This window comes from Vipera berus (assembly GCF_964194415.1).
Source record: "Vipera berus genome assembly, chromosome: Z".
Taxonomy (NCBI): Eukaryota; Metazoa; Chordata; class Lepidosauria; order Squamata; family Viperidae; genus Vipera; species Vipera berus.
Genome location: NC_138205.1, coordinates 111608737 through 111717748, shown reverse-complemented (window position 1 = coordinate 111717748; position 109012 = coordinate 111608737). Strand labels below are relative to the sequence as shown.

The 109012-nt window shown below is 41.2% G+C and overlaps 1 protein-coding gene across 1 annotated transcript; it reads right to left on the bottom strand.

Annotated features, from left to right (window-relative positions):
• Positions 1–54017: 54017 nt before the first annotated feature.
• GAD2 (glutamate decarboxylase 2) lies at positions 54018–108264 on the bottom strand (the record flags this gene model as incomplete). Its single annotated transcript, XM_081343604.1, has 16 exons — positions 54018–54191; positions 55894–55983; positions 57204–57311; positions 61353–61502; positions 62410–62488; positions 66733–66797; positions 67431–67547; positions 69880–69934; positions 72335–72414; positions 74281–74396; positions 75766–75878; positions 78102–78192; positions 105402–105635; positions 106948–107100; positions 107341–107400; positions 108189–108264. 16 exons carry the CDS (start codon positions 108262–108264, stop codon positions 54018–54020), a joined length of 1761 nt encoding a protein of 586 aa, XP_081199730.1.
• Between the last annotated feature and the right edge of the window lie 748 nt (positions 108265–109012).

Sequence of the window (109012 nt, the reverse complement as noted above, 5' to 3'; positions counted from 1 at the left end):
CGCACATAATCTCACTTCCCCGTTAGGTTTAATTGGGGTGACTATAGGGGTCTCCCAGCTTCCCCCTTCCGTTGGTTCGAGTACCCCGAGACCTATGAGGCGCTCGAGTTCGTTTTCAATTTTTTCCTTAAGGGCAAAGGGTACTCTCCTAGCTCTTATCTTAATTGGTTGGATTGCTGGGTTTAACTGTAAGGAGATGGGGGGACCGGTGTATTTTCCTAACGTGCCATCGAAGACGTCTGCATACTTGTTGCAAACGGCTTCTAGGCTGGGTGCCTGAATTGTATTTACCCCGGTTATGGCGATTCCCAGCGGCCCGAACCAGTTTAACCCTATCAAGTTGGTGCGGTTTCCTGGCGTAACTAGGACTTCTAAGGGACCCTTGAACTCCTTGTACTGCACGGTAACCTTAGCCTTCCCTTCCAGAGGAATGGGGGTTTTCTGGAAGTCTGCTAGGTGGACCTGGGTTTGCCTCAGCGGAATTTTTTCCTTTCCCTGTTGACAGATCTCCTGATAAGTTTTCAGCGAAATTAAGGAGACTGCTGACCCCGAATCCACTTCCATGAGGCAGGGCACCCCCTGAATTCTTACCCTGATCTTAACCTTAGAGCTTAAACTGTTTACCCTGTCAATTGTTTCTACCAGGGGCCCTGGCGGGTTTTCTCTGCTGGCCTGGGTAGCTGGCCTACCTGGGGAGTTTGCCTCCAAGTCATTGATGTTGTCACGGCCCTTGCTGCGGCACACCGGTTTGATGTGGCCGGTCTTCCCGCAATTGTGGCACTTAGCGTTCCTAAACCGGCAGCTTGCCCTGGCATGGTTGCCCCCGCAGCTGGCACAGGCGGCCCGTTGCTCGTAACGCGACGGTGGCGGAGGGGGGTTCCTGGACCTTCGGCGCTCCGAAGTGTCACCTCTCCTTGGTTGCCTGCGTTCCATTCTGCGTTGCAGGGCTTCACCGTCGGTGAAATCCACCGACTCATCGCTGTCGCTGAGGGTGGCGCTTTCTTGGAAGACGGTCGCAGGGCTCTCTGGGGTCGTGGTAGTCGGCTTCTTCTTGTGGCTGTGCTCGTAGGCCATAATTTCTCTGGTCAGCTCTGCCAGGCTCATGTCGGGTTTGGATGTCAGCTTCTTCTGCAGCCTCTCGTCCCTCAACCCGATCACCACCTGGTCTCTGATGCGGTCCTCTAAGTCGGGGAAGCTGCAATTCCGTGCGGCGTGTCTGACCCCAGCTATGAACTCGTTGGCGGGCTCGTCTGACCGCTGTTTCTTCTGGGCGAACTGGACCCGCCAGTACAGTTCTGAGCGAGCCGGCATATAGTACTTGCTCAGCTGGTCCACCAGGTCCGCGTAGGAGACCTCGGTGATGGGCACCGGGCTGAACAGGCCCACGGCAGCATCATACACTGGAGGTCCGCTGATGTAAAGTAGAGCAGCGGCCTTTGCTCTGTCGTCAGTGATTTTACTGACGAGGAGGAATCCCTCGACCTGTCCTAGGTGTGATTGCCATCTCTCGGGATGGCGGGTGTCGAATTCCCTCACACGCCCGAAGTTTGCCATGTCGTCCGGTCCTGGGTCGCTCCTGTGGAAGTTAAAACTTCCAGTGACAGCTCTTGCCGGGAACTCTCTTCCTCGGCCGTGACTTCAGCTCAGGAACTCTCTTCCTTGGCTGTGACTTCAGCTCCGGAGCGATCCCATCCTCGTCGCCAGTGAAGTAGCCGAAGGACCACTCGGGACGACAGGCTAGTACTAACAGAATTTATTTAGAGCAAGACAAAAACATAGAATAACCTTGCCGGCTTTTATAGCCGGCAGCTGTCAGCGAGGGCCAATCAGGAGTGTTTCTTTTGGCGCCGCGTCAATCCGGGCCAATCCGCGTCGTCTTCTCTTTGACAGCTAGGCTTCCGCATGGTCCGGTGTTTTGACAGCCGCGAGCTGTCAGTGGCTGCGCCTGCGCTGTGCTGGGGAACTTTGACAGCTGTCAAAGTTCCCGCGTGTTCTCCTGTCAGATTAGCTTTTCCTCACGTAACCCGTTTAACACATTTAACTTAACTGTTTACATATATAATACACAGAAGATGGTAGAGGACAGGAAGGCCTGGAGGAATGTTGTCCATAGGGTCGCGATGGGTCGGACACGACTTCGCAGCTAACAACAACAACTATTATAACGTATTTCTGTAATCAATAAAAATCATGGAGAAAGAAGTAAAAGTCAGTTTCACGGATCCTTTTAAATATGTACTGATTTATTTTCCCTTACATCTGACTCCATTATGGCAGAGGCCTCCAACCTTTTGGGCACCAGGGACTGGTTCCGTGGAGAAAGATTTTTCCATGGACCGGAGAGTGCGTGGTTTTGTGTGCTGTCTGCATCTCGCGGATGGGGCTTTGCTTGTTTGTGTGAACTGGTTGCTGGCATGCTGCGGCCCAGTAACAGACCACGGACCGTGGGTTAGGGACCTCTACATTATGGTTATGAATATGCTGCTGGATAAATGCAATGTATGATAACACTTATGATATGTAATATTTTCCTTAGAATTTCAAGTACAGCATATTTTCATTTATTCTCACAATCGCATTATGAGATCACCTAGCTTGTTCTCTTATGCAGATTTTACATGTGGGTAAGCTCTCCCAAATTGAGACTTAAATAAACATGCAAATTCTGATTGAGATAAATGATTTGCACAAAGTACATCAAATAACACCCAGGGCTGCGCAGAGATCTGAAACTTGTTTTTCATCCTAAACCAAGAGATGTTTAATGCCAACGAGCTTTGCTGAGCAAGAAACTGATGGTGGATATTACACATTTTTTAAAATGCTGAGCTTACTAGAAATATGCTAGATGAACAAAGCTTTCTGGATATTTGCTCTAATAAGTCTGTTCTTGCTTGGCTGCTGTATTTCATGACTAACGTAATGAGATAGTGGGTAGAAAAGAAATTATCTTCAAGCTAAGAGCACAGATCTTTCAAACTCTGCATCATCAATTCAGATACTTTTCAGAATTTTGGATTGTCCTAAATATTTTGTATAATTACCCTTCTATCTCATTTCTTTTGATTATTTCTCAGAACTTGACTTCAATAAGATTAAAAGGCAGTTAATAATAGCAGTTAAAAGAAATGTTCATCCTAAAACACTAATGACATAAAAATGTAACAATGACTTCAGTATTATTGCTTCACTTTCTTCAAAAATTATTTGAATGTGGGCCTTTTGTCCTTATGCCAGAATGAAGAACAGCTCTCTGCTACTAATTAAAATAGCCATTACTTTTTTGAGGCATCGTCAAGAGCCTGAAAAAAATGGTTCATGCAGAAACTTGAATTAGGATGTTTTAATCAACACCAAAGAAATGATATCCAAAGCACTTCTTCCAAGTCATTTTCAGAAATTTACTTTCAACTATATTTTCTCCATGTTTATATCCCATAGCCAAGGAATACATAATTATTTGGGAACTGCAATTGTAATATACAAGAGGACTCAAATTTAAAGAAGGTTTCTGTATGTTGTTGTTTTCCTATATTGTAGGAAGTTACATATCTTGTAAGCAGTTAACTTAATTTAGATTAATTGAATAAACTGGATCAAATAATTGACTTTTCCTTTTTGGCCAATGATGAAGTGTTAGGCATAAGAATTAATTCAGATAGCCTTGACATATGACCACAATTGAGTCCAAAATTTCTGTTGCTAAGTAAGGCAGTTATTACGGTAAATGAGTTTTGTCCCATTTTACAATCTTTTTTGCCACAGTTGTTAAGCAAACCACCGCAATCATTAAGTGAATTGTTAAGCAAAACTTTTTGCTTGTTGGAAGCTGCTAGGAAGGTTACAAACGATGATTTCATGACCTTAAGGCACTGCAACTGCCATAAATACATGCCAGTTGCCAAGTGCCTGAATTTTGATCACATGACCATGGGGATGCTGCAATGATCATAAGTGTGAAAAATGGTCATTAGTCACTTTATTCAGTCCCACTGTAACTTCTAACAGTCACTAAATGAATGGTTGTAAGTTGAGGACATTTGGTACATGTTTAGATGCATTCAGACACTTTATTTTGTCTCCAGTACTATAGAGGGGAAAACGACTAGCTTCTTTTTCAGCATTCAGAAGAAAGGCCTTACCAATAGGAAAGTTTAATAATAACCCAAGAAACATAATCTGTTTTTATTCTGCAGGGCAAAGTATGCAACAGTTCTGAGCTACATCTTCTTTGATAATCTTTCCACTTTCTACATATGTCTCTTATTTTCTGATCTTCACTAGGTGTTTTTTGTACCACTTAAGCTCTTTTGAATATCCTCCAATTGTTTTTTTTCCCCTGTTTATAATTATGTTTTTAGGAATACCCAGCCATTTTAAATTATTTTATTAATTTATCCTTTGAATCATGCCTGCAATTCCTTTGAATTTATTAAAAACTGCCTCTTGGAAGTTCACAGTATATGGCCAACCAAACTCAGGTTTCAATTCCTCTAAAGTTAAGGAACCTAGAATGACTTGATCACTTTTTATTTCCCTAATTCTCTCTTCCACATTGATTAATGCTAAGATGACCAATCTTTTTATGCTTTCCTCAGCTGAACATCTCTCTCAGTAAAAGCTGAGTTAATTGAATTTTTTTAAAATTCCATTTATATCCCGCCCTTCTCCGAAGACTCAGGGCGGCTTACAAGCTTAGCAGTAGCCTTCATTCTATGTATAGGCCTGCTTATTAGGGCTTTCGGCCCCCCCCCAAGTGGCATTATTACAAAGTCAGCTTATTGCCCCCAACAATCTGGGTCCTCATTTTACCTACCTCGGAAGGATGGAAGGCTGAGTCAACCTTGAGCCTGGTGGGATGCAAATCTGCACTAATTGCAGGCAGCTGGTGTTACTTAAGGAGGCATTAGCCCACTGCTCCACCAAGGCTCTTAGTAAATTTTAGTCACAGTTCAAAATTAAACTTACTGGCTGGTAATCAAATGCCCCTTTTCACTGTTGGCATAATTGTTTCGGTGATATTTCTTAGTCTTTTGCTTAAAGAACTCCAGAAAAAGGGTTTTGCTTACAGACAGCCTCAAAATATATCTTAATATGTCTTCAGCCATTAATAATAAAGTGAGAGAAAAAAATCTATTTCCTCTGCTCTCTAAAATTATGAAATACCTACTAGAAAAAAACCAAAAACTCAGCAAGCATTTTCTGTATTCCTATAATAAGATATCTGTTTGTGTTACATTGTGAAATGGCTTTTAGGAATAAAGATTGAAATATTATGGTAAGAACAATCTTTGTATTTAGGAGAAAAATGTGAAAAAGCCAATTATTTGAAGAAGAGAGGATGGGTGTGTGTGTGTGTGACGGGATTTTGCTTGTTGGCTTGGTGCAATGAATGAAACATTAATGTTTAAAAAAGCAATACATAGTGTCTTCCTCTGCTTGAGTTTAAAGAGGGAGATATATAATATGTCGTTCAAACAGTTCTATCCAATCAGCACTGGATTTAGAGAGCATTAGTATTACCAAACTTTGTCAGACAAATATTGGCAAAACATCTACAGTATCTCTCTCTTCCAGCTAGTGGCACAGAGATAATTTCCTAGAGTGTCCTTTCAATTTTAGGATCTTTGTTTCTAGTCACTTTTAGTGTGGCCATGGAGACGTTGGCGTTAAACATGACGTTAAACATGGATAAAAGGAATAAAGATCCCCTAGCTCTATTGTTGGTGGTAGGTCAACTGAGCTATGGACTTTTCACCCAAAAAATTGATTTTGAAAAAAATCGCAGGATCTGAAACACCGCCCCCCGGGGACATTTGCAAATCTGGGTAGATATCTAAGCCTGTTTAACCAGGCACTTAAAGTACATAGAATCTACAACTCAGTTGCTTCCACCTGGGTAGCTGCTGAGTGAGCCTTGTTGCATAAATGCAACTCCTCTACCATGGAAAACAAAATGTGCTGTTGCACCAAACATAGTTATAAAAAGTGCACATAAGAAGATAAATTTGGCTTGGTGTTAGGTGTCATTCTAGTTACCTCCACAATTTCTAACCCTTGTTACTGCTCTCTCTTTCTCCCTCTTCCTCTCTCTCTTCCATCCTCTCCACACACATGAACATACACTCACAGCAGCAGTGGGCATTTTAATGATCTATTGCCAGGGGTCACAGTGTTTGGATGGTCATGCAAAATTTGTTGTGTTGTAGGTGGTCTTTTTTAGATTTAGTTCAAAAAGTCTCTTTCAAGACTACCGGTATATATTTAATCAATGAGCTGTTGATGCTATTGTACCTTCAATTTTTATGCTTTCTATAGCCAGCTTTAAGGAGATGCTGCTCCTCTGCTGCCATATCAAATTTAGTCCTGTTTTGCTTTGCAGTTATCTTGAGCCCATTTTCCATTTAAATGCTGCCTGAGTATGTCGGAGTAGGTGCCATCCAAAATGAATTAAATGCAAATCTACATAGATAATTTATTTCCAATATTCCATTAGTTTGAAAATGGAAGGAGAAAAATACCGTCATCAGGAACGTTAAGAGGAAGCTTCTGTTAACTCAGTGCAATATATAATACTTTAGCATTTATCAGAATTGCCCATCAAGATGTTTGATCAGTGTAAATATATTAAGGAAATAACATCCAAGTTATTACAGTAATGTAATACTTAAACTCTTTTTCTTTTTCTGTTCTTTTTTCATTCATTGGAAAATGATGAAGGTAGTATTAATAGTACTTTAATGCAGATCTTATTTGCATAGACACACCCATCCCCTGACCAAAATTGTATGTAGGTGTCCTATGCAGGTAAAACTGAAGTTTTAATGTTTTCTGTTGCAGTTAGGATTTGGGAGTTTTGAAACAATGCTATGCTTTTTTAGAGCTAAGACATATATTTGTGGGTATCTAGTGTCAAAAATAGCAGGAACCTAGTGCTAATTTTCAAAACAGGGATCTGGCTCAGAAAGTCAAAGACAACAGCTATTAGAATTCTGGTTTCTTTCATTGATTAAAGCTCCAATGAATCTCCTGTGTACAAAAGACAATTTTAAAATAATTAATCTATATTTTAAGTGTATGAATTAACTTTTTTAGGTAGGACTTTTCATTCCTTGATGAAATAAAGTGCATTGACTCCACATGAATTGCAGAGTTTTGTCTTAGCTTCCAGTTTTTCTAAAGGTGCATTTCATTTCGGAATTGAATATGGATTTTGTAATGTATTGGGATTTTATTTGAACTGTTTCACATGTCTGTTTGAATGCTGCTTAAGGTTGCTCAATTGGTGTGTCTGTGTAACGGTCACTGACTAGCCAGACTTGCTGTCTCCAAGAAGATCATTGGATGATTTGGCTGCCACCTAGTGGCCAACCGGATAAGTAGCTGTGCAGAAGCCTCTGTTCTAGTTCTGTTCCTGTTTGCCTCAATAAAGCAATGTTCCTGTTTGCAACCTCTCGTCTCACTTATTGCCTCCAAAGAACCGGCTACACAACACTGGCGATGAGGATGGGATGCTGCTTCTCCAAAAGAGCTGAAAGTCACAGCGCCTGGCAGGGACCGCATTACCCCCCCTTGGTCAGCCTAGCAAGCCACCCTAGTGACCACTCACCCTGCGGTATGGTCCCAGGGCCTACAACAAAGAAGCAGCAAGAAGCAACGTGAGGCCTGAGCCACGAAGACCTTCACCGTGTCAAAGGTTGGAAAGCTCGAGGATTTCAACGTCATTCACCCAGAGAGATGGTCATCCTACATTTCAAGAGTAGAGAACTACCTCACGCCAACCAAGTCACTGAAGATGGCCTGAAGGCTGCAACACTTCTCTGTGTCTGTGGGCCTGCAACATTCAACATCACAGAGAACTTAGTTGCACCGGCGCAGCTGGAGTCCATTACTTATGCAGACCTGAAGAAACGGCTCAGCAACCATTTCCAACCAAAGCTGTCGGTGATAGCATGGAGGCACGCCTTCGAACAATGAGTTCAACAACCTAGTGAGATGGCCATAGAATTCATCGTGGTGTTGAGACAATCTTTGCACCTCTGCCAATTTTCGGACTTGGAAGAAAGGCTTCACAACCAACTCGTCTGTGGACTCATGAGCAGAAAGTTACAACAGAAACTTTTTCCAAAAGAGACTCTCTTGCTCTAAGAAGCCTTAAAAGAGGCCATGGCAGATGAAGCTGCTGGCGGGGCCGTGAAGGTGTTGTGGCCCACCAAAAGCACTCCTCATGAGGAAGCCGTCCACCATGAGGATGCCGAGTATTCATAAGACGTCGACTCTGACCACAAAGTAGACAAGATTCAATGGCACCACAACAAGGAACTGAAGCCCCCTTACAAGACAGTTCCCTTCCTTCGGGGTTTGGGCTGTGGCAGCTGCCACCAACAAGCAGATTGCCGGTTCCGGACAGCCATGTGTTGGGCCTGTGGGAAAACCAGCCACATAGCAGCAGTCTGTAAAGGTCGCCAGAAGGACTGCCAATCGGACAAACCAATCAGGAGAGGTACTGGGGCCCCAGGGCAGCATAGAGTAGGTTTCTGCTCCAGTCATCGGAGTGTTTGCTGCACTGGAGCTTGCTGCCCCCTTAAGCCAAAACTTTGGCTTCAGGTTGAGCTGCAAGGCATTTCTTGCAGGATTGAACTGGACACTGGTTCAGCTGTATCCATTATTTCCCTGGAGACTTTCCGGTTCGTGTGCAACCACAGCAAGAGGTGGGCCAACCTTAGGCCATCCAACATCATTCTTACTGACTTCCAGAATTCCCGAGTAGCCGTCAAAGGCGAGGCCACACTGGCTGTCAAATTCAAGGGGTTTTTGGGGTCCCTAGATGTGATTGTGGTAGAGGGCTTAATAGGGTTTGATGCACTGAGCATTCAAGTAACCGGGATTCACCGGACACAAGCAGTGAACTTGGTGGCAGTTTGCGAGGAATTTGCAGATATTTTTGACATGAGCCTGGGAGAATACAAGGGCCCTCCGATAACCTTTAAGCTTGATCCTGCCGTAACGCCCATTAGGATCAAGCCCCGTAGAGTGCCATTTGCACTAAAACACAAAATTGATGCAGAGCTGGACAAGCTAGTCAATCGGGGTACTACAGCCCATAGATGGGGGTGAGTGGGAAACTCCCATTGTCATGCCACTTAAGGCCAATGGGGAGGTCAGGATTTGTACTGATTACAAGTGCACCATTAATCGGGTACTACAGCAGCACGTGTACCCTGTGCCAGTCATTAGCCACATTTTGACATCGCTGCAAGGGGGTACTGTGTTTGCTAAGTTAGATTTGGCACAGGCCTATCAGCAGTTACCTGTGGATGAGGCCACAGCCGCTGCACAAACAATTGTCAAACGCCTCCAATTCGGGGTTAGTGTAGCCCCAGGAATCTTCCAGGGAGTTATGGAGCATATGCTCAAGGGCATTCTGGGGCTTTGCCCCTATTTTGACGATGTGCTCATCACTGGTGAGTCTACTGAGGTGCTTGCAAGGAGGCTCAAAGCCGTCCTTCAATGGTTCTGCACAGCAGGACTCAAATTGAAAAGGAACAAGTGTAACATTGGGGTCCCTTCCACTGAGTTCCTGGGTTTCTGTATTGATGCTGAAGGCATCCATCCTGCAGAATCCAAGGTGAAGGCAATTCAGCTGGCACCAAGCCCCAGGTCAAAGGGAGAGCTTCAGGCATTCCTGGGTCTCCTTAATTTTTAACATGTGTTCCTTCCTAACAAGGCCGCAGTGGCAGAGCCGTTACACTGGCTCTTAGACAAAAACACCCCATGGAAGTGGACCAAGGTTCACAAAAATAGCTTTAAGGCAGTAAAATCACTACTGTCCTCCAATTCAGTGCTTATGTATTTTAATGAAACATTGCCTATATGCATTGCGTGTGGCGCATCCCCTTATGGGGTGGGGGCTGTACTAAGCCATTTGTCTAGTGATGGGACTATTATTCAAAGACATTGTCCTCAGCTGAGTGAAACTATGCTCAGATTGACATTGTGGCCGGGGTGAAGAAATTCCATGATTACTTGTATGGCAGGAAATTCACAGTCTTCACAGACCACAAGCCACTGTTGGCTTGTGCCTCAAATACTGTCCCCTAGAATGTTAAGATGGTCCATTTTTATGTCAGCCTTCAGCTACAGGCTGGTTCACAAATCTGGCAAAGGCATGGGCCACACAGATGGCCTTAGCAGGTTGCCATTGCCACAGGTGGAGCCAGATCCGCCTCTAGCATGTTGCATCTTGTCAATTCAGGAGTTTCCCCTCCATGCTGGGGATGTGGCTGCAGAAACTGCTGCAGATAAAGTTTTAAGTAGTTTTGTCTTGGATTCACACCAGGTGGCTTGAAAATAGCCCTGGAGCAGAATTCCAGAGCTATTTCACTGGTAGACATGAGCTTTCAGCTCACAAAGGCTGCATTTTATGGGGCAGAAAGGTTATTGTCCCCAGTTCATTAAGGAACCGTGTGCTTCAGTCTCTGCATGAGGGCCATCTGGGCATAATCCGGATGAAGGCATTGGCATGGAGCTACCTATGGTGGCCAAGGTTAGATAAGGCTGTCGAAGCCTAAGTACATGGGTGTTACACGTGTCAACAGTCCAGACCAGAAATGCCACAGGCCCCTGTCCACCGATGGGAGGAGACTCATACACCGTGGTCAAGGATTCACATTGACTTCACTGGGCCCTTTCAGGGACAGCTGTTTTTGATAGTGGTTGACAGCCACTCTAAATGGTTGGAAGTAATTCCTATATCTACTATGACTACTGCTAGGACCATCCAGTTGGTTAGAAAGCTTTTTGCCACACACAGTCTGCCAGACGTCGTAGTCTTGGACAACAGGACCCAGTTCACAGTGGCAGAATTTCAAGCCTTCTTGAGGACTAACTTTGCATGCAACATCGGCTCCCTTTCACTCTTTTGTGCGCACGACAAAATAGTCACTCAAGCACAATGTGACAGGGGATTGGCACCATAGGCTGGCTGATTTTTTGCTTTGCCAGCACATTACACCTTGCACAGCAATGGGCAAGAGTCCAGCAGAACTTCACTGGGGAAGAAGGCTCATCACAAAACTGGACAGGTTGCATCCTCACCAGGTAGCAGCAGACACCACGCGCCCAAAGGCTCCAAGGGGGTTGACAGTGGGTGATGGGGTGTAGGCCCAGAACTATGGGCATGGGAACTTGTGGGTGCTGGGTAAAATTGTCAAAATTTCCAGACCTCTTTCTTACGAGGTAGCTCTAGATAGTGGGTGAATCGTTTGCCGCCATATTGATCAGCTGCGGAAGCACTTTGCAGAATGTCCATTAAGCAAGGACCTCATGGCAGGTCAGCAGTTAGAGCCAGAAACTGGCAGCCAAACAGGGCAGTTCACATGCTAAGTTAACCAGTGGGGCAGGGGTGGTGGTGGTGGGGTTGTCTCTATCTCTGTGCATCGGTATGTTAGGGTTGCAGTGGGGGAAGAGAGAGAATTTAGTGGCGAAACTGATCGGCTTTCGTTCCGGTTCGCCTGAGAGCGGATAGCAGCCTTTGGCCTTCAGCACCTCTGCGCCCTCCCCTTGAAATGGAAATCTGCAAATTCTCCATCCAGGAGTGTTACGGGGCACTCCTGCTGCTCTTCCTCCTCCTCCTTCATGGGGGGAGCCAACTCTTCCAGCCCGGGAGGAATCCTGCAATAGTCGGGCATCCAGGGAGCTTAAGGGAGGCGCTTAAAGCAATTGAAGTGAAGGTTGTCTTCAGAAACCTTACACTTTGCCTTTCCTTCCAGGGTCCCGGAGAAGGAGGGAGAAGGAAAGACTACTTCCCTGCCCCGAGGCCCCTTCTCGATCATTGATTCACTTCCTCCAGGAACCGAGAAATTTTTTTTTTCTGCTCTTTTGTTTTCCTCCCCCTTCATCTGTGCCTTGTTTTTTTTAGGTAAGCCACTCAGGTAGCTTGATTAAGATTACTGTATTCTGAACTTTCTTTTCTTTTCCCCACCCCCTTTCCCTGCTTGCTTTAAAAAGTTCGCTGGATCGATCTTGCGAGTGATCTTTCAAATATCACTCGCAAGAACGCTATATTATGGAATGGAGAAAATGGATTGAGTTTATCCAGAATAAGTATAGGGTTAAGAAATTTTATGTAGCATTTGAATAAGTCTTCTTTCTTTTCTTCTTTTCTTTTTTTTCTTTTAGTTTTTTTTTATATATATTTAATATTACTAAGGTTTGTTTTATCCTATATAAGCTAGAGAGTGATGGATTTTAGAGCTTATAGTTGTTAGTATATGATTGTTTATGATTGGTTTTTTTTATATATACCTTGTATTTAGCTCTGGGAAGTCGGGGGGGAGGGGGGGAGGGGGGAGAGGTAGGGGGGGAGGGTGAAGGGAGGGGGAGGGGGGGTTTTAAAGAAAAATTGTATGTTAAAAGTTCGCTGGATCATATTTAAGGGGGACTTTGCAACGGTTTCCAAAGAGTGGAGGTAGTATTGTGAAGAGAAAGAGAAAAAGCAATCTGGGTTCTCCGTTTGGGGGAGTTGAGGAAACTATGATTATTTATGCCAAAAAAGAAGAACTATCAGTCTCTGTCTTTCTTTGTGTATCTTTCAAGAAATGTGAGTGAATCCAATAAGAGGTTAGAAATAAGAATAATGGAAAACCAGTATTATTTTAATTAAGTTGGGCATCTGGAGATTATCCCATTAAAAAAATTGCTGACACTGATCTTATTTAGAGCAAGGGATATGAAAAATAAAATAACAATTGCTAGCAAATCAAGTTGGGTGTGTTTGTGTGTTTTTATTTAACTCCAGTGCCCAAATTCAGAGTTACTCCACTTGGCAATCTCCAAAATTCTGATACAGGCTAGAAATCCTGAGAGTTGCATACCCAATGCACATTAAAAAAATACCCTACCCGGTAGCAAAGGATTATTTATCTATAAAGTAGAAGTAAAGCTTGTTGAAATCAACTCTAGAATGAAGGAACAGTTTTAAAAAATGTTTACATTTCCACCATGCACATAAGTGTTACAATTTAGACGCATATGTTATACATGTAGTCCTTGATTTATGACCACAATTGGGAACCAGAATTTCCATTGCTAAAGCAAGTTGGTTAACAAGTGAGATTGAGAATCTCCACAGACAAAGTGAGTCTCACCCAATTTTATGATCTCTTTCCCACAATTGTTAAGCCAATAACTGCAGTTGTTAAATGAATCATGAGATTGTGAAGCGAATCTGTCTTCTTCCTGACTTTGCTTGTTCAAATTTATCTGGGAAGGTTGCAAATGGGGATCACATGACCCTAGGATGTTGCAATGGTTGTAAATACAGGGCAGTTGCCGGGTGCCTAAGTTTTGATCCTGTGACTTTGGGGATGCTGATGGCTATAAGTGTGAGGACTCGTTGTAAATCAGTTTTTTCAATGCTGTGGTAACTGAATGGTCACTAAACAAATGGTTGTAAATCAAGGACTATCTGTATATGTAATCCAAATCTAAAATCCCAATGTCGTTTCATTACTTTCCCCACTTACTTTCTGTCTCACCTTAGATTCAACACCACGTTTTAGGAATTGCTGCTTGAGTGTCTTTGTAACAAAAAGCAAGAAATTGCTGAGAGCAGTAGCATCAAACTACCCATTTGTGGAGTTAACTTTCTATGACTTGCATTTATCTCAAAATCATAACCTGGAGCAAAGAAATCAAACAAAATGATGAATCTGCTGTCTTCCAGATGTTTGGATTTCAGCTTGTATAAGACTTGGGTAGCAAGGCCAGTAAAAGGGATCTGGAACTATTTTCCAATACATTTAGAGGGTATCAAATTCATTGTACAACAGGTAGCAACCAAAACCATCCCAAAGAAAAAGAAATGCAAGAAAGCAAAATGGCTGTCTGAGGAAGCTTTGCAAATAGCTGAGGAAAGGAGGGAAGCAAAAGGCAAGGGAGAAAAACATAGATATGCCCAATTGAATGCAGAATTCCAGAGAATAGCTAGAAGAGATAAGAATGCCTTCTTAAATGAACAGTGCAAAGAAATAGAAGAAAACAATAGAATAGGGAGGACCAGAGATCTTTTCAAGAAAATTGGAGAGATGAAGGGAACGTTTAATGCAAAAATGGGCAAGATAAAGGACCAAAATGGCAGGGACCTAACAGAGGCAGAAGAGATTAAGAAGAGGTGGCAAAATTACACAGAAGAACTATACAAGAATGAGCTTAACGTCCCAGATAATCACAATGAGTTGGTCACTGACCTCGAGCCAGACATCCTAGAATGTGAAGTGAAGTGGGCCTTAGAAAAGCTGAGCAACAACAAAGCTAGTGGAGGTGACAGTATTCCAGCTGAGCTATTCAAAATCTTAAAAGACAGTGCAGTAAAAGTGCTACACTCAATTTGCCAGCAAATTTGGAAAACTCAACAGTGGCCACAGGATTGGAAAAGATCAGTTTACATTCCAATTCCAAAGAAAGGCAGTGCCAAAGAATGTTCAAACTATCGCACCATTGCACTCATTTCTCATGCTAGTAAAGTCATGCTTAAAATCCTACAAGCTAGACTTCAGCAGTATGTGGATCGAGAACTACCAGAAGTACAGGCAGGATTTCGAAGAGGCAGAGGAACTAGAGATCAAATTGCCAACATACGCTGGATCATGGAGAAAGCTAGGGAGTTCCAGAAAAACATCTACTTCTGCTTCATTGACTATGCTAAAGCCTTTGATTGTGTGGATCATAACAAACTGTGGCAAGTTCTTAAAGAGATGGGAGTACCAGACCATCTTATTTGTCTCTTGAGAAACCTATATGCGGGTCAAGAAGCAACAGTGAGAACTGGACACGGAACCACTGATTGGTTCAAAATTGGGAAAGGAGTCCGGCAAGGCTGTATACTGTCACCCTGCCTATTTAACTTATATGCAGAGCACATCATGAGAAAGGCAGGGCTAGATGAATCAAAAGTTGGAATTAAGATTGCCGGAAGAAATATCAACAACCTAAGATACGCAGATGATACCACTCTAATGGCAGAAAGTGAAGAAGAACTAAAGAGCCTCTTGTTGCGGGTGAAGAAGGAGAGTGCAAAACTTGGGTTGAAACTTAACATTAAGAAAACCAAGATCATGGCATCTGGCCCTCTCAATTCCTGGCAAATAGATGGGGAAGAAATGGAGGTAGTGACAGATTTTATTTTCCTGGGCTCCAAGATCACTGCAGATGGGGACTGTAGCCAAGAAATTAAAAGACGCTTGCTCCTGGGGAGGAAAGCCATGGCAAATCTAGACAGCACACTAAAAAGCAGAGACATCACCCTGTCAACAAAAGTGCGTATAGTCAAGGCTATGGTCTTCCCAGTTGCAATGTATGGCAGTGAAAGTTGGACCATAAGAAAGGCTGAGCGCCAAAGAATTGAGGCCTTTGAACTATGGTGCTGGAGAAGACTCCTGCGAGTCCCTTGGACTGCAAGGCGATCAAACCGGTCAGTCCTAGAGGAGATAAACCCTGACTGCTCTTTAGAAGGCCAGATCCTGAAGCTAAAACTCAAATACTTTGGCCACCTAATGAGAAGGAAGGACTCACTGGAGAAGAGCCTAATGCTGGGAAAGATCGAGGGCAATAGAAGAAGGGGACGACAGAGAATGAGGTGGCTGGATGGAGTCACTGAAGCTGTAGGCGTGAGCTTAAATGGACTCCAGAAGATGGTAGAGGACAGGAAGGCCTGGAGGAACATTGTCCATAGGGTCGCGATGGGTCGGACACGACTTCGCAGCTAACAACAACAAAAAATTCATTGACCTTAATGTAAAGTAATTAAACTTCTGCATTCAGAATATAAGATCTTTTATTTTTGGAAGCTTATTTGGCCTAAAGGCTGTAGTAGACATCTGCTGCACTGTACTACATGGAGCATATGTGGCTGTCATTCAGGGGTGATTGTATGAGTGTCCTTTGTAAACGTCGGTGAAGTTTAATATTTCCCATTGAATGTGCCTTCCCTTCTCCCACCTCCCATCAGCACATAGGGTGCACACCTCCACACAACTGGTAGTTGGGATTCTGGATTTTTGTTTGCATCTACCCATCTGCAACCCTCTGTGGTGCAACTTAACAAGTGTAGCTATGTGATGACAGCTACGGACAGTAGCAGACAACTCCAAATCAGCTTTCATTTATATCTTCTTTTTATTAACAGTAATAGCATGCATGCCATTTGATGCTTTGTTGCTTTCTTTGGTTTCATTTAATATTATACATGTTATTTTTTCACTCAATAGGAAGTGCTCTTTATCAGTAGTCAAAGAGTTAACCACATTTGCTTCCCCAGCAAGCATAATTATCATGCATATTTTATTTATTCATTCCTTTACTGGGAAAAAATAATTATTGACTGTTTTCTTTTGATGTACTAATTCCGTAAAACTACTGTTAAGGTAGAGGTAAAGGGCAATCATTTGAACAGTGAGGGTTTTTTTCCCAACTGATTACCAAGATCTTCTTTTCTGTAGATGTGAGATGCAGTTGAAGCAGCCAATTTGGACTTGTTGCTGTTGGCTTGGAATCTGCCTGTGGCTCCTAGCTGGAGAAGGAAGATGTGTCTATGCAAAACTCTGCAGAATTCCCCCATGTGGCAGGAATACCAATGGTGGATTACCATCCAGCAGACAGCAGTGCCATGGTGCTCACTGCTTCAGCAGGTCAAATCGCTCGTCTCATAGTTTCATTCAGTCTACTGTAATTGGCCAAGATCAGCCATCCAGCACACAACAACCACAGCAGCCTTCTATAGGCAGCATCCTGGGGCTCTTAGCCCTGACCAGCAGAGGTATGGAGGCAATATGCTCTAGAGGGAGGGACTGTATCAGCAGAACTCTCAATAGAACCATGCAGGACTGCAGAGGCATTGATTGTCGACTACCCTTGCACATTCACCAGAAGCCTAGACCTGCTAGCCAAATCTTCCCCTGCCCCACAAATCAAGGGGAAGGCTGCCTTGAGCCTACCAAGGTCAGAGTAACTGAGAAAGCAGCACAATTCATTGGGGAAGAGCTTGTCTACACAGCTTCAGAACTTGGTGGAGCTGCTCTGGGTGTTCAGCTCATCTGTGATGTTAAACCAGGTAAGTGTTGGCAACTAGCATTGATCCATTTAGCAACCTATGAGTGATCGGTTGCAGCACATCATTGTACAATGGATAACTTTTAAGTAGCAGTTCTGGTCACAAGAAGACATGTTCAGTGAAAAAGATCCAGATATACTGTGGCCATAAGAAACATTTAGTTTCAGCATTTTTACATTAAAAATTGTCAGGCATGAAAGAAATATCATTCCTTTTTTTGTTTTTATGTTATACCCTGTAAGTTTAATATGCCTCACCCCCAAGCCAACCTGGTAGCTTTTCTTTGCAGTAACTTGTTCATTTCAGTTTCCTCTCCCTGTTAATGTTAGCCTTAGTGAGTAAAAACTTTCTATAATCTGACAACTTTAGATAGGCTCGAAGTTATAAATCTGTGCTACAAAAAATATGAATGATCACTAGATGATAGCAAAGAAATAAAGCAAACTCTGGTGCCATGTTTTAATCATCCCAATTCTTGCACCTGAAATCCAGCAACCATAGATTAGGGTTTGAATTTCCAGCCCATGTGGCTAATCTTAATCTAACACCTCTAAAGAATACCAGTTTGAATTGCTAAGACTATCCTTCAATCACATTATCCAGTTGTAGGTAACCCTTGACTTACAACCACAACAGGCACCAGAATGTCTGTTGCTAAGCAAAGTGTTTGTTGAGTCACTCCCAATTGTATGATCTTTTTTTACTATTATTAAGCAAATTACAGAACTGCTAAGTGAATCCAATTTCCCCCATTGCCTTTGTTGGAAGCCAGCTGGAAAAGTCGCAAGTGGCAGTCCTGTAACTCTAGGACGCTGCAAGTCTGGAATGTTTTAACATTCATAAATAGATGCCAGTTGTCAACTGCCCAGATTTCTTTAATCATGGAGATGTTGCAATGGTTGTAAGTGGGAGGACGGTAAGTCATTTTTTTTTCAGTGCCGTTGTAACTTTGAACAGTTGCTAAGCAAATGGTTGTAAATCAAGGACTACTTATAATTGTGGTGATACAATATAGTTAGTTCCTTGAAAATAGGCCAGTCAAAAAAATTGATGATGCTGGACAGAGCTACCTCTGAGTTTGAAAAGATTCTTAGCAAACATTATGTGGACTTAATGGGCTCCCCACATGCTGGAATATTACCTAGTACAGCAGCAATGTTACAATATGTTACACCAACCTACTATGGGAATTTAGGGATGAAAAGGCCAAATTAGAATATTTTACAAGAAGATCGAAGGCATTATGGTAAATTGAACTAGTGAGAAGCTGTGCATGTTTTAATGCCAGATTGTTTGTATGTTAGGAGATAATAAAGTTCCATCTGAGGATGCACTTGTACTTCAGCTACAGCTTACAAAAGGCCAAGAAAAGTTTGTTGAAACACTAAAAAGTCAGCAGGCAGACATTGTGGATTTACAGCAAAAACTTGCAGAGCAGCAGACTGCATTTGTTACCCAGCAGCGGGAAATTATTATGCAACAAAGAAAAATGTATGAACAAATGGATCTGATCAAAGTTCAGTATGGTATGCTTTTTGACACAGTGAAGCAAATGTCATTTAAGGGTTTGCAAGAGGACATCCAGCATTACTTTGAGGCTAATCATCAAAGCCTGTAGAAGGAAGTCAGAAATCATCTCCAGACGTCCTACTCTGTGCATAAACTAAATGTGGATGCAAAAATGATTGATATTGGAGAACCTTTGATGGAATGTGGTCTTTGTGAAAGTGATGAATTTTGCAATTTTCAGAAGGCACCATCACAGTGTGAAAAATGCACCTTGTGTCCTGCTGGCTTTTTTCAGCTATTGGAATGTTCTGCAAATGCAGATCGAATATGCCAGGTGAGCTATTATTATGTTCCAAATTTAAATAGTAGCTTTTCCGGGATTAACGCTCATGTTTGGTCTATATGTATATCACAACAAGTATATAGACATGTATACCTTGATTTTAGACATAGGTTACTTACTATTTTCACAACTTTCAAAAGCACTGCTCTCTGAAAAGATGATATTGGCAAAATTGACAGCATTGGTAAGTAGCTGGTGTTAGTCAACATAATGTGAGTTATGGGTCACTGTGGGATTCTAAAAAGTGATAGAATCTAAACATCTTCTGGTATTGCTCTATATGTGGGCTCAGAAGAAAAGCATAGATTGCGAAGGTAAAGGAGAAACTGTTTAATAGATTCTCTCAAGGTGCTGGAATCGAGGGGGAGGAACCAAGTTGGGGTCAATCTTAGCAGAATGAAGTGGATATGAATTTTGAGCAACATGGATCTGAAGAGTCGCCATCTTTGGCTAAGAATGGGTTATTGCTTCTGTGGCACAGTCCTCAAAACTGGAAATCCTGGAGAGCTGATGGCAGCTATGAATAGAAAGTCTTGTGTACTAATTGTACATATTTCTTAACTGAGAGATCCTGTAATCATTTTTACATTGGTCACCTCCATCTGGCTTATTGCAATGCATTCTACATGAGATTGCCTTTGACAATTATTTGGAAGCTATGTCTGCGTCTAGATAACAGCAGTACATTCTGTCCCTTGTATATCTCTACTTGTAGGCTGCATAGCTCCCAGTGGATTTTCAGGTATAATTCAAGTTGCTGGTTATTTCTGTAAACCTCTTCTTGACATAGGGCCAGGTTGCTTGCATGATGGTCTGTCTCCACTTATTTCTGCCCCTCATATGAGATCTGACAGGTGGGTGGATACTTAGGGCATAAAATGCCAGGAATAGAATAGAATAGAATAGAATAGAATAGAATAGAATAGAATAGAATAGAATAGAATAGAATAGAATAGAATAGAATAGAATAGAATAGAATAGAATAGAATAGAATAGAATAGAATAGAATAGAATAGAATAATAGAGAAGAGAAGAGCAGAACAGAACAGAACAGAACAGAATAGTTTTGGATAGGATAGGACAGAACAGAATGTAATAGTTTTGGCTAGGCTAGGCTAGGCTAGGCTAGGCTAGGCTAGGCTAGGCTAGAATAGAATAGAATAGAATAGAATAGAATAGAATAGAATAGAATAGAATAGAATAGAATAGAATAGAATAGAATAGAATAGAATAGAATAGAATAGAATAGAATAGAATAGAATAGAATAGGTTTTGGAGAGGAGAGGAGAGGAGAGGAGAGGAGGAGAGGAGAGGAGAAGATAAGCAAATAGAATACAATGGTGCTCCAAATATGTTAGGAATGTGCCCTCCAGATGTTCCAGGATGAGAAACCCTTGCTCAGGAAACAGATTTGCCAGATTTTTTCATAGTTTTAGGCTTTGGATATGTCTGAGCAAGCTCAGATGCAGTAAACTTAAGCAGGAGAATCTATAACAAACTTCAGCGACATTGAAATGCCAACACGTATTATGACACTTTGTAAGTGATGTAGTTATGTAATGAGGTCTGACACAAATATCTAAGTAGTATAACTTATGCTATCATATTGTTTTTCTCCCTTCTTTCCACTGCAGATGCCTTCAAGAATATTTATATGTGGTAAGGAAACAGTTGGAAGAGATAATTCAGTATCCAAGTTATGAAAGCTCTAGCTAATCTTTTTGGTGGTATGGTATAGATTTCTAGTAGGTGGTATGAAGAAAAAGGTCTGGATTTGGAACCTCTCCATGAAATGGATGGCCAATGGGTTTCATAACTACTTTTTTCCAATTAACCACTCCTGCATGGACATGGAAAGTCTAGGTTGACCTACAAGTATCTCTAGCAGCTTGGCCAGGAATAACGAGAGTTGAGAAGGCCTTGAATCTTGTCAGAGAAGCTTCCAAAACATTGCTGGGCTTACTTAAAGCTGAAACAAAGTAAGGAATAGAAACAGTCATAAATATTTTAGCTAAGTTTTTGTTCTTCAGTTTTTCTACAAATAAAGAAAAGTTCTCAAAAATAGTGTGGAAAAAGTTTTACTCACTGTCTGAACTGCATCTTTTCTATAACAGAGATGACTTATTTGCACGTTATTTTAAGGTTTATCTTGAAATCCAGGGTGGTATCATTGTATGATCCAATATGAATGATGTGGTATTATGATAGTGTCATGCTGATGAGATGATCCAAGATGTCTGGAATCATGTTTACTGCTACTAGGAGCATCTTTGAAAAACTGAAACAGGTCAATAATTGTTACAATTTGTTGAAAAGAGGCAAAGTACCGAAGGAAAAAAGGAATAATTTCAGTAGATCAAGAGGGTTTTCTTCTCACAGGAATTATAAGAAAGAAAACTGAAAGGGATAGGGATTGGTTTTAAATTTATGAAACAAAAAACACTAGACAAAATAGGTTTTAAGTCCTGAGGGTGCAGTGTAATTATACAACTATTGGAAACACATTAGATCATTTGCATCTTTTTGTTCAAATTATCAGAACAGTATCACTGATTACGTTTTTTATTTGATATCTGTAATTTGTACATATATAATGTTAGAAATGTAGTACAGAACTAATTTAACTATATGTAATAGAGAATTTTCCAATCTGATGCTTTAATAATAATAAAATAATAATAGTAACAACAACAACAACAACAATAATAATACCTGCTTACCAACAGCTTTCAAATTGCTAACTGGTGTGGTAGCTGATGCAGTACAATAGCATCTAGCTGAAAACAATCTCTTTCCACCCGAGCAGAAAGATCAGCTCCTAATAGACAAAATGATCTTGGAAAAATGCAAGAAAAGGAAGACCAACCTGAATGTGGCATGGATTGACTACAAAAAGGCATTTGACTCTGCCACATGACTGGATAATCAAGTGCCTAGAAATAACAGAAGTCAGTAGAAACATCAGAAAATTTGTGCAAAGATCGATGGCACAATGGAAGACATAGTTGCAGGTCAATGGTGAAAGACTGGGAGAGGTTAATATCAAAAGAGGAATATTTCAAGGATATTCATTATCTCCACTGTTGTTGTTGTTAGTTGCAAAGTCATGTCCGACCCATCGCGACCCTATGGACAACGTTCCTCCAGGCTTTCCTGTCCTCTACCATCTTCTGGAGTCCATTTAAGCTCACGCCTACTGCTTCAGTAACTCCATCCAGCCACCTCATTCTCTGTCGTCCCCTTCTTCTATTGCCCTCAATCTTTCCCAGCATTAGGCTCTTCTCCAGTGAGTCCTTCCTTCTCATTAGGTGGCCTTATCTCCACTACTATTTGTTATTGCACTGTTTCCTCTGTCAACAATACTGAATAACTCAGGACATGGCTATCAAACATCAAAAACATCTGCCAGACTATCCTACCTCCTTTACATGGATGATCTGAAGCTGTATGGAAAAACATCATCTGAAATAGAATCGCTGCTGAACACTGTCCATATATATAGCCAAGATATTGCAGTGGAGTTTGGCTTGGATAAATGTGCCACACTTACTCTCAAACAAGGAAAAATAGTGAAAACTGAAGGAATAAAGATGCCCCACAAAAATAACATTAAGAGTCTGGATGAGAAAGATTACTACAAATACTTGGGTATCCTTCAAGCTGACAACATCAAGCACACTGAAGTCAAGAAAAAGATTAGAGGTGAATACATCAAGAGAGTGAAGAAGATCTTAAAGTCCAAACTCAATGGAGGAAATACCATGAAGGCAATCAACACCTGGGCAATTCCAGTCATTAGATACACAACTGGAATAGTGGACTGGACTCAAGCAGAACTAAAAGCAATGGATAGGAAGACCAGAAAAATAATGACAATGAATCATGCCCTTCATCCATGCAGTGACATTGACAGACTATCTACCAAGGCAAATAGGTGGACGTGGAATGCTGCAAGTACATCAGATGGTTTGAAGAAGAGAAAATGACTTTGGAAGAATATCTGAAGGACAATGATGAAGATGCACTGAAATTAGTATATCAGGAAGGCTTACTGACTACTGGAGAGACTAAACTGGCCTACGAGAAAGAGCAAATGAAGAACAGAATAGAGGCATGGGAAGACAAAGCACTACATGGCCAGTACATTTAAAAAAATAGCTGGGAAAACAGATAATAACAAGACCTGGCAATGGCTAAGAGCAGAAAAGTTGAAGAAAGAGACCAAGAGACTAATTCTGGCTGTACAAGACCAAGCCTTAAGGACAAATGCATACAAAGTCAAAATTTAGAAGACAGTAACAGATAGTAAGTGCCGCCTATGCAAAGAAGCTGAAAAAACAGTGAACCACCTGGTAAGCTGCTGCAAGAAGATCGCACAGACTGACTACAAGCAGCGCATGACAAAGTAGCAACAATGATGCATTGGAAGATCTGCAAGAGATATCATTTGCCTGTAAGCAAGAACTGGTGGGATCATAAAATAGGAGAAAGTAATAGAAAATGATAAAGTTAAACTGCTCTGGGACTTCAGAACTCAAACAGACAAGCACCTGTAACATAACACCCTGGACTTAACAACTGTCGATAAGAAAGACAAAAAAGTCTGGATAGTGGATGTGGCAGTGCCTGGAGACAGCAGAATAGACGAGAAAGAACTGGAGAAGATAACAAAATACAAAGACCTACAAATAGAAATAGAAAGACTGTGGCAAAGGCAAGCAAAGGTAGTACCAATAATAATAGGCACCTTGGGTGCAATCCCAAAACAACTGGAGCACCACTTCAACACCATTGGCATTGACAAATTTGCCATTAGTCAATTGCAAAAGGCAGCCTTACTAGGAACTGCTTCCATCTTGCGACGATATCTGTAATACCGTCAAACATCCACATCTGCCTATCCAGGTCCTTGGTAAGGACTCGATAGGTAGACAAAAATGCCAAATCCAGTCTGAACATCTGGCTGACTGTGCGATGATCAATAATAATAATAATAATAATAATAATAATAATAATAATAATAATAATAATAATAATAGTTTGAAGGTACCTTGGAGATCATCTAGTCCAGGGATAGGCAACCTTGGCTCTTTTATGACTGGCTCAGAAATTCTGGGAGTTGAAGTCCATGAGTCATAAAAGAGCCAAGGTTACCTACCCCTGATCTAGTCCAACCCCTGCTCAGGCAGGAAACCCTATACCATTTCAGACAAATGGCTGTCAAGTCTCTTCTTAAAAACTTCTGTGTTGGAGGATTCACAACTTTTGGAGGTATCAACACATCACATGATCCCTCTGTTAATGCAGCCTAGCACTGTGTTGGCTTTTTTGGCAGCTGCAGCACACTGCTGGCTCATATTTAACTGATTGTCCACTAGGACTCCGAGATCCCTCTCACAGTTGCTACTATTGAGCAAGGTACCCCCTATACTATACCTGTACATTTGGTTTTTCTTGCCTAAATGTAGAACCTTACTTTTTTCACCATTGAATTTCATTTTGTTAGGTAGGTTGGACTTCAGGGACAGCAAACCTGGAATATACAACTAGCATTTTGGAAGTTTCTCAGTGTAGCGGTAAGAGATGCAGCTATAGAGTTTTGATTTGGAAAATGCTGATTTAAATATGAATTTGTCTTTGTTCCTTGCAGGATAGAAATGAATACATCGAATCACCAAGTATCTGTGGAGAAAGGGTAAAATGCCTGAACACACCAGGTAACGAGTGACAAAAACATTATTTGTTTTGCAGTCTTCTTTTACACTATATATACAGTATCTAAAATATTCAGTGTTTTAGTTTTCCTTTAGTTTAATTGGAATCAGTGGAACTCCATATGGTCAGGACTGATTTCTCTTGGTGATTTCAGTGGCACTAAAGTCCATCTTAATCTTGTTTCTTAATCAGAGTTTGCTGTGCAGAAAAAGAAAATGATTAAATATGATTAGGAAAATAATTTGTTTATTGGCACAAAGTACTGCCAAATTCTAGCTTTAATAAGGTAAAGGTAAAGGTTCCCCCGTACATGCATGCTAGTCGTTTCCGACTCTAGGGGCCGGTGCTCATCTCCGTTTCAAAGCCGAAGAGCCGGTGCTTGTCCGAGGATGTCTCTGTGGTCATGTGGCCGGTGTGACTAAACGCCAGAGGTGCAAGGAATGCTGTTACCTTCCCACCGTAGTGGTCCCTATTTTTCTACTTGCATTTTTACGTGCTTTCGAACTGCTAGGTGGGCAGAAGCTGGGACGAGTAACAGGCACTCACTCTGTTACGCGGCACTCGGGATTCGACCTGCCAAACTGCCGACTTTCTGATCGACAAGCTCAGCATCCTAACTCACTGAGCCACCGCGTCCCTTCTAGCTTTAATAGAAACTGTTAAATAACATGCATGTAATATAGATTCATTATAATCTTATTCTATGATTTCCCTATGGAAATTGTGGGTTTTCCATCTTTTGAGATTTTTAAAATGAGTCTGGATAGCTACCTCTCAAGGATAGTTTACAAATAGTCCTCGACTTACAACAGTTCATTTAGTGAAAAAAGTGACGTATGACAGTTTTTCTTACAGCTGTTGCAACCGTTGCAGCATCCCCGTGGTCATATGATCAAAGTTCAGAGGCCTGACAACTGACTCATACTTATGATGGTTGCAATGTGATCATGTGATCACCTTTTGTGACTTTCTGATAAGCAAAGTCAATGGGGAAGCCAGATTCACTTAACAACTGCAGTGATTCATTGAACAACTGTGACAAGAAAGGTCGTAAAATGGGGCAAAATATACGTAAGAACTTTCTTGCTTAGCAACAGAAATTTTGGGCTCAGTTGTGATTGCAAGTCGAGAAAAGTTGGTTTTCCTGCAAATTTCAAAAGGTTAGACTAGATTATGTATTTAGGGGTTGCTTCTACCATCTCGGTTCTATGTCCTGGAGTATTTAGTGCAACATTGGATTAAGAACACAAATTAATTTATTTTCGGTTGGATGTAGATGACCTGTATTTCTGCGTTTTAGGCAAGCTTCATTAATTTGTGCTTCTTGAACCTGTAGAAGGCACGTTTTCTGAATGCTGACAGGTAGTTCACAACAAATTGCCTTTTAGAATTGTGCTTCTAAAATCTGATTGGGGATTTTCTTTTCTGCATTTAATATTTTTCCCCACTTATTTATTTCATTTATTGCATTTTTACCCTGGTATTATTATTTTTATAAGTAACTCAGTGAATGTACATAATATTCCTTCTTCTTCACAAAAACAACCCTGTGAGGTGGGTTGGATTGAGAGAAAACGACTGGCCCAAAGTCACCCAGCTGTTTTCCATGCCTAAGGCAGGACTTGAACTCTCAATCTCCTGGAAACTTTTCCCCATTTGTTGCATTAAAAATTACAGCTGGCAATTTTTGGAGGAGGTGGCTATTATTCCTAACATTTTGAAAGTTTATATCTGAATGGATTGAAATGGAACACCTCTGATCATAAAGCAAATAAAACGGATTTGTTTGGCTAAAGAAAGCTAGCCCTTATTCACACACAAAATACAAATGTGTTTGATGGCTCATTCAAGTTATTAGCTAAAATTCGTAACTGCACAGCCACACTTTTGGGAAGCAAGACTCAATGCAGGCAATGAAGTGATAGCACATTTTTGATAGGACTGTATCATATGAATGGGTGTTTTTCCCCAGGGAGAATTTTCTTTTGTTTCAGTTGCCTGAGTTGAGTCTAGTTTTCTTAGATGTCCCAATTCATAATGGAGAAAAATTGCATACCAATCAGTAAAAGGTGAGGATAAAACTGGAGAAAACTTCCAAGGTTGTAATAAGGTGTTTGGCTCCTTCTTGAATTGAATCCATTGACTTGGGATGATTGCTTGTATGAGTGTAAATTTCATCAAACATTCAGTAAACAGGTTTAATTGTTGCAAGTAAATAAAATCAGGCTTCTAACTGAATTATCTTTTCTTCTTGTGAATAGGAGGATTCCGCTGTCTTGGAATGGCAGAAAAAGAGGCTGTTCTGGGACTGTGTGGAGAAGAATATTTCTTTAATAAAGAACTACAGGAATGCTAGGCCTGCCTTGTGTGTGATGATGGAGAAGTGGTTTTACCTTGTTCCCTTGTGACTGATACAGTTTGTTCAACAGCCAGTGAAACCATTCTGTCTGAGACATGGGCTGTGGACATAGCTTTACCCTTTGCAAAATCTGGCTCATCCCAGATCTACCCTGGGTTTAACCTGAAGTTAAAGGAAAAACAAGGATGTGATATGGGAAATCTTGAAAAGGACAGCTTGGTGTTCAAAGACCATGGCTTAATGTGGGCTGATTTCAACTTTGCCATGAAACATAACTGCAGAAATTTCCTCCACCTTTCCTTAAAGTTCAAGGACAATGAGGAAGACAATGAACTAAGTGGAGTTCGTATTGAACAACCAGAAGGCAAAGTTTTTCAGAGCGCCAGTGTGAGTGGTGCTGCAGAAGTAGAGCCAAGCCAAAGCCTTTCAATATTTTTGAAGAGCCCTAATCAGTTCTGCAACCAAAGTAAAGACCTAGACATATATAATCTTCAAAGCCCTCTCAGCTTGTTTTGGTTATCTCATGATACAGGAGCAGTAGCCATGACTGCACAAATAATGACCTCAGTTCACTACCAGACAAATTATCGGCCAACCTTTAAATTTGTTTCTATTTCTGACTCTTATATGCTAACCTTATCTCATGATGGTAGAGCCATCAAGTTTACTGAAATGGGGGTTGTGAAATTTGTTTTCCAACAAGCTCTGTATTCCATGGGTCACACCTGCATTCATGAGGGACTCAACATGGTTGTTTATCTGAACAAAAATGGAACTAATGCAGAACTGATGACAGTTTATAAATCTGGTGTCAATTACAGAGATACTTCAGTTTCTGTTTCTGGAGCCACCAAAGTCAGTGCCGGGGGTTCTAATGAGCTTTGAGATTCTTTCTCCTGCACAATGCAGCATTCGTTATTTTGGAGACAGCTCTGGAATTAGTACGCTCAGTCTCATCTGGCTTCCATCTGCTATTTCCACTGCATTGTCAGCCAGAGTCTCTGTAATAAGATTGCCTACAGGAGCTGTCAGAAACAAAGTTTTGGATTTTGCACAAGTCTCAACCAATGAAAAACAGATCTATTTAATATCTACTGGACAATTTGCCCAAAAATATTTTGTGTTTACAGAAAGAGGAATTGCTAGCGTTGTGTTCACTTTAAAATTAATTCATTCATGTAATATGCTCCGAGTCACTTTAAATCAGTGTATCCATGATAATGCACCATTTGACATAATTGCTCAACAAATTGGAGGCCAAGTACCTGAAGGCAGCATCTGGACCAGTGTTAGTCTTCGTTCCTCTTTCAAGGTTCACAATGGAACCATGGTGTTCTTATCACTAGACTGTGTGCGTGGCAGAATTAATCACATTGCTCATGAATATGGAACAAGCTTATCTATCTTATGGATATCTTCATAGCTTTGCTAGGAGGACATTTAAAGGAAACTGAAGATTGAAGTAAATGGGTTGCATCTATTGGATAAAACCCAATTTGGTGCCTTTAAGATATTTTATTTTTTATTTTTTATTTTAATCCCATTTATATCCCGCCCTTCTCCGAAGACTCAGGGCGGCTTACAATTTAAGCACAAACCAATGTGCTTAGCAATAGCAATAGATATGTTGGATTACACCTCCCATCATCTTCCAACTATGGGACTCAGAATTTTCAGTCTAGTGTACATGAAGGGACCAAGACTGAGAAAGCTACGATAAGCTCATATTTGCCTTTCCTTTACTTTTCTGAGTTGCATGTAATGTATATCCGTAAGTTTTGTTGCATGAATCAAATTAATCAGTCAACATTTCATACTAGTGATTTTGGCAGAAAATGAGAATTGTGAGTCAACTGACGGTGCCATCCCTACTGAGTTTTTGTTGGATGTTGGCCATCCCATGAGCTCTTGGGCTGGGAAAGTATTAGAAAGGCTTTATGCCATCATTAACTCCTTCCTTATTGGCCAAACTAAGGCAGAAAGAGTGAGAGAAAAAAGCAGGAATGTTCAATGCTGCATGAACTGATCCACCCAATTTTCACACTGTCTGCAGGCCACCCTTTTAGCAATTCCCATCCAACTATCTCTTTTCCCCATCACCGTCCAGTAGTATTCTTCTCTGCCTCTCCTGACATGGCCTCAAGCTGAGGAACAATGAAATACCCATCCCGTCTACCACCAGGCTATCACTCTGCAAGTGAATCATAAGCAAAACAGTACCTTCTCTGTCCTTTTAAGGGAAGTAAATACAGAAGGACCGCAAGGCGATCAAACCGGTCACTCCTAGAGGAGATCAACCCTGACTGCTCTTTAGAAGGCCAGATCCTGAAGCTAAAACTCAAGTACTTTGGCCACCTAATGAGAAGGAAGGACTCACTGGAGAAGAGCCTAATGCTGGGAAAGATTGAGGGCAATAGAAGAAGGGGACGACAGAGAATGAGGTGGCTGGATGGAGTCACTGAAGCAGTAGGCGTGAGCTTAAATGGACTCCAGAAGATGGCAGAGGACAGGAAGGCCTGGAGGAATGTTGTCCATAGGGTCGCGATGGGTCGGACACGACTTCGCAGCCAACAACAACAACAACAACAAATACAGAAGGAAAGCAATAGTGAAGGAGACAACCTTTCCGTACTGCAACACAGCTCTTTGGTGGCATGTTATGGGAGCAAGTGGGAGCAAGGGGGTGGCAAAAATACATAATTAAGTTGGAACAAATCCATGGCACCTAGGTTATACAGTGTATCAGTGGCCCTAAGAAGGAAGGCAGCAGGTACCTCTCATGGGTTCCCAGAGGTGCATAGCAATTGATTCCTGACATAATGGATGATTAATGCTTAGAATCAAGGGATTTTCAATGCAAAGCATCTGATTATCTCTGCCAGTTTTTGATGCAACAGCATTCAAAGCGCACTTAGCAAGTAGCCTAAGAGCAACAGTCACTGAAGATACACAAATCAATGAGCCATAAGCACAACTTTAACCAAACCAAAACATTTTCTAGAAACAAAGTTGTATAGATAATGTGATCCTGTCCTCAAATGCCTGCTCAACTACTATACACTCTACTGTGGAGTGCAGAAGAAATAGTGGGAAACCGTCAATGGCACCTGAAATGCACACTTCCACAATAATAAGGAGATCATCCAACTCAAGAGAGGAAGCTTAAAACACTTGATTTTTGTACTAATCTTCAGAGGCGCCTGCACTGAGGCAAATTGGCCCTTCGCATTCATCCCAACCTGCAGCACTATTGCTGTGATAGTACTTTCTTTCTCTAAGACTCTGGGCCACATTCCTTCCGTATAAGGCTTCAAATACATGGAATCAGAGCCAGCTTGCCAAGTCTAGAGGAAGAACCAACCCTCATGAAGCCCCTGACCCATTTACTCCCCATCTTCACAATAACTATTAAGTAAACCTGATGCAGCACACAAACCATCCTGCAGAATACATTTCATGCCGTGAAATTCCTGCATCAGAACCTGCAGTCATGCGGAAGTGTTCAATGTTGAACTTGGCTTGTCTCTCCAAGGCAATGGCCAAGACTAATTGGGAAGCACTGCATGCAATGTCCAGAAATGTTCTAACATTATTTAGTTTATACATATCTAGTAAGATTTTCTTCTTCTGAATGAGCAAGTGTTTTTTTTATGCATATGCATGTGTATGCACATACACATATGAAGTTAAATGTATACACATATACAAAATGAAGGTAGGTGTATGGATGCAATTACATTGTGATAGGTGCATCATTGGAAGACCTGAAGGACCAGACTGGGTACAAAACCCATAGATAAAATGTATGTGTTTACTAAGAATCAAAGCCAGCTTGATAGGACATAATAAATATAAAGTATACGATCAATACAAAGCCTGAACATATATGTAGGCATAACCACCAGCCTTAAAATGATTCTCTTCTTGCTTCTTCCCTACTTTTCATGGTTACCACCTGTTACAGATGTTGTGCTTGATAAGTCGTCTTTCCTAGCATAATTGTTATAATACCGGTCTTGAATGCAGAATATCTCTAGTTTGAAAACCAGTAGATGGATATTTTTAATTACTATTTTTCTTTCTTCTGCTGGGCAGTTGCTGTTTTCCAATGAATGGTGCACTGGTGGACTTGATACCAAAACAAAAAAACAAAAAGTCTGTGTATTTGTATTGTGGTACGATTCAGCAGATATTTCCCAGAAGTATTATAGAAATATATAAATATCCAAATAATTTCAGTCAGGAGGAAAGTTATCGACTGTCATCTCCATGGCAGTTAGTGTTGACTTCAAGGCATTTTGCTCCCTTGAACACAAGCAGCATAAAAGGATGTGACATCTGCTGCCATGTTTAGTTTCAAATCTGCTCCAAAGTTTGCCACACAGCTAGCAAAATGTCAGCATGTATTCCTTCTCTCCTACAGCTTTACCCTAAAGTCATTTCACCAACAGACAGTAGCCATGAAAACCAAACTATGAATATGAAAGTGGTTTGTCACTGCCTCCTTCTAGGATGTTCTTTTGAGTTCCCAGTTACTGCAGGGTTTTTCAACCTCAGGAACTTTAAGCTGTGTGAATGTCAACTTTTAGAATTCCCCAGAATTCTAAAAGTTGAAGTTCACACAATTTAAAATTCCTGAGGTTGAAAAAAAATCAGTCTAGAGTATGTTCCTGAAATTTCTCAGCAGTCTTCTGTCCAGTTACTAATATTGATTGTGGGCTACCAACCTGTTCACAATAAATGATTTTATTTCTGCAGGATGCAACTGCAGTTGGGTTTCTGCACTGGGACCTTGAGAGTCAGAATGTACCATCTGTTATATGTCTTCCTGAGAGTAAAACCACAAGAATATTAAATAGAAACATGAACTTTGTGTTCCTGAGATGTTGAGAAATGGGTTGTCCACACCCATTTGCTTTCAACTCCTTGGAAGGTATAAATATTGTATTCTATTTACTTGCTTAAAAATTTTTTCCCCATACTTTTCTGCCGAGTTGCTTTAAGCCTTGAGGAGCTCATGAGTGACTGAGAAATAAAATATTAGTAAGTTTTTGACAATAGTACATAGGTACTTTTTTTTTGCTTGATTCTCCTTCAGTCTTCATATAATTCTTCCATAATTGCAAACAAATAATAGAGGCCATAAACAACGATGTGTAAAACAATTAAATTTATTTAAAGGAAGCTAAAAGGCAGCACAATATATTTTCTTAATTACCTGTACATTCCAATAGTTAATTTCCTAGTAATTCTGAAGAGGAATTTAGCAATATTCAAAATACAATAGAAAGCCTTTGCTTAGCTAAGGAACATCTGACTGCTATCTAAAGGTTGCTGGCTTCATTATTTCAAACTCATCTTTCTTTAAAGACACCCCTGTGAGGCATTCTTAAGTGCTTCCATCTTAATCACTTCAAAGCAAGCAAGTCCATAACCCTTGGCTGAAAGTAGAATAAAAGACTTCTGGGAATATGATCAGATTGCAAGCAGGTAATTTTAGAGGAGGAATACAGGTGCTTTACATCAGACAAAAATTAATTCACATTCATTTTGGAAGTAGAAGAAAGGTTTAGCTGGTATAAGATATTTTACTTAATCAAGGAAAAGATTTGTTGTATTAAAAAAGAAAAAAATAGAGATAGAATGTTTATCTTAGGGCCAATGGGAGACGTACCTGAAGTGCATTTCAATTTCTGGTTTGAAAAGACATTACATTTCTGGAATGACAGTTAGATTTTCATAGTAGTATGAATGCATGTGTGTTTAATACAATACTGGTGTCAACTCTACAACGAACCTGGCTGAAGCCATTTTGCTCATTCTAGGTTGCCACAGAATGGGAGGAGGTTTGGAGGATTTCTACTAGTCTAAACATTTTACTGTCCCTGGGAACCAAGGTCATTTCTGTCAGTTGGATGTGTGTGTGTGTGTGTGTGTGTGCACGCGCGCACGTGTGTGTGTGTGAGCTTTTGGTTAGAAAGCCCGCCAAACTCTTCTATTGGGAAATGTATCTGACTGGGGTGGGAAGTTTAACTTAGTAATATTGTATCTCTTTGGAGGAAATTTTAGACTTGGTTTCACTTTTGACCTTGCCAATACTATGTAGCCAATAAATATGTTTTTTGAGGAAACTTCCAGCCTCGGAGTTCTGATTTGTTTGGTCTCATCAGTTAAAACCATGACAACTGATACTTTTGTATTCATGCAAATGTATTTCAATATCAGGTTGTGATATTTGATGCCATAGCTGCAAGATGTGATGAAGCAGAGCATCTAAATCAGAGTTTCTCAAACTTGGCAACTTTTAAGGTGTGTAGACTTCAACTCCAGAATTCCCTAGCTGGGTGGGAAATTCTGGATGTTGATGACTACAGATCTGTTGTCAAGTCTGAGAAACCTACTGGGGAGACTACACTGCTAAGCAAAGGCATCAGTTTCTTCTTTGGGATCAAAAGTTTGGTTTCTCATTGGACAAATGTTTAATATCTATGAATAACATCTGGCACTGTAAGATTAATGAAAGCTTTAGGAAGTCTATTTTTGTCTGTTATTGCTGTTATGTTATTGCTGAGAATGAAAAATCTTCCCTTTTCCACATTTTTCTACATTTTTCCACTGATGGCATTGTGAGTTGCATTTTTTCCTATTATCCCTTGTACCGAGGGAGTTTGGAGAGATTAAAACAGTTACTGATATTTCTAATGGTGATTCAACCTGCATTTTGAGAATTATACAGCTCTGTCATCAGGGCAGAGATTCTGGTGAGAGAAGGGCGAGAAGAATATTCAAACAGCATTAAAAGCAAAAGTATTGCCAATGAGATTCTCTTTAATGATGTTACATTGATTATTTAGTGATATCTTTCCTGATTGTTTTTGTTATAGGCAGTCCTCAATTTAAGACTATAGTTAAGCCCAAAATTTCCTTTGCTGATGGAAGTGAATTTTGTTTGTTAACTGTTAAGTGAATTTTGGCCCATTTTACCACCTTTCTTGCCAAAGAAAGTGAATCAATGCAGTTGGTAAGTTAGTAACATGGTTATTAAATGGGATTAAATGGTTGTTAAATGTAACATGGTTGTTAAATGGGATTAAATGGGATTAAATGAATCTGGCTTCCCCATTGATTTTGCTTGTCAGAAGGTCACATAAGGGGATCATATGACCCCAGGATAAATCAAATAAACTGGTCAGAACAAGAGCAGTGAATTCGACCATATTGCCTGGTTTAGCTGTGTTGTGTGACTTAAAATCTAGTCCACTGTGGGATAGGGATCATTTCCTAACTAATCAATATTCTGGAGAAACAAGAGAAAAGTGTGCAGTGTTGAAAGTAGAAGAAACTCTATTAGAAAATACACACCATCATAATATCACCTGTCAAGCACAAGAAAATGGGAAGCAAGGCAATGAATACAGGTCTATTGCATGCTAACACTATTTACAAGAATCTGAACCACTAATGCTCAAAGCAAATTGGTGGTAGATAAGAGTCAATGGAATTCAAGATGGGTTGGATTTAGATCTCATGTGAGCATGAGAACTGATGACGTGATCCATCAAATGTTCAGCTTAAAGTAGAGTTCGTGCTTCTATGAGAATCAATTGCTTGATGATCTGAGGTGGAGCTGAGCACCGGAGAATTGCTGCAAATACAGATGAAACTTCATTCTCTCACCTGCTGCTCACCTCCAGCTGTGTGATCCGGGGTTGGGGATCCCTGTCTTATACCACCCAAATATTGTCTCTGTTGCCATAGGCTCTGTTGCCTCCTTGCCAGTGGTAAGGGATCCATTAATAAACTGCAGGGTCTCATGAGGCACCAGGTAAGATTGGAGGAAGCAGATTGGCTTTTTCAAAATGGCTGTTCTTGATCAGGTTAGCATGATTGTGTATTGCCAGATTCAATAGTAAAGAACTACAAGTAGTCCTCATTAACAACCATAACTGGGACTAGCACTTGGTCACTAGGTGGAAAATGATGATTTTACATGTAGTTTTACTTCAGCTTTCTTTTTCCCCTCACTCCCTGCCCTTAGGAATGCTCACCCTGGCCTGGGATAATTTAGCAAGAAAGAGATTAATATTTATATTTACATTCATTGCAAAGGACGGACTACAACAGAATAATCAGGCACACAGTGGGGAAAACACACAGAAAGAAATGCACCAGCACTGGCTGTTTGCCTAATATGCTTGCAGCTTTGAACCCCAAGCTGCTTGGCAGGAAAACAATAGCTGAAGGTCCTAAAGAAATTAAGGTCTTGTGAGTTTGTTTTTTTTTTGAGTCAGGTGAACCAGAGAAACTGGAGGACCTCCAGGGAGACGCCCATTTACAGGTTACTCTCATTGGTATTGGCATGGACATTTTGTTTTTAGAACTGCTGCAGCAAGTTGCATATAATGAAGTTGGTAATTACATTTCTCTCATGTGAATGGTAACATAGCCCATGGCATAATTAAGTTTAACTTTAGAATTAAAGGAGGGGGGGGGAAGTGAAGACTTGCTGACAGCTACAGAATTTTAAATTCTCACCAAGTGACATTGACCAGAAGAGATAAATACAAGTTAAAAAGCAAAGAGAAAGTGGCAAGCAACTGACAGATGGACCCTAAGCTTGTAAGTTGCCAGCATCCCAAAAGTGTGCCCAGCCCCCATTTGGTCAATCAGTGAATACTGAGATCACACTACTATTTTTCTGTTAACCAAATCGATTTGAACACTCTGAACAGTTTTATGCTTTAGGATTCTGTGGGCGAGTTTGCCTTTTGAGGATCTCACTTTAGATTATATATGATTATCTAGTGGTCATATTTCTTTGCAAAGTTTTTAGAATAGCTTTTCATTCAAGGAGTGACCACCTACCATTACTTTCTTTCAAAACTCTAAAGAAACTGAGCAGAACTACCAGCAACATCTTAATAAATTCCGTTTTATCGTGGGTATCTGTCACCTTTAGTAGATAGACCATACAGGAAAACCCATATAAACTAATTGTACTTTATTGTAAAATTACATTAACAAAATCTTGGAAGTATAATGCTTCCACTGTCTCTTTTATAGCCCCAGAAACTAGGCAGTATAGCTTCTGAACCTTTTGCCCTGCCCACTAACCAGCTGGTGGCCTTGCTTTCTTATCTGATCATTTCCTAGACATCATCACATTGCTATCAACTTAGTTCTTGGTTCTGCTCCACAAACTGTCCATCTGAAGCAGTCCCAACTTGTTGCAAATGACATTCTTAGTTTTGAAGTCAGAAAAATCCAGAATTTATTCTTACATTATCTTTTAGTTGTCTGTTAGGTAAGAAACCACATTGGTCTTCAGGTATTAATCCTGTAAAACCTAGATGTAAAGAGATGTGAAGAGTTTGTAGACATTATTAAGGAGAGAGATTGGCCTGTAGTTCTTCACAGAAGTTAAATCCAGTCCATCTTTGGTTATTAAAGAAATGTAGGCATCCTTCCAGAGTCTGGTATAGGGTTTCCCTGTAAAATAAAATCCATTAAATTCTTCATTGGAAGAAGTAGTTGATCTTCAAAAATTTTATTCACTCGGTAGGCCATCTGGTTCCAGAGCTTTACCTGTTTTAGCTATTTAATTGCTTCTATTGTTTCAAAAGTTGTTATTAGACTGTTAAAAAATTGCTTGTAGTTTTCTGATAATTTAGGAAGATTTTTAGTTGTTATAAATTCCTGCATAGTATCTAAAGAGATTTCTTATTCTTTATATAAATCAGTATAATGATTACAACATTCTTTGAATGTTTTTGTTATCTGTGTAAGTCTAATTTCCCTCTTGAAGCTTAGTTATCATCTTCTTTTCTATCTCTTTTCTTAGTTTGTATGCCAACCATCTCCCTGGTTTATTTGTATGTTCAAAAAAAGTATTGTTTCATATATTTAAGTTTCTTTTCAATATTTGAAACAGCCAACAAAGAAATTTGTTGTTGCAATAAATTTAGTTGATTAAGTATGTTAGAATCTTCTGGTGAATTCTGGAAGTTTAATTTCTTGTAAAACATTTTGGATTTTTTCATCCACTTTCCTCTTAATTGCTCTATATATTGTGTAATGTATTGGGCTTAATTGTAATGGAGACCATGTTGGGGTCTAGTTTGAATGTTATAGGCGGGCCTGTGTAGGGCTGAATCAAATACGTCTGCGAAGTCCTTGCAAACTGACGCTAGACTCGCAACTTGTGTCCGGTTGATACCGGTTACTTGGATGCCTAATGCATCAAACCAATCGAGTCCAATTAGACTCGCTCTCTGGCAGTGGCGTAGCGTGGGTTGTCAGCACCCGGGGCAAGGCAAGTAATTTGCGCCCCCTCGCTCTCGCACCGCACGCCTGGCACCCCCCTGGCGTAAGAAGAATCGAGCCTCCCGCGATCTCCCGTACCCCCCCACCCCCCTGAAATTCTCGCCCGCTTTCACAGACTTGTTCTTTTACACCGGCTGCAAGTACCAGGAGCCAAAGGCAGCCTCTCCGAAAGCCTCACACCCAAAGACGCAGGCACGCCCACACCGAGGAATGCCGCCGCTGGCGAGGCTCGCAGACGCCGCCGCTGCCGTTCTTTCTTTCTCGTTCGCGGGAGCGCGCGGCGGCGTGCGCATACAGAGGCGTATATAGACCCAGGGAGCTGCCGAGCCTTCCCCCACCTGGAGAGAGAAGCGTTTCTGTGTCGGCGCAGGCACAGATACCCCTCGCTCGCGAGCAGCCTTGCCCTAGCCCGCCGGTCGCGCCCCCCCAGATGTTGCGCCCGGTGCGGCCGGCCCCCCCTGCACCCCCCACGCTACGCCACTGCTCTCTGGCCCCCTACTACTACGACATCCAGGTGCCCAAAAAATCCCTTAAATTTAACGGCCAAGGTAGCTTCACCCTTGACTATGACTTTAGCTTTTGAAAATCTGTTATATTTATGTCAGAGGGCCTTAGCTTGGCCCATTTTCTACTGTGACTGCACACGAAATTAAATGTGTCCAGAGAAATGATGAAAACGGCTGAGCCTGTGTCCAACTCCATTTTACAGGGGACGCCTTGTAGCTCTACCTGAAGTTTAAATTTTGGTCTGAGGGGGCGTCGGACCCCGGTATAGCAGACACTTCTGCAGCTTGCACAAAACCCCACATTGAATGGCCCCAGGGCCCTGGTACCTCTCCTGGTCGGATCTTCTGACTGGTGCTTTGATGGCTGGTCCCTCTGGCAAGCTCTGCATACTGCTGCGAGGTGGCCAGTTTTGCCGCAGGCCCGGCACGTGGCTGACCGGAACCTGCAGTCCGCACTTTGGTGGTGGCCGCCACAACCTGGACATCTAGGTAAGAGATCTGCCTTGTAAGGAGTCTCTTGTTGCTTGCTGCTACGGTGCTGTGTGTCGGGCTGTCTGTGCAGCTTGTCGACTTCAGTATCTTCTTCTTCTGATTCCTCAGTGCGTTTGGCGTCCTCTTGGTGGACGGCTTCTTTGCGATGTGTTGTTTTGGTGGGCCAGATCGTTTGGATGGCTCCCCTAGTGGCTTCTTTTGTCATGACTTCCTCCTGGGCGTCAATGAACAACAGGTTTACTCTAGTGAAAAGTTTTTGCTGCAGCTCTCAGTTGCATAGGCCGCAGACGAGCCGGTTTCGAAGTTGCTCTTTGACGTCTGAAAATCGACACAGGCATGCGGCCTGCCTCAAGGCCACGATGTACTCTGACGTGGTCTCACCCGGCTGCTGTATTCATTGTTCGAAGGCGTAGCACCATGCAATCACCGACATCTTCGGTTGGAAGTATTCTCCGAGCTTCTTCTTTAGCTCAGCGTAGGTCACTGATTCCAGCATGGAGTCAGAGCAGCGTGGTGGCCTTCAGTCCATCATCTGCAACCTGGTTCACCCGAAGGTAGTTTTCGACCTGGGACAGGTACGAGGGCCATCCTTCTGGTCACTCGAGGTTGAACTCTCACAGGCTTCCGACCTTGGACATTCTTCTGGTCTTCACGGCTGGTTCCTGTGTCTTCTGATCCTGCTCCTCCATTGGCCAGGGACTGATCCATTGAGTGTGTGGTCGCTAGTGTGTCTGGCTAGCTGACCGAAGGGGGGGAAAAATGCTTTCAGCTCCTTCGGAGAAGCAGGATCCCATCCTTGTCACCAGTGTTGTGTAGTGAGTTCGTTGCGCAGGAAAAAAGATGAGGCGAGTGAGTTCAGCAATGATCATGTTTATTTGCTCGCAGGATCTGAACTAGAGAACTGGGCTGCAGCTTGCAGCAATTTATAGCCTGGCCCCTAGGCAGCAGCCAATAGGTTTAAAGTAGCCTATTCCCACCTAGGGACAACCAATAGCAGCACTGGAGATGGGGTGTCTGAGATGCTGGGAGCCGTTAAGCTAGCTCCAGCTACCACGTGGTAGCCTAATACATTACATTACAACCTGGAACTAAGGAGAAACTTCCTGACAGTTAGAACAATTAACCAGTGGAACAACCTGCCTCCAGAAGTGGTGAATGCTCCAACACTGGAAGTTTTTAAGAGGAGACTGGACAGCCATTTGCCTGAAATGGTATAGGGTTTCCTGCCTGAGCAGGGGGTTGGACTAGATGACCTCCAAGGTCCCTCCCAACTTTATTATTATTATTATTATTATATTGTATAAAATGTCCTTATATCACAGCCTTGTAAGCATCCCAAACTGTTGTTAAAATTGGTTCCTTTACCTAAATTATAATTAAAGTCTTGAAGTACCTGTTTGCATTCTTTAACTATCTGTGGTCTCTGCAAAATAGACTCATTTAATTTCCATTCAAAAGACTGGGGATCAGATTTAAGATGTAAGGATGCTGGATTATAGTTAGGAAAAGGCTTTGGAAGAATAGTTTAGTTTCTTTGTGTAATGTATTGGCCTTTTGTATATGTTGTAAGTGTTTGCTCTTGTTGCACTGAATGCTAAATTGCTTGCATTCAATTGCTAAGTGCTAGTTCACATGTATGTTGTAACTGTTGCTAGCCAGCCCAGACTGGTTGTTTCCAGCTGGCTAAGTAGATCTTTGGGCGGGAAACCTCTGCTTCAAACCTATTGGTTGCCGCCTATCGGCCAACCGTATAAGTAGCTGTGCAGCAGCTCCCTTGTTGCTTCTGTTCTGTTGACCTTCAATAAAGTATGTTGCTGTTTTGAACCTTCCATCTCACTCAATGCCTGCAAAGAACACAACACTTTGTGAAGCATTTTTTTTGAAATCCAAATCATATCAGTTCTAGAAAATAATCTATGTCTCCCTGAAAAGGTAAAGTCTTTTGTTAATCCATTTTTACACTTTCAAACATTGATCAAACTTAAAATATCGGTCAGCTTGCAAAAAGTTTGTGGTAGTTTCCCTTGTGTATCTTTAATTTCTTTATCAGCTGATCTGTAAAGTTGTGGGGTTACTACTCCATTGTAGTCTCCAATTACACACCACTTCTGAAAACAATAGGAGAGTAAGTATTCAGACAGATGTTTAAAAAACTTGACTTTTTTCTTGATTTTTTTCCTAGATTTTATGCCCTGTAATTCAATTTGCACAATTATATACCTGCCTTGATCATCACAGTAATTTTGAATATAATTGAATATTTGCAACAATGTAGCGATGAACAGGTTGCATCAAAAGCTTTTGACAACTTGAACTGGGCCTTTATATTTAAAGCAGTGGAAAAGAAGAATTTTGGATTGGGCTTTATACAGGGCCTGAAGTCCACCTATACCTGTTCTGAACCAGCCAACTACCGGCCTTGTAATAAGGCAAACCCCTGTTCAAGCAGTAGAGACTGGAGAGCGTCTGAGGTTGCAAAGCGTCTGCCAAGTTTAATTCACAAGCAAAACAACAGAACAAGAAACACAGGAACTTGAATCCTCAAGCAGAAGGGTTGCTTTCAGCAACCAGCCCCTCCCCAAACACTCCTTTTATTTTAGAGTTCAGGGCGTGGTCTCCCTGTGCCTCCTCCCGAGGAGTCCCACAGCCTTTCTTTGTTTGTTCCTGCTTGACTGCCTCCTGCGTCGGGCGTCCTTGAACAGGGCCAGCTGTGGGTCATCATCCTCCGCACTATCGGGCTCACGCAGCTGAGAAGAGGGCCCCGGCTGAGGGCTCTGCGAAGCCTCCAAGCCATCATCAGCCGGTTCGTCTTCCACACCCTCCTCCTCCCCCTCATCTGAGTCATCCGATACATCTGAACCGGCTGCCGGACCCACCGGCTGGCCCTGAGTCATAACACTACCAATGGTGGCAAGCCTATGGCACACGTGCCAGAGGCGGCACTCAAAGCCCTCTTTGTGGGCACGCATGCCATGCCCCGGAGATGGCAGCCGTCCCTCTTCAATCAGCAGTCCAAGGTCCCATGTGGCCAGATGCATCCCGGGACAGCTGCTTTCCCTCCCCCCATCCCATCCCTCCTGGCCTCGCATGCTGTCCTTTTCCCAGGCACGACCCACTGCATCACCTCCTCAGCTGTCAGCCAGCTGTCCAGCTCAGAGGTAGCTTGTCTGAATTGCTGGCGGTGGGCTATGGAGCCCCAGAGTGTGCCAGTCGAGGAGCTGGCAGGCTGTGGCTGCTGATGGACACCATCGGCCCCCATATGCTCACTGGCCTCTGTGTGCGGGGGCCAATGGTGTCAGGCAGCAGCTGCCCCTGCCTCACCTTGCCCCGCAACAATGGCACCCCCACCCTGCTTCGCCTCGCCTCACCCCGCAGGATGAGCCTCCTACCCACTGCCCCTCCTGCCAGAGACCTGGATCTCCCCCAACCCTGCCCGGCCCACACAGGCGTCCCTCCCCATGAGCAACATCGAGGTGATCACACCCACCTTGGCCACACCCACCCAGTCTGCCATGACCACCACAGTCACGCCCACCCAATGGGCCACACCCACACGGCACCCAGCAATAAATAAGTGGGTTTTGGGTTGCAGTTTGGGCACTTGTTCTCTAAAGGTTTCGCCATCACTGATGTATACACTCCAAAAAGCTTGAATCATGGTGAATGGAGACTTTACAAAACCAGGTGAAATCCAGAAGGGAACAAGAGAGGGGTGTCCTTTGTCCTCTTTATTATTTATTTTAATGTTGGAACTGTTAAATAGATATATTAGGCAGGATAACAGAGCAAAAGGAGTACAAATTGAAGTGCATAATTACAAATTACATGCATTAGCTGACGATTTAGTAATTGATTGTGCAAGACTTGTTAGAAAACATTGAACATGTTATGAGGAAGATTAAAATGTTTGGAGAAGTGGCGGGTTTAAGAATAAATAAGTCAAATACGACAACACTGACTAAGAACAAAAAGGTGGAAGATCAGAACAAACTGGAATTTAAAACTGGTTTTAAAGTTGTGAAAAAGATACAGTACTTGGGGTGACTTTCACTGAGGAAATTTCTAAGCTTTACAAAAATAATTACAGTAAAATATGGAAAGAGATAAAATTGAATTGAAATAGATGGCAAAAATTTGATTTGTCATTAATGGGAAGAATCTAAGTAATTAAAATAAATGTACTACCTAGAATGTTATTTTTTTTCCAGACTGTAGCGATATTGATTAAAGATTCCACTTTCAAACAATGGCAGAAAGACATATCTAAATTTATTTGGCAAAATAAAAAACCAAGAATTAAATATAAGCTGTTACAAGATTCTATAGATAGAGGAAATCTGGGTTTGCAGATCTTGCATTATATTATGATGTTTGTTATCTGGTATGGTTAAAATATTGGATAATTTTAAAAAATTCAAGGCTGTTAGACCTCAAAGGTTTTGATTTAAGATTTGGGTGGCATGCCTATTTTGTTATAACAAAGTAAACGTTGGTTTTAAGATTCATGCTATTAGGCAATCAATTCATGCTATTAGTTGGTTTAAGATTCATGCTATTAGGCAATCAATTGCCATGTATGGTGGAAGTAAAAAAGAAGATTAGCTGATAAAGTGCCACTTTGGCTATCACCTCATGAATCACTATATAGAACAGAGATGATTTTGGATTTTAAATGGATGACATATCGAGACTAATTGATATTTGAAAAGGAGAATTTTAAGGTAAAGACAAGAGAACAACTGGTAAGTGAAGGACTTGCTTGTGATTGGTTTAATTATTATAGAATTTTTGAAATATTTAAAGTTGACTAAATAGTTATGTTTTCACAGGAACTAAATCTGAATTGGAAGTTTATTTATGTTCTGGAGATGACTACTTAATTTCTAAAGTATATAAAATGTTACTCAAGATGAATCTAGAAGATGAATATCTCAAAGAATGTATGGTAAAAAAATGGGCAAAAATTGGTATAATATAACACTAGATAAATTGGAGAATGTATGCGTGAATGGACTAAAATTTATATTAAATTATAGTTTTAAAGAAAATTTTTATAAAATGATGTATCATTAGTACTTGACCCCAGATAGATTAGTGAAAATGTATAAAGGGATTTGTAATAAGTGCGGGAAATATAGTCAAAAACAAGGTTCATTTTATCATATCTGGTGGTCTTGCAAATATGTGAAAACATACTGGATAAACATGACAATGGCAATGCAAAAAAATACTTAAGATACAAATATTAATATTAAACCTGAAGCTCTTCTTTTAGGTATGATGGACAAGCCAATTGAAAAATAATTTGGGATGCTCTTCCTTCACATGGTGATGGCTGCAAGGATTGTACTTGACAAACACTGGAGATGCCAGCTGTTGAAGAATGAATTTGAAATTGACTGAATTAGCAGAGAGGGCAAAATTAACTGCTTTGATTAAGATAATGGACTAGACAGCTTTATAAGAAATGGAAACCATTTGTGGACTTTCTACATGCTAAATATAATAACAGATAGTTAACAAAAGGATTTGAAGATTAGTGTAATCTTTAGCTCAACCTGTTGACTGCTTTTTCTTCATATATATCTGTAAATGTATGTGTATGTGTATGTATATGTGTATATGTATATTGTATATGTATATGTATATGTATATGTATATGTATATGTATATGTATATGTATATGTATAAGGCGTTCCGTGAGCCTTTAGCGTCTAGTCATGCCGGCCACATGACCACGGAGACGTCCTCGGACAAGCGCTGGCTCTTCGGCTTTGAAATGGAGATGAGCACCGGCCCCTAGAGTTGGAAACGACTAGCACGCATGTGCGGGGGAACCTTTACCTATGTATATGTATATGTAGGTAAAAGGGGGAAGAGAATTAACTGCTTTTTCTTTTCTTTTAGCACCTAGCCAGGGTGGATCCTACATGTTAAATGTTAAATTTAATTGACCATTTTTTCCTCTTTTCTTTGCACACTATTTTGTTCTTTTTTGTTGTTGTTAGGGTTGAATGTATGGTTTTGTTTTGCTTCGTTTAGTTTGTTTGTTTTACTGATTTGTATTTTAATTTCTATGATAAAACAATACATAATAATTAAAAGAAAAAAGAAAATTCAAAAGTGCAGCTCCCAGCTGTATTTGCACTGTATTTTTGTTGGGATAGAACTTCCTTCTTGTCAAACGCTGCATTTTCTTTATATGATGGATGAAATTCATAGTGGACAAAGTCAGCACCCAAAGAAAATGACTACCTACTTTGACCCTTGACATTTCTTCCTTTTTTTTGTTTTTAAAAAATATATGTTTTATTAGGTTTTTTTTAATATCACCATCAATATTTGGTAAACAGTGTGTTGTCTGGGTTTGTATTTACAAATAATCAATAATAGTTTCCATAGTTCCATATTCCACATAGTAGCTTTCCTTGAGTTTCTCTTCTTCTAATAATATTTTCTTTTATCAACCTTAAATTAGTACATTTCTTGATAATTTTAGAAGATAACAATTAAATATATACAAATATCATCCATTTCTTCCTTTCTCTTCAGTCAAGTAGAGGACAGATTGCTTCAGTCAGAATCCTGAATGGATCATTTGCAAAGAATTTTGGGAACAAGTACAACAAGTGACAGTGGTTGACTACCTTCACTCCATTCTAAAGTAAATGGGTCTATGAATTGCTGGCAAGGAAGAAACCAGAAGCTGTAATATCAGATAGACCATGGAAGATATCCAGAAAGTGAATGTTTCATAATTCATTTCTGTCTGAGGTGGTGCACAAGGATAGAATGAGACATGGAATCACTTGCCATTTCTCCTAAGTACTATGATTTATCACCTACCTGTCAGGGAATAATTTGCAAGGCTGTTTAGATATCTTATGGGATGGATTCATGAACATACACACACATATAAGGTTGTGTTCCCAGTTCTGATTTATTATGAAATTTTATTGTATTGTGAAGGTAAGTGCAATAGTGGCTTTTAAAATTCATTTTATATGCTTATATTCTAAAAGGCCTATAATTGCTCAGAATGAAGAGGAGCTATTTCAAATTCTTTTGCATAAAGGTTTGCTTGACTGAGTCCACATAAATTCTCTCTCTCCCCCCCCCTCTCTCTCCCTCTCTCTCTCTCTCCCTCCCTCCCTCCCTCCCTCCCTCCCTCTCTCTCTCTCTCACTGTCTCTTCTCTCTCTCTGAAGGTACCTTACACCTTACACGCCAACATCGGAATATCAGGCTAGGTCTGATTGTGCTAAATTGTAGCTTGTTTAACTATGATTTTAATAATGAAATTACAAGTATTGTGTTAACTCCACATATTATGGCACATAATTTACACAATCACAGTGGGAAGGTCCATCAGTGCATTAAGACAGAATCAAAGAAGCCATATTGATGTGGTGAATCAGAACAGCGCTGTATTCATGGAAAATATATATAAGGATAGTAATATTTGCATAGAACAATTAAAATGCACACACAGGTTGCATGCTGCTGGAAGATGTCATTTCTTGATTCTTGTTGACATTTTGGGATGGATTACTATAGTAATGTTCTGATTAAAGCTCCCTCTGGAAGACTTGAGGGTCCAATAATGTATGCTTTCTATTAAATTATATGATACCTTCTCTTCTAAATTGAGAACAAACTTATTGAAGTTCTTATGGTCAGCATCTGTCTCCAAGACAGTTTATGTAGTTTTCATTACAGGAGAAAGACAAGCTATACCTGAAATAACTTAGAACTTTGCAGATTGGCATTTGTCAGATTTTGGTGCTCAGATGTGGCTGGCTGCAAATACCATTCAAAAGCTTCTAGATTGAGAAGTCTACCTTTGTCTTCCTGAAACTTCTAGTCAACAAGGATAAAGTTGATAAATTTATAATCCAAAATCACATGGGGATCCAGGTTTGAAAACCAGGGCTAGAACTTGGGACCATTCAAGAATAAATTTAGGGTAGACTAAAGGAACTGGTGGATGTAACTCATTGATATGTTTCTTTAAAAGAAGAAATTTGACAAATTCATAGTAATTAAATAAAATTCATAATCAATTGACTGAGACAATATCTATTAAAAATCAAAATTCAAATTACTAAGGATCCAGGAGGATTATATATTTCTAAAACCAACTAACAGAACCACACCATGATGTATACAATGGTTTGTATGGTGTATACAATGATTTGCAGATAGATAAAGAAAGATAAAGGAATTCCTTTGGATTTTACTTCACTAGTAAAATGCTAGGGATCAATGCTCATCTCTGTTTCAAGTCCACTGAGCTAGTGCTGTCCAAAGTGGTCGTAGTCTAACTGAAGTTCTACTATTTTTCTTATATTTAATCACACATGCAATTTCTGGGGGAGAAGATCTGAGATCTCACATTTTTCATTTTAACAGCCTCAGGCCAACTATTGCAGGCATGACCTAACTATGGAAAGTAACATGCAATATTCTTTAAGACATGCTCCTGTTTAACCATTCTCTCTTCTGGGATACTTTATTCCTTCCTTTCCCTCTGACTGCCCAATTTTCCCCCTTCTCCAGCAATTAGGATTTTATTGTGAAAAACAATCTTACAAGATTTGAGGGTTCGGTCCAAACTTTATTGCACTTGTTCAGTATTGCTGACACTGATCTCTTATGTGTGAGTGGTATCTTTTGGGTTATAATAGCAATAGCAGCCATAGGTGAATGTTAGGAGTGATGTGTGCAATTTAGTACGATGGCAGGATACAGGAGTGATATGCACATGCATTTGTCTGGAATGGGAGTAACAAACTTTAGCAACCAGAAGTTCAGCTTCAGCTGGTGCAGAATGCAGCCGTGCGAGTTGTGATGGGAGTCTCCCGATACTCCCGTGTAACGCCTCTTCTCCGCGAGCTGCATTGGCTTCCAGTTGCCCCCCGGGTGAGATTCAAGGGCTGGTGATGACCTATAAAGCCGTACATGGCATGGGTCCAGATTATCTTAGGGAGCACCTGCTGCCAGCATCAATTTCCCATTGTCCTGTGTGCTCCCATAGAGAGGCCCTCCTTAGGGTGCCGCCGGTTAGGGAGTGCCGGCGGGTGATCCCCAGAGGGAGGGCATTCTCTGTGGGTGCGCCTGCCCTTTGGAATGATTTACCTGTGGAACTCCAGACCGCCCCCGATCTGCGTTCATTTCACCGGGTCCTGAAAACCTGGCTTTTCGATTTATCAGGCCTGGACTGAAGGGGTTTTAGCTTTTTAAATATTGTTTTAATTGTTGGGCTTAATTAATTTAATTTATTTTAATTTTATATTATCTTTTATATTGTATTTTAAGCTGCCCTGTAAACCGCCCTGAGTCCTTCGGGAATAGGGCGGTATAGAAATCTAATTAAATAAAAATAAAATAAATAAAATATCAGAATGAAGAATTGTATTGATCCACTTCCATCATTATAGAATGTAGGGAACCAGCCCAGGGCTGCCTTCACTAGACTGAGCAAGAGGGGACTGACGTGTCACTTTACAATCTAATACAGGCTCCGCTCACAGTCTCTGGATGATGCAAAGTTAAGAAATAACAATTCTGTTACCCTATCCAATGTCTCATATTGTGTGGGACAGGTTGATGCAGGCAGATATCTGGGCCAGAGCCAAGGTGTGCTTACAACTAAGTAGCACTTTGCCAACTGAACATCATGATGTTGTGTGCTCCTGTCAGAGAATTCAGTTTGAAGAAGATTCTGCAGCTGTCGCATATGCTAGACTGGCTGTGGTCAATATTGCTTTGTTTTCCTCTTTTTATTGTACTTGGCAGCAGGAGCCTTTGAAAGAGAGGAAAGCAAGCAGATGGTGAGCCTCAAAGATAGAAGGCTCTGAGTCACTGCTCAGCTAATGTTTCCGTTTATAACTTTCTTAATTTCCCTCTTCTTTTCAAGCTGTTTCAAAACAGCTGTAATGATTTCTACCCTTTTATCCTAAAAGATGCTAATTAAGGCTGTGCACGTGCTTTAGATAATATTGGTTTAATTTAGGTCCAGTCCCAAACCTGCACTTCTATCCCCCCCCCAAAAAAACAAGCCACCCAAAACAACAGATTTACTTATTTAGTTCCCAGCTGCACCAGCTGTTCACCAAGCTTCTTTTGGTTATTTCCTATATCAATTCCAAAAGCTCAAAGCAGTTTGTTGTAAGTAGAATAAGAAAATCCCTTTAGACAAGACAATGGGTATGACATTTACACCTTTCATGAAGTTAAAAATAATGCCATACAATATCTTAATTTTACTGTCATAAAGTAGGATCAGGGCTTTTTTTCTCATAAAACGCTCAGAACGGAGTTCCGGCACCTTTTTTGGATGGAACCTTGTAGGGTAGGCAAGGCGGGTTGTATGACATGTGTGAGTTCCAGCACCTTTTTCTTTTACAAAAAAAGCACTGAGTAGGATAATGGGTTTATGGTTCTTTCTCCCTCTGAGGCCAAAATAACATGGGGTTCTGACTGTGAAATGGAGGATAAGCATTGCTTTTCACTGCTCTGCAAAGTGACTCATAACCCAAGTATTGTAGTTTGTCCATAGAATTCTGCAGCAATGAGGACTGAATGACAGTTTACTAAAAAAAACCCCGACAGATCTTACGTGTACAGTTTTTTATACTCTGTCCTGTTATAGATTGTATTTTAGGTTTTTGTTATTTATTTCTGTAACATAAGATAATACTAATAGTAATGTTGTAGCTAGGGAAGTTGAATCATGTCCACTTTTGTTTTTAAATGTATATTTAATAAAATTTTCAAAAAAAGAGAATTCTGCAGCAATTGGTAATCACTGAACAATAATTTCCAGTACTTGGAGTCACTTGTTGACTTGGGTCAGTGATTACTCTATGAGTAGGGTTGAGACATTGGCTGGCTTCACACAATGCAGTGAACCATAAAGAGGCCAACCACATTGTAAATTAATGCATTCTGCATTAAATTACTGCATACGCATCCCATGCAGTTAGTTTGTGCTTCAATTTATTTAATGAATTCCCAAACCGGTTTGAATAAACCATTTTTGAAGCAAGAGTGGTTAGTGGGTTGTACAATTGTGTTCTACATTCCAGTTGTCTTGTTGTGGAGATACCACTGAAAAAATAAAGATGAAATATAAGCAGTGGCGGAATTAAATACCGTATATACTTGAGTATAAGCCGACTCGAGTATAAGCCGAGACCCCCAATTTCACCCCCAAAAACTGGAAAAAGTTATTGACTCGAGTATAAGCCGATCCGCCGTTCTGCAAGCCTCCGCCGCCGGCGGAGGCTGGATCCGCGCTCTGCAAGCCTCTGCCGCCAGCAGAGGCTCGATCCACCATTTTGCAAGCCTGAATACACAGGAATACCCTGTGTGGCCGCGGCTCTCGGGGAAGCCCTGGCTGTCCGCTTCCTCACTCCACGCTGCCATTCGGGGCCCGCGCGTTCCCCGGGCAAATCGCGGCGCCCAGCAGGCGAGGAAACACGCCCGCTCCAGTCGCCCCCCCTTCCCTCAGGAGACGCGAATCAAGTGACCGCCCGGAGCTTACCGAGGACTTGCGCGCGGCCGAGGCTTCGGTGCTTCCAGGATCGCGCGCACCTCTCCCAAGCCGCCGCCGTCCGGAGACCTGCCGAAGTTTGGGGAGGTTTGGGGAGGTGCGCGCGCACCTCCCCAAACCTCCCCAAACGTCGGCAGGTCTCCGGACCTCCGCGCCCTGCCTGCCTGCTTCTTTCCGCAGCGGAAAGAAGCAGGCAGGCAGGGCGTGGAGGTCCGGAGACCTGCCGAAGTTTGGGGAGGTTTGGGGAGGTGCGCGCGCACCTCCCCAAACCTCCCCAAACTTCGGCAGGTCTCCGGACGGTGGTGGCTTGGGAGAGGTGCGCGCGATCCCGGAAGCACCAAAGCCTCGGCCGCGCACAAGTCCTCGGTAAGTTTTTTTGTTGACTGGAGTATAAGCCGAAGTGGAATTTTTCAGCCCAAAAAGTGGGCTGAAAAATTCGGCTTATACTCAAGTATATACGGTACCTGAACAACTGGTTCTCTTATTCAGTGCAGGCCTGGACCTCTGAGGCCTAGAACGGACTTCTGAAAGTGGCATCCACACACTTCTGGCAGGCCACTCTAGGCCTGGGAGACCTCCTCCAGGCCTCCCAAGCCTAGACTGGACTTCTGGAAGCAGCAAAATTCAGCTACCTGTTCTGCCGAACTGGTGCAAGCTGGCTGAATCCCACCACCCACCAAGGTGACAATGATCATGATCATCATGATGATGATGTTGGTGGTGGTAGTGAGACAATAAATCTGGCAAGGTCAAGGTACAGTCTAGCCTGGGAGGAGACTACCATGTATATAGATCTATCCTTGGTCAAGTATTCTATCAATATTAGGCACCTGTTGAAAAAGACATCTGAAGAGGAAAATTATCAATTCAAGAAATACCTGTTTCTAAAAAAAGGGGGGGGGAAATCTCTATCTGTTTTGATAAGGTAATAAAAGAGCTAACCACTTTATGTACAAACAAAAGGATTTTCAAGATTTATAATAAAATATTATTAATTTTGTGTTTATCATTAAGAGTTCATGACTCACCAATGCTAGTGATGAACACTGATGTGATAACAGGAACAGCTGGGAGAAATCATGTTTGTCTCCATGACTTTTGCTGAAGGATGGCATAACAGATACAACTAGATCTTACGAACTTTCAAACCAATAATGAAAGTTGGGGATAGACATTAGAGAAAAACTACAATCACATTTTACACTTTTATTTGGGTTCTGAATGACACCACAGATAAAGTACTTTTATCAAATACAGGAAGAACAGGTTGCCGTGGACTTCCCCCAGATACAACAGACAGAGTTAATTTGAAAAAGAAAATCCTGATAGAATTTTTTCATATGAAAACACCATTTGTAGATTTTGGACTTGAACACCAAAATTCTATCTAGAATAAATATAATTGGAGGCAATCCAAGCTACAAACCTCCATCTCTCCTACCCCTATTCTGTCTCCACTTCTAGCCATTGAACTGCTCCATTATCTCAAAGTGCTCCTGCCAATGGTCTGTTCACTTCAGTGGAATTTATATGATTACCATCTGAAGAGAGATTGCATTAACACTAGTGTTTGATAGGTATTCAAATATCCTGATCCATAAAGATGATCAGACTTCCCTCTTCCAATATAACATAGAGATGACTGGGGGAAAGCTCTTACATGTGGAGGTTCTGCATTGTCCATTGGCATCTGCATAGAGACCCATGACTGGGAAAGCTGGTCTAGATCACACTAGAAGAGCTCTTAAACTCTTCAGTACATAAGCTTTAATGTCTAGAATTAAGCACTATTTGTACGAATCAGCCAGAATGGAATCACGGTCTAAAGCAAGTAAGCAATAGAGAAACTAGAAAGGATGAAGTTCTTAACAATATCTAGATTCAGTACTGCTACCAAACACTTATAAGAACAATTCATAATATATTGTACAAGCTGATACAGCAATATATGTCAATTGGCAACACTGTACAGTATGAAATCTAAAGTGTGCAACCCTCAGCATGAGATGGAAAAAAAAATCAGCAACATCATTCAAAAGGCAGCACAACTACAGACACAGTTTTATCTCTTTTTTCCCTATTTTGCAAGTATACAATGAGTCACTAATACGCAAAGTTATATGTGTTCAATAAAATCATATTACATTGCATTTGTATCTTCAAGTATTTTGAGAGAGTGTAAAACAATATTGCTTTACAAACCCAGGTGGCCATGTTGCTTTTTAGTTAAAGCTAAAACCCAATGTTTAAACAGGGTTGCAACTGGAAACTGTTCCAGGATGTGAAACTGAGGAATGACAGATTTCATTTCTTCCAAGATAGCCTTCCCCAACTCAATAGCCTCATGATGTTCTCTAATGTAGCATCCATCATCTCAAACCACTGGCCATAATGGCTAAGACTGATGGGGATTGCAGTCCCAAACATTTGGAGGGCAACACATCAAGGAAATCTGCTTGAAATATGGCTGATCTTGCATCCACAAAAATTAGATGGACCTTCATTTTGTTTCCTTAAGAGAGGTATATGAACTGTGGAAAGAATACTGATTATAATAATCACACATTTATATTAAAATAGCACTCTGTTATATTTTGAAATTCCTTAACACTATATAAGATAAGCTGGTAGTTGTATTCCCATACAATTGTTAGGGGCTAAGCCTAAAACCCAGTATTATGGCTGAATCATTTACAAATTAGAAATAATTCAGGACAGATATTTTCTGCTTTATATTTAGTATCTTAGTTGTTATGCTAGGCCAGTTCTAAGAGTGACATAAATAGTTAGGAACTGTCTAAGAGCTTAGATGTGGGAAACCAATTTCAAATAAATGGATTCGATGTTTTGGAAACATGCATAAGATCACATACATCCCCTGGGACATTAGCAGCCAGCCTCTGAAAGGAAATGTGGTCATAACAGCAGCTACACATATCATGTGGCAAGTACAAATTATTTCCAACTCTTGTACTGCCTTCAGAGATCAACAGAACTGGATGTGTTCTCAAACTCATGTCTCTGCAAGAAGTCTGACAGCCAATCTTTAGAACCTGCTGCGGATCTTTGATGTTACTTGTACTTCCTTACCAGTGGATTGGCCTTTTTATATCCTAAAATATTCATATTTCCTTCACTGGTTCTGAGAATTATAGTGTAGTATAATTAATTAATCTGAAGTGCACCTTTTTTGGGGGAGAAGGCTCCAAATGCAACCCTAATTTTACTTCTAGAGAACATCTGGAAAGATTGTGCTTCTACTTAGGTCATATGGGAAATATCACTAGGAACAGCAGCATTTTGTGACTTCACTATTTTCAGTTTGTTTTCTTATACGTTGCAGATATCTCTTGAGGTTCTGCAGTACTAGACTCTGGAGATATACAAGATAAAACAAACATTTGTTTTTAAGAATTTATGTGGGTTTATGTCTCAAAAGAAGCATTGTTAAACATTTGATGCATTTCATCTAAGGAAAAATAAAATATTTCATTCTTATATTTATTATTTGTCCCTGCAGTTTTTAGAACCCATATAAAATAAAAAAATCTATATTTTACAAAATAGGATCTTTTTTAATATATATATTTATATATTTATATATTTCTTTTGTAAAATTAGATGTATTTAAGTACATCTGAATGTTGCATGTAAATTAGAAATTCTGTTCTAACAGAGTAAAAAAAAGATAAAAGTTACTCAGTTTTAATATGCATTTTTGCATTTTGTTTTTATGCTGCCCCACAATCTGTGGCCATTTGGAAACCATTGTTCTATTGGCTATTTTTAACAAAAGGAATTATTTTTTACTAATCACACTGATCTTAGGGATGAGAATTGTGAATACATATATGTATGCTTGATATGCAAAAATGCAGCCTTTTGTATACTATCTTCCTGGAAAACAAGTTTTTGCAAACTCAGAGGGGAGAAGACAACTTTTTAAAAGGAGCAATGTTCTTGATTTTAAACTGTACTCTACTTTGACGCCACAATATAGAAAGAGAATCACTTTGGAACAAACTACAAATACATTCACCACAGTTTGTGACAACTTAATTGTCTACCTAGAGGTACTTCAGAAGGATCTGGCAGATTATAGGATTATAAATCTTGCCCAAGGCGTTCTATTTCTTCAATCAGAAAATCAATGTCTTGGTGAGCTGCTGCTGGATTGGAGATAACCATGCGGAAAAAATTGACCTTGTCTCCCAGGGGCTGATAGCTGACCATTGTGGTTCCATATTCCATCATTCGAGCTTTAATTATTGGTGCCACCTTCAAAGACATAACATGGAAACCAAATCAATACTGCACAGTCACTTCCTTCTGATTCACTAGTGATGCACTCTGGGAAGGTCTTTGAGGTGTATGTACAACACTACTCAACAGAATGAGGAGCTCTTCAAATTCATTCAACCTGCTTTTTGAGGTGAATACATTAATAGATGCTACCATATCATGGCAACCCACTTCTGGAGAATCACCAAGTCTGAAAGTCTGAAAGACCTCCTACAGCAATAGTCTAAAATTCAGTACAAAAGTTGACAATCTCTTATAATCCTGGATATCACAATTCCATTAAGTTAATGGTCTGAAGATTGCCAACATTTCTGTGAGATTTCAAAAAATTTGGGTGAAATTTCACATCGTGAAAAAACTCTCATGAAGTTTCAGCATTTTCATGTGAGTTGTCAAAATATTTTTAACACACTTTTCAAGGTTCACCAAGATCTCTGGTCATTAAGTTGCTAATCTCTGCTCTACATAGTTCACCAAAACATGTGACTTTGCTTCAGTATAATCTACACAAAGTTAGGAAATCTTGTCCCCTCTAAAGAGTTTTACTTTCAGCTTCCATTAACCTCAGTTTAATTATTCAATGGCCCAAACATTTGTAGAATAAGTACCAGGATATTTTCAAGATGAATTTAACCCAAAGGTTCATTGTGAAGTTATAAATCTCTGTCTTCATTCTCCATTGCCACTAATGGGCTGGGGAGTAATGAAAATATAATTTGTTTCATTTCATAATCTTCCATAAACTGTGCAGGCCGATTAATTAACTAGCAAGGGTTCCCTCTCTATTTAGAAGAGATGTGATAATTGTGAGACACCACCCAGATACAGATGGATGTCCTTAAAAATTGCATAGCAGAAATAAACTTCATTCTGTTCTGTTCTATACCAGGGCTTTTCAACCTTTTCACCCATTGTACCACTTTTAGGATATGGCAACATCCAAGTATCACCAGTCGCCTAGCAAGGTGTTAAAAACTTGATGACCAAAAAAGAAAAGAAAAAGGAAAAGAGTGATGAAGTACAGGTAGTCCTTGACTTACAACAGTTTGCTTAGTGACTGTTCGAAGTTACTGAAAAAAGTGCCCCCCAAGCCACAGCCGAGCAAGACACCTCCCTGCCTGCTCGGCGGCGCTCTTCCTTCTGTCCGAGGTTTTCATTGTTCTGAGCATTTCTGTTGAGGATTGGCAGTGGGAGTGGGGTGGGGTGGGGAGTTTGGTTTTTATTCCCCCCCCCCTCTGCTGGGTGGTTGCAGCAGGTTTTGGTCACTTCACATGACACTGGGACACTGTGACCATCATAAATATGAATCAGTTGCCAAGCTTCTAAATGTAAATCACAAGACCCTGGCGATGCTGCAACATTCCAGCTGATCGGCGCTTCTTCTGGGCTCAGTAGAAGCGCCGGGATCAGCGCTGAGCTGCAGCTGGAGCCTGGCGCTGATCCTGGCGCTTCTGCTGAGCCCTGACAGCCCCGAAGAAGCATTGATCCTGGCGCTTCTGCTGAGCACTGACAGCCTTGCAGCTCCAGCCATCTCTCACTCAGGCTTGTGCAGTGCTGCCACCGGTTCAGCTCATTCCCCTCCCCCGCTACCACTTTTCTAGGATGGTCGTGTACCACCTGCCAGGTGCCAATGTACCACTGATTGAAAAGCCCTGATCTATACTGTACTCCCTTTTACCTTTGAAAGATGGTTCATTCTTTCTTCATTATCTTCTGTATTCCGTAAACTGGGAGGCACGTACCAGAAGCAAACATTTGTGTGTTGAGGCTAATGGAAGAACAATAATGGCAGTAAGCACTGTGTTTTCACTTGTCCCTGGGGTTGCCTTTCCTATGATTGTGATCAGTTGAAATGTTGTTTTTTGTTGTTGTTGTTTATTGACTTTGGTGCAGCAGAGTAAGAATCACTAGCATTGTAATCAATGCATCTACTAATATTTATTGCATCTTATGCTGGGGAAATCATGTTTCACTCCAAATATCTGTTTTCTTAAGAAGGTGACATCCACATTCAAAACAGTCTGAGACACACTAATGGATAATTTTTATCATACATTAGAATTATTTGATTTATTTTTACCTAAGTGTTTGTAGTTCATTGCCTATTACATCAGATATATGTATTCTTTTTCATAAAATTCTCCATTGTGATCCTGTAAAAGACTTAATATGGCTATTCCTCTTGAAACAGAGGGACAGAGCTAGAGAATAAAAGCATTTATTTATACATATTGCAATGATGGGCATGAAAGAAATACTGAAATAATTACAGTAACTTCTTGATGGTATTTGGCTTTTTGAAATGTAATCTCTTTCTTTGAACTTCCACCACCCTCCCTAACCAGTGAATTAGCCCACTGAGAATTGGAAAGTAATCATGCATAAGGCCTGGTTATCTGAGGAATCACCTGTTTTCAATCATCTGGCATGTTCTGGAAAACCTTTCATATATACGTATAGACATATGTGACCATAAACCTTAGCGCTGATTCCTTGTAGCATGAAGATTAATAGAGAAATATTCTCATAGTTGTCAGGTACTTCTATGGTACTATGTCTCTCACCTTAGCCCACAAATAATTTGTGCAGGATACAATTGCTTGTAAATAAGTTTTGAGATCTGTCAGTAACTAAACAGTAGTTAGAGTGCTAGACAAGAAATTAGAGAAATTTTAGTTTATACCCCCACTAAGCCAAAGCTTTGAGATTGTCACATTGTTGTTTTGCCTACATCTTGGATTTACGAGGGGAAAACTGAAGGATGGAATATGACGTATACAGTTTTGAATTTCTGAAAGTGTATTAATATGTCAATTAATAATAAAAATATTAATATATTGATGGAAAATCTCCAACAGCACAATTTTTGCATGATAACTTGGAAGAGAATCCATTGGTGCATTCTCAGAGATCCTATACACTGTACAACTCAGTACAACGGACAGCTAAAACTGTACCTGCTATTCAAAACTACAATTGAAAACATACCTTTCCATCAAACACCATTTCATAGCCTTCTCTGTTCTTAATTTTGTTATATAGATATTCTGCAAGATCCAAGCATTTATCAATATGTGCTTCGAATCCTATAGTGCCCTGCAGAACAAAGCAAAGACAAAAAAACAGCAAGAATGGCTATACAAATCACATTAATTTTTTGAAAAATGGAGCACGCAGTTAAAAGTGGAGGGCGAATAAGTTTGTACTTTCAGATCTGTAAGACAGAGGCAAGCCTTTCTGGGTAAACCAGACAGGAAAAAACAAGATAAATGAAATTTGCTTTATTATAAAGGTACATTAATAGAAACTTGTAAGTCTGAAAGTACAAAGCTACATTGAGAGAGGCTTCCTTATTTTTTTTTTAAGAGACTGCAGACTTCTGCCCTTTTTGTCTGATTATTCCTTGGGCAGCATCTCTTCTCTTTTCTCCAGATCCCCCATGCATTCCATTACAGGAAGTCACAAATGACAACTGTGTGATGCCTTTGCTTAGCAGCCCACAGTGACAGTAACTTCACTTAACAAAAATTAGAAGTGCTAAAATTTCTGTATCTAAGTAGTGGAATCATTTGATATTGCACTTTATCATACATGTCACTTAGCAATGGAAATTAAGGTCCCAATTACCCACGTTAAATGAGAACTATCTGCATATGCAAAACCTACTTTGGATTAAGTGGATCAAAGACCAATTCTATTGGTACTTCTGATATGGAAACTGACAGCTCAACAACATAAATGAATACTCCTTCTCCTTCCTATTATTAAAAAATATATTTATGGCCCAGTTACTCAGTAAATTGAAGGTCAGAAGTTACTTGTGACATGTGAATGAATTGTGTACAAATATGGAGTACAATTATACAGAACACAACCATTGTGCAAAATTGTATATTGTACATACATAGATGAGAAGTCCTCATATTCATACTTTTTTTTGGTGCTTTCTCCCATTTATTGATTTATTTTGGTTCTTTTTCTCCTTTTTTAATTAAGTTAATAAAAGCAACATAAATAATAAATAAAGGTTGAAGACAAAGCTTTACCGGTGGAGCTCCGGATGGCTCCCAACCTTCGCTCCTTCCGACGTGACCTAAAAACATATTTATTTGAACAAGCCGGCCTGGTCTGATGGGTTTAGGGGTATTTTAATGTTATTGTATTAATTGTATTGAATTGGGCTGTAATATTTAATATTTTTTTAATTTTTGTATGTTGTATTTTATTGTATTGCCCTGTACACCGCCCTGAGTCCTTCAGGAGAAGGGCGGTATAGAAATTAAATTATTATTATTATTATTATTATTATTATTATTATTATTATTATTATTATTATTATTATTATTATTATTATTATTATTATTATTATTATTATTATTATTATTATTATTATTATTCTAGAAAGGTTTTAGGGTGTGATGCCATGCATGTATTGGGAGTTTATTGGTTCTAGGGCTATGTTTTCATACTTTATTATATTTTTTTACTTTAGTGAGTTGCTGAAAATCTTTTGATTGCAGTGGGATGAACATTTGATTAATAGATAAAATGATATAAATAACAAAGGAGAGGAAATGATACATTTCATTTCACTGAGTGCTGGAAGGAGTGAACTCAGTGATTGGTAAAGTTACTTCTAGAACACGGGTGTCAAACTCACCACAACATGTGATGTGTTGTGACGTATCACGACTCTTTTTGCATTGCCGGCAATGGGGTGGGTGCAGCTTTGGTATGATGAAACCGGCTCACGGGCCAGCTGACACCCCTGTTCTAGAACAATGAATGCTGATTGACTTGTCTTAAGGTGAAAAACCACCTCCAAAAGATCACCTCAAGCTGAACAATGATAACACCATGCTGAATTTTCTTCACTGTGCAGATAGTATGTATAGCAGATTAGGGTGGATTTAATTTGTGTTGGGAATGATTTATGGATACTGGAATAAACAGTGATGGAACAAAGATCTCTATAACAAACACTAATTATTTATTTATTGCTGTTTACAATAATGAATCATTTTTTAGACAACTCATGCCAGAAAAATTGGAATCATTATGCAGGAAGTATTTATTTGGCAACTCCTTTTCAAATGGCCAAAGAGGTGGTCCTTTGAGGTTTCTTACAAATATGCCCCAGAAAAGAACAGGTTTTTAATTTGTTTCTCCACATCAATAATGTGCCTATTCTTAATTGCTGCCTAAAGTGGAAGCAGGTGTTTTCATCACAGTTTGCCACATCTAGTTTTAAGAATTCCTACAACGAAATCCTTTCTGTTTCCCAAAAGCTTTTAGCTTGATTTCATTAGTGTCACAATTGTGCTACCAACTAGCAAGAGCTGGATGCCAAGGCATAATTGCATGACATCAAGTGTTCTAAGCTTGACAGTGACACCCACTTTCTGGGTGTGTACCCAGAGAAAGGTAAACGTTTTTGTATCATTGTTTGTTGGCTACTCCCAGCATTCTTCTCTTATTTGCTTCTTAAAGAAACAGAGGTCTTATATAAGACATTGCACAAGTTTACCTCCAAGCTGCAGTGCAGAAGGACTAAGAAGGGTTGCCTAGCAACCAACAATTTTGATTTGTCCAAAGCACAATGGAGATGGAAGCAAAATGTTCCCTTGACCATTTTTTAAAAATCATGTATTGGTAGGATAAGGGGAGGAATAGGCAGAAGGACAATGTCAGAACATAAAAATGCTTGAAAATTTAAATGGAACCAATAGAAAAATTGGCATGATCATAGAGTAAAGGCCCCCAACCTTTTGGGCACCAGGAACTAATTCCATGGAGAGAGGTTTTTCCGTGCACCTGGGGGTGCGTGGTTTTGTGCGCTGCCTGCATTCCATGGATGGGGCTTTGCTTGTTTGTGTGGACCAGTTGCTGGCATGTCGCAGCCGGGTACTGGTCCACAGATCGGGGTTTGGGCACCTCTGGTCTAGAGCTATGTATAAATATTTTAGTAGCATGGGTAGGTGATGGGCAGGGTGATGATATGACACATATATAGGAAGACACATATATAGGAAGACACACATATATATTCCCTCCTCAGCACTTTTGCCAATTTCTCTCTCATTGCATCTATTTCAGAAGGTACATTAGATTGTTATGTTTTTCTGCTTTAAAATCACAGGAAACCTTGGCTTCCATTTTCTGCAATTATAATTTGGGACTAACAGGGTTGGGGCTGTATGAGGACCTTGGACTCAAAGTGTTCCCCACTACAGAAACACTCCTTTTCAAGGAATACCCTGATGGGAATTTGGAGATGGAGCATGAGTTAAAGAAATTGGGAAATGGAATCAAGAAAATAGTTTAGCTGAAGATATACCTGGATGTATACAGCAATATATATTATCTTCTCAGCATACCCCAAATAAGTAGCATTATCAATGATGTTCCAAGCACTTCACTATAGATCATTCCAAGGAAATTAACAGACCTGGTCTTATCTGCACCATGGTGGCGTAGTGGTTAAAATGAAGCATTGTAGGCTACTTCAGCTCACTGCCAAAGGTTCAATCCTCAACATGTCAAGGTTGACTCAGGTTTCCATCCTTCTGAGGTTGGTAAAATGAGGACCCAGATTCTTGGGAGCAATATACTGACTCTGTAGCCACTTAGAGAGGAATGTAAAGCACTGTGAAGTGCTATATAAGTCTAAGTACTATTGCTATCTCTGAAGTTTAACAATTTTCCTTATTGCATTTTGAGATCCCTGGTTTGAACTACTCTTATCCCTACACGGTGGCTCAGTGGGTTAGGACGCTGAGCTTGTCGATCAGATGGTCGGCAGTTTGGCGGGTCGAATCCCGAGTGCCGCATAACAGAGTGAGCGCCTGTTACTCGTCCTAGCTTCTGCCAACCTAGCAGTTCGAAAGCACGTAAAAAATGCAAGTAGAAAAATAGGGACCACTACAGTGGGAAGGTAACAGCGTTCCGTGTGCCTTTGGTGTCTAGTCATGCCGGCCACATGACCACGGAGACGTCCTCAGACAAACGCTGGCTCTTTGGCTTTGAAACGGAGATGAGCACCGGCCCCTAGAGTCGGAAACGATTAGCACGCATGTGCGGGGGAACCTTTACCTTTACCTTTTACCTTATCCCTACAAACATCATCAAAATGCTTACCTTTGCTCGCCACATCAGCCATAGTTTAAAGACATCAACGTGGCGTCCACATTGCAATGCTTTGTCTCCAGTGTCGTAAGAGAGATCATAATGCTTATCTTGTTGGAAGAGGTAAGAAGCATGCATTTGATTGCAGCTTTGCATCAACCCCTTAAAAAGAAATAATAACACTCTACATAGTTCTGATTTATTGCATCTTAAAGAGCTACTTGTTGTGTTGGAAAAGGTACCAAAAGAAGCAGGCAAAATGATTGAGAAGCTGAAGAAACTCTCCAAGAAAAATTCCCACAGTGTTTGGAAGTTTACAAATAAGGCAAGTACAGGGACAATGTCAAAAGTGTATACAATTATGCAAAATCTGGAAAGCAGGGTAATTTGTTAATATCAATATCTGTGGGATCATTCAATGAAACCTGGCATGAATAGCTATGTATAGTTTCTAGTCTAGAGAGTCTAAGAAATCTTATTGCATTTGTAATTTATTTATGGGCTTCTGGACTCCAGAAGATGGTAGAGGACAGGAAGGCCTGGAGGAACGTTGTCCATAGGGTCGTGACTTCGCAGCTAACAACAACAAAAAACACTGGAATCTATTGTGGATATAGAATTGTGGGTCTTTATCACTTCCACACAAGTGATATTCTTGAGTTATATATTACAGTCCAGTGTTGCCTATTCTAAATAAAGTGTGGATCAAAGTCACTAAAGCAATTTCCTACACCTCTTTGATGAAAAATAATTTAAATACAAAAAGGATTTAAAGAAAAGATTGGACAACTATTTGTCTGGGATGGAATAAGACTTCTTCTGCCTTGGGCAGAGGGTTAGACTGGAAGACTGCCAAAATCCCTTCTGGACCTTTAATTACATATACCTTTTTCCTACTGGACAGTTACTACGAAGCTTATTCTAATTTTGGATTTAAAAGTCATTGAACATTTTTGTTTTTAAATTTCAGATGTTACCTTAATTAAAAGTCTGTCACAATTATAATAAGCATATGAAAAGGCAAAACTTTGAAGGCAACAAGACATAATCCAAATTTTTAGAGGCTCACCTCTTCGCGCACAAGCAAGGCAGAACACTGCAGAGGAACTCCCATCATTTTGTGTGGGTTCCACGTCACAGAATTTGCTCTGGAACAAAAACCAAACTTTAAAAGGAAGTGAAAGTTAGAACAATTAATCAGTGGAACAACTTGCCTCCAGAAGTTGTGAATGTTCCAAAACTGGGAAGTTTTTAAGAAGATATTGGAGAGCCATTTGTTTGAAATGATATAGGGTTTCCTGCCTGATCAGGGGGCTGGACTAGGTCCCAGAGTTGGCACCTTCCAACTTTGTTATTCTATTCTATTCTATTCTATTCTATTCTATTCTGTTCTGTTCTGTTCTGTTCTGTTCTGTTCTGTTCTGTTCTGCTCTGCTCTGCTCTGCTCTGCTCCGTTCCGTTCCGTTCTGTTCTTGAAATGATCAAGGACTGTAATCTTAGAAGCTCAGATGGAAAAGCAAATATAGGATTTTTGTATGGTCAAAAGCAATAAGACTGAAAATAAGCATTTTTTTAAATAAAGAAGAAAAGAAAAAATAGACAACATAATTATTTGATGTCACCATCAGACTTCTATTCAACTTCACTGGATTTGCAGACAATCTTTTTTTGGTATTTAATACAAAGATTAGGTACATCAGCTATAGTGCTAAAAATAAACTTCTTCATTATCTGAAACCAGAATTTTAATATTTACCTATAGCATTTTGATTTTCCATACTGATTCATCTTTACATACATTTTAGAAGATAATTATTAATATTGGTTCAATAGGTATGAAACTGAGGTTGATAAAACATGTACAATGTTTCGATTTTAGGTTTCACAATGAGCAGAGGATATATTGAAGTTTCACATCTATATCATCTGTTTTGTTTTTGTTTTGTTTTGAGGAGAAAAGCATTATCTGATGGCATTTTATATTTATGTTTCACATTAGTTCTGGAAGGTGGGTAATATTAAGTCATTAGGATGTGTGATAATGAACCTATACTTAGTGAGAAGCTAAGTAAAAGCTAAAATACTATATATAACACTAAAATACTGATTTACATGTTGCTATCCATCACACACCATTGTTTCCTGCTACCTTGAAAAAATAGTTTAGAACTTTCTACTTCTGAGCTCTCTACAATCTAAACCTGGAATATTGGAATTGTTAAAATATTTTTAATTGAATTACTTAGGATTTGAAAGTTTGGCTTAATTCGGCTTAAACGTAGTTTCATTAAAACAAATGCCCCCAGTCTCCTTATTAACATGTAGAAGAGGGAACAAAGCAAGAACCCAGGATCAGCTGAAGATTGTTCATATGCTCCTATAAAGTATTAGGAAATATTATAACAGAATATAGAATAATGTATTCCATGCATTAGAGTAAGCAATAAAGTAGTTTACCCATGTGTGGTTTAGTAGATTGAGTAAATGCAACCATTAGAGTTCAAGCTATGGTTTAAGGCTTGAACTATAAATTCAGACAGCTGTAGTGAAGCAAACCTTAGTGAAGCAAAATATGCAGTCAACATATTAAACAGTATAACTGAAGAATTGTCCTGGAAATGTTGGAAGTATGAATTCAGTGTCTCTGATTCTTCATGAACCACTAACTACAAGGCTACAGATATAATATTAAGGATTTATTCAATGTTCTGTCTTTGTTATTCTGCCAATGTTAGATGTGAAAGACCAGAACTACACATTATGTTTTAATTAAATAACTTTATTGCTCATGTCTATGCACAGGAATATTCTCAACTAATGGTTAGCACTTACTAGAAATTAAGTAAGGATCAACAGAATTCATGGAGGGTTGGAGTTAGCACATTTGTGGCTATGTAAGAGTTAGCACATTTGTGTCTATCTTCTAGTCTTTGCCTAAGAGATTGCTAATCTCAGAGTCACTTTCTTCTCTTTGAGTCTCCTTCTGATAGGATGCTGTTAGGTGCTAGGCTTTGCCCAGGGGCAATTTGGTAGTTAAGACACCAGACAAGGAGAACTGGGCCATCCTGAGTTCTAATTTTCCTCTAGGCACCAGGCCAGCTAGGTGATCTCGGACCAGTCACTCTCTTTGAGCCCTAGGAAGAAGGCAAGGACAAACTATTTCTGAAATCTTGTCAAGAAAACTACAGAGTCATGTCCAGAATTTGGAGAGAGAGAGAGGGGGAGAGAGGGAGAGAGGGAGGGAGGGAGGAAGAGAGAGAGAGAAAGAGAGGAGAAGAGAAGAGAAGAGAAGAGAAGAGAAGAGAAGAGAAGAGAAGAGAAGAGAAGAGAAGAGAAGAGAAGAGAAGAGAAGAGAAGAGAAGAGAAGAGAAGAGAAGAGAAGAGAAGAGAAGAGAAAGGCCTTGCTTTTATAATGCATTTTCTTTAAACATCTCCTTTCTGTTGTGGTTTCAACACCTACTTCAGTAATTATTGCTTAGATTAGATTCCTGCTCTCAGGAATGCTCACACAGAGTTTCAACAGGAACTTTCTGTACAACTAATATATTTTTGGCCAATATCTTTCAAAAGATATTACATGCCTATAACACCCTTTTTCATACATCTTTCCTAAAGAATCCCATAGCTAAACTAACAGTTGGGGAAAGAGAAGAGACCCATCACTCACAAAGAAAGTAAACTGAAATTATGTTCACACTTCTGAATATTCATAAGAAGCATTGGACTGTATATCTAATTGATGAAATCCAGGTTGTGTAGCAACATGTACAGAAGTCACAATTATGTTTTTTAAAGGTAAAATAAAGACTATTTAAAATAAGTTTGAAAGAAAAACCTATAGGTACAATATAGAACTCATAAGAAAACAAAAGGGGGAGCATTTAATTAATCTGTATGTCAATGTAAATTTTATATTGTTATTCTATTTTAGATTGAGTTCCAGTTTTGGCCTCGTGACGTAGCCTTTTAGATGAAAGAATTGCTTAGATGCTTTTAAATGAACAACACAATGTTCCTGTAAATATAAACCCTGAAACAAAAAGAAAAAACAGTGAGCACTAAAATGAGAATCTTCTATAAACTTTAAATCCTTAGACATTAAGTAATGAAAACAGAGGCATCATCAGAAAATTCTTAATTCTCAATGCTTTGCATGCACTTTCAGCAAATCTCATTTTTTCAGTTGAAACATGCAGGTTGATCATGTTGATATATAATGCTAATCTTTGCTACTCCATATATATGAAAGGAACCTAACCAGAACCAGATCGATTTGAAGACCTGAATAAAGCTTAAAGTGTGTGTGTGTATTTGTGTGTGTATGTGTGTATGTGTGCATGTGCATGTCTATGTGTTAAACAATATTCAGGTCTTCTGTCACCTAAATTTGAATTTGCTCCTTTCCTGCACTCTCATTTCACTTCCATACATACTTTAATGATAAAAAAAAATCTCCAATCCTCACGGGTTTTTTTGTGAAAAAGAATGAATAGGCAAAGGTACAATGATAGAAAGTAAAATTGTAATATAAGGTTTTGTAATATAGTCAGGACATGGGTGGTATCACGATGGAGTCCACAATTGTGCAATCAACCTCTCCCCCACAATGTTATGAATGCTGCATACTTGATACTTATAAAATGGGAAGAGGCTTTAATCTCAAACTGGTCAACATCTAGATGTGTTTTTTTTTGTAATTCTTGCAAATGCCGTTATGTAAGCATTTTGCACCAGACTTCCTTGATGTCAACTGTCCAATTGGCAGATCCAGAAAAAGACACTGCTGGGTTATTATTTTACCAAGAATATAAACTTTACTGATTAAACTATATTGGCACAGATGAAACGAAACCAGCTCTGGGTTTCCTGTGCAAAAGCTACCATAGCTAATCCCCCTTTTTCCCATGGGCCATTCACAGTCCATTATGTCCACCAATCACTTCTCTTCATTTTGCTATGGAAACCAGCGGGCCACACTAGTCCACCTGTTCAATGTGTCTTTGGGTTGGAGCACTCTCTCATGGGGACAGCCGATGCTCAGATTGCAATTGCCCCTTCCCCACCCTTGCATTCCATCCCACCTCCTCCCTTTTCCTTATCAAGCTGTGAGTGAAGCGGAATATAGGTGAAAGTGCAAATCAGTCTTGACACCTGATCCCAACTGCCCATATTTCAAGGGTTTTAGTTCTTAGCTTGCATGACCAAAACCCGTAACATATGGAAATTATTGGAATTGGTGCTTAAAAAACTGGAGAATGCCTAACAGGAAAAAAAAATTCCTAGACAATTATTTCAAGCATGTTAAATTTGTTTAATTTTTTCCAGGTTGAGGTTTCCTGGTATCACTGTGCACTGTGTGAGAAGCATATCATAATATTGTTAAAAGCCATACCTGTCAATGCCATTTAATTTCCATTTATGTTTTCTTGACATCAGTAGCCCACCACCCCAAGCTCCCTGGAAAAAAGTAGATTGCAATCATCAGTTCTATTAAATAATCATTCAGATTTTCAAAAACATAACATTCACATATTTAAATATGTTAATCACTTATTATTAGCTTTTTACTTATTTGGGGAAGCAATTAAAACTTTGCGAATTGCCAAAGGTAGATTTTGAACAGTTTCCCAGTAACACTACTGTAATTTGCAGCATATGTTGGAACTAGCTCGAATGCCTTTTAAAACATTAATAAATCTTTCAGCACAAAGATATTCCATATATATACTGTATATTTCTATCTCTATCTCTATCTCTATCTCTGTCTGTGTAATGTACCATTGTGGATACAGATAAGTTGTATTTTTTTGTGTAGGATTGATTTATCTATCACAGTTAAGCAGTTAAGCATGAAGTCTACATAAGATAGTATATCTTTGCACATCAAATGGTTCACCACCTTTAGAGCCATCCTGTTATCTTTGAGAAACAGAAATCCTTTCAATGTTCCAAAGATTCTGTTAAGAAGTTTATTTTCACATGAAGCAATATAACCTAGGCACAGTTAAATCCTCTGCTTCTGCATTATCATCCCCACCAGCCGACCCAGTACTGGATTTACAATCCGATGCTTGAAGATTTCATACTCACGTCCACATGCATCCATATCTTATACTTCTTGCAAATATCAGCAATAGCTATAAGCGGATCAAAAGCTCCGTATACCGTAGTTCCTGCAGTGGCACTTACTAGAAAAGGAACAAATCCCTACAGGAAAATTAAAAAAAAACACCTATTTCAGCAGAGATTAATTCCTTCTTCTCTGGCAATGCCTAAGAGACCACTTTCTGTTATGAGGCAGCCAAGAGATTACACAGTACTTACTATTACAGTTACTTTATTTGCCATGTGATTGCTGTTTCTAACAGTAGGAGGCAGCAAACTGCCAAAACAATAGAAATGATTCAGTATTGTTTACCTAAACAACCTAACAGGATACATAACAGAGCATTCGAAGTGCAATCTTAAACTCTCAGAGCAGAAAGAACCTAATTAAATGTCTTCAACTTCCTTACATTTCATCTAAACACTGTCAGGGGACCTTTACAGTAACTCAGCTCTTACTGTGTGGACATACAATAATGTTTTTGCTGAAATGGCTACATAACACTCGAATTTTATCAGACTAATAGGATGTATTGTTTTCCACAACTGGGAGAGATAATATTTTTAGGAAAGCAATTGGCTAATAAAATGCTATCGACGAGTTGTTACCTTTGCAAATTTACCAGAGATTGAGCGATGCTTGCTTGGTTGCATGAAACCTCCTTTTAAAAAAGGATGAAAGGAAATTCAATAAAATTCATGTAGGTTTGGTTGTGATCAGGCAGAAAAATTGCAGATTTTAAAATGAAGACTAGGGACAAGGTATGGCTAGTTCTGTAATCAGTGAAGAATACTGGGGTGCCAGGGGAGACACAAATTCCAAATCAACAGCAACACACTGGTGAAATGGGCACAGCCCCTACATTTTCTGCATTGCATGAGAAAAGCACATCTTCTTTCCCCTGTCCTTATCAATTTCTACAGAGGGATGGCTGAGAGCATCCTGTCATAGAGCACCACAGTCCGGTTTGGAAGCATCACTGCTTCAGACAGGAAGGCAGTGCAGAGATTGTTGAGGATGGCTGAAAAGATGATTGGCAGTTCCCTCACTTCCATCCAGGACATAGCACATAAGCGTTGCTTGAGCAGGGTCCACAAGATTGTCTGGGACACTACACATCCTCTTCACGACCTGTTTTCCTTGTTACCTTCTGGGAGGAGGCTCCGTGGTATCCGAAGCAGAACATCCAGATTCAGTCACAGTTTTGTTCCTTACAGTATTAACCTTGTGAACTCTAAAGCTTCCTCTTTCTGCTATGTATTCAACATGGACAGTGTGCCCACAGTAAAAATGATAATAAAGGTTATCTATCTATCTATCTATCTATCTATCTATCTATCTATCTATCTATCTATCTATCTATCTATCTATCTATCTATCTATCTATCTATCTATCTATCCATCCATCCATCCATCCATCCATCCATCCATCCATCCATCCATCCATCCATCCATCCATCTATCTATCTATCTATCTATCTATCTATCTATCTATCTATCTATCTATCTATCTATCTATCTATCTATCTATCTATCTATCTATGGAAAAAAGAGCTTATAACCCTTTTCTGGTTTCTCTCTCTATCTCTGTCTCTCTCTCTCTCTGTCTCTCTCTCTCTCTCTCTCTCTCTCTCTCCCTCTCTCTCTCTCTCTCTCCCACCCCCTCTCTGTGTGTGAGTGAGTGAAAATGTCAAAAAAGGCAGCCACAATCATGTGATTGATATCGCACTCTCTTTTACATGCATTGTGACACACCAAATTTTGATTGCATAGTTGTGGTCTTGACATTTTTTGACACAAAACAAACAAACAAACAAACACACACACGGATGGACGGATGGACAGACTGGACTTTCTCCCTTTTTTTCCTTCAATTTCATTCCATTCACTCTAGCTTCATAGTTTCTTGAGAAGAACTGAAATGTTTGCACATTATTCTGGAACATTGAGAACTGTCTAATAAAAGTAGTTCCTTAATGTGAATTTTGAAGGTAATTTGTGTTTTGTTTCTTTGTTTTTACCTAACTTGGGAAAAATCCAAAGCCAGCAATAAGATCGTACACAAGAGGAAGAGGATTTTAGAAGTGAGGGTGAGATTTCATTCTCTGAGGGAACATCACATATCAGCAACCATTTTTTCCCCTTTCAGATAATTTCTTCTCTTTCTCAAAATTTTACAGAATTGGACTTTTAAAACTTGACTAAGTATCGATATGCACATTTTTAATTTATTATTTTTACTTAGCCCTGGACAGAGCCTTAAAACAAAGCAAAACTAATCCAGAGAATCAGATCTATTATCTTTAAATGGCCTTGATGGGACTTTTAATCCAGCATATTGGTGAATACTGAAAGCATGATAGCATGAAAAATGTTATATAGCTAAAATATCTTAATGGCATTAAGTAGAAACTTTAGATAGAATTAACTTGCCTTTTGCTTTGCCTCAACAATTCGTCTTTCAAGATCAGATGGAATCATTTTTCCCCTGGAATAAAGAATTTCAGTATGATGGATATGGATATAATCAAACTAACCACAAAGTGTTTTCGAGTGTCTTATCCAAGATAAGCTTCTATTTATGAAAAACTGTCTTTTGCTGCTTATAAACTGTCAGAAGCATTAGCTTATCTGTCAGGTTATAAAGCAACAAAATTTATACAACACAGTAAACCTAATTACAGAATAAAATAATTTCCCAACAATTCATGCAATATGCTGAGGAATAGTCTAAGCTGGCTCATTTGCATAACCTATGATACCATACAAAAATTAACCCAGTTTAACTGCATGCAAACTTTGCATATTGTACAAATGCACACATTAAGTTTTACCTGATATAATTATAAACTCTTGTTTTTCGGGAGGTTGTTCTCTAATCTTACCAGTTGTCTTGAGTGGGTGATATCAAAGAGTCAAATCAAATTTATGAAATGATTCATTTTTCCATTGTTAATTTGCCTTTTAAATTCTTTGTCAAGCACGTGGGTCTAAAAGGTACTTGATAAACCCTGGCAATCTGATGAAGCATGCTATGCAGCTTCCAAGGACTGTACCACTCTAGGGTGCATAAATGGAATTTTCAGCATAAGGAACATTTTTAATGAACTCTTTTGTTAGCTACATTTCTGCAGAAACCCACTATGCATAGCATGAGTCTTCCTTTACCAGAGGCCTGGGAATTTGAGGTTCCTGTGTAGTATCTTAGCTGTTTTTAGCCCTGCACTGTTCTGAACAGAGAGTTCTGGCATTATTTCTGGGATATTTTATTTTATTTTATTTTAATTCCATTTATATCCCGCCCTTCTCCGAAGACTCAGGGCGGCTTACAAGCTTAGCAGTAGCCTTCATTGTATGTATATGCCTGCTTATTAGGGCTTTCACACACCCCCAAGCGGCACTATTACAAAGTCAGCTTAATTGCCCCCAACAATCTGGGTCCTCATTTTACCTACCTCGGAAGGATGGAAGGCTGAGTCAACCTTGAGCCTGGTGGGACGCGAACCTGCACTAATTGCAGGCAGCTGGTGTTACTTAAGGAGGCATTAGCCCACTGCTCCACCAAATGTATGTTGGAACTGCTCTCCCATCTTAGGAGTTACAACTCTAAGTGCTCCTATCGCCACTTTTTTTTTACAAAAATCATATTTAAAATAACTAGTAGAGAAGAAAAAAACATTTGGAGTCCTTGCTGTTCTTCTTCATTGACTGCTTCTTTGTATGTTTTCCTTACTATATTTTTACTGTTGTAAAAAGTTATCTGGGCATGTTATAAACAACACAATATAAACAAGAAATATTATCAAGCCTGAATCAGAGTTAAATTATTTGAATTGAGACAGTCAAACTAAAAGATTCAAAGAAATGGTATCAAAACCATCTCCTTAGCACCACGAAATCTCTCTCTGGGAAGTCTTTCCATAACTGAGGTGCTACTATCAGAAAAAACCCCTTCTCCCTAGCAAGAATAAGTGACCTGTTTATTTGCCCCGTGCACTGAAAACAATTCCCTGAAGACTTGGTAGGTGCAAAGAGGAGACAAGGGGTTTTTTGGTATTCAGGCTTTAACAATTACAGAAACCCATGAAGATAAGTCTTGAGCAGACACTGTAGGAAATAGAATTAGCAACAATTCCTACCTTAGACCACTCTCAGTGGCCATAAAAAGTGCAACACGATATTAGATCAAAGACAGAAAACTGCCATTTTACAATGAAAAGTAAATATGATAAGCGGCTAAATATTTCTAAAACAACTTTCTGGGCAAATATTCATCCCAATGGAACTTATTAAAAAGAAAAGAAAATCTGCAGTATTCAAAAACAGATTAAAGGTAAAGGTAAAGGTTCCCCCGCACATGCGTGCTAGTCGTTTCCGACTCTAGGGGCCGGTGCTCATCTCCGTTTCAAAGCCGAAGAGCCAGCACTTGTCCGAGGACGTCTCCTTGGTCATGTGGCCGGCATGACTAGATGCCAAAGGCACACGGAACGCTGTTACCTTCCCACCGTAGTGGTCCCTATTTTTCTACTTGCATTTTTACGTGCTTTCGAACTGCTAGGTTGGCAGAAGCTGGGACGAGTAACAGGTGCTCACTCTGTTACGCAGCACTTGGGATTCGACCCGCCAAACTGCCGACCTTCTGATCGACAAGCTCAGCGTCCTAACCCACTGAGCCACCGCGTCCCCTAAAAACAGATTGCTTCCTATTAAAATGTATCTATTGCATCCATAAATAAAATTAATAAAGGGAAATTGCCAACATCTTGAAAAAGAATAAACTGAGGTTTTGGCAATAGCACATATGAATGCTGAAATTTTATGAAATCTTTCTGGATAAATTGGGTTGATTTGGGTGCTGACCTTTCATTAAATTAGACGTTCTGCTTACCTTTCATCACATCTGATCAAAATCACACTGTCAGTACCAATTCCTAAGGCAGCTGCCCCTTTCTTCACTGAAAAATGACTCTGAAAAAGTATATTGATTATTTTGTAGATGGAAGCAATGCACCGATATATTTCTCCTGTGAAATAATGCTCTTGCATTTGTCTTCTTTGCAAACTAGTGAAAGATTTGGAGTAATTCTTTAAGGGTTTGTAAAAAAATGTGAAATCCAGTTTCACCTTAGAAATTGACAATGCATTATGATAAAGGCTTTCATCAGAAGTGTTGTCCTGAGCCTATAAAGCAAGTCTAATCAAGTAATGATATTATAAATGAATTTGCAGAAGACACAGTAAGTACAGCAGTTGTTGATACACAAACCTTTGGGCAGTGGGTAAGTTGAATCCTATTGTTTTTCTTTTCTATACAATTCTCCCCATCCATATTTATATTTATCTGAAACAATCCTATTGGGAGAAATTGGGGAAACTCATATTTGGCCTTGAAAAGTTTGAGAAAGTATGTGATGTGTGCTCAAATTCCTGAAAATGGAGGCGCTTATAATTAAGAAGACTGACCCATCCTCTATTTCCTCTGACTGACATGTAATGTATTCTGAATGCAACTTTTTCTTGCAGACCTACTGTAGCCCCACAGTCAAACATCTTAACAATCAATGGCTGTTTTTTTTAATAGCCTTGAGCCACAATTTAAAATTTCTGCATCTCTTCTTTTCATTGTTATTTTATCATTATATTTTACAGTTTGTATCACAGTTTTCATGTATTTCCCGACCCAAAAACATACAGCCAACATTTACGTGCCTGATTAGGAACTAGGGATTGTAATGATGGGTTTTAGGGATTGCACGTGGTTCTGAATGCAGGGTGCCAGCCCCCTAATCTAAATGTGGAAGAAATTTAAATCCCAGAGCTCAGAATCTCTTCAAGAGTGAGAGAGGTGACATATAAATTGAGTGATTGATTGATTGATTGAATGAACGAATGAATGAATGAATCAATCAATCAATCAATTTATCTCCTTTGTGAATAAATCAGAGGACCTTGAGTGACTATGTCTTGATCTGTTAGTCCCATAACTGTAGCTTCATTCAAACAATATTTTAATTAGATTAAAAAATAGAATTGGTTGGTCCGATAACTATATCCAAACAAATAAATTATATAAATGGCTTACTAGATTATCTGATTCTCCTAAAATGCTGACCAGCAAACTCTTCAACACTAATATTACCATGTTGTTCAAACCTAGACACTAAGTCACCTAGCACATTTTTAAAGAAAATTATTGACTTGATATAAAACAAAGAGTTTTGAATTCTAAGTATTTATATCAATTCCATTGTTAACAATTGTCCTCATGCTGGATTCCACAGGAATGATATTCAATTGATCTAATCAGCATTAGACATCTCAGAGCCTTATGAAGCCCTTAAACCACCTTTCTCAAGATCCTCTCTGATCACCATTGTTGAAAACTGATGGTATGGAAAGAGAATCATACTGAAACCATAATCTAAGTTATACAATAAATTTTAAAAATAGTTTAAAAATCCTGAAACTCCACCATCTGCAGAGCACAAGAAACTGCTCCAGAAAATTCTAGGCCGGCCACTTCATATCATAATTTCATATGCTGTAGGTTCCAGCAACTCAATAATAAACAAAAAATTAGTGCAACTCCTGAGCATCAAAACTTTGCCAAGTGCTCATTTAAAGGCAGGATTAATTTCAAATTAACATTCATCCATAAATGCTGCTGTATAAATCATTTCAAAAAGAAGGAGTCATTGGTGCTAATATGGGATCCCTTGTGTGTAAAACAATAAACATGCATCCAAAAGAAGAATATATTTTTTAGAAAGAAAGCAACTATATAATATTAGCCACAGGTAAGGTAAACATAAAGGATGGCAGAGGAACACCTACATGTTCTGAGGTGAAGGCAACCAGCCTTGGAATAGCTGCCATTCCTTTCTCTTTGACTTCTGGGAACATCTTGAAACGTGCAATCAACATAGCATACATGTTAGATATGGCACCACCTGGAGAACACAGTAACAAACTGTTACTTTTTTTTATTCACAGTTCACATACAAACTACACTTGTTGTAAGAACCTTTTTCAAACTAGACATTTCCTCAGGGCTTAATCCAAATACAGGTACCATAAATTCTCACTCATTCAGTTTATAACCTGCTATTCATTTGCTGAATTTTGAAGGCAGATAATGCAAGGAAATAGAAAATAAAACAGAAGACAAAAGCAATAAAAATAATATATATAGCGCATTTTACTTTCGACTCTTGTTTGATTTCATTTGCTCAATGATCCTTTCACTATTAAAAAGGTAGATAATCTAAACTTCTTCGGAAGAATTTGGAATTTGCTATTTTTTATTTTCCTATCGCCTTCCCTTAAAATTTCTTAGATTTGATACCTTAGCTCGAAATTGAAAGAATAGAGAGTCTTACCTAGGACAACTTATTGTCCTACTTCTAGAATGTACATTCTGTGTCTCTATTCTTCACTGATCAAAGTTTTTTCAATATAATCTCAATAAAGGACATTCTGTTTCAATAGCCAGAGTTTGTTTAGGCAGAGAAGACTGCAGAAAACATTTCTTTTACTGAACTGGACTGTAATAACCCCCAATTTGCACAGTGATTATTCAGACACAGATATGTGTTTGCACAGTTTGATAATTCTATTGTGTGTTTAAATATTTGCAGTGCAAAATAGGTTCAATCTTTTTAGCTACCATTTTGCACTATGTTATATCTGACTCTGGCAAGTAGATTTGGGTTCTGCTTTAAAAAAATAGAATGAATTTTGCTTTCTTTACTACATAATTATTTTAAAGAGATTTCTGTTAATTGAATATCTAATCCAACAGTCTTGTTTAAATTAGATTCATGCATTGAGATAAGACATTAAGTAATAGTTTGTAGTAAATCATAATTGGCTTACATTACTTGTTAAGTAAAAAAAAGTCATATCATGGCCTAGTGTAACTGTAATAGCTTTGATGAGTTGCTTACATCATTAAGGAAACTAAATAGTGTATGCCTGTTTAAATTCCCTAAATGAGAACAACATTAGCTGTTCTAATATCCATATAGCACTCTTATCCTAATATTTACTAGGTCTACATCAGCCTGACCTCATTATTAAATACTATAATTTCTTATTTATTTCATTCAAATTAGTGAATATTATGTACTACAGAACTAAGGAGAGGTATTTCATTTGATTGCATCTTCTCAAACTGTCATTTGATTCTCTATAAAGCAGCACAATTTGCTTGAATGTACTTAGAGCAAAGGTTCATTTGAACATGCTGCTTATCATATTAGGTTGTCTTCAAAGGTATTGTATATCCTAATCATGAAAGTACAAAGAAACATCACTTACCAGGTGAAAAGATTCCATCACCAGCACCTCCTGGCCAACCAATTATTTCTCTCATTTTTCTTAATGTGACGTATTCCAATAGTACAAACACAGGAGCAATTTCATAGGTGAACCTAGAACATAGCAATGTCTGCATCTTATTGACTAAGTAAAAGTACTGGTGGAATAACCCACTTCATAGAGCATAGAATATAGAATAATACAGTTGGAAGGAACCTCGAAGGACTTCTCGTCCAACCCCCAAGATTTGTTGCTTGATTATCTCTTCCAAGATCATCCCAGGTATTGATGTCAGGCTGATTGGTCTGTAATTTCCTGGATGTGGTTATTTTTCTCTCATTTTTTGAAGTTGGGAACCACATCAGCTCTTTTCCATTCCTCGGGTAGTTCCACAGTGCTCCAAGAATTTTAAAAATATAGTTCTGAAATCACATCTGCCAGTTCCTTCAGAACTCTGGGGTATAGTCCTTCAGGACCTAGTGAATTGAATCCATCTAAAACTGACAGGTGTTTTCTTACCTTATTTTTGCATGTTTTAATTTGCATTCCTATCCTGTCATTTACAGTTCTGTTTTTAGTCAGTTGAGTGTGTTTTCTTTTTGCACAAAGACAGATGTAAAGTATAAACTAAGTAGTTCTGTTTTCTCTCTCTTGCCCATTATTTCTTTGCCATCTTTGCCCATTAATGGAGCAATTATATTCTTGACTTTTTTCTTGTTTTTTTATATGTTGAAACTTTTTAAAATAATTTTTTACATTAGTTGCAAGTCTTACTTCGTTCAAAGCCTTAGTTTTCCTAAATTTATCTTTGCAGATTTGGGCTATTTGTTGGTATTCTGATTCATAGTTTCCATTTTTTGTACTTATCCTTTTTCCCCTTTCAGATATTCATCTGTGGGATCCTTCCAAAGCTCTTTCTGAGTTTGTTAAGATTAGCTCTTTTAAGGTCTAAGAAACTGGTTTGATTGTGTTCTGTTGCTTGTGCCTTTTTTATATTGACTTCTAATATGGCATGTTCAATCTCTCATAACGTTCCTGCAATTTCAACCCCCTCTATCATTTCTTCTCTGTTGGTAAGAATCAGATCAACTATAGCTGTCCCTCTAATTGCTTCCTCTACCTTTTGGGTGACAAAGTTGTCAGCTAGGTGGATCAGGAATCTCTTTGATCTCTCATTTGTTGCAGAGCTTGCCTCCCAGTTGATGTCAGAGTAGTTAAAGTCCCCCATTTCTACTGTATACATTGGTTAACTGATTAGCAAAAAAATTATTTATTTCTTCTGCTTGATTGGGTGGACTGTAGTATATACCTATGGCAATGTCATACTTTTTTCCTTTTATGTTGACCCATATGCATTCTAGAACTTCCTGCCTAGATCATTAAAACAGTTTCTGATTCCTTCCAGATATGCCTGAGACTACAGCTCCCAAACGCCACTGGCAAAACAAAAGAAGAGAATTTAACATATCACTGTCTATGGAAATTCTCAATCATCCAGGCATTGGTTGTCCCAGGTCAAGGTGCTTTTCCAAAAGGCAAATGGCCTTTCTTGTCTTTTTTCCTTGAAAATGTTTTGCTTCTCATCCAAGAAGCTTTTTCAGAACTGAACTTTTTATTCTATCTTTTCTGGAGGGGTACAAATTGCTGTTTTTCCCATTTGCCTCCCTTAGTTTTAACAATGTCATACCTGCTCTTCATATTTTTACTAACAAATTATTTTCTGTTTATCTGTTTGGTTATGCAAATCTCACTGTTTCTATAGAACCATTTTTCAAGCCATATATGTTAAATGCTACGTTCTCCCCCTCTTTCTTTTCTTCTTTCTTAAAAAAAGGCATGCAAACTATAAATGCATTGTCTATCTGCTGACATTGGTGCAACCTCTTGCGTACTATAAAATAAATGTATTAATAACTATGAATGTGAAATTTTATTTGATTAATTATTGTTCATTAATTATGAATGCAAATATGTTTGTTGGGTTTTGTTCCTTATAACTAATGAAATGAATGCAAGTTTTATTAAGTCATTTGGAAATCAATAAACAAAAAATAACTACTCTCAAAAAGTGAAAACTTTTATATATCCTGCTATGTGAGCATTACCCTTGAATTAAAATAATCTTTGGACCAGCTCTCATCTATGAAGACTTTATTTTCATGCATGTAAAAATGGACAAACTCTGGCAATGAGTTTTTTTTTACTGTTGCTAATTTAAAGAAACAAATATTTTGCATAGATATTAAGATAGTATACTTTATTTCTGAAAACAATCCAAATTAATTTCTGACTTAATGATGCTTAAAAGGATCTTATTAGTCAATTTACATACTTACATATTAGTGTTAGCTGTAGAAGTTAGCCAATCTGCAGCTAATCCAACCATATCCAATCCAGTTGAAAGCTGATTGAAATATCTGGGATGCCCTGCAAAACATCTGAATAAGCTACATTGAAAGATACAAATTTTTATTATATTTCTATCACATTCATATTTCCTGCTGTCCATTTTAGCCCTTAAATCCCAATCTTGTTGAATTTATATGGAATTTATATGGCAAACAGCTTCAGTGAAAACCCATTATGTTTAGCTTTAAACATTGAGGATGAAGGTTCTATACAGAGAGACTTTTTTATTAGCTTTACCATTGCTCAAAATGCCTTGCTCTCTTAAAGGGACTAGATGGATCTTTTCCATTTCAGAAAAAAGAAACAGATTGAAATTGATAGTTGAATTATATTTCAATATAGTTATACAAAGAGCATCTTATATCAATCCAAAATAATTTCTTTAAAAAATCTTTATTTTCTCAAACTAGGTAAGAACAAAAAGGAGAAGAAGAGAAGAGAAGAGAAGGTAAGAACAAAAAGGGGAGGAGAAGAGAAGAGAAGAGAAGAGAAGAGAAGAGAAGAGAAGAGAAGAGAAGAGAAGAGAAGAGAAGAGAAGAGAAGAGAAGGTAGGTAGGGAGATGGGCAGGAAAATGTGCCTGAACATTTATCTAATAAACAAAACAACTTCATAAAATTTGAACAAATTGCTCAAATTGTTCTCTGCCCCTTTGTCAGAACAAACATCACCATCTGAATGCTGATAGACCATATATAACAGCTATTCATTCCTACAAATTAGCATAAAAAGGTTGTCTTTATATAATCACAACATTTGGCCATCCTACGTGCACTGTACTTGCTATTCTAATAAACTCCAAATACTGTAGACAGAGCCATCAATACATAAACATTCTTAATGGGCAGCAAATTATTTTATAACAAGCCTAAGTCACAAAACAGGATGAATATACATCTGATAAATATATTCAGAAGAAAGAGATTGCCTCCCATCAATTCTAACTCTATCCTCCACAAATCATCTCTCACAAACTTTCATTAGTTTTTTGAAAGGATCATCTCTAAGATGTTTCCCTGTAGATCATTTTCAGATATCAGAAATAAATCTTACATGGGTCTCTGTGTTTTTTAATAAAATAAGACAGTAAAACAGAAATGTGTAAATAAAATCTTACCAATCTTATTAAGGGAAGAACAGGACTGAATTTGACATCACAAATCTATTTCTCCTTGTACGTTTTGACCCAGTGTAACTGGGTCAAAATTCTAGAAAATATGATGACTTTCTGCTTATTAGCAGAGTAATTTTAAATAATGTGCTAAGCATTCCAAAAACTAATGGTCTTAATTCATATTTAGATTTGAGTAACTAAGCTCTAATTGATTGGGACCTTTATCTCTCACTTATTTTTCCCCTGCTTAATTAAAAATACTCTTGTAAACCAGCTGTCACCAACTTAGTGTCTTCCAGATATGTTACACACTTCCAAAATATTTAGCCAGCAAAGTTGAAAGGAATTCTGGGAATGGAAATCCACCATAGCTGGGAGACTTCAGTTAGGAAAATATGCTCAAATTCCCGCTGCTAAAAAAGGGTAAATATGTGAATTATTTGGATTTCTTTCTAGCCCTTTCCTATAACAGTTTAACACATGTATGTTACTTCAGGTAGATCTCACGAACAGCAGATTTGGAATTCTGCCCTCTAGGATTCTTTGCACAATAGTTAATCTAGATCTGGAAAAATAAAAAAATATTTCAACTGCATTCACAGGACATGCAATTGCAAGCAAATTACAACTAGCTTAATTTGCTTAGCAAGTAGAGTGATGAACGGCTCAGAAACTATAAGGGCTAGATTCATCCAATGCTCAAACTCGTGACATCATGTGACGTCATGAGACGTATCGGGACTGTTTCGCCATTGCCAGCAATGGGGTGGGTGTGGCTTCAAGATGACGTGTCTGGCCCATGGGCTGGCAGTTTGACACCCCTGCCACAGGCACTTGCATATCCTTAGGTTGCAATTTCTAGTAGCTAGATAACTTCTAGATATCAACAAAAGGGGAGTGTTCAGATCTCTATTTTCAATTCAGGGCCACCTGGATTTTAATGCCCAGATAAAATAGAGTAGCTCTATTCTAAACCACAAAACAGATATACTACATATTAGCACATTCCAGAAAAACAGCCTTCTACAAACACTGTTTTTTTAAAGTACATTTAAAGAAAAACTGAAATAAATATTATTTTAATGGCAATTCCCCTTTACCTTTAAAATGAATTCAACTTCCATAGGAAGAAATCTTTATTTTTCCTGTTACCAATTACTGCTATATTTCAGAATCAGAAGCACCAGCTTCTGAGTGGTTACTCATGATTAATCATAACCCATATGATAAACAACTAATGGTGATAAGAGACAAGCAAGAGGAGATAATGGAATGAAATAGGTGAAGATATGAATTCTTCCCAGACAGCTGAAGACTATATTACTTCTTCCTGGACAGACCGTAACAACAATAAATCATCAAATTTCCTGTTAATTGTGATTTTTAAAGAAATCTGATGGAAATTATCTTCATTGATGTGTCAAAATGATACATGAGAAAAGTCCTATAGATTGATTAGTTCATTTATATGGTTTATTCCACTGGCTTATATGTTCTAAACAGTTTGGAGATGTTTAGTTAATACTTTGGGGCTATTCCTTCATACATAAATAAAAGTTTCCTGAAGTTGCTAGAACAGTTAAAACACATACACATGTGCTTAACCACACAACACTTGTTTATTTAGTCCTGTCTCAGATTCAGGACCAGCACAAGAAAAGATTAACAGCTGCTTCACCAGCATTTGATTTTGAAATCAAGCCCTAGACAGCTCCTCTTTAAGATATATAACATCTCTATCTGCAAGGGAAGCAGGAGGTACCGCAGGGCTATTAAAAATGGCATACAGAAACTGAAAAGAAAATTATCTCCCTTGAGCAGTCTTACATCAATCACATGCATATCATAAAGACTTTGGCACTGAAAGGGGTTTTGCTGTCATCCACAGAGTGACACACAAAAGCTGAACAGTGAGGTTGTGTGGGTGAAACTAAAGGAAGGGAGGAAGGTTGAAGGGGGAAGCAAAACCAATTACTCTCTTAGATATGGAATCAGAGCACAACCTTCTGTTAATTAAGCTTAAAATTATGGTGACTGTAATGTATTGGGTTTTAGTCTTACTAAAGAGTATCACGTGGGGTTTGAATGCTGGAAGGTTGTTTAAGCAGGGAAGCTGGTTAATGGCTCCCAGCTCCTCAGACAACCCGTCTCCAGTGCTGCCATTGGCTGCCTCTAGGGCGGCAATAGGTTGCTTTAAACCTATTGGCTGCCACCTAGAGGCTAGGGTATAATAGCTGCATTCGCAGCCCTGTTTCCCAGTTCAGTTCCTGCAACCAAATAAAGAATGATTCTTGCTGAACTCACTCGCCTCGTCTTGTCAATCAAGCAACGAACCCAGTATATAACACTGGTGACGAGGGTGGGATCCTGCTTCTCCAACAGAGCTGAGAGTCACTAGGGGAGAGGCCGAATGTGCCTGGCAGGAAAAGCAATTGCCCCCCCCCTGCGGTCGGCCTAACACAGCCATGCTAGCGACCACACGCCCAGAGGACCAGTCGCTGGGCAAAGGAGGAGCAGGACGCAAAGACATCGAGCCCCAGCAGCGAAGATCAGCAGAAATGGCAAAGGTTGGAAAGCTGGAAGAATTTGATATAGCTCACCCGGAAAGATGGTCTTCATATCTATCCAGGGTCGAAAACTATATACGCACGAAAACTATATACGCACGAATCAAGTCGCCAAGGAGGGCCTAAAGGCCGCTACGCTCCTGTGTGTGTGTGGTTACAGCAAAAACTCTTCGCCAAAGAGACTCTGTCATTCCCAGACGTGCTGAAAGAGATCATGGCGGACGAAGCCACTGGCGGGGCTGTACGACTCATGTGGCCCACCAAAACAGCACAGCAGAAGGAAGCCATCCACCATGAGGATGCCGAACATGCGGAAGACCCCAAAGACAACACAGAAGTTGACAAGCTACAAAAACACAATGACCAACAGTGTCACAGTGACAAGCAACAAGGGGCGACTTACAAGGCAGATCCCTTCCTTAGGTGCCCAGGGTGTGGCAGCTGCCACCAACACATGGACTGTAGGTTCTGGACAGCCACGTGCCGGGCCTGTGGGAAGACCGGCCATATCACGTCTGTCTGCAGAGGTTGCCAGAGGGACTGGCAATTGAATTGCCAGTCAGACATTCTGATTAGGAGAGGTACCGGAGCCCCGGGACAGTATAGCATAGGGTTTTGCTCCAGCCGCAGAAGCATTTGCCACACAGGAGCTCACCAAACTATTAAGCCAAAGTTTAGACTTCAGATGGAACTGCAAGGGGTCCCTTGCAAGATGGAGCTGGACATGGGCTCAGACTTATCCATTATTTCACTTGAGACATTTTATTTTGTCTGCAATCGCAGTAAGAGATGGGCCAAGCTGAGGCCATCTGACATTACACTGACCGACTTCCAGAATGGCAGAGTTGCAGTCAAGGGTGAGGCCACACTGGCCATCAAATTTAAGGGGTTTTCTGGGCACCTGGATGTTGTCATAGTAGGGGGTCAGCTAACAAGCCTGATCGGGCTCGACTGGTTTGATGCACTAGGCATCCAAGTAACCGGAATCAACTGGACGCAAATCGTGAGTCTAGAGACAGTATGCGAGGAATTCACAGATGTGTTTGACTCAGGTCTGGGGATGTACAAGGGCCTGCCAATAACATTTAAACTAGATCCTACTGTAGTGCCGGTCAGGATTGAACCTTGTAGAGTGCCATTTGCTCTTAAACACAACATAGACACTGAATTAGATAAACAGAAAGAACAGGGAGTACTTCAGCCCATAGATGGGGGTGAATGGGACACCCCAATCGTCATGCCACTAAAAGCCAACGGGGAGGTCAGAATCTGTGCTGGTTACAAATGCACAATTAATCGTGCACTCAAACAGCATGCGTACCCTGTACCAGTAGTAAGCCACATCCTGGCGTCCTTGCAAGGTGGTACAATTTTTGCAAAATTAGATTTGGCTCAGGCCTACCAACAGCTTCCTGTAGACAAGGCCACAGCTGTGGCACAGACAATTGTAATCCACAGGGGGGCGTTTAAAGTAAAACACCTGCAATTTGGGGTCAGTGTAGCCCCTGGCATTTTTCAAGGCATCATGGAGTGAATGCTCAAGGGCATTCTGGGGGTTTGCCCCTATTTCAATGATGTGCTCATCACCGGTGAGTCCACTGAGATGCTGGCAAGGAGGCTCAGTGCCGTCCTTCAAAGGCTGCGTGAAGCAGGCCTCAAGCTTTAAAAAAAGTGTACTATTGGAGTCCCTTCAACTGAATTCTTGGGTTTCTGTATCAATGCCGATGGCATCCACCCTGCTTAGTCAAAAGTGAAAGCCATTCAGATGGCACCCAGCCCCAAAATGAAGGGAGAGCTTCAGGCATTCCTAGGCCTCCTTGTCAGAATCCATTTATATCATATTCATAAATGGAATGTTTCAAACATATCCCATGGATTCTGCCATCTCCCGAAGAGAAGAGGATAGATGTGTATTGAACCGGCAATAGGCATTTCAAAGGAAAGGAGAAGCCTTTTGAACTGGGGAAACAAAAGGGGGGGCTAGCATCTGGCTTTTGTCACGGTAGACAGCAATAAACAAAAGGGTCCTAACTTCCTTTTTCCCATGAGATGGATGATACGAGAGGAAGGATGGGGGACTGACCAAATGGGGATTAAGGGGGGTTAAACCGGGAACTCTTTATAAGGGTTTACATCGTGGAACCATTAAGCCCTGTCTCATTTCCTACAACCAAGCATGTCATAGTAAAGATTCCTTTTGGACTAAAAATTTGACTCCAAGAGTTTTTGTCTTCCTAAGACGTGGTTTGGGGTGGGTCCTGACATTAGACAGGGCTTCCAATGAAAGTCAACCCGGGAAGAAGAACCTTACCGGGGGACTTTGCAAATAAATATGATGTCTGACGATGAAGCAAGAAGGGAAGGAAGCCCCACGGAGAAGGAGCCTTCCTCCCAGCCGAACTTCCAGAAACATTGGGAAGCTGAAGCATCATATTCCTCCTGGGAGGAAACGGCGGAGCAGCACGAACAAAAACCCCGGTGGTCGATGGGTGTTGGAAGGAAAAGTGAGTGGGAAAAGGCTTCGAGAGAAGTGACCCTGAGACGGAGCGACCACCAACCGGAATGGAAACAAGAGATGGAGAACTCCCTGCACGCCAGTGAGGAAGAGTGGATTCTGGAAAAAGCTATTGACTTGATGAAAACAACCCTGAGCTCACTAAGGGAGGAGAGAGCTGGAAACCACAACACCTGGGGTCGCAACTGGAGGGGTAATGGAAGGGATCCAACACCTGAAACCCCAGGGCCGTCCAATGGAACAGGAGCCGCTGACTCAGCGGTACCCACCCCCCCCAGACCCACAGATGGGGATCGAGATGAGGAGCGATACACTCTGCGGCGCAGACAACGATCCAGCCAAAGATTCCCACCCCTGGAAGCAAAATTCAAGGGGGAGCCATCACGACTGGGATTTTTCCTAACCCAAGTCCTCAGCTACATGGAAGAGTACGGACAGGACATCCCCAGTGACAAAACACGCATCCGAATTGTGCAATCTGCCCTGGACGGGACGGCTGCAGACTGGGTGGTGAACCTGCATGACTCCAACGCCCCAGAACTCAACGACTTCAACCGATTCATGTCATCCTTGAGGCGACGATTCGAGGACCCTTTGGCTGACCGGAAGGCCTGGAAGAGAATCAAGACGGTGAGGCAGGGCAGGAGAACAGTGGCCGAATATACCCAAGAATTCCGAGCCATCGCCAACAAGCTGAACTGGCCAGAAGACATCCTCCTCAGCCATTTCAAAGACGGTCTAAACTACGACCTGTATGATGCTTGCCTGCCTCGGGGAGACCCCTACCATCTCGATGACTGGTATGTCCTGGCAGAGGAAGTGGAAATAGACCTATTGAAAAGACAATGCAGAGGAAAACCATGGGGCCGCCCGCCACTCGAGCAAACACGTGAGGGGGAAAACCCACCGGCCATGGCTAAAAAATCAAAGGGATGTTTCAATTGCGGGAGAGAGGGCCACCGTGCTGCATAATGTCGTTCGAAAGCCCCTCCACACAAAACAGAGGCACCATCTTCCAAAAAGCTGGGGAAGTCTCAAGGCAGCCCAAAAGAATCTTCCATGAAGGGGACAGAGGCTGTAGAGTCCACAATTCCTGCCATAACCTGGGATTGGACTCCGGCCTACACTGCAGGGGCGGTGGACACCTCGGAAGACAGCTCAGAGGGAGAACCTTTGATGGACACATCTTTCTTCTAAGGAGAGCGGACTGTCAGAATCCATTTATATCATATTCATAAATGGAATGTTTCAAACATATCCCATGGATTCTGCCATCTCCCGAAGAGAAGAGGATAGATGTGTATTGAACCGGCAATAGGCATTTCAAAGGAAAGGAGAAGCCTTTTGAACTGGGGAAACAAAAGGGGGGGCTAGCATCTGGCTTTTGTCACGGTAGACAGCAATAAACAAAAGGGTCCTAACTTCCTTTTTCCCACGAGATGGATGATACGAGAGGAAGGATGGGGGACTGACCAAATGGGGATTAAGGGGGGTTAAACCGGGAACTCTTTATAAGGGTTTACATCGTGGAACCATTAAGCCCTGTCTCATTTCCTACAACCAAGCATGTCATAGTAAAGATTCCTTTTGGACTAAAAATTTGACTCCAAGAGTTTTTGTCTTCCTAAGACGTGGTTTGGGGTGGGTCCTGACACTCCTAAAGTTTTACCATGCGTTCCTTCCTAACAAGGCTGCAGTGGCAGAGCCATTACACCGGCTCTTGGACAAAAATACTGCGTGGAAGTGGACTAGTGTTCACGAAAGAAGCTTTCAGGAATTGAAGTCTGTACTATCCATCAGTTCAATGATCACTCACTTCAAGGAATCAATGCCGGTATGCCTTGCGTGTGATGCATCCCCATACTGGGGGCTGTCCTAAGTCACTTGGAGAGAGATGGGACTCAAGTCCCAATTGCTTTTTATTCCAGGACACTGTCCTCCGCAGAATGTAATTACGTACAAATTGATAAGGAGCATTGGCCATAGTAGCTGGAGTAAAAAAATTCCACTACTATTTATACAGCAGGGACTTCATGGTCTTCACAGACCATAAACCGCTATTGGGGTTATTCACTACAGACAGACAGACACCCCACATCTTATCCCCTAGAATGTTATGATGGTCCATTTTTTTATCGGCTTACTGTTTTAAGCTAATTCACAAACCTGGCAAGGATATGGGCCATGCAGATGGCCTGAGCAGGCTTCCACTGCCTCAAATCGAGCCAGATCCAGCCCCAGTGGCCCACGTTTTGTCCATTCAGGACTTGCCGGAGTTTCTCCTCCATGCAGGGGACGTAGGCGCAGAAACGGCAGGAGACAAGACTCTAAGCAGAGTGCTATCCTCAGACAACCCGTCTCCAGCGCCGCCATTGGCTGTCTCTAGGGCGGCAATAGGTTGCTTTAAACATATTGGCCGCCACCTAGAGGCTAGGGTATAAATAGCTGCATTCACAGTCCTATTTCCCAGTTCAGTTCCTGCAACCAAATAAAGAATGACTCTTGCTAAACTCACTTGCCTCGTCTCGTCAATCAAGCAATGAACCCAGTATATAACAGTGACTGTTTTGGAAAAGCAAAGTGTAAGGTTTGACCTAAATTCCCCCTAAATTCCCACATGAAGTACTAATACCACTTTACAATGCCTTGGTAAGGCCACACTTGGAATACTGCATCCAGTTTTGGTCACCACGATGTAAAAAGATGTTGAGACTCTAGAAAGAGTACAGAGAACAGCAACAAAGATGATTGGGGGACTGGAGGCTAAAACATATAGGGAACGGTTGCTGGAATTGGGTATGTGTAGTTTAATGAAGAGAAGGGTGAGGGGTGACATGATAGCAGTGTTCCAATATCTCAGGGGCTGCCACAAAGAAGAGGGAGTCAAGCTATTCTCCAAAGCACCTGAAAGCAGGACAAGAAGCAACGGATGGAAACTAGTCAAGGAGAGAAGCAACCTAGAACTAAGGAGAAACTTCCTGACAGCTAGAACAATTAGACAGTGGAACAACCTGCCTCCAGAAGTGGTGAATGCTCCAGCATTGGAAGTTTTTAAGAAGAGACTGGACAGCCATTTGTCTGAAATGGTATAGGGTTTCCTGCCTGAGCAGGGGGTTGGACTAAATGACCTCCAAGGTCCCTTCCAACTACTACTACTACTACTACTACTACTACTACTTATTATTATTATTATTATTATTATTATTATTATTATTATTATTATTATTATTATTATTATTATTATTATTATTATTATTATTATTATTATTTAACACTGTTATTTTAGCCCGTGTTTGTCCCAGGATGGCACTGTGCCATCTCTACAGAATGATGCAATGAGTAAAATAAAGTGGGAGAGAACAATTAGGCCAAGGACTGTCAGTAGGTTAATATAGGTAGTCCTCAGTTACAATGACTGTTCATTGTTTAATGACTGTCTAGAGCAGGGGTCAGCAACCTGAAACAGTGAAAGAGCCACTCGGAACCGGTTCCCTCAGAAAAGGAAAAACTGGGAGCCGCAAAAAATGTTTGCACATGCACGTACATGCGCAGAACAGGGTTTGACTGAAGAGTGGAGGCAGGGCGAGATATGCATCTACCCTGCATATTTGAATTGATTGGTTGAACTTTTTTAGTCCCACTTTTTTTTTTTGGACTGCACATGGCAGAGGACTGGGAGCCGCAGGAGACCTGTGGTCTAGAGTTACAACGGCACTGGAAAAAAGGTGACCCATGACCAGTTCTCACATTTATGACTGTTGCAGCACCTCCAAAGTCAAATTAAGATCAAATTTCATATGCTTGGCAACTGCTGTATATTTACAATTGTTGCAGCATCCCGGAGCTCTGGCATTGTAATTTGCAACCTATCTAAGGAGCTTCTGACAAGCAAAGCAAAAAGGTCATCAAATGGGATATGATTCACTTAACAACTGCCTTGGTTAGCAACAGACATTTTAGCTTCAGTATCTATATAGCTAAAGGGAATGTAAATCTGACCCACATGCATTTTTGGTTTACATTTTCAATCTTCACATATAGCGTTTTTTTTCAAACCTGGCTGCTGTAGAAGGCATAGCAAAACCAAATTCAATCTACATAGATTTCACCTGGGATATAAATTATTAATTCCAAATTCCTAATATAATCCCCTATGGCGGTGTTTCCATCACCTACATTAGGATTTGGATTTAATAAATTTGCAGTCCTATAAGCTAATTTTGCTACACTTAGCCACTGCTTGCCTTCATTGATTATTTATTGATTTATTGCTACAAAAATGGCAATTGAGATTCAATGCATCTGGAAAGCACCAGAATAGGAAAAACTGAATTAAAACACATGGCATGTGCACCTGCAGTTTTAACAAATTACATTTATAACATTTTATTTGATGTATTCATATTTATATTATACACCAAAAATAGTGTTCAGAGTGCACTGATCTTGAAACATTTCTAGCAAACTTATATATGTAGATTAACTCAATCATGATGTTTTGCTTAAAGAGATCTTCTACACTGACAAAGGAAAGGAAAATAAATATTTTACTGGAGAGATTTCCATATGAACATGATTCCATCTAGATTCATTTCAGTGTTTTACAGGGAACAGTATTTTGTCAAATAAAAAATTAGGCACAAGTGGATTGTTGAGCCCTACTTAATCTCAGGTGACTTCTCGACTTAGAACAATCTCACTTCCTTCTAGCACTGATGCTGTTACCTAGTTTGGTAATGAAATGAACCACAAAGCTCATAGAATACCAAGGATCCACAGTTCAAATCTGAGCTATTCCCAGAGCTATTCTCTTCTGTCAGTTAGAGTTATTGTGTAGCTCATCCTTAGTGTGTCCTTTGCTCTGTAAGAGCGTAGTTTGCTCCCAAGTGTGTCATGCTACTTTAATATTGTTCCTAGTGAATCCTCTCCCATCTCCACATCTCCCTAACCAATAGTCTATATGCCATAATAACAGCAGGACAATAAAATGGGTTTTTAGGCAGGAAATGGCAGGCAGTTTTAATAAATAAATTTAGTAAATGACTGAAGACTGACCTCAGTACTAATCAGCATTCTAGATTTATTTATTTATTTATTTATTTAATTTTATTTATATACCGCCCTTCTCCCGAAGGACTCAGGGCGGTGAACAGGGCAGATATATAAAAATACAAAAATACAAAAGTTAAAAAAAGAATTAAACATGTGCCCAGCTAAAAACAATAAATACATATAATAAAATGAGAATAAAAAACCCAAACCATCCCCCATCAGGCCAGACCGGCTTGTTCAAATAAGAATGTCTTCAGATCGCGACGGAAGGAGCGAAGATCGGGCGCCATCCGGAGCTCAACCGGCAATCGATTCCATAGCTCCGGGGCGCCCACAGAGAAGGACCTCCCCCTGGGGGCCACCAATCGATATTCTCTGATCGGTGGCACCCTGAGGAGGCCCTCTCTGTGGGAGCGCACAGGGCGGAGGGAAGTTGATGCCGGCAGCAGGTGCTCCGTAAGGTACTCCGGACCCATGCCATGTAGGGCCTTAAACACCATTACCAGTACCTTGAATCTCACCCGGAAGACAACTGCCAACCAATGCAGCTCACGGAGCAGAGGTGTAACATGGGAGTATCGGGAGACTCCCAACACAACTCTCACGGCTGCATTCTGTACCAGTTGGAGCCTCCGAGTGGTCCTCAAGGGCAGCCCCATGTAGAGAGCGTTGCAGTAGTCCAGACGAGAGGTCACGAGCGCATGAGTGACCGTACATAAGGCATCCCGGTCTAGATAGGGCCGCAACTGGCGCACCAGGTGAACCTGGGCGAAGGCCCCCCTAGTCACAGCTACTATATGGTCTTCCAGAGTGAGCCGTGAATCTAGGAGGACTCCCAAGTTGCGAGCCCTATCTACGGGGGGTAATAGTTCACCCCCCATAGAAAGAGATGGAATGTTCTGAATATCCCGGGATGCCGGTATGTACAGCCACTCAGTCTTGTCGGGGTTGAGTTGAAGTCTGTTCCTCCCCATCCAGACCTGAACTGCCTCCAGGCAACGGGACATCACGTCGAGGGCATCACTGGGGTGGTTTGGGGTCGAAATAAAAAGCTGGGTATCATCAGCATACTGATGATACCCAACTCCAAAACCACGAATGATCTCACCCAGCGGTTTCATATAGATGTTGAACAGGAGAGGCGAGAGGACCGACCCCTGAGGAACTCCACAAACAAGAGACCTCGAGGTCGACCTCTGCCCCCCTGCCAATACCGACTGTGAACGTCCCAGGAGATAGGAGGAGAACCACTGCAAAACCGTGCCTCCCACTCCCAATCCCCTGAGACGCCGCAGCAGGATACCATGGTCGATGGTATCGAACGCCGCTGAGAGGTCTAATAGGACTAGGACAGAAGAATGTCCCCTGTCCCGAACCCTCCAGAGATCATTCACCAGAGCGACCAATGCCGTCTCCGTGCTGTACCCGGGCCTGAAACCCGATTGGTACGGGTCTAGATAATCCGCTTCATCCTGGACCAGAGGGAGCTGATGCGCCACCACACTCTCAACAACCTTCGCAAGAAAGCGAAGGTTGGAGACTGGACGAAAGTTATTCAACACAGCTGGGTCCAAGGCAGGCTTCTTGAGGAGAGGTCTCACCACCGCCTCTTTCAAGGCGGCGGGGAAACTACCCTCACTCAAAGAGGCAGATATAACCGCCTGGAACCAGCCTCGTGTCCCCTCCCTGGCCGCATAAACCAGCCAGGAAGGGCACGGGTCCAATAAACATGTGGTGGAGCTCAGCCTCCCCATAATCCTGTCCACTTCCTCCAGAGTCACAGAATCAAATTCCTCCCAGGTAATATCGACAAGACCACCCATGTCCTGATCGTCAGACTCTGCCCAGTCAGAGTCCAGACCGGTGCGAATCCGAGCGATTTTGTCCGACAGATGTTGGTTAAACTCCTCAGCACGACCCTGCAAGGGTTCCTCCCTCACCTCCTGATTAAGGAGGGAGCGAGTCACCCTAAACAGGGTGGCTGGGCGATTATCTGCGGACGCGATAAGGGTAGCGAACTGATTAGACCTCGCCGCCCTTATCGCAGCGAGATAAGACCTAATGTAGGTTCTTAGTCGCAATCGGTTGGATTCGGATCGGCTGGACCTCCAACAGCTCTCTAGGCCCCATCTCCGACGCTTCATCTCCCGAAGCTCCGAGGAAAACCATGGAGCTCGATAGGATCTGCACCGGGTCAGGGGCCGCAAGGGTACAACTCGGTCAAGAGCCTCCGTGGCTGCCCTTTCCCAGGCTTCCACTAAGGCATCTGCCGAGCTGTGAGCAGAGGAGGCAGGTGGGGACCCCAGCGCCGCCTGGAATCTCTCAGGGTCCATTAAGCATCTGGGGCGGTACCATCTAGTTGGTTCCACACACCCACGGTGGGGAGTGGCAAAACGGAAGACCAGCCGCAGGAGGTGATGATCGGTCCATGACAGGGGCATAGCAGTTGGGGAGCCCCCACCAAGGTCATCTAACCACCGTCCAGATAAGAAAATCAGGTCAAGGGTGTGGCCTCCCACATGAGTCGGTCCAGAAATTACTTGCGTCAGGTCCATGGCCGTCATGGAAGCCGTGAACTCCCGAGCTAACTCAGATGATCCTCCCAGGATGGTAGATTGAAGTCACCCAGAACTATAAGTTTGGGGAACTCAATCACCAACCCAGAGAGGATATCGAGAAGCTCAGGCAGGGCTGCTGCTGCGTGACTAGGCGAAAGGTACACCAGCAGTAAGCCCAACTGCGCACCAGGGCCACATCTCAAGAAGAGAGACTCACACCCGACTATCTGGGGAACAGTGGTCTCCCGCGGACACAAGGTCTCCCTCATAACAACCGCCACTCCCCCACCCCTACCCTGAGCCCGAGGCCGGTGTAGCACCCGGAAACCTGGTGGGCAAAGATCAACCAGAGGAATACCACCCTCTGGGCCCAACCAAGTCTCCGTGATGCAAGCCCGGTCTGCATGCTCACCCTCGACCAGATCCCGGACAACGGGAGCCTTATTAACAACAGACCTGGCGTTCAAATACACCAACCGGAGCTCAGGTGGCTGCTCATCCTCACTCCCGGGACCTCGGGGCAGAAACAGAGGGTCGGAGCACCTCACCGCTTGTAAACAGCGGAGAGGCCCTCCCGGATATCGATACGGCCCTCTGTTCATACACCTGCTGCCATTCCCTAACGTCATGGGAATAGGTAATCCCACGACCCGCTCTGGAGCTCCAGGGGCAACCGAACCCCACTCCCCCCTCACGCAATCAATCCCGGACCTGGCCTGAACAATGGTTGCTGGACTACCCCCCCCCCCATTGCCGAACAACCATAAGAAATTCCCACCCCCCTCCCTAACCCCACAAAAAATTTAACTAAGAAACTAACCAGGGGCCTCTTATTGAATTTATATCGGAGGCCCCTGCCCCTGCCCGGCCATCTCTCAGGGTCCCAACAATTGGGCCCTTCATCGAAATTATAGTTGGCTAGAGAGGCGGGTCGCACCCAGGAGGGGGAGGCACCCCTGAGGGCGAACAAGTCCGTGCTAGTGTAGCGAAAATGAGGCATAAGGAGCAAATCCAGGAGAAGGCAGTCCCATATTAATTAGATGATTAGGAGGATCTAAGCAGAGGTAAATGGGTGTCCAGACCATCAACCCAGCTTCACTGCCACTCAAGCTGGGTGAACCCCGAGAACAGGTCAACCACCATCCTCTCACGAAGGTCGCGGCTCTGTTCCCAGGGGTGGTCTGGAACACACATGCTGGGTAGGGCATACCCCATAGAGCTCACACCTCTAGGGGCAGCCGATGTAATTTTAAGCCACCCTCACACCATGGCTTATACCCAGGTCCCTCTGAGTCCTTTGGGGATGATATGCAGAAGAATTAGGCAAATGTTCGTACGAGGCAGATGTATAATAGGGCATAGTAGTCCCGTCTATCAATGGTCGGCCACTCAAGACACCATCACAGTTCCTCCGGCGCTCCACCATTCCAGACGCTAGTCCTAGCCGCAACTCCATGGGCCCCCAACCATCCACTAGATGGGGCCTTCCAGAGCGCGGCCGTCCAAGATGTAAGTCAGGTCTTCTGGGCTCCTCCAGTCCGACCAAACTCGGCTGGGTTCCACCGGGCTTCATCGGACTTAACCGGCTGACCCGAGCCCCTTCGAAAACCGCCGAGGTCGCTGAGGACGCCAAGCCATCCGGGACAAACGGGGCAGCCAAGGGACAGGAGCGAATCGAGGGCCAAACCACCGTCGAAACAATTGCTGCCGCCGGAAAAATGCCGCCACAAGCACCGCCGCCGTCATCACTGAAAACGCCGCCGATGGCGGCGAAAACGGCCCAAAAACGGCCCAAAGACGTCGCCGCCGGGGAAACGGGCCAGAAGGCCCAATATACCACCGCCACCGACGCAAGTGGCCCAAAAACGGCCCGAAGATGCCGTTGACGCCGCCAGAAACGGCCGAAAGCGGCCCGGGAACGCCGCTGCCGCCATCGCCACCACCGCCGAAAACGCCCCCGCCAAAAACTGGTCGAAAGCGCCGCTGCTGCCATCGGAGACGGATCGAGACAACCATCCATCAGAAGCAGGCTCGAAACAACCCGAAAAACACCGCCGCTGCCGACACCAATGATCCAGGGGCGGCTCAGGATGATGAAAATGCCGCCACCGAAAGGAACGGCCCGGGAGCGGCTCGGAGGCACCGCCGAGAACGGCGAGAACGGCGAGAGGACGAACCAGGCAACAAGCAGAATGGAAGTCCACAGCCAACAGCCTCGTTGCCCAACCTGTTGCCAACTGCTACCCCCCCAACACAGAGGTACAAATGCACCCCTGAGGGGCTCCTGGGGACGCCTGACTGCTGGAACTTGCAGAGCTCAGCCCAGCACGTCCACCATCTTGGGAATCTGATCGACTAGGCCAGGAAAACTGTCCAAGAAGATGCCACCACATCAAGTCCAGATTTTTTGCTATGGAGAGAGACTCACAATTCCCAACTAATTTATAGGCTCCTGATTACCCACAACTATTTATCTATCTATCTATCTATCTATCTATCTATCTATCTATCTATCTATCTATCTATCTATCTATCTATCTATCTATCTATCTATCACAGCAATGTGATATACTTGCCATCTCATGGCTGTGATTCTTTGTATGTTCTAGATCACAAAAAGATATAGGTGCAAACTAAATATATTATGTTAAGATGGCCACAAGCTGTAGAGCAGTTTATCCCAACATGATGCCATGAAGATGTGATGGAGGTATATCTTCTATAATTTGTTGACTATCTTAGTTAAGGATTCTGAGAACTGCATTCAACTGAATTCATAAACTTCTAGATAAGGCATCAGATTTCCTTTAATGTAATTGGTGATTAGACTGTGGACAATTACAAGTAATAAATTAGTAGTGCTTTGAAGTTTTTGAATTAGATGCTTCCAATTTTCATTGCTCCTTTTCCATCATTTGTCATTTGTAATAGATTTTCAGCGCAACCCAAAGAAAATGTTTACGGTACTGTCTGTATTTATGTATTATTTACAAATAATTCACTTATTTACAAGAGGAAGGAATATAAAAGTATTTAATATACAAATAAGATAATATTTAATTAAAAAATCAATGCAATGGAATTCCAAAAAGTAGTAGAATTACATTTATGAGATTATCCATTTTATGATGATTTCTTTTTGGTGGGTGAAGACTGATGCATTTATCTGTTAAATTTCATTCTGTTATTTTTAACCTATTTCTCTATTCCATCAAGATGGTTTTGAACTTGATTCTGTCTTTTAAAGTTATTAACTGTTCCACCCCATTTTGAGTCATCCGCAAAGTTGGTAAGCGTTCTGTTCATCTCTTCATCAAAATTAGCTGTACTTAATCATCATCATTTGTTGATTTACTCATTAAATTTCTAAACTATTCCACTCCAGGATATCTCTGGGTGGTTTCACAATGAAAAAAAACAGATAAATATGATGTCATATAAAAAACAATTGTCAAGACAGCATAAATCTAAAACATCCTATCACCCAATTTACAATGGTCCAAGCACACACTGGCTGAAAATCAGGTGAGGATTCAGGTTTGTAAGAAGGCAGGTAGAGTGCAGACAATCCATTCCATATTCTATTACCTTATTAACAGAGAAGTCTAAGGGTATTTTATCGAATGCCTTGTGGAAGTCAAGAGATATTATGTCCACAGCATTCCTACAATCTTCTGGGAAGGATACTGATTGAAAAAATGAAATGAGATTGGTCTGACACGATTTCTTGACAAATCCTTGCTGACATCTAATCATCACTGCATTATTTTCAAGATAATTACAGATGAGGCAGTTTATCATTTGCTCTAAAGATAGGCATCTGGCTCTAAAAGGTCTGTAATTCTCTGCATCTTCCTTTCTCTCCTGAAGATAGGAATAATAGCTGTGATGTTCCAGCACTCCATCCTTTTTCTGGTTATGTTTCTGCCAAACCTAAGCTAAAATGTGCTCCTAAAACTAGCTCTCTTGAATTGCTTAGTAAAACAGAAAAAAGGCTCAGTCAAAATATAGGCTAACTCCCCCTTCATTGCTACCTTTTAACAATTTTCTATCTTTATGAAGCAGCTGCTAGATTTTCTTTTCCTTCTGTTTTGAGTACATCTGAAGAAGTTGAATCATTTTGTGGTTTTTAAAATCTTTTTTCAATTTGAATCTGCACTTTCACTATGAATCCTGGCTATCCTGGCTAATCCTGGCTCATATTCTTCCTCAGTGTAGTGCATCTCTGTCCAGCAATAGGTGTCCTATTTTATTTTTAGATGCTCATGAAGCTTTTTCTGCGATTACAGTACATTGTTTTTCCCCCACTGTTTTATTTGCTAGAATTGAATGTGTGCCATTATGAACACGTATAATAATTTCACTTATCTTTGTCATTTAGCTTCCTTCACCATGAAATCCATCTTATTATTATTTTGAGTCATTAACATTGGCTTTTTTTAAATTGGAGGTATCTATTTGAATGCAGTCAGCTTGAATTTCTTTTATTATCAGGAATTTCTGAATATTATGGCCACTTTCCCTCTACATTGCCACTATTTTCTCAACAAAGTCTTCCCTATTAGCTGATTCTCTTGTGCTTGTCACCACCTTTCAAAGAAAAAACTTGGCAGCAAGATAAGTCAAGAGTCACCTGACAGTGAGATGGACGGCATATAAATGTAATAAATAAATGAATAAAATAACCCAGGAATCTTTGCTAGGACCATGCTGGACTCCATTTGCCCTAATGCTTACTATTTCGTGCCTTAATCTTCTTCCAGATTAAATGGTGAGCAATCATGCAGTATATCAGCAATGGAACTGTTTTTATTCCTTCCTCCATTTATTTTAACACAAATATTCTCAACTATACTATCAATTTCATTTCCTTATATTTCAGTACAGCTGTAGATAGTTTTAACATACAGTATGAGAACAGAAGGGACGTGATGGCTCAGTGGGTTAGGACACTGAGCTTGTCAATCAGATGGTCGGCAGTTTGGAGGGTCGAATGCCGAGTGCCGCGTAACAGACTGAGCACCTGTTACTCATCCCAGCTTCTGCTAACCTAGCAGTTCGAAAGCACGTAAAAATGCAAGTAGAAAAATAGGGACCACTATGGTGGGAAGGTAACAGCGTTCCGTGCACCTTTGGCGTCTAGTCATGCTGGCCACATGACCACGGAGATGTCCTCGGACAAGTGCTGGCTCTTCGGCTTTGAAACGGAGATGAGCACTGGCCCCTAGAGTCGGAAACAACTAGCATGCATGTGCGGGGGAACCTTTACCTTTACCTTTATGAGAACAGAACCTTTATTTCTATTGCTTTCCTTTATTGAGCAAGATGTATCTCAATAATGAGAATTAGTCTGCTAGATTTCATTTATATCTATTAAAACATATTTACCTCTTACAATAATTCACGTTTATCTCCCATATTGGTATAGAAAAATGCAGGCTATGAACTTTATGAAATTGACATAATTTTCATAGACATTCACCTGCAGTAACCACTATCCTTTTTCCAGCCTTCATCCACAGATTGGAAGCATGGATGAAAATATTATTTGTTATAGACTCCTCAATCTACTTGTGTGAACTAATTGTAATTATTTTTGCTGGGTACATTTGACTCTACATTGAAGAGCAAGTCTGATGAATCTTGGAAATTCTTCTCTGACATGCCTAATTTATGCTTCTGGGAGGTAGCAAACTTCACAGACTAGACCTAGCAGGCATACACTTGTTTTATTCCTTGAAATTTTGGCTTTTGTTTGTGCCTACGAATTGTGTTGATTTCTGACAACTGCCCAAACAAATCTCTGCAGGATTTTTTGGCAAGATTTCAGAGGTGGTCACCATTGTCTGCTTTCTGTGACTAAGAGTGAATGATTGGCCCAAGGTCACCCAAGGTTGGAGTAGAACTCATGATCTTCTGGTTTCTAGTCTGATTCCTTAACTCTAAACGAAACTGGCTAGGACATTCCTTGTAGTTAAGAGTCTCCATTACAGTTTTCTTTTTTGTCCTTTTGTAGATACTTGCATCTCTAATGCTATTCACGATTCTTCGTCTTTCCATTGATCCTGTTATTTCTGCAAGATCCTAAAAGCTATTTACGTCCAAAGGGGATTCCTTTTCAAAACTATAGGCCTATAGATTCAATAGATTTCCACCCAGATAACTGTATATAATGAATTGTGGCCTACATGTAGTTCTTTCTCCTCTTTTGTATTTATTTTCTGTATTTATTCCCATCCTATTGGGTCAACAACATCTGTGGATTGATTCATTGAGTGCAATATAGCAATTTAGACTCCTAAATGTTGGCTTTGATGCCATAACACTTTAGACTATAAATACACCACATTTTAGTCAGACAGGTCATCAAAATCTAAAGTTATGATTGGTTTGTAGCCACTGTATCCTGTGAACCAAGAAACCAGGGTCCAATTAACAATGTCTGAATATAGGCACTATTTTTCTCTGAAGGAAATGTTAATTGCTGGATTCCAAGGAGCAACAGCAAAAAATGCATAATGTCTCTATTATTTCACAAATACCATTTTAAATTTAGCACATTTCTCAGCATCTCCAGTCTAGCCTGTAAGAAGAGCTGATTGCCATGCATGGCAGAGGGGATGGGAGGGTGCTATCATTCTAATGTCTCCTTCAAGTTGAGTTTTCTTAGGTGGAATATGGTCCTGGATGGTGATTGTCTTTTGTGGGGAGATTTTAATGACTTCTTAGCCCAGACTACAGGCCTGGGCTTTCCTGCTAGTTGCCTATCCAAATATTAACTAGGACTGATCCTGCTTTGCTCTTCAGAATTAGCCAAGGTGAACTAAATATTATATGTTAGGTACAGCTAAATTCTCTTGATTTAGACACAGCAAGTCCAGGGGGACAACCTATACCAGTGATGGTGAACCTTTTAGAGACCAAGTGCCCAAACTCCAACCCAAAACCCACTTATGTATCGTCGGGTGCCGGGTGGGCGTGGTCCATTGGGTGTGTGTGTCCAATTGGGTGGATGTGGCCCATTGGATGGGCATGGCCATGGTGGTAACGGCAGACTGGTTGGGACTAAAAAGTTCAATCAATCAATTCCAACTTTGCAAGATCTTTTTTTCCCATGAGAAGTTGAAATTTATTGATTGATTGAACCTTTTTTTTGCACACGGTGGCAGAGGCCTAAAGCGAAAAGGTTTTATAAAACCCAGCTGAAGGCCTAGGACTGGGGCGATGGCACACGTGCCCACAGAGAGAGCTCTGCATACCACCTATGGCACATATGCCATAGGTTTGCAACCACGGACCTATATCAATCTTTCCCAATCAGATGCTCCAAATGGTTATAGTGAGAATACCCAGCTTTGAATGAAACATGAAAATATTAGGTGTGTAGTCCAACACCTTGGACAAGACTAGAATGACACAGTTCTGCACTGTAATTCTTTTTCCTGGGAGTTTTCTCTCTTACATGTTCACTTCTGCTCAAAAAACAGGTAATTTCCTCCCCAGTAAACAAGCAGATAAAGACATCCACAACCCCAACTCTCTTCTGCTTCTATAAAAGTATCTCAAGTTGAGATATATTTACAACCACGACAATATTTCTCTGAAGCAGTAAAGTTTGAGGCAGCAAATTCTATTAGCATCCACCTTCTCTAAAGGATGGCTGAAAGCCAGGCGTATGTTGTTCACAGTTCTTTGCAAAATGCTGTATTTTTATGCACCATCACCTCTCTTCCATTGACCATGGAAGACAAGCATTCCCACGTTCATTGCCACGTGACCGTCACTGGGTGACACTCCAGCATATGGAACGCAAACATGCTAAACCACGGTGTTTAACCGCGGCTCGCTTGATGAAGCACAATTGGTTGTGTAAGTATTCGCGAGTTAACTGAACCTAGAATAAAGCATACTTGGTCTTTAGTCTAATTGGTAAGAAACACCCCGAGCAGAAAATCCGAACATTATTTCCCCCCCCCCCAAATCTTCTTTCCCTAATTTCCAGGCTTTCTCTCCTCCGTTCTCCTCACGTTTCCTTTCTCCAGCAAAATCCAAATTCAGCGCCTTACGATTTTCTTCTCCCGCCGCACCAGGTTTTTTTTTGGAAGCTCCGCGCAACGAGGTTGGAGGCAACAGAGGAGCGGGAAGGGCTGGCTGGCGGTGTGTGAGCTTCCCTGTTGCGGGAGATGCAGCCACCAAGAACGGCCTCGTAATTGGCTATTAAAAATATCGAGATTTTTGCATTCCAGTTCAGGTAGCCCCAGGCCCCCTTCCGTGATCGGGGCGACGCAAAGCCAGCTATCCGAAGCCAGATGTTGTGGGATGTTAGCTAGAAGCTGCTTTGCGGGTGACGCGAAGCGGTTTGCACGACTGAACGAGCCAATAAAACCAATCAAATACAATCAAAATGCTCAATGACTGGCTTCGCACGACACTCTGGCTGGGGCCTGAGTCGTACGACTTGTTGCGTCAAACCAAGGAAGCCACACTAAGGCCGAAATGAAGGTGGCTTCTGGCAACACGCGAAAACAGCGCACTTTGTAATGGTTAGACAAAGAAAAACAGGATCGAACTTGGTTTGTTCATGGATGCAACCACTAGACAAGAATCCCTTGAAAGGCAACGGAAGCCACTCCCCCCGCCCCCAGGAAAACGGCACGGAGATCTCCTGCAGTCACTAGAAATGAGCTCAGTTCCAGGGAGTTTTTATATTAAAATAAAGCCAAAACAATTAGCAATGGCTAAGAGAAGGTTGTCAAGCGACTCCACGAACTTCATTAAGACAAAGAAGAGAGGAGAAAAAAAGCGGGGCAACTCCCGGATGGATGCCCCGTTGAGTCTTATTGGTTATTAACTTAAACTAGATTAGTTTTGCTCAACTTTGCACCTTCCACCAGTGTTGTGCTTTAACTCCCCAAATTCCTTGCCATTGTGATCATAGGAGTGGTAGTCAAGTCCAATACAGCTGCAGGACACTGGGCTGAGCAAAGCTGAACTAAACAAATTCTCACAGAAGCATCTGAGCATGTTTGCATATTTGTTGCATTCAGTTTTTATATCAATAAAGCATAAGGAGATTATTTTTTTTAGAAATCTCAGCTCCAAATTCTCTTTTTCTTTTTAATGGAAATCCTTGCACTTGTGATTTCCAGGAATACAAAAAAAAACCCCAACTCTTTTTAAATCCAGGTTATTTGCAGATACAGTTCCCCTCCCCAGGAAAACAAATGGCAAGAGATCCAAAGATCACTGACTATTCTGAACCATATTTTAGAATCAGGCACTACAGAAACCCCACAGTTTATTTAAGGGTTAGTGTGTGAGAAACATCTAAAATATTGGATTAATTGCATAACCATGGTTCATTTAAACCACAGGTAAACATATACTGCAGTAATGCAGTCTCACATGTCTAATCACAATTTGTTGACTAAGTCATGTTCTAACCCTAATCCTGTCTCATTACGTGGCAGAATAGAACTTGGCAACTAGGTTACACTTGTGTATTTTTCTATGTCTCAGACAGTATTAGATATGGTTTTCTTTTTAAGTCTGTATTCTAGCCAAGTGAATTGGGAAACTGCTTGGGTTTCAAAAGATTTAACAGAATAACTGAGTTTGAAGGGACCTTGGAGGTCTTCTAGTCCAACATCCTGCTCAAACAGGAAAACTATACCATTTCAGACAAATAGTCCAATCTCTTTTTAAAAACCTCCAGTCTGAAGCATGTTTAAATAACAATATGCTTTTCATTCCATCTCCCTTAGCTTAGTTCAGCCTTTGCCAGCCTGCTGCCCTCCGTTTGTCTTGAATTTCAGTTTCCGGTACATCAGCTGATTATTCTGCAATTTAGTAGATCTGGAAGGTTGAAGAAAATTTAGCTGATTTCTGATCTAATTTATACCAGTTTGGGCACTGCACTCTCCCGGAGTTCTCAACAATTGTCTGGAAGATTTTTGCAACTGAAGTACATCCCTGGGGAATATTCAGGGGGAAAAACTGTGATACCCACCATCAGCAAGCAGATCATCTGGGACACTACACATCCTCTTCACAACCTGTTTTCCTTGTTACCTCTGGGAGGAGGCTTCATGGTATCCGAAGCAGAACATCCAGATTCAGTCACAGTTTTGTTCCATACAGTATTAACCTTGTGAACTTTCAGACTTCCTCCTTCCATTATGTATTCAAGGTGGACAGTGATTAATATTTATATGTTACATGTGTAAGGGTGTAGGTCTATACATATGTTGCATATAGTATGTTTTAAATGTGTGTTATGTATGGGTACATTTTGTGAGCAAGCAACTAAATTTCATTTTTAATGTGTGCTTTTAATCTAATCATCTAATCTAATCTAATCTAATCTAATCTAATCTAATCTAATCTAATCTAATCTAATCTAATCTAATCTAATCTAATCTAATCTAATCTAATCTTATGTTACAGTAAACTGTGGGGTGTCTTCCGACTGGATCAGTAACCAACTGATCATTTATGAATTGCCTCATATTTATCTAGTTGCATTTCCTTATGTGGGACTGAGTATGTTAGATAAAATAATACATTATGTTTCCCTACTAAGGAAGGGATGCATAATATGTTCCTCCTCCTCTGCTGAAAGTTAGATATGTGTGTGTGAAATGCATTAGCTGTATTATTCACATAAGAAATGAACAGCAGTTGCAACTCTTGAAAAAAATATCTGATTTATGGATCTTTTAATGCAGACAAACATGTGTAAATTTATATGTGTTTGTGTTTGGAGATCTTTGCATGCATGGACATGCACACATCTCTCAGTGAAATATCTGTATGAATGAGTGAGACTTGGAGACTTGGGTAAACATCCTTTTCCTTTCTTGATACCACTCCAGCTCTTTCCTTTTGGTCAGATCTTGCAAAACCCTTCGTGCAGGGTGGAAGGAAGATCTAACTTCACGTGGCCTTCCTGACCCTAATACCCTTCTGTGGACTCTTCTGTAAGCTTAAACATTATTCATGGGTTCCCATTCTGATTCAGACAACTATCCTGCCTTTGATTGGGTTTAGCTACTTTGAATGGGCTTCCCAGCCAGCATTTTGAAAGTATTCTTGGAAAAGAAGGATATTCCATCGGATTGGACAAACACATGGATGCTGATGGACTCAAAATCATGGAAATGGTGCAATTCTTGACATGAACTGCAGAATGTCCAGCTGCAGGAAATCTGTTCTGGCCCACATATGGCACAATAAAACTGCTGTTTATCTCAGCCTTCTCCCAGGGGAGAACTGAAGCTGGACATGAAAGTTCTGGGGTCCACCACATCTGGAGGATATCAGGAGGTAGAAAGGGAAAACCCTGTTTAAACTATGTACTCTTTCTCATTCAGTTAAAATGCCTGACTGAAAGGTGGACAAATCCCGGATCTACAAACTGAAAAGAACTGACTTCGACTGATTCTTCCGGATGGGAGGCTGGAGATGGACAGAATTCTCTCCTTTCAGATTTTCTTACCATGGTGTAACAAATCATACCGAGATTGCTGGGTTTTCTTGCAATAGCAACCTTGGAATACGACCACGTGAATTCCAGGGCAGGCTTCTCCCAAATGCGAGTAGCTCTTTTAGGGCGCCAAATTTCTTAATCTGCCATTAAATTAAGCTTGATTTTTTTTTACAGGCCTCCTTGGGTTTAAATCCGGAGAAAGCCGCAGGCATGATTTCCAAGAGAGCGCAGAAGGACGGGGCTGTAAAAAGCTGTCCCCATCCCCGACCCTTTTTAAGGGAAAGCACGTTTTCGAGAGCTACCTGCAGGAAGAATTAGGAAGAGGTTGTGTCCCCAAATCGGAGTGTTTGAAAATTAAAACAGACTCGTTTAAAATCAGGGGTGGGTGGATGAATCCTAAATCAGTGCGTCGACCCAGTTACACAACCAATCATGGTTCCCACATTCTGATCTGGCAGGGATATTCTTAAAAATAATCGATGTCACCCGTACACTCGGGAGGCAAGAAGAGAAAGAAAACCTTGCTAGCAACGAAATTCAAGACAGGGCAGCTTCAACAAAAGAGAAAGCGGGTGCGACATCAAGATCCAGCCAAATGCCTAACTCTGGCATCCCTCTTTCTCAATCTTCTCCCCCAAATTTGTGAATGGAGGCAGAAGAACCGTGCACGGTAGCAAATAAAGAGAGTCTGCGCTGCTCTGAGGTTTGGCTTCGGAGAGACCTCCCTCCTTCCATTGGCATCTCGAGAACCGGGCCATCAGCCGCGAAGGTCGGGCGAGAGCCGCCCCGCCTCGCATTGGCTTATTCCCAAGAAGGCGTTCAGCCACTTTCATCTCTGCCAAGGAAGAGAGCCAAGTATCCCGTGAAAGCAGAAGAAGAAGAAGAAGAAGAAGAAGAAGAAGAAGAAGAAGAAGAAGAGGGAGAAGGAAGCGAGAAGAACTGTAACCTCTAGAAATATTAATGTGTGGACGAGGCTTCCTTCACCCGTTGGGTGCCTCCGAGATAAATACAACCCTTATCACTCAGCCACACAGCCGTAGGAAGTTAGTGTGGGTTGATGATGCTGGCTGGGGTTGGTGGAACGTATTGGGGGAATGAGTTCGCCCACAGAGTGCTGTCGAGTGCTAACCGCCGTTTGCTATGGGGCATTGCGGTAAAATAATAACAATAGAATATTGTATTACCGGGCACAATCGAGGAACTCTCCTATTCCACTGATATTTCGTTTTCTTGCCCTGTTGCTTTGCTCGCGGTTTTCTTTATTCTTCCTCTTCGCCCGCGACCATCTCTTTGTTCCCACCCACCTTCCACCCTAAAAGCGATTGTCTGACGAGTGATTTATAGCGTTTTCGAGGGTCACCCAGCCATCGCTGTGGCGCTATAATGTCTGTCTTATTGATATATTGGCACAGTAATGGTCAGATGACACTATAAGAGGCTATAAATCTTTAGTGTGGCATGGCCTATACCGTTTAGGTCCAGCCAGTTCCGTTTGGGTCGGATTTATCCAGCCAGAAAATTCCTTTAAAAAGCGAAAGAAACTGAAACTGAAATATGAACTGTAGGCATTGTGCCGGAGGAGACAGAAATGGGGGGCGGGGGGGGCGGTGTTTACTTTCCAAATGATGCACTTTTTGAAGGGTGTGTGTGTGAGAGGAAGATTCTGTCCCCGGAATCAAACCTGCTCCCTCCTCTCCTCACAAACAAGGCAAGCAATTGTTGTCTTTCAAGGGTCCGGCCTCCCACTGATGGTCACTGTCCCGAGTCCTATCCACTAGCCGCGGCGGGATCGAATTAACGCCGCTCCCCTTCTTCCTTCGCCCAGCCCAGAAATTGCAGCTCTTTCCCTTAAAGGCCCAGCACGAAAAGGCTGCAGTGGCCAAGATGATCAATAGCAAAAACCTGCCCTGGTCGCGGTCAGCCAAGTCTGCCTACCTGTTTTGATGGCGTATTTCAGCGCCGTCCTGCAGTTCAACAGAATTTCCTCCAAGGTTTGGGGCTGATCCGCCAATTCCCAGTTATATGCCTGAAGCAGCTCGTTTGGGTAGTGGAAATCAATCACTTTAGTGGATCGGTCAAAATTCTTCACCAGGTACTGGAGCAAAATATCCATCACATCTTGTAGGAAAGCCAAGGTGATCGCTTCCCCGTCCGAAGCAGGTAGAAGATCTGCAGAGAAGGAAAAGACAGGATGCGACCCTTTCAGATTTAAGCTTACAATAGAAATAGTCGGCAGACTCTTGTAAAATCATTCCTTTACCCTGTAATAATTTGCAGGTCCTTAATATATGTAAATGCTTTGTTTGTACAGTTCAAATCACTGGAATGGGAGAGACACAGAAACATGAAATATATTGTCAGGTCACTGTCAACCTAGTGTCACTGTCATTGTCAACACAGAAATCTATATTTAAGAATTAATATTTTAAATATTTGATATTTTTTTAAAAAAATATCGAAGAGTTCTCTTTCAAAAATTAGACACATATTACCAATACCATTATTCCCCCACCTTTTTTTTAGGTTTATAAATATTAACATCGGTTTGGTCGCTGTTCTCCTCCAAATGGTGCTGAATCAACCGTCAATTTGACAACAGTTCTCAGACAGAGAACAACATTACTGGATGCGGAGCCACTGACATTATTCGGACCAGTTCTATGCGATGTCAAAGTAGGCCATTTATTTATTATATATATTTTGTCATCCAGCAATATACGGTAGTTTGTTTTCAAATGGATTTATTGAGCCAGAATGATTCATGTCCCATAAATATTCTTCTTGGCAAGCTCTTCCAAATTTAACAGTCGGATTCAAAATTTCTACATTTCTCATGTCTCTCCCCCCTCGTGCACACACACACGCATTGTTCCCCGGCCTACTCTGAGTATTCCTTGGGCCTAAAGAGATGTGGTGGGGTTTGAAATTAAACAATTTAGGAGTAGCCCATGAAACGAAAACTGTTTACTGTAGAAATAGTTGCACCTAAATGAAGAAAAAGTAATTTATTTGCGTTGGAATCAACAGGAGCTTTTTTGGCAGTGTTTCCGGAGTTAATATAAAGCGAATCTAGTCCTTGCTTAAGCAGATTTCAACTGGTTTTTCAACGTTGGAGATATAGAAAAAAATGTATACAAAAATGGAGGATGGAGGGGAAGAGAAGGTCTGGAATCTCTGTGAAATCGAAAAACAGAATTTTTCTGGTGGCTGAATGAGAAGACAGGAGCGTTCTGGCGGAGCTAGCATCTGATCTCCGTTCCTTTTCCAAGAAGGGGTGGCGCATGCCTCACCTGGGGGGGGAATGAGTGACAGAATGCCCTTTCGTGTGGAACTACCCGACTTCTTCTACTCCCCCCTAAAGAAGAGTAGAAACCCCAAAGGCGGGAGGGCTTCCAAAACGTCTGACTAACCACCCACCTTTACAGCTCCCTGCCCCCCTCCCCGCCACCATCAAGTCCTGGGCCGGCTAGAGGCCAGTTACCTGAGGCGTGCAGGAAAGCATAGTTGAGCTCTCCTTTCTGGCAAGTGCAGGGCTTTTTGCTGCAGGTACAAGCCCCTTTTCTGGCGGCCAAACCAGGGTCTGTCTTCGTCGCTCCCGTTTCCGTGGTCTTGTCGCCATCTCCGTAGAGCAGCGCTAACAAAGACACAAAGGGCGAAGCGTCAATGGCACAGCGGGGACTGGAGCGAAATGCGCCCCCCCATTCCAATGTCTCTCCCTGCCCCCACGCCTCGAAGGATCGCCAGTTTCCAGATTTCTGGGGAAAGCGTCCTTGGGACTTGGAGGAGATTATTTTTATTGCCGAAATTATTATTATTATTTTTTAAAATTGGTTTCTTTCGGTGATATGGGGTCCCTCTTGGCGTGGATGCTTACCGCAGAGTTTGGTTGAAATGCCTCCGGTAAACTTCTGGGCAGCCTGGCACCAGGCTTTGGCTAAGGGCAGAGGAGAACAAGAATTGGCATTAGATGCATGGGTGGATTTCAGCGGATAGACCTTATTACATAATAGATCACTATTTCTTTCTGTCGACGTTATGAGTTGAGAAGTGAGGGTCCATCGGCTGCAACCAGAGGCTTTTGCGTCCTGAGCAGTGCTTTAGGATAGAGATGCGCGAATTGCTTTCCTCCTTCTCTTTCTGAGAAAGATTTTAAGCTCAAGAAAGCAAGCCTCAACTGCTCTCTTTTCGCGGATTGACCTTAGATCCGAGGGGGTAACATCTATAACTTTCCAAGAGGGCCTTTTGCAATTGGTCACAGCTTCCATCATCCCCAGCCTTGCTCATGCTTCTCTGGAGATCTCATCGGCTCAAGAAAAGCAGTATTGCGGCGCATCCAGGATTGCCAACTTCCCCACCTGCACCCACCCAGCCCGCCCTTCTTTCCATTTCACTTTTGGTCGTTGGTGAGCTTTGGCGCGTCTCCTCGCCGCCGCCCGAAAGCCCTGAGTTCGCCCTCGTTTCGACGCCCGGGCTGCCTTCCTTCGCCGGGGCAAGGTCTCCCTGGCCAGCAGGTAAATGGCCCTCCAGACTGAAGTGGGACCGACTGGGTTTTCATGGTCTGAAGCTCTCCTTTCAGGGCGAGAAGGGACGAGGTCGGATGGGGAGATGCCAAAAGTCCTGGAAGACTTAGGCGTAGAGCAACTTCGCTCAGGCAGGTGGCTTCGGGTTGCTCTTCCGGCGGGCTGACTGTGTGCCAGAAAAAGGCGGGTCAGAGATTCTTACCTGTCCCTGGGTTGTCCGGATCGCCAGATTCCTGCTCAGCCCCGAAGGACCAAAAGCCAGCTCCCGGAGTTGCCATCTGAGGAGCCGCTGAGAAGCTGCCGAAGTGCAGCCGGAGCGCCTGGGCTGTGTGTGAGGGAGACAGAGATGCCGTCGCGAAAGGCGGGACGAGGCGGGGGGTGCGTGAGGGAGGGGGGAGGGGAGGAAGGGCGCAGGAGAAACCGGGGCGAGTGCGTACGGGGGAGGGTTGCAATGAGGACGCGGGCCTGACTGAACGCGACGCGGACGGCAGAGAGGCTCTGCGCGTGATTTCCTCTCTCACTGAAGACCTGGACGCGCCACTTGGGCAGACATCCGTGCTTTCCGCGCTACTGACCCGCCGCCTTCAGAAGCAGCGTCTGAGAGGAGGCGCGGCGGCGGCGGGAGCGTTGCCTTGAAACGGCAGTTAGCGAATGGCCACCTGCTGCTGTGATCCGGGCAGACAACGCGATCAGCCCACTCCAACTGGGGCCGCCTCAGGCTGCAGCAAAAACCAGAAGGACGCCAAAACTGGAGAGGCTCTTCAGGCGTTTGAGAGCAGGGTAAAGAGCCAGGCAAGAAGGCAAAATTGGTAGTTTGCTCCGGTGGCCGTGTTGAAAGAGGAGGAGGAGGATGCTTCGGATCGCATCGGGATCCAGCCTTCAAAGGCTGTACCTAAGAAAGGTCACTGCAGCGCGAGGGCAGAAATTCCTCGCCCCACGCAGGGCTGAGAACAGAAGGATCAATACACATCATGCACGTCTCCCAGAGGCAGCATGCATGACTTGTCTCTGGAGTGGCAACATTGC